The 144,179-nt window shown below is 45.9% G+C and overlaps 2 protein-coding genes and 1 long non-coding RNA gene across 4 annotated transcripts; 1 reads left to right on the top strand and 2 right to left on the bottom strand.

Moving 5' to 3' along the window:
- Positions 1-19,400: 19,400 nt before the first annotated feature.
- Positions 19,401-25,182, bottom strand: LOC143806924 (protein kinase C theta type-like). Its single transcript, XM_077288014.1, has 8 exons — positions 24,465-25,182; positions 23,987-24,141; positions 22,582-22,835; positions 21,226-21,288; positions 20,979-21,117; positions 20,624-20,815; positions 20,349-20,481; positions 19,401-19,901 (listed from the first exon to the last, which is right to left on the bottom strand). Coding segments are annotated over exons 1-8 (1,578 nt in total). The 5' UTR covers positions 25,105-25,182; the 3' UTR covers positions 19,401-19,899.
- Positions 25,183-73,071: 47,889 nt separating this feature from the next.
- LOC143806864 (uncharacterized) lies at positions 73,072-142,387 on the top strand. 2 transcript variants are annotated; one of them, XR_013221591.1, is made up of 6 exons: positions 73,072-73,431; positions 110,874-110,959; positions 112,534-112,596; positions 129,893-130,067; positions 131,495-131,559; positions 142,260-142,387. It is a non-coding gene; the product is annotated as an uncharacterized LOC143806864 (long non-coding RNA). The 2 variants fall into 2 exon arrangements; XR_013221588.1 differs by lacking the exon at positions 142,260-142,387 and having other exon boundaries at positions 131,495-131,601.
- On the bottom strand, positions 84,025-89,787 carry LOC143806799 (protein kinase C theta type-like). The gene is made up of 8 exons (XM_077287763.1): positions 89,090-89,787; positions 88,611-88,765; positions 87,212-87,465; positions 85,852-85,914; positions 85,605-85,743; positions 85,250-85,441; positions 84,975-85,107; positions 84,025-84,527 (listed from the first exon to the last, which is right to left on the bottom strand). Coding segments are annotated over exons 1-8 (1,578 nt in total). The 5' UTR covers positions 89,730-89,787; the 3' UTR covers positions 84,025-84,525.
- Positions 142,388-144,179: the final 1,792 nt, after the last annotated feature.

Here is a 144,179-nt window from a genome sequence, read left to right as displayed (position 1 = left end):
GACACCGCTGAACCTACAGCCAGGCATGGTCGTGTGTGAAAATAGCCGTAACCTGGTGGCTGCTCTGAGGCAAGGTGAGCTCACACACGTACCTTGCTTGGTCCATGTGCTTAACCTTGTGGTTCAACGTTTTCTGAAAAGCTACCCGGAGCTGCCGAATCTGCTAGTGAAAGTACACCGTCTGTCTGCCCATTTTAGAAAGTCAGCTACAGCTTCAGCCGCCCTTGCCGTGCTTCAGCAGCACTTTCAGCTTCAAGCTCACCGACTGTTGTGTGATGTCCCCACGTGCTGGAACTCTATGCTGCATATGTTGGAAAGGACTTGTGAGCAGAAGAGGGCCGTTGTTGACTACCAACATCAACAAGGCGGTCGAATTTCAGGTCAGACTCCACACACATAAGACCTCAGGAGAGGACATGGATGTCAGACATATGTAACATCCTCCAAAACTTTCCAAGATGGTGAGCGGTGATGACGCCATAATTAGCATCACCATCTCGCTTCTCAGCATTCTGAAAAACTCTCTGCTCACAATGAAAGAGGATGCATTGCAGGCGGAGCATGAGGACATGGAGCAAGGAAACATACAGGTGGATTACACTCAGCCCAGCCTCATGTCTTCTCAACGTGGATTGGTAGGCAATGAGGAGGAGGAGGAGGAGGAGGAAGAGCAGGAGCTACTTTCATGCTCTATAGATGGTACTACAAACACATCTGTATTAGCGTCTGTTCAGCGAAGATGGCCTGAGGAAAGAGAGGAGGAGGATGAAGAGTAGGAGGACAGCATGGTCAGTCGTCCTGTTGGTGAGGACACGGAAGTCTTGCCTGCTGGCAGTCTGGTACGCATGGCTGACTTTATGTTGCGCTGCATTTCACGTGACCCTCGGATTATTAAAATTTTGGGTGACACTCATTACTGGTTGGTGACACTTCTAGACCCACACTACAAGGAGAAGTTACAATCTCTTCTGCCTGAAGCAGTGAGGTGTACAAAAATGTTGCAGTACCACAGGGCCCTTGTAGCAGAATTACTTAGAAAATTCCCATGTGAGAACACTGGCAGCAGACGTCAGAGTTTGTTGTACAACCAAGGACTCCTAGCGAGAGAGACAGAAGTACAATCCAGCTCAGGCAGGGGAACAATGGCCAAGTTCTGGGACAGTTTTCTCAGATCCTCCCATCATGGGGGCACAGAGGCAAGGGGTGCTGTCATAAGAAGTGCAATGTTTGGGAAGATGGTGAGGGAGTACCTTGCAGATCGTACAAACGTCCTCCGTGATTCCTCTGTGCCTTTTAATTATTGGGTATCCAAGCTGGACACGTGGCATGAACTGGCTCTCTACGCCTAGGAGGTCCTGATCTGCCCTGCTGTTAGCATTCTGTCAGAGAGGGTTTTTAGTGCCGCTGGTGGAATTATAACAGATAAGCGCATCCGCCTGTCAACTGAAAATGCTGACAGGCTGACTCCTATAAAAATGAACAAGGCCTGGATTGGAAAGACTTCTGTATGCCACCAAGTGAAAACAGCGAAACATAACCTCAAATACTTTCTCTCTTTTGGGGAGGTGTATTCTCATGCATCTCTTCACAACCATACATGGGTATACGCTTCCAGATTTGGTCAGTTTGTTCTTATCCTCCTCCTTATCCTCATCCTCCTCATCCAGAACCACTATATCACCAGGGTGAACGTGCTCTGTATGGTGCATTTTGGCCAAGAGGGCTGTGATGGAACTCTTTTATTTTTTACAAAAAGGACAACACATTGGGGAATTGGGTATGACATTATATTGGGCCTACTTCTTAACTAGGTCTCCTGCAATCTGTCTTGTACCTGCCAGTAGATTACCAGGGTGAACATGCTCTGTACGGTGCATGTTGGCCAAGGGGGCTGTGATGGCACTCTTTTATTTTTTAAAAAAGGACAACACATTGGGGAATTGGGTGTGACATTACATTGGGCCTACTTCTTAACTCGGTCTCCTGCAATCTGTCCTGTACCTGCCAGTAGATCACCAGGGTAAACTTGCTCTGTACTGTTATAGGCCAGTGAATTTTGGGCAAGGGGGCTGTGATGGCACTCTTTTTTTTTTTAAAAGTGGACCCCACATTGGGGAATTGGGCATGACATTACATTGAGCCTACTTCTTCATTCTGTCTCCTGCAATGTGTCCTTAAACTGCCACTAGATCACCAGGGTGAACGTGCTCTGTCCGGTGCATTTTGACCAAGGGGGCTGTGATGGCACTCTTTTATTTTTTTAAAAATGGACCCCACATTGGGGAATTGGGTATGACATTCCATTGGGACGACTTCTTAACTCGGTCTCCTGCAATCTAAACTGTACCTGCCACTAGATCACCAGGGTGAACATGCTCAGTACTGCTATAGGCCGTTTATGTTTGGGCTAGGGGCATGTGATGGCACTAGTTTATTTTTTAAAAAAGGTACCCCCATTGGGAAATTGTTTGGCAGATCATGCACTGCATTACAAGTCTCAGAGACCCACACCACTACATTGGCCATAATTCTTAACTCTGTCTCCTGCAATGTCTCTTCCTTATCTCCTACGACATGACCTGGGTGAACATGCTTTGTACTGTTATAGGCCCATGAAGTTTGGGCAAGGGGGGCTGTGATGGCAATAGTATATTTTTAAAAAAGGTACCCCCATTGGTGAAACCACATCCTTGATGGCAAACACTTCACATTTGTGTACCTTAAAGTGCTCACTTGAAAAGCTCCTTTTTGTGTTGTCTGGTTGCTCAAAGTGGACACAATACACTTCATATAAATTTGATAAAGCAATGCTGTTAGTTTGGCTCAGTAGTTCATTAAAAATATTGCTTTGTCCACTATATTAGTTTCTCTCCTTGAGAGCCATAACTTTGGGTGCCTCAAATGTACAAACGGCGAATATTCAAATGGTGATTTATAAACAAGATTGAAATACTGTACACCGAATGCATTCAGACAATCACATAGCTGCATGTCTTGTAAAACATTTACAGATGTGACAGACAATGCTCATATTGACACGATCTTGATAAATGTTTGTTTACTCACTTTACAAACAGTTTGAAGCCTCTATATGTTTGCTGTTTGTCATTGTAAAACATTAAGGTTTACTGAAACTCTGCCTGTGATGGTTTGATCTAAATCCTTGTGGCTTTTATTTTTCTAGGGGATTATGGCCCCTCGTCTGATGAGTCCATGATATCTCAGTTTCATCCGACCTTGAAAAGTGGCCACGTGAAGGTCTGGGTGAAACTACAGTTACTACATAGTGTAAATCACTATATAAGACCAGAGAAACATAACTAAGACAGAAGCCAAAACTGGGGTACCTGTACACGTGGGTGTAATTGGGGACACCCACACAGTGTAGGTAATCTCCCAGGGGTTCTCTGTCTTGGTGTTGCTTCTCGGATATTCCAGATGGATGATATTTAAAAGTCTCTTGGTGATGATCTAAGAAGACTGTATGAAGTTAATCTTCATATATACGTAATCAGTATATTTATGTAACCCTTAGATGTACTTATTAACCTTTGTATGTTATAGTTAAGATATACAAAAATTTAGGCACTCACACTATTCAATCTTAATATTCCTTGAATTTTGTAGCTTGCAAAGAAATTGCTTTGTATTGAAGGATTAGCCTTTTTTAAAGCCCTAACTGAACCTTAGTGTTAAAAACATGGCAAACACAATTGCCAAATTCTCATGTAAATAATTCTGCAAAGAGGGAACCATCATACCATTAAAAAATACGAGTGAATTTTCATGGGCCCATCCAGTATGTGGGTTCCAAGGCGTAATGCGGTGCATATGACTGACTATGCAGCAGGGCTCGCCTTCCTGCCAATGTGTAAAACAAAGGAGTATGGAGCACAAAATGCATATTGTGAAGTGGATTTTCATGGGCACATCCACTATGTGGGTTCCAAGGCCTAATGGGGTGCATATGACTATGCAGCAGGGCTGGCCTTGCCGCCAATGTGTAAAACCAAGGAGTACGGGAGTTCAAAATGCATATTGTGAAGTGGATTTTCATGGGCCCATCCAGTATGTGGGTTCAAAGGCTTATTTGGGTGCATATGAACTGGTGGCAGGGCAGGCCTTGAATTCAATGCAAAACTTTTAAGGAGTCCCCCCTGGACATCTTATGAACAGTGGTATTGTGGTGCATCGTAATTCTTGGCAGCCCATCCACTCACAGCATAGGCTAAAACAGCTTAGGAGACCCACTGTTTCATAATGGCCCTTTAAGAAGATTAATGCCATCTGATGCACCAGTAAAAATAGGCTCTGTGACTTTAAAGGGAACCTATCACCCCGTTTTTTAAAGATTAGATAAAAATAGTGTGAAATAGGGGCAGAGCTGGGCTTTACATTACTGCCTTTTTGGTGCCTTTACACCCCCGTTAGGCTGCCGAAATACCTTTGTGAAGTGGCCGTTTTCTGCTGTCACTGAAGTTGGTCAGGTCGGATGGGCGTGGTCACAGCGCTGTTTCTCCCCCAGATCAGGCTCATCATTACGTTGGTGGCGTAGTGGTGTGCCCATGTCCAAAGAGAAGATCCACTGCCCAGGAGATTCAAAACAGCGCGGTCTTCGCTATTCGCCGTTTACCGGTGGGCGCGGCCATCTTTCCTGTGGCCGCGCGTGCGCAGATGGAGCGCTCTGCTGCCCGGGGCTTCAGGAAAATGGCCGCGGGATTCCGCGCGTGCGCAGATGGAGATCGCGGCGGCCATTTTCCTGAAGCCCCGGGCAGCAGAGCGCTCCATCTGCGCACGCGCGGCCACAGGAAAGATGGCCGCGCCCACCGGTAAACGGCGAATAGCGAAGACCGCGCTGTTTTGAATCTCCTGGGCAGTGGATCTTCTCTTTGGACATGCGCACACCACTACGCCACCAACGTAATGATGAGCCTGATCTGGGGGAGAAACAGCGCTGTGACCACGCCCATCCGACCTGACCAACTTGAGTGACAGTGTAGCGCCCCCACCGCCGCAGGGCCGAGGGGTACCCGGTACCGGGCCTACGGGTCTCTGCTTCTGGAGGTTGTCACGGCGGCTAGGCCCCGGTCCGTGACCCTGCCGTGGGGCGCACAGTGAATGATAGGTGTGGATGATGGTAGTAGTGGTGCGGTGCAGTAAATAACGAGGACACCAGGTTGCAGTCTCTTTACCTCTTTACTGAAGATCTCTGAGTCCACAGTCCAGAATACGGTTCACCAGGCTGCGCAAGTCTGGCCGGTCCGATGGCACCTCCAGAGCTCACTTCACAGGTGGAAATCGGTGCCTTCCTTCTAGCGCTATGTGTTGCGGTCCTCCCCTGCTGTGCTTACGGAAAGTCCCCACAACCGTTATGTCTGTTTCTTAAGTTCCCTCACAACTCGATTAAATGATGTTCTTCTAATCCTCCGTCCCTCCCTGATGTTCTGGTTGGGACGGCACCCGTTTGACGGGTAGGCTCGGAGCTCTTCCGGGACCCTAGAGTCGCCCCTCTCCACAAGGTGCCCCCCAAGACTTCATAGGTGATTTTGTGTGAGACAGCCCGCCTTAGACTGACTGTCCTGCCGCTGTTTAGAGTATTGCCTGAAGCTGAATGTTATAATACTCCCTCGGCGTTCCGGCCACCGGTAGTGCGCCTCAGTAGGGTGTTGCTCCGGTCTTACAGCACGACCCCTACTGGTATTCTCCTATTGCTTGATCTCGTTTCTCACTCAGCACAATCTATCTCGCTTCTAGTCCTTTCTTGGGCCCCGCCGCTTCCCGGAGCTGGCGCGGGCCCGTTACGTTCTTTCCAATGCCAAGCCTCTGTCAGGATCCCACCCCTGACAGAGACCCTACTGTCTCTTCCTCCACAACACCCTCTGCCACCAGGTGTTGCTTCGTCCAATCCAGTCAGCTTTCTGATCTAACTTCCTGCCTGACCCCCAGTTTACCCACTATGGTGGGGAGTGGCCTAATGAATAGCACCCTTAGCTCCCCCCGGAGGCCCAGCTGTGAAATGTATTGGTGTCTGTGATACCTGATCAGATGAACTCCTTCAGTGCCATCGGACGCACCGTAGCTCCCCATAGTGGCGGAGCCACAGTGCTGCAAGGACCAGGACTCTGGGGCGCTGCACTCCCCCCTGGTTAAACACAGTACTCCGGGACTGGGAAGAAAACAACAATACAAGTTAGCAAAAAGACATACAATTTTGTTGAGTGCAATAACAATAAGCATATTTGAACAGAGCTTCCCTTTATGGGAGGTGAGGACACTTGAACGTTACAAACATGGTAAAATATCATAGCAACATGCTATAATTAACTTTTCTTACCCAACCGGGTATTCTACTAAGTGCAAAAATTGTTGAACAATAATTTAACTTTGCCTTTAAGGACATACACTCTTAATCCACTAAAGACCTTCCTATAATCACATTATAAGGTATTTTAACTTTTTCATTCTCCTTCTTTAAATCTGCAGGACCGCCTGTCCTATCGGCACCAGACCTACTGCCTCTCCTTTCTGTTACAGGACCGCCCCGTTCAGCCAGGGCCTACTGCCTTTTCAACTACTATACACAGTATAGAACATAACATTACTTTCAGTTCAAGAGCACTAAGTCATCTCTACATGACTCCCATGAGGACTCAGGGTTTACCTTCTATCCTAACTATCTATCAGCATTATCAAAACATTTTCTATTGAACATTAAGCCTTCTCATTATCTTTCTTTCTGTCATGCATGCTGGACACCACGTCTATCCCTACGGGTCCACTGCATCCCTCTTTCACCTTTTACTTCTCAAAGCACATCATCAGTATTTCTTCACATTTAACTAATTAAACACATATAACTCTTCTCATATAAGCATTATCATCATTTCCTTTGATCAAGACATTATTGCTTCCTGTCTTAAAGCAATATCACAGTTTAAGCGTAACAAATGAACATCCCCTTTAAGAGGGGACCAAGTCTCTATGAGGTAGCGTATCTTCTCAAGCTACCAGTCCATACTCAGCAAAGGTTCCAGTGCGGTATCTTCACAAAGAGTCCTTCTTTAAGTAAAACCAGTAGGGAGCGCCTTTAATAAGGTGCAAACTATATACAAAAAGTTCGGATCATGCACTGTTCATGATTTCAGCAGTTTTTAAATAACGTAGAAAAATAGAAAATAACCGAAAACAATAGGGATCCCGGGTCAACAAAGGGATCCCTTTAAGAGTTTACCCTGAACGGGTTTTAGCAGCAACATGAAAGCAATAAAACAGTAACTATCTACAAGTAAGAAAGTACAGTAAAATCTTACTGTGGTGGTCTCCGATCTGGCCTCACCAGGCCAACGGATCGCACTGGTGAGCCAGGAAGCGGTTCCGGTCCCAGCAGCGATAAAATCCCTCGCCGGGAGGCCCTTCTCGCTGGCAGGTGCACACGTTCCTCCGGGGCACGGCGAGGCCGGGCTTCTCGAGGTTCCGCGGGGCCGGGCTCTGCTGCTTTCCCCACGGGATCATCTTCTTCCAGTGTTCCGGCAGCAGCCTGGAGGGCAATGCATCGCTGCACGCCTCGCGCCATCCAGCCAGCCTCTCCCGTAGCCCTCCTCCATTTGTTGTAAGTCACCGCATCACCTGGCTCCAGGTCGCGGGGAAATCTTCCGCTGCAGGGCTCCACTTCCTCCCGATCCACGTGGATTTGTAGCGGTTCCCCAATTTCCTGGATAACCCCGCGTCCATATCGGGGGTTGAAGGAGATCACTACACCCCAGTGGGACAGCGGGATCTCCGGAGCTCTGACCAAGTCGACCGGTGCTGCAGGCTGGGGCCGGCTCCGCCATGCTGCCATCAGACGCCGTAGATGTTCAGCGTCTGGCAAGATCTTCAGGTCCGGCGTCTGTAGCGTACCTCCAGCCGCGGCCAGGCGGGAGGGAACAGGGGACACTGGGGACAAACGGATCTCCGTGGGCTGGCCTAGCCGAGTAAGCACGCGGGCATCGGCCTCCAGCCGGCGGGCTAGCTGTCGGGCCTCGGCTGCAGCCACACACTCCTCAGACAGCGGCAAAGGGGGTCGGCCCATCGGTGGCTCCATGAGGGTCAAACCCCGCAGCGTTGGCGCTTCTGGGGCTGTGTCAGGTTGTGCAGCCTCAGTCCGGATCGGGTCAGCCCCACGCGGTGCTCCTGGTGTCGCCATCTTTGCCTTTCCTCCAATGTCTTCTTCCCGCGGTCTCTTTCGTGGGCGGCCCCGTCTCCATGGTCTCCACCCTCCAAACAGGATCAGGAGGCGGACCTCAGCTGTTGACGGACACGTCCTCAGGACACAGAAATATTTGGACTGGGCGGCCATTGCTGTTCGCGCTCTCCAGCTCGCCTACGCCCACTTCACGCCCCTCTTCTCTTCTTGCGCTCTCCTCAGCGCTGCAATGGCGGCGGATTTTGGCGGCAAATGGCGCAGCACAGTCCTTGCAATAAAGTAAAGTCCAAGCACAGTAAATCACAGTTCCAAGGCACACATGACCTGATTCTTCAGGCTTAAGTAGATCCTGTTCGTGACGCCAAGTTGTAGCGCCCCCACCGCCGCAGGGCCGAGGGGTACCCGGTACCGGGCCTACGGGTCTCTGCTTCTGGAGGTTGTCACGGCGGCTAGGCCCCGGTCCGTGACCCTGCCGTGGGGCGCACAGTGAATGATAGGTGTGGATGATGGTAGTAGTGGTGCGGTGCAGTAAATAACGAGGACACCAGGTTGCAGTCTCTTTACCTCTTTACTGAAGATCTCTGAGTCCACAGTCCAGAATACGGTTCACCAGGCTGCGCAAGTCTGGCCGGTCCGATGGCACCTCCAGAGCTCACTTCACAGGTGGAAATCGGTGCCTTCCTTCTAGCGCTATGTGTTGCGGTCCTCCCCTGCTGTGCTTACGGAAAGTCCCCACAACCGTTGTATCTGTTTCTTAAGTTCCCTCACAACTCGATTAAATGATGTTCTTCTAATCCTCCGTCCCTCCCTGATGTTCTGGTTGGGACGGCACCCGTTTGACGGGTAGGCTCGGAGCTCTTCCGGGACCCTAGAGTCGCCCCTCTCCACAAGGTGCCCCCCAAGACTTCATAGGTGATTTTGTGTGAGACAGCCCGCCTTAGACTGACTGTCCTGCCGCTGTTTAGAGTATTGCCTGAAGCTGAATGTTATAATACTCCCTCGGCGTTCCGGCCACCGGTAGTGCGCCTCAGTAGGGTGTTGCTCCGGTCTTACAGCACGACCCCTACTGGTATTCTCCTATTGCTTGATCTCGTTTCTCACTCAGCACAATCTATCTCGCTTCTAGTCCTTTCTTGGGCTCCGCCGCTTCCCGGAGCTGGCGCGGGCCCATTACGTTCTTTCCAATGCCAAGTCTCTGTCAGGATCCCACCCCTGACAGAGACCCTACTGTCTCTTCCTCCACAACACCCTCTGCCACCAGGTGTTGCTTCGTCCAATCCAGTCAGCTTTCTGATATAACTTCCTGCCTGAACCCCAGTTTACCCACTATGGTGGGGAGTGGCCTAATGAATAGCACCCTTAGCTCCCCCCGGAGGCCCAGCTGTGAAATGTATTGGTGTCTGTGATACCTGATCAGATGAACTCCTTCAGTGCCATCGGACGCACCGTAGCTCCCCATAGTGGCGGAGCCACAGTACTGCAACAACCAGGACTCTGGGGCGCTGCAACAGCAGAAAACGGCCACTTCACAAAGGTATTTCGGCAGCCTAACGGGGGTGTAAAGGCACCAAAAAGGCAGTAATGTAAAGCCCAGCTCTGCCCCTATTTCACACTATTTTTATCTAATTTTTAAAAAACGGGGTGATAGGTTCCCTTTAAGAGTCCCTCCTTTGTAAATGAAACAAGATGGGTCTGCTTATGTGTCATACACCACATGGCCAGCTAGGGTTGTAAATGTTACAATGACATTTCCCAGTGAATGCATTTGTAGTGGTTGAAAGCAATGTTAAAGTTGAAAAACGTTTCAAAAACACTGCATCTGAACTAAGCCTAATTGGAAGAGGAAATTTTCAGTCTGGGGTTAAATATTTGGCCTTACAGGCAAGTCATTAACCTGCAAAGGATGTACCTTGACATATTTCCAAGCAATAAAAATGAAATTGGTTTCATTTTAATGTGTTTTTTGTGGAACCGGGAAAAATGGCATGAATCTCGGAAAAAAAGGATTAAAGCTGTGAACTAGGAGTCAGGAATGCTTCCAGGGCGATCCCCATGATGGCCCTGTGTCATTGGAGCAGTGTTTCCATCATTTTCAGACGTTTTTAGACATTAAAAGGCCCCCCGGGGGATTGCTGTAAAAATATGCGGGTATCCCATAGACTTACATTGGGCTCATTGTTCTGGCTGAGTACCCGAGTATTCCAATTTGCTTGACCCGAGCAACGAGCACCCGAGCATTTTAGTGCTCGCCCATCACTACTTACGAACTCTGATGCGGTTCGTGGTGGTTGCTCCCCGGTGAAGACCGGATGACGTAGTGCTTGAACGGCCTATTGTCGGGTGACTGCTCCCACAAATTGGCACTGTAACTCCCCAATGTCGTTCCCAAGGAGGATATCTGCAGGAAGTCCTCCCATAACTCCAATCCAACAGTTTTTCTCCACAACCATAATCCAAACGCACAGAAACTCGCTGTATATATTTGCAGGCACCCCCCGTCAGGACAATGGGAATTCCCGGACCCTGGTGAATTGCCTCCAGTCGAACAACACGGGGGTCAGCGATAGTCAGGAATGCCCCCGTGTCTCTTAATCCTGACACTTTGTATCCATCAATTAAGACATCTTGCAGGAGGCGTGGCCATTGCTCTGGGTAGCTAAAGGACAAATTCCGTAGTCCGTACACTCCAGGAGGGGTATCTATGGTGCCATGGTCGGTGGTTCACTCTGGTGGGGGTGGTGATAGCTCTTCCTCAGGTAGGATGGAGTGTACAAGTTGCACTGGATGCGGTGGGGCTGCGTTGGGCTCCCTCTGAATCCTTGAGGGACAGCCAGACTGCAAATGTCCAGGTTGCTCACCCCCATAACCTCTCCTCTCTGTGATACCCCCAGGTCGTGGTCGGAACTGTTGGGGCCCAGGATTGTGAGGCGTGATTGTCATTGGCTTGTGACTAGGTGGAAGGGCAAATATAATCGGAGCGGGACCGTGCGGGGGAGCAGGCCGTGGTTCATTGTCCAGAAGCCTCCTCCATTGCAGTCGGATAGTAAGGGCTTCATCGGCCAGGGCTGCAGCTCTATCTACGGTACACGGCGGGCGCTCCCGGACCCATTCTTGTACCTCTGCGAGGCACTTGGCAAGAAATTGTTCTATAAGGAACGCCTGTATAACATCTTCCACAGTAAAGGTGTTTTCTGCTTCCAGCCATCTCCGACATGCCTGGGTCATCTGATGTGCATACATCCTAAATGATCCCCCCGTTGTGCATGGGAGGTCTTGGAACTTGGCCCTATATGAGTCTGGGGTGATAGCATGGTAATCCAGGATAGTCTGCTTTACAATGTTATAATCCCGATTCCACTGTGAGTCAATGGTTTGGTAAGCCTCCACCATGCTTCCGTTAAGGAGTCCCACTAACAAACGCATCCAGCCAGAGTGGGGCACCTCCATCACAGCACACTGCTGCTCAAAGTCCTTGAAAAACCCCTCCACATGTCCAGAAGCCTCATCAAATGGCTTAAACTCTGTCTGGGTGATCTGTACAGGCTCCCGGATCGTTGGGTTTACACTCCACATTGCATTACTCCCTCTTTCAAGCTCCATTGCTTCTCATCTCTGCTGTGCCCAGCGGGCAACCTCCTCCTTATACTCCTGAGAGATGCCTGGGCTCAGAATCGCCATCTCTTCTTCGTACCACACCAACCACTGGCATTTTAGGGTGAGGATCCCTAACTCCAGTGCTTGTCCTTCAGACATCTGGGAGGAGGTGGCCGGTCTAGCACCCACCAGTATGCCAATTAAGGCTTTTTAGTCAGTCCCTGGTAGTTCAGGCCCAGGTCTCTGTCTCTCTCCTGTAAACTGGATACAGTCCAAATTCTGTACTCCCTCTGTGGGTGGTTCTCCATTGGGTTACACTCTGTTGTTCCCACTGCTGCCACCAGTTGTCACGGGGTCCTTCTCCAATACCACACAATCAAAAGATCGAGGGAAGTGTGAACAATCCCAAGACCTTTATTATAGGCAAAACTAAAAGGTCCATAAACAATCCACCACACTGAGGATACAATAGTCCAGAACGCGAATGCAGCTCAGTAACAGGATAAAATGTCCAAGGAGATGAGAGTCCAATAATTCAGCAGGCAGAGGATAAAAAATCCATATGCTTCTCTTTGTCTCTGACGTGCAGAGTTCACACCATCCTCACCACACAGGAACTGACTTCTCAGCTCCTGTCTGTTATGGTTCTCAATGGCAAGAGAACATAGCCCAGCAAACATAAGTGCTAGCTCTTGGAAGGATGGAAACTAAACTGACCATGAACTAAACCTGCCGCACAACTAACAGTAGCCGGGTAGCGTTGCCTACGTTTTTTATCCCTAGATGCCCAGCGCCGGCCGGAGGACTAACTAATCCTGGCAGAGGAAAATATAGTCCTGGCTCACCTCTAGAGAAATTTCCCCGATAGGCAAACAGAGGCCCCCACATATATTGGCGGTGATTTTAGATGAAATGACAAACGTAGTATGAAAATAGGTTTAGCAAAATTGAGGTCCGCTTACTAGATAGCAGGAAGACAGAAAGGGCACTTTCATGGTCAGCTGAAAACCCTATCAAAATACCATCCTGAAATAACTTTAAGACTCTAGTATTAACTCATAACATCAGAGTGGCAATTTCAGATCACAAGAGCTTTCCAGACACAGAAACGAAACTACAGCTGTGAACTGGAACAAAATGCAAAAACAAACGAGGACTAAAGTCCAACTTAGCTGGGAGTTGTCTAGCAGCAGGAACATGCACAGAAAGGCTTCTGATTACAATGTTGACCGGCATGGAAGTGACAGAGGAGCAAGGTTAAATAGCGACTCCCACATCCTGATGGAAACAGGTGAACAGAGGGGATGATGCACACCAGTTCAATTCCACCAGTGGCCACCGGGGGAGCCCAAAATCCAATTTCACAACACCTGTCCTCCCCAGCCCCCTCTTTATGTCCAGGGGTAGTCAGACAGGTTGGGGTGGTTTTCAGGCCTTCCAGACCTGACAAAGGTGCCTCGGGGATTAAGGCACCTCAGGGGGTCATCAAGAGACATAGATACAGTCAGGCTGCAGACAGTAAGTGAGCTAATTCAATTACCAGCCTTTTGGAAGGTAATTGAGACTCTAGACAATATGGGGAATACACGGAATGATACAGGGCAAGAAGAGAACACTATGAAAATTAGTAAAATATATTAAATATACACAAAATGATACCCACATAACATATCACACCATCAAAGCAAGTCATTACCCTGGAAAGGATGTTCCTTAACATATTTCCTAGGAAAATCCATTTTGTTTTTGTATGTTTTATTGTGAGTCTGTAAAATTGGCGTAAGACTCTGACAAAATTGTTCACAGCAGTGACCTGGGAGTGAGAAATCCTTCCAGGGGTCTTTCCCATGATGTTTCCATGTCATTTGAGCTCTGTTCCCATCGATTTCTGCAAGTTATATTCCCTGTAATGTCCACCGGGGAACGAGCAGTAAAAAAGCTCGAGTTACCCATAGACTTAAATTGGGCTCGTTGCCCGGGTCGACCCAAGCAACGAGCACCCGAGCATTTTAGTGCCCACCCATCACTAGTAACTATGTTTTTCCCACATATCTACTTTACATCAGCACAATTTTTGAAACCTAATTTTTTTGGTAAGGAAGGTAGAAGGGTTAAAAGTTTACCAGCGATTTCTCATTTCTTCAACACAATTTAGAAATCCTTTTTTTTAGGGATCACATCACATTTGAAGTGAAGTTGAGGGGCCTATGCAGCAAGTTAAATGGAGGATCGTACATGTATCAAGTGTATGGTTCTTCATAGTAGTGACGTACTTCTGGTTTCGGCAAGTCACGTGTTCCTGGCATGTACATGTCCCTGGGAAATGACGCTTGCAATGATAAGTGTTCCCTCTAGGCGCCATATTAATTTGAGAAAAGATGTACGATCCTCCATTTATCATGCCGCATAGCTCAGTTACCCAGCGCCATTATAACAGCACGGTTAGTATAAATAAATCTGGTGATTATGTTCATAATCTCTATTTGGCTGTTGCTTCATGCTATATAATGTATATGCAAGGGAAAAAGGAACGGAAAAATTCAGCTCACCAGTTTGAAGCAGAAGCTTGCACAGGAACAAAAGTCTTGATTGACTCAGAATGAAATTCCATGATTAAGACCTTAACAGGTCGAAACGCGTTGGTCGCATCATGTACTCCATTATTTGCTGTACCACTTTGAAACAAGGATTTTAATGGATTTGTCTAAATAAATTGAACTTTTATCCAAGTTTCACGCTGGGGATTTACTTTTCTTCATGCTATATAAGGTATATTTATACTGCATATTGTAAAAAAGGAGGGCACCATCGAATAAATTAATTTCAAATATAGAAGGGATCCACCTGCAGTATGTCTAGACATAGACAAGTACCAACCAAACACAAGGAGACATACAAAAAAGCAGGGATCACCTTAAACAATGTAACAAATTTTATTAGTACACATAAACCCACAACAAGAAGTATTAAAACATTTAAAATTCAAAAAAGTGGTTACACCATGTGTAGCCAACACATACAGGAGCAGCGGTTAACCTAATAACACCAAGAGGGCATGCATGAAATATTCAATACAATATGTGGTGAGAAACTCTACGTCATAATCAAAATAAGAACTTTTGGAAGGAAAATTCTCTCCAAAGAGTAAGATGGTATACCTGGCTGATTCAAAATTATGGAGATTGGCACCAAATACAATATTTAAAAACCATACACATATGGAACAGTTGGGGATATATATGAAAATATTCAGACTTATGTATATACCAAGATGGATATCCAATACAACGATTCATGAATCCAACATAATAAACCATATGAGAGTAGATTATATTCCTAAAAATACATTACCAACCGCGTACCAACGCCAAATCAGGCCAGCTCACAAAACCTCATGCATTATCTACAATCAAAGAGGTGCAGGATTAAACCGGCTCCTGAAAGCCCGACACATATCGTCACTATTGTGACTTCATCAGGGGCAAGTGAGAGTGTAGTGGGTTCCTTGAATCTTAACCATGTACAGTATATATATATATATATATATATATATATATATATATACACAACAATTATTAAGTCTCAACAGCCATTGAGCTTACCGCATGGAGTACACGTGCATACACCACAACGTCGCCGGATAACCGGAAATTATTCTATGACATATTCTAACACTAGTGTGCATGTACTGACGTTGTTATGGTGACCCAGGGCGCCGGAGCCTGCGTCTGCACAAACAGATTTAGGGGTTAACCTTAGAAAAAGGCATGTAATACGCCGGCATGGTTTATCACATGATCAGAAGGTCCTTCATGTTAAAATGCCCAATCTCTGTTTTGCGTATCCAGCATCACATGACCGCAAGGTCCTTTATACGAGAATACCATGATTGAAGAGATGCGGACATACCATGCACCTATGTGACACATCACACACCCAGAGAGGTCTCTCTCACAGGAATACCTTATCCTTATGTTGCCATTACATTGCCGCAGGGTTCCTTATAGAGAAATATACAGTACCACACGTTACCATAAGAAACCTTATACAGACACACCACACCTATATGCTATTTATCCATACCATAGTGTTATTCGAGTCAATATGAAACAAAGTAACTTGTCTCCACCACCTATATCTATAGGGAGGGATGTTTCTGCATATGTAGCACTACATCGCTATTTTACCATACAACAGTATGAGAATAACTGGAAACTTATTGTGTTTTAACCTGTTATTTTTGATGTACAAACAAGAATAAAAGAAAAAACTTTTACGATTCAAATACTCTTAATATAGCCCGTGTATTCTCCATACAAATACGATAGATGTAGGGATAAATGAGTATTATATAATTTTTATTTGCAGTGAGCATGGAAATACATATACAAAAATTTACCATAGGAAACACCGGTGTTTCCAACACCATCCCATAACCATCAACTGCCCAAATGGTCTAACATTATATATTTTAAGAAAAAGATGATCTCAAGATTCATCCTAAAGGGGGGTAGTCAAAGATATTGCACACAATAGCAATATGTAAAGGTTCGAGATTCCAGTCTGTGTCTATTCTTAAGAATATTATAATTAGACAATGCATAGGTATGAGGAACTGTATGTAAGCTGGTACATTGACCCTGAACCCCAACATATGGGGATTCTAATTAATAAGAAAGATGCCGCAAGACTATATTAACACCGTGGATATGCTGACATCACAATTAGGGATAGACACATAGACTAAGATCTTAAACAATCCCAAAAAGAGGGGTGGGCCAGTGTGAGAAAGAAATATTTTAATCACAACAGCCTTATCTAAACTGGATAAAAAAGGTTGGCAAAACCAGCCAGATCCACGTCATATAAGATCATAGATCTTAATACCTAAGGCTGTATTTGGTGCCAATCCAAACGGAAAGATGGATAATAACACACATTTCAAAATGGCTAAGTGTCACGGGGTCCTTCTCAGGTATCACACAATCAACAGAGCTAGAGTATAGTAAACAATTCCAAGACCTTTATTTAGGCAAAAATATGAAAGGTCCATATATAATCCACCACACAAAGGATAAAATAGTCCAGAATTCGAATGCAGTTCAGTAAGAAGACAAAAGCCCTGGAAGATGAGAGTCCAACAATCGAGCAGAGGATAACAGTCCATATATGCTTCTTTCTCTCTCAGGCGCTGTCTTCACATCATGGTTCCACATAGGACTGAGTGTGTGTCACCTACCTGATATTTACAAGTCCCCCTCCTCATTCACAAGTTAGGGGGGTGGGTCGCAGGGGCTCATTGTTTCAACAAGCTAGTTCAATATGTCATTAGCATATTAGCAAACAACATTATTCACTGACCCTGTGGAGAGATAACAGTACAGGACTGTGGGGGGAATATCAGATGGCAAATAACAGCAATTCATTAATAGGCAAATAACTCATCCTACAAGAGAACACCATGATGATCAGTAAAATATAAATATACACAAAATGATACCCACGTAACATATCCCACCATCACACTAAGCATGAGCTATATACAAAGGTCTAGGATTGTATTTGGTGCCAAACTATACAGTCGCCCCAAAGAAATGTATGTACATAGCAGTGCTCTCATGAAAAGAGACCAAGTGTAAGTTGCCAAAATCAGCTGAAGAGAAATATAGAGTCCCATAAAGTTGCTTACAGACAGTAACTCTTCATTCAGACCAGACAGTGAGAGGCTCTGTAGGTCGTAGATCCATTTTGACTCGCATCTCAATAGCTTGGGAATAATGTTCCCTCCTCTGATGTTAGTATCAACAGTTTCTAAACCCATGATCTTCAATCCTTTGATACTGCTTCCATGTGCATCCAGGAAGTGTGCGGCCAATGAAGAGACTGTTTTGCCTTTCTCTCGAACAGTCCTGGCAGTTGAAATGTTGGACAAATGCTGTTGGCTCCTCCTCCTCAATTCTTGGGTGGTTTGACCCACATATAGTTTTGGACAGTCACAGATGAGTAAGTATACCAAATTCATTGACCTGTAATTGAAATAGCATTTAGGCCTGATAGGGAAAGGTAAAGTGGTAACTGTGAAACCATCTTGTGAGATCATGAACTGACATACATTGCACCTTCCACAGGGGTAGGTGCCAAAAATCTTATTACCCCTTCCAATATTGACTTTAGGTCTATGATCGTGGCTGTGGCACCATTGGTCCTTCAGATTTTGAGCTCTCCTAGACACTATTTTAGGGGTCTGGGAGATGCAAGAAGACAGTTTGGGTTCGCTTAATAGAATGTTCCAATTTTTGGACAAAATTTTATGGACATCCGTCCATTGATTATTAAATGTCGTGACTAAGGAATGGGATCTATTGGAATCACAAACCTGTTTCTTTAGCAAATTTGACCGTTCCGTTCCATTCGTGTGTTGGAAAGCTCTTGAGACCACTTTCTTAGGATATTTCCTGTTGGAGAATCGGGTAGTTAGATCTTTAGCCAGAGAGTGAAAATCCTCATCAGAGCTGCAGTTTCTACGGAGTCTTAGAAACTGATCTTTGGGGATTCCATTCCTTAGATACTATGTATGGAAGCTGTTATAATGGAGAAGGCTATTAGTCGCAGTAGCTTTCCGATGGAGACAAGAAGAGATCTTTCCACCTTGGATCGAGAGCTTGATATCTAGAAATTCGCATTTCTGCATATCATGCCGCATAGCTCAGTTACCCAGCGCTATTATAACAGCACGGTTACTTTAAATAAATCTGGTGATTATGTTCATAATCTCCATTTGGCTGTTACTTCATGCTATATAAGGTATATTTATCTCACACTGGCCACTGAACAAGACAGAATCCCAGTTCATACCTTTTGGATCTTATCTGTCTGTTTGTATCATGTGCATGTAAAGGTGTGCCCTGCCTTCCCTTTGAGCTGGGCATTATATTGATGTGGTCTCACATGGCTGTGTGGCCACTAGTTGGGCCCAGTCCTTCTCAGCCCTTATCCACATGCATCTCACTTGCATGGTTTTTAATATTAGAGTAAGGGCTGCCCCAATTACGGTCACCGTGAAGTGGTGGGACGGCTTTGCATTGTTTTGTTAAAAAAAACATGTTAACTAAGTACCGTATATTATTTTCATGCACTATGTTTTCAATATATTAACTGCGGGGTATTCAATCATTATGTTTCTGTCTGTATTTTTCTTCTGTTCAGTGGCCAGTGTGAACGTGCGCTTACATTTTGTATGCACACCAGTTTACATCCCAGTTCATAGCTTTTGTTTTTTTTAGACTTAAACCTAATCTAACACTACTAGACCTATACCAAATTTAACTCTACCAGTTCTAAACCTAACACTACTAGGTCTAAACCTAATCAAACATTCCTACCTCAAATCAAACACTAATTGACCTAATATATATTTTTTTACAGCTGTGGTGTCTTCGCAGGAGCTACAACCAGCTCTGCGGGGGGCCGGATGTCGCACCTCCACCAATCTAATATTGATGACCCATCCATAACTAAGTAGTGGACAACCGTTTTGTAATAATTCCTACTGCAGGCCAATTTCATCTCCCAATTCATGCACTTATTCTATAGAAAGATGAATCTATGGACTAATGTGATAATCTGCTTTTATTACGGATGTACACCGCTGCATGTCTCAAGGAAATATGGAAGGGAAGGGAGGACATGTGGGAGAGGGAAGATAAGGACACAAGAAACATGCAAAAAGCAGCATAAAAGAAAGCTACTAATAGCCACAGAAACAAACTCCGATGTAAGATTCTGGTCTTCTCAGGCCGATGGTCGGCAGTGGGACCAGGAGTGACGGTTTCTGTGATCTTCTCTGTTTATTTTTAGAAGAAAGAGCAGCCGCGTCCTTCTCTGGTCAATATCATGTAGATGAAGGAGCAGCCGCATCCTTCTCTGGTCGATATCAAGTAGATCAAGGAGCAGCCGCTTCCTTATCTCTGTCTTGTAGGTAGATGGTTTGTGATGGAATATCCATATGTTTGTCATAGTCCGGTAATAAAGAAAGTCCAATGTGCTTGTCCAGTCCGATAAATGTAAATGTTCATTCCTCGATGTTTCCGGAATGGAGCTAATTATTATCAGCCTAATCCTCCTGTAAGAAGAGAAATGTACAGATCTGAGAATCGGCGACTCACATATATACCGTATGCTAAAGGGTTAATGTACTGATTAGTAGAGATGAGAGAATAAATTCTCGGCTGCCCTGGTCCAGTTGCCACATCAGTATTCCGTGACCGCTGGACGGGAGCACTGCAAGCTGCATCATGCCCTCTGGATCCCCCAGCGCCCCCTCTGACTTGTAGGTCCAGTGAAATATCACACACCCATGAAGTCACACCTGGCCTACTAATAAGAAGAGGCGTCAGAGAGGCCGACAGGATGGGTCTGTTTACAGGACTCTTGTCTGGTGGCTGTGGACTAATGACGTGGGTTCTGTACCAGGGTCCTGCAAATCGATTCTTTCTTCTGTAATGATGAGGATATACATGTGTTACTGGGCAGTAGTAACACTATGGATGTTCCTATGTGTGATACTTACATCTTTGCCCCCATCGGAATGGTGGGTCGGCTGTGCCGGACTCCACGTAGCTCCAGTTTATGGAGAGGAAGAATAGTTGCTCTCGGATGAATGATGTTATTGGATACCGAGCAGTTGGAGTTTTGCAGAGAAGCTGGAAAATGACAGAGACCATTAATCATTATATTGTGTACTATTACTGATATGATGCGGACAGTCCATAGACATTGTGTAATGACATATCTTCTATCTCCCCTTATAATCCCCCTTATCCTTCTTCTTATGATCTTACTTACCCCTTCTAGGATGTTATGGGCATCGATGGGCATCCAGGGTGGAAAATATGGGTCATCCTCCCACAGAGACAGGTGGTATTGCTCCAATGTGCCTCTGCTGTAGAACGGCTGTGTCCCCACAATCATAATGTACATGATGACACCAAATGAGAAGGAATCTGCTAGATAGTTGAAGCCTTTTCCATCCATTATCTGTGGGAACATAAGATAGGAGATGAGCTGAATATACTGGGAAGGGGATTTACAAACAGAAGCTACAAGGACCGGTCTGTGATTAGATATGAGCCGGATACAGTGGGATCAGATTAATCCTCAATCCTACTATCGACATCAATCACACAGGGATATCTCTTACCTCGGGTGCGATGTAACCTTGGCTGCCAACAAAACCATACAAAAGGTCATCCTCAGCCACGTTCACAGCTGATGCACCAAAGTCTGATATTCTTATATGTCCCATGTCATCGATGAGGACATTCTGAGGCTTCAGGTCACTGCAGGAAGAAGGAGCAGACACTCATTGTGAGGATAATTCATGAACAGAACTTTCTACAATAGAGGTGTAAGGAGACAACAGAAATTTATGAAGATGAGCTGATTACCAATGTATCACGCCGTGTTCATGGAGGAACTGGATTCCGCAAATCATTTCTGCCGCAAAGAGTCTGTGGAGTAGAAAGTAGAGGATGGATCAGTGGTTACATACACAATCATGCAGAGAACATCAGGAGATCGCACACGTGTCCTATTCAGGGCTTCATTTTCTCCTGTTGTCATTGTAACACCCCAGGTAACCGGTTGTTACAGTGATGTTGCCTTCCTTTCAGGGAGGGTGATGTCATGCCTGGAGGCAAGGAGGATTCCCTTTAACAGGTAATACACCTACATGCAACACATTCTGAATCCAGGCCAGAAAGGGGCGCTCTGAACCCGGATTCAGGGGAGCTTCCCCCAGATATATATATATTCCGGTCTGGAGGAGGAGTTAGAGAGTTGGTAGCAGAAGTTGAAGGAGAGTGGAGTGAGAGCAGAGAGTGGGGCCATGCAGCCACATGTGGTGCTGCTACTCCAGGACAGAAGAGAACCAGATGGGTTTCAGTGATAGCAAGTATCTGAGGGGAGAAGCAAAGAAGAAGAAAGGAGCTCGGAGGGGAAATGTGATTGGGCACCCTCTGAGTTGAAGCGCAGGAACCGGGCACCAGGAGCCGGAGGCTGTGTCGCACTCCATGTCCCACAGCAGCACTGGAGGGCAGAAGACTTTATGTAGTCTGTGTGCACCCACACCCAAAGGTGCAGCAATACACAGAGAGCTCGGGTCGTGATAGAAACCCTGTAAAAAGGCTTGCATTGCCCACCATATGGGGTACTTTCACAGGACAGGAGAGAGGACCTTGTAAGGGAGCCACAGGCAGCAAGGACCTCGCAAAAGAAGGAAGGCTTAAAACCCTCACCTGGGAGAGGGATCCATCATTGCCTCCAGGCTGGCCGGACGACACCAACACCTGTTGCTGGTACCCTGGACTGAGACTGTCTACATCAGTAATCAGGTAAAGAGATTGCAGCCCTGTGTCCTCCGTTTATTTCCGGCACCACACCATCTTTGCCCAAACACCCCGGAAGTCCTGGGGACCCAGCTTCACCTGTGGGAAGCGATACCATCTTTGCTGCAGTACTATCACCCCCAGAGGACCCCTTTAAGCAGCGTTGGTCACTCCTGACCGAGTACCACAGGTGGCATCATGTACATTTCCTATTTCTGCAAACTTTATTTAAATCCCTTTAAAGACCGTCCCTTTTACTTGGGCACCCAGGGCCATGGACCAGGTCGCCGCCACCGTGACCACCCCTTTAATAACAACCGAACCAGGTACAGAGTACCCCACGACCCTGGTGGGCGTTCCACCATTGCTCTAGGACTACAATGCACGGGCAGCGGATTATCAGCCGGTAGAATTTACCTTGATGTTTCCATATCAAACGATATAGACTGAGCCAGGTGGCCATACAGATCTCTTCCGACCACATACTCCATGGCTATGATATATTCTGTCGGTGACTCTACACACCCCCGCAGAGTTGTTATGAAGGGGCAGCCGAAAGCCATTCTCAGGATATCTATTTCTTTAGTGATTGTTTCTTTATGACATGAACTTTTTGCAATTTTTTTTACGGCCAGCATCTCGTCAGTGTCTGGATCAGATGCCAAGATGACCTGGAAAAAAACACAAGAGATCAGACCAAACTCTGCCATCTATTTAAGGGATCTGTCTAATGCAGGGGTTGGTAATTAATTGTCCCTATGGGCCACATGGCTGTTGTGGAGGGCCGAGCCAACAGGCCGAACTTATGATTTCCCACTGTCCCCCATTATTTTGCTCTGTACACTGTAAGGCCTGAAGCTCCCGCAGGCGCGATCTGGTTCTGTCGTCGCACCTGCTGCGCTGAGACTCAAATGCACAGGATGAAAGACCTAAAGGCCCTATGCAAGCGATACATAACACCTAAACTGAGTGTTCCAGAAAGGACAAATAGCAAAGATATAGAATATACCCAATAGGGGCAGAGGGCTCAATATCATCAATAAAGGAAAATATCAAGTTTATAGAAATAATTACAATAGAAACAAAAGTGGGTGTGAAAGAGAAGACTATAAGACTCACAGAGAGAATCAGACAGAAATCGATCGATCGATGGCTCTAATGACAAAATGATATAGGAATAACATAAACCAGACATACAGTGGTGGACAGAAAAATGCTCAAGATAGACTTAGCGAACAGACAAATTCAGAAATAGGTGTACAGAGATACAAGTAACAACGTACAGGGCAGATAAAGCCCCATGGGTCTGAACACTGCTCACTTTAGGCATGGCAGACCAGTGTAACAAGGGGAGCCAGGAGGGGGCGCCACTGGTCTTGCATCTCCTCATATGATTTCTATGAGGGCAGGTTTAGGGGATTCGTGCTTCTTACTATGGGGATTTTTGGATGCTCTGTTGATCGACTTCTATCTGTTTCCCTCTGTGAGTCTTTTAGTTCTTTCCCAACCACGTTTGTTGTCATTGTAATTATTTCCCAATAAACTTGATATATTCTCCTTTATTGATAATATTGAGCCCCCTGCCCCTTCTTCCTATTGGGTATATTCTATATTTGTGCTATTTGCCCTTTTTGGAATGCTCAGTTTAGGCTTTATAAAGGTCCGGATGTGGCCGGGGGGCCGCACTTTGCCCATGTCTCACTAGTTATCCCCATTCTCATTACATATGAACACCCTGTAATGAGTAATGAATATGTCTGTCCTCCTGTGTATCAGGGGTAGGACACATTGGGGGCGCGGAGGAGGAGAAATTCACACTTACCTTTCCGAAGCATCCCTCTCCCAGGTTTTTGTGGAATACAAGGTGGCAAAGGTTAATTGGATTAATTTCTCTTATGGGACAAATAAAGGAACTGACATCTGTAGGGTCTTCTACTGGCGTCACCGCAGAATCCGGGGGCATCTTATCACTTCCATCTATTGAGATGATACAAGATGTATTAATAAATATCTCTCCAGAACCGACATTACATTTGTAATCAGATTTCTAGAAATCAGCAGGAGATGTCTAATATTTGGGGCTGCATTTATCAAAAATGCCCTGTTTCCCATAGCAACGAATCACTGACAGATTATCGATCTCTTACCATTCTATAGAACACTGAAATGTGACTGGTTGCTACGGGCAACAAGGACAGTTCTTCCATTAGTCAGCATTGATAACTGAGATTTGTATATAATATTAGGAGTATAATCCTCCTCACTCCCAGTCTTATTCTACTCAGCTGTTTCCATCTTACCAGGCTCATCTTCCTCAATTGATCTTTCTGGTGAGGAATCACTTAGATGGAAGAGAAAATCCGGGATGGAAATGGTTTTGGTTGATGACCAGGATCCGCATAGGGCACCATTCCCATTAATAATGGGTGAAGCATAGGTGAGATGTCTCCTGCATTGGACAGCCCAGTCTCTGTTGTTCCTCATTCTCTCCTTAGCTGCCATTCTTTGCAGGTTCGGGGTGTCTTGGCTTTCAGCCCTGGATGACACCTGTCTCTGTGTTCCCTGGAGAACCTCGTCCAGGTTGATCTCTGCGCTGATGTTTCTGCGCTTATTCAGGATGGCCTCCTTATTTCTCTTCCGTATCTCGGTGGCCAATTTTCCAATCTTCTTGAGTGAGACAGGAATGGCCCTCTGAAGCTCATCATCCGAGAACTCCATGGGGGTCTCCATTTTCCTTCTATTTGAAAGGATCTCTTGTCTTTTGGTCTTTCTTGTCATATCCAGATGTTGTCGTTTTGATGCCATTTTTGTAGCATCAGTGTCCATGTCCGGTGGCATTATGTCACTTCGCCCTAAAGCGAAAAATACCAGCTCTTCATGGATCACTCTCCTCTCTCTCAGAACCCGATCTCTTTGGGCTCGTCTTCTCTCTGTCGCCATTAGAATATCTTTTTCTTCGTTTATCACGAGAAAAAAAAAGGGCCGCCTCACCCTTGGAAGTCTGTAAGGCAGTGATTTCCCTTAGGTGGAAGCTGGAATCTAGAATGTGATGATGTCATCACATCACTTGTGACATAGATTTATCGTGATGTCATAGGAATCGGATTCTATTAGTTCCTCTATCTGTAGAGTCGGCCAAGGCAATAGTGATCGCGGCATCTAATTAGTGGACACTTTTTGTAATGAAACATCTACCCCAATGTGGTCACAGGGCACCAATTGGTTGCCACTTTAGTACACATAGTGGCCAAATATTCAACTCCCCTAGTTAATGTAGCAAGAAAAGAAAGTAAAATAGAATGTTTAACATGAGGAACATTACAAATAACAATAAAATAAAACCCTTTCTGCTGGTTTATGTCAAAACTTTTCCCATAAATGACATATAAATGTTATTTTCCTGCCTTATGGCCATAAAATTATCACTATGACGTCATCCCATTACTTACCTGCACGAAGATCAGCATAAAAATAAAAAGCAATGGCCGACTTGTCTCCCACAACACAAAATAGAAAGTGATCCAAATGTCGTATGTACCCGAAAATGGAAGAAAACGCCAACAGCTCGCCCCACCAAAAACCAGTCCTTACACAGATCTATTGCTGGGAAATACTAATCTTATTTGTCTATAAATATGGCCACAAGTTCTTATTTTAATGCATTTTATTGGGCAAATGTACAAAACGTAAAATAAATTCTGTATAAATGTTCCTGCTGTAATGATGCTGAGCGCAGAATAAAGATGAAGCGTTCTTGATGCCACATGATAAACGCCTCCAAAAATGACTCGTTCCTTAGTACGGACTCATTTTCTTTACTGTCCACATACAGTGTCCTTGTAAAAGTCCCACAAGCTGCTGTGATCTCAGGCTCATTCATCTGAGGGTCTTTTTGGTGGGTGCTCTGTCCATGTCTGTGACTGACTGTACACGGACGGTGCACAGAACAGACCAGACACTGATGGACACACAATGAATATTTCATTCTAACCTTACTGCTAATGGCCGATCACATATCCAAATACTCAATGTCCAGTGTGGAGATAAGCCTTTAGGGAGCATCTTCTGCGTTGTGCTGGTAAGATCCCATTCTTGTCACTAGTTATAATGTCAGTGTATCCAACCTTAAAGTGTCCTTACTGGAGATGAGTGAGCACTAAAATGCCCGGGTGCTCGTTACTGGAACCGAGCAATTCCTAATACTCACAAGTAATGAGTATAATGAGAGACAATGGGAAAGCCGAGCTTTATATTGGCAGACCCTACAAAGAGGTCTGGGGGGCAGTGAAAATGTTGAAATGGGTGGAAAAAGGGCTGAATGGAAGGAGAACAGCATGGGGAAGACCCCTGGATCACCAGTGGCGTACATGCAAATCAAGGGGTCCCGTAGCAGAAGTTCTAATTAGGCTCCCCCCAAAAAAAGAAATAATTGTCGGGGTCACAGAAGAGCATATCTTACAACTTTCCAGCATTTACATTGTAATTTTCCTCCTACTGAAGCCCTAGATTCCTCTTTCATTGCCCTCATAACGCATGATGCCAATAAAGGTGCCCCCAGACACAATATGATACCCCCATGGTGAATTAGCCTACTGTACCCCACCTCAGCTTTCAGGGCAAAGTATGGTGACCCCAACACAGTATGATCCCCCAACTGTGACCCCCACACAGCCCCCCATGCAGTATAATGGACCTACATACAGTATAATAGCTCCTCACTGTATAATGGCCTACACTAGTCCTCCAAATAGTACAATGGCCCCCACACAGCCCTCCACATAGTATGACAGACCTCACACAAACCTTCACACCACACTTTGTTTGCATACAGTATAATAGATCCCCACAAAGGCATCCAGATATAATAAAAAACCCACATAACCTTCCACATAGTATACTGTGTTCCCACAATCCTCTATATAATGCACCCCTATGGTCCAACACCCAATATACAGCACCCCCCATTGTCCAACTTACAATATAATGCACCCCCACGGTCCTTCATACAATATATTGAAACCCCCATGGTCCTCCATACAGTACAATGCATTCCCCATGGTAGTCCAATCAATAAAATGCATTCTCCATGGTCCTCCATGCAATATAAAGCACTCCCCATGGTCCTCCATACAATATAATGCACTCCCCATGGTAGTCCAATCAATAAAATGCATTCTCCATGGTCCTCCATACAATATAATGCACTCCTCATGGTCCTCCATACAATATAATGCATTGTGCATGTTTTTTCATACAATATAATGCATTCCCCATGGTCCTCTATAGAAAATAATGCACCCCTTAAGGTCATCTATACAATATAATGCACTCCCCATGGTCCTCCAAACAGTAAAATGCACTCCCTATGGCCCTCCATACAACATAATACACTAACCATGGTCCTCCATACAATATAATGCATTCCGCATTGTCCTCCATACAATATAATGCATTCACCATGGTCCTCCATAGAAAATAATGCACCCCTCATGGTCCTCTATGCAATATAGTACACTCCTCATGGTCCTCCAAACAGTAAAATGCATTCCCCTTGGTCCTCCATACAATATAATGCATTCGCCATGATCCTCCATACAATATAATGCACTCCCCTTGGTCCTCCATATAACATAATTAGTGATGAGCGAACGTGCTCGCCACTACTCGTTACTCGCCCGAGTATTGCTATGCTCGGCGTACTTGGCGAGCAGCGAGCATTTCCAGTATTATTCGGCGGTAACTGCAGTCTACACCCAGCAGTTTTGGTGGACTTTAGAGTCCCAATCATGGTGCAGGGATTGTCTGCCAGGCCATGAAAAGCCACAGCCATCTTTGTTGTGGTCGTGCAGTGATTGGCTGAGCCGTACAGCATCATCCTGGTATAAGAGACCTGGCGCCGCACTGCTCACCGCATTCTGTTCCTGATTCAGCGAGAGTAGGGAGAGCTGCTGCCGAGATAGGGTCGGAATCGTGGTTTTAGAGTTAGTGTAGGTCTGCATTTCTTACATCCACAACTCCTCAGAAACCAACAGTCCTTTTTAGGGCTAATTTGTGGGTCCCGATATTGCAGCGCTAGGTAGGCAGGGCACAGCATATCCACATCAGTGCAAGGCCTGCAGGCACTGTATGTGCGTACATTGCTCCCACTGCATCCTTCCCAAAGTTCTATAACTGCCTGCTGCTGCAGCTTATTTACTGTCTATATGCCTATTTTTTTTTCCAAAAATCCCCCACCCAAAAAAAAATACAGTCTGTTCTGTCAGAGTGAGGCCTGTTGAAAAGTTATAGTTTGTCAGGCATACGTAGCATAGTTGTGTGTGCGACCCTTGTGCCCCCCTTTTTTTAGTGTGTTTTAAATTCACTGAAAAAGGCCTCATATATCTGCGTGCTCCAAGTTTTGTCAATGGAGGCCTGTGTACTTTTTTTTTGGCTGTGTGATACTCAAATTCTATACAGCGCTTTTTAGCATAAAAAAAATTCAAAGGCCACAGATTTTCCAGTGTGGTATTTCCGTTACAGCCGTCATATATCTCTGTGCTCCAAGTTTGGGCATTGGAGGCCGGTGTACTTATTTTTTGGCTGTGTGATACTGAAATTCTATACAGCACTATTTCACATAAAAAAAATTCAAAGGCAACAGATTTGCCAGTGCGGTATTTCCGTTACAGCCGTCATATATCTCTGCTCCAAGTTTGGGCATTGGAGGCCGGTGTACTTATTTTTTGGCTGTGTGATACTGAAATTCTATACAGCACTATTTCACATAAAAAAAATTCAAAGGCAACAGATTTGCCTGTGTGGCATTTCTGTTACAGCCGTCATATATCTCTGCTCCAAGTTTGGGCATTGGAGGCCGGTGTACTTATTTTTTGGCTGTGTGATACTCAAATTCTATACAGCACTATTTTGCATAAATTGACTTTAAGAAAAAAAATAAAACATTGAATACAGTCTGTTAGGTCAGGCTGAGGCCTGCCTGGTGTTTGGGTTTGAAAAATCTTAGATTTGCAGGCATACTGATCACATATTATTTCGCTACTAATAAAGACATTTGTGTTGAGTATTTGAAATAGTGCAGTAGTCCATTTAAAATGGTTAAGACAAAGGGCAAGGGACCGGGAAGTGGACGTGATGCTGATGGTGCATCCAGAGGACGAGGCCGTGGGCAACGTGAAAGTGGGAAACAGCAAAGACCCACATCTTCTCGCTCAATCTTCCTGTCCCAGTTTCTAGGGGACCGCAGCACACCACTAATGAAGCCAGAGCAGTGTGAAACGGTTGTTGGTTGGATAGTGGATAATGCTTCCAGTCACTTAGCCACCACAACCACCTTGTCTTCCACATGGTCAAGTTTGAGTAGCCATGAGTGTGGCCAGGATATTCCTCACCCTGATCCTCCTTCCTCCCACCATGCCGAGTGCCCTGAGACAACTGATCCCACGCTTGGACACTCTGAAGAGCTGTTTAGTTTTCCATTTCAAGATTCAGAAATCTTTGCTGGTAAACTTGAAGTGGGGAAAGATGAGATCGCATGTTGAGCTGCCCAAAGCTTTGACCAGCCCCGGTCACTCGAAGGCGATGGTGGGAAAGTGTCACAAGAGGTGGACGATGATGAGACACAATTGCCAGAAAGTCAGGAGGAGGAGCAGGGTGCGGATGTGGAAGACGAGGTGGTGGATGACATAGTGACTGACCCAACCTGGCAGGAGGACCTGCATAGCGAGGACAGCAGCATAAATGGGGAAGATGGCATATCCCCCCAACATAGTAAGTATAGGAAAACTGACTGAACAGCAATCTAGTCTGAACTGGTGCATAACCAAAAAGTCTTACATAGCAAATAGATAATGGCTGCACTCAATTTTACTGTGCTAAAGCAAGGAAATGTGTGATACATGAAATGTGAATAACATAATGGCTTGTGAAATCTATGAAAAAACACATGAGATGCTTAGCACAAGATTTGGCCAAAAATTGTGAGCCCATCCACCAAACGTCAAGGTAATCTCAGATTGGATGGGTAACTAACCTGTCTGCCTAGTGTGAACACTTACCTATGGCTAATAACATGGTAAAGCCTGCATTTATAGGAAGGTCAGAACCAACTGTGTTTGGATGTAATTAAAATCACAGCATGGTGAAGGGCGGGGCGTTCAAATCAGAAAAAAGAGTACATAGTAAATATAGGAAAACTGACTGAACAGCAATCTAGTCTGAACTGGTGCATAACCAAAAAGTCTTACATAGCAAATAGATAATGGCTGCACTCCATTTTACTGTGCTAAAGCAAGGAAATGTGCGATACATGAAATGTGAATAGCATAATGGCTTGTGAAATCTATGAAAAAACACATGAGGTGCTTAGCACAAGATTTGGCCAAAAATTGTGAGCCCATCCACCAAACGTCAAGGTAATCTCAGATCGGATGGGTAACTAACCTGTCTGCCTAGTGTGAACACTTACCTATGGCTAATAACATGGTAAAGCCTGCATTTATAGAAAGGTCAGAACCAACCGTGTTTGGATGTAATTAAAATCACATCATAGGGAAGGGCGGGGCGTTCAAGGCAGAAAAAACAGTACATAGTAAATATAGGAAAACTGACTGAACAGCAATCTAGTCTGAACTGGTGTATAACCAAAAAGTCTTACATAGCAAATAGATAATGGCTGCACTCAATTTTACTGTGCTAAAGCAAGGAAATGTGCGATACATGAAATGTGAATAGCATAATGGCTTGTGAAATCTATGAAAAAACACATGAGGTGCTTAGCACAAGATTTGGCCAAAAATTGTGAGCCCATCCACCAAACGTCAAGGTAATCTCAGATCGGATGGGTAACTAACCTGTCTGCCTAGTGTGAACACTTACCTATGGCTAATAACATGGTTAAGCCTGCATTTATAGGAAGGTCAGAACCAACTGTGTTTGGATGTGTTTAAAATCACAGCATGGTGAAGGGCGGGGCGTTCAAGTCAGAAAAAACAGTACATAGTAAATATAAGAAAACTGACTGAACAGCAATCTAGTCTGAACTGGTGCATAACCAAAAAGTCTTACATAGCAAACAGATAATGGCTGCACTCAATTTTACTGTGCTAAAGCAAGGAAATGTGCGATACATGAAATGTGAATAGCATAATGGCTTGTGAAATCTATGAAAAAACACATGAGATGCTTAGCCCAAGATTTGGCCAAAAATTGTGAGCCCATCCACCAAAAGTCAAGGTAATCTCAGATCGGATGGGTAACTAACCTGTCTGCCTAGTGTGAACACTTACCTATGGCTAATAACATGGTAAAGTCTGCATTTATAGGAAGGTCAGAACCAACCGTGTTTGGATGTAATTAAAATCACAGCATGGTGAAGGGTGGGGCGTTAAAGTCAGAAAAAACAGTACATAGTAAATATAAGAAAACTGACTGAACAGCAATCTAGTCTGAACTGGTGCATAACTAAAAAGTCTTACATAGTACATAGATAATGGCTGCTCTCAATTTTACTGTGCTAAAGCAAGGAAATGTGAGATACATGAAATGTGAATAGCATAATGGCTTGTGAAATCTATGAAAAAACACATGAGATGCTTAGCACAAGATTTGGTGGATGGGCTCACAATTTTTGGCCAAATCTTGTGCTAAGCATCTCATGTGTTTTTTCATAGATTTCCCAAGCCATTATGCTATTCACATTTCATGTATCGCACATTTCCTTGCTTTAGCACAGTAAAATTGAGTGCAGCCATTATCTACGTACTATGTAAGACTTTTTGGTTATGCACCAGTTCAGACTAGATTGCTGTTCAGTCAGTTTTCCTATATTTACTATGTACTGTTTTTTCTGACTTGAACGCCCCGCCCTTCACCATGCTGTGATTTTAATTACATCCAAACACAGTTGGTTCTGACCTTCCTATAATTGCAGGCTTTACCATGTTGTTAGCCATAGGTAAGTGTTCACACTAGGCAGACAGGTTAATTGCCCATCCGATCTGAGATTACCTTGACGTTTGGTGGATGGGCTCAAAATTTTTGGCCAAATCTTGTGCTAAGCATCTCATGTGTTTTTTCATAGATTTCACAAGCCATTATGCTATTCACATTTCATGTATCGCACATTTCCTTGCTTTAGCAAAGTAAAATTGAGTGCAGCCATTATCTATTTGCTATCCCCCCAACAGGCAGGAAGAAGCAGTGTGGTGGCCACAGACAAAAGGCGTGCATCCATTCCCCATAACACCAACATGGATGAAGTTGCCATTCCATCTGTGAGATCTTCTCGAGTCTGGCTATTTTTTAATGACTCTGCCTATAACCCCAAAGAGGCCATTTGCAGCACCTGCCATGCCTGCATCAGCAGGGGTAGCAAAACAACCAGCCTGACCACCACCAGCATGATCAGGCACATGCAAGCAAAGCACCCGACTTTGTGGGCTGAACCCCAGGCTCCAGGACCACTGCCTGCTGGTCACACCACTGCTTCTTCCACTGTTTTGCATAGAAGCCAATCCCCATTACACCGTGCATGTGAAGATGCCTCTAGCCCTGCACCTGTTGTGGCTCACAGCATCATCAGCAAGCCCATCCACGTCCTTGTCCCAGCACAGCGTTCAATTGTCTATAACCCAGTCTTTGGAATGCAAGCGGAAATACCCATCCAACGCCCCACAGGCCACAGTCCTCAATTCTAATATTTCTCTTCTGCTTGCGCTAGAAATGCTGCCTTTTAGGCTTGTTGAGACGGAAGCTTTCCGCAACGTCCCAAAGTACTCAGTCCCCAGTCGCCACTATTTCTCCCTGTGTGCCATATCGGCATTATACCAGCATGTGTCCCACAACATTACCTGTGTCCTCAGCAATGCTGTTACCATGAAAGTCCACCTAACCACGAACACGTCGACAAGTGCTTGTGGGCAGGGACGGTACATCTCAATGACAGCACACTGGGTTAACGGGTTAACATAGTGGAAGCCGGGACCCAGTCGGACCTTGGGATGGAACACATCCTCCCCATGCAGAGGATTGCTGGCCCTACGTCATTCAGGGTTGCCCCCACAGTCTACAGCTCCTGCACCTCCTTCTCCTCTTCCTCTTCATCCTCCATGTCTGAAATCAACACATCAGTGAGAAGCTGGAAGCACTGCAGCACTGCCTCAGCCAAGCGGCAACAGGCTGCGCTGAAGCTAATCTGCATAGGTGATAAACCGCACAATGCAGAAGAGTTGTGGACAGCGCTGAAAGAGCATTCAGATGTTTGGATGACACCGCTGAACCTACAGCCAGGCATGGTCGTGTGTGAAAATAGCCGTAACCTGGTGGCTGCTCTGAGGCAAGGTGAGCTCACACACGTACCTTGCTTGGTCCATGTGCTTAACCTTGTGGTTCAACGTTTTCTGAAAAGCTACCCGGAGCTGCCGAATCTGCTAGTGAAAGTACACCGTCTGTCTGCCCATTTTAGAAAGTCAGCTACAGCTTCAGCCGCCCTTGCCGTGCTTCAGCAGCACTTTCAGCTTCAAGCTCACCGACTGTTGTGTGATGTCCCCACGTGCTGGAACTCTATGCTGCATATGTTGGAAAGGACTTGTGAGCAGAAGAGGGCCATTGTTGACTACCAACATCAACAAGGCGGTCGAATTTCAGGTCAGACTCCACACACATAAGACCTCAGGAGTGGACATGGATGTCAGACATATGTAACATCCTCCAAAACTTTCCAAGATGGTGAGCGGTGATGACGCCATAATTAGCATCACCATCTCGCTTCTCAGCATTCTGAAAAACTCTCTGCTCACAATGAAAGAGGATGCATTGCAGGCGGAGCATGAGGACATGGAGCAAGGAAACATACAGGTGGATTACACTCAGCCCAGCCTCATGTCTTCTCAACGTGGATTGGTAGGCAATGAGGAGGAGGAGGAGGAAGAGCAGGAGCTACTTTCATGCTCTATAGATGGTACTACAAACACATCTGTATTAGCGTCTGTTCAGCGGGGATGGCCTGAGGAAAGAGAGGAGGAGGATGAGGAGTAGGAGGACAGCATGGTCAGTCGTCCTGTTGGTGAGGACACGGAAGTCTTGCCTGCTGGCAGTCTGGTACGCATGGCTGACTTTATGTTGCGCTGGATTTCACGTGACCCTCGGATTATTAAAATTTTGGGTGACACTCATTACTGGTTGGTGACACTTCTAGACCCACACTACAAGGAGAACTTACAATCTCTTCTGCCTGAGGCAGTGAGGTGTACAAAAATGTTGCAGTACCACAGGGCCCTTGTAGCAGAATTACTTAGAAAATTCCCATGTGAGAACGCTGGCAGCAGACGTCAGAGTTTGTTGTACAACCAAGGACTCCAAGCGAGAGAGACAGAAGTACAATCCAGCTCAGGCAGGGGAACAATGGCCAAGTTCTGGGACAGTTTTCTCAGATCCTCCCATCGTGGGGGCACAGAGGCAAGGGGTGCTGTTGGAGCGCCCCCACACCGCCGCAGGGCCGAGGGGTACCCGGAGCCGGGCCTCTGGGATCTCAGTCCTGGGGTTGTCACGGTGGCTAGACCCGGTCCGTGGCCCTGTCCGTCAGTGGGGGACGTCCGGTGCAATAAGTGGTGTGGTAACGGTGCAGTGGTGGGGTGCAGGTCGCGGTAAATAACGAGGACACCAGGTTGCAGTCTCTTTACCTCTTTACTGGAGATCTCTGAGTCCTCAGTCCAGAATACGGTTCACCAGGCTGCGCAAGTCCGGCCGGTCCAATGGCACCTCCAGAGTTCTCTTCACAGGTGGAAATCAGTGCCTTCCTTCTCAGCGCTGTGTGTTGTAGTCCTTCCCTGCTGTGCTCACGGAAAGTACTCCACAACTGTTGTGTCTGTTTCTTAAGTTCCCTCACAACTCGATTAGATGTTCCTCTCTTATTCCATCCCTCCCTGTTATTCAGGTTGGAACGGCACCCGTTTGTCAGGTAGGCCTGGAGTTCTTCCGGGACCCTAGTGACGCCCCTCTCCCGCAATTGCCCCCCAAGACTTCATAGGTGATATGTGGTAGACAGCCCGCCTGAGACTGACTGTCCTGCCGCTGTTTGGAGTATGGCTTAAAGCGGTATATTATTCCACTCCCTCGGCGTTCCGGCCACCGGTAATGCGCCTCAGCAAGGTGCTGCCTCTTTCAACAAAACCCCTGCTGGTATTCTCCGTCTGCTTGATCTCGTTTCTCACTCAGCACAATCTATCTCGCTTCTAGTCCTTTCTTGGGCACCGCCGCTATGCTGAGCAGGCACGGTCCCGTTACGTTCTTTCCAATGCCGAGCCTCTGCCAGGATCCCACCCCTGGCAGAGACCCTACTGTCTCTCCCTCCACAACACCCTCTCTCACTAGGTGTTGCTTCGTTCAATCCAGTCAGCGTTCTCTCTAACTTCCTGCCTGACCCCCAGTTTACCCACTATGGTGGGGAGTGGCCTAATGAATAGCACCCTTAGCTCCCCCCGGAGGCCCTGCTGTGAAACATATTGGTGTCTGTGATACCTGATCAGAAGAACTCCTTCAGTGCCATCGAACGCACCATGGCTCCCCTTAGTGGCGAAGCCACAGTACTGCAACGACCAGGACTCTGGGGCGCTGCACTCCCCCCTGGTTAAACACAGTACTCCGGGACTTGGAAGAAAAACAACAATACAGATTAGCAAAAAGACATACAATTTTGTTGAGTGCAAAACAATAAGTATACTTGAACAGGCTTCCCTTTATGGGAGGTGAGGACACTTTAACGTTACAAAACATAATCAAATATCATAGCAACAGGCTACAATTTACTCTCATTACCCAACCGGGTATTCTACTAAGTGCAAATGCTGGAACAATAAATTAACATTGCCTTTAAAAAACATACACTCTTAGTTTATCAAAGGCCTTCCTATAATCACATTACAGGGCAAAGTAACTCTTCATTCTCCTACTTTTGAACCTGCAGGACCGCCTGTCCCTATGGCACCAGACCTACTGCCTCTCCTTTCTTTTACAGGACCGCCCCGTTCAGCCAGGGCCTACTGCCTTTCTCTACTATACATAGTATAGACATAACATTCCTTTCAGTTTGAGAACATGGAGCCCACTCTGCCTGGCTCCTATAAGGACTCACTCACTAACCCCTACGGGTCTACTTTCTGTCCTTAGTAACGAACTAACTTTCTATGGGGACGCAGGGTTTACCTTCTATCCTCACCTTCATTATTACTTTCCTACGTTTCTATCCATGCAGAACTCTAGTCTACCTCAACAGGCTTTCTGCATCTTTCCTTTTGAAGAACATTATTCAAACTTCACATTTCAAACATATTAAACACATATAACTTTTCACGTAAAACGGTTACATTTCTTTCAGAGCATCATCATAACATTACTGTTCGGAAACAGTATCACTTTCCAAGTTCAATTCTAACCTCCCCTTTAAGAGGAGATCAAGTCTCTCTGAGGTAGCTCGTCTTCTCAGCCTACCAGTTCATGCCAGAGCTCCGGAATGGCATCTTCGCAAAGTGTCTTTAACTAAAACCAGTAGGAAGCACCTTTAAGAAGGTGCAAACTATTTACAGGAAAGTTCGAATCATGCACAGTCCATGATTACTGCAGTTTGTGTAACTTTGTGCAAAACTTCTGGAAAACAACAATAGTGACCCCGGGTCAACAAAGGGGTCATCTTTTAAAGTTTACCCTGGACGGGTTTAGCAGCAACAGGAACAAAAGAACAAACAGTAACTATTTACATTTTCAGGTTTCCGAGGTTTACTCTTTCTCAGGTGGCTCGGGCTCCTGCCCCCCAGCCACTGTGGTGCCAGTGCCCGTGGTGGGTCTTCCCAGTGCAGTCAGACCACCTGACGCCTGAACCTGAAGACGGATCCCAGCCGCCAGCTCAGTTGCTGCAATAATATGGGCAGTGGCAATGTTGGTAAGCTCCGCTACATTTAGTTCAGTCGTAGCTGAGGTAGTAGATGACACTCTCTCAGATCCACATCGGCGAACGTTGCGGGCACACTCTTCCCGGGCACTCCGATGGCGGGTATCTCCTGACCGTGCAGGCTTCAGACCCTGGTTCACGGCTAATGCAGCGGGGGTTTGTCCCACCTCTTTCCAGTCTTTCCATTGGGAAATCAGGCACTGTTTATATTGTTCCCAAGTGAGCACGGCAACGGCGTGACTTCTTCTCCAAACCCCATTCGACTGAATCCTGGGGGCCTCCCACCGGAGAATCACTCCCTCCGAACTCACATCTAGGAACTCTCCCATTGCGGTCGGTGGCAGGGGGTACCAGACCTTCCTTCACTTCGGAGGATGATGCCACCATTCCCGCCATGAAGAGGCGGCTACTGTTGTGAGAAGGGTCGGTCGCGGGAGCGGGACCGAGCGGGGAGGCAGGGGTGTCTTCCGTACCTACGCCTGATGTGGTTCCACCGATGTCGATCCGGTCCGCTAACAAGAACGCTGGAGTCGGCTGCTGCTCGGACCACGGCTCTTCCGATGTGGCCCCCGAACGCTGCTCCGCTCGCTGTGGTTCCTCCTCCTCTAACTCTGAGGTCGGGATTGGTGGACGTAGCTCCGCTGTCAGGTCCGCAGGCTCCTGGTCCGTCTCTGGTGAAGGAGGGCAGGCCGGGATCGCTCCTTCCTTGCTCAGGCACTCGCTGCTCATCATCGCTGCCTGATAGTCGGTGGCAGTGCATGCACCTGACTCCGCCATTTCTCCGAGGTCGGGCTTCTCCATCTCCTGCTTCCCGCTGTTGCAAATCAGGAGGTTGTCCTCTTCTTTGGGGCAGGTCATCTCCTTGCAGCCCGAAGCGCAGAGGGCGGTATCCATTTCTCGCGCCATTCTGGTAGTCTCCTCCCATAGCACGCCCTCCTTCTTCTCCAAAGTAGCAATGGCGGCGGCTTTTGGCGGGAACTTCTATTGGTCAATGGTAGCACACAGTCTCTCAATAAAGCTACAGTTCATGCACAACAAATCACAGTCTCTAGGCACACATGACCTGATTCTTCAGGCTTAAGTAGATCCTGTTCGTGACGCCAAGTTGGAGCGCCCCCACACCGCCGCAGGGCCGAGGGGTACCCGGAGCCGGGCCTCTGGGATCTCAGTCCTGGGGTTATCACGGTGGCTAGACCCGGTCCGTGGCCCTGTCCGTCAGTGGGGGACGTCCGGTGCAATAAGTGGTGTGGTAACGGTGCAGTGGTGGGGTGCAGGTCGCGGTAAATAACGAGGACACCAGGTTGCAGTCTCTTTACCTCTTTACTGGAGATCTCTGAGTCCTCAGTCCAGAATACGGTTCACCAGGCTGCGCAAGTCCGGCCGGTCCAATGGCACCTCCAGAGTTCTCTTCACAGGTGGAAATCAGTGCCTTCCTTCTCAGCGCTGTGTGTTGTAGTCCTTCCCTGCTGTGCTCACGGAAAGTACCCCACAACTGTTGTGTCTGTTTCTTAAGTTCCCTCACAACTCGATTAGATGTTCCTCTCTTATTCCATCCCTCCCTGTTATTCAGGTTGGAACGGCACCTATTCTGTCACGCGCCCCTCACGTATGGACTGTCTTATGCTCAGCCTCATGAGAACGTTGCCATGTGTGAGAAAACTGCATGCAGATATTACTCGAGTCGTACCTGAATTCTTCTAGTACATCTGTATCCACAAGACAAGGAGTCAGGGAGTAGATTACTTGGCAGTTTATTTTGCCTTGAAGCAAATCACGGTTCGCTAGATAAAAAGACAATTCCTTTGCCAGGTCAGAAAGTATGACTTCCTTCAATGTTCCACAATTACAGAATGCAGACAGGAAGAAGAACTAGTTCTGACCGGGAAAGCAAGGTCTCCACCCAGGTCATTAACATATACAAATATACATGTTGAACACCAAGATGACCACTGGGTGGCAGCAAATCATAACAAGTAAGAACACAATACAAACTGAATGCATTTTCAGAACAACTAGGGAAAAACAGAAAAAACAATAATGTAAATACATTTGAATCTGTCACAGAGTGGCAGCACACTCCTCGCCTAAAATCCAAGGGATTTTACTCCTTTATTAACTGCATTGGAAAATGCCCAAAGTCCATGGAATAGCTGCAAGGGAAAAGCATTAATAATTGCACTTTTAATAGACACAATATGCAAAAAGAACAGTTGTAGTCTTTGTTCATAAAAAAGGGTAAAAATGTAAAACAGGAACAAACTGTAATGAAGGTGGGAGGCTGCCTACTGGCCAAGGCCTCAAGGAAAAAGAACAGCAAACTGTAATCCAAAGTGTAACTGTAATCCACAGGGTTGCAAATCCAAGAGTTCCCAGCGACCATAGGATAACTCCCGCCGTGAAATGTCTGCCTTGATGTATAATCAATTTATGGTGGTGCCGGATTAACAGGGTAGTAACATGGTGATTTTTGGGAACAATGAGAGGGTTTCTCTCTGACTCTGTAAGGGTGGACTTGTTCAAGCGCCCGCCGACTCTTAACATACCCAGACTGTCAATAACAGGGTTTAGCTTGGCAATAGGGCTGGTCTGGGGCACACTCTGACCTTTTAGCAAACATTCCAGTTCTACTTTAAAAGCGTCTCCTTGCACAATGCGTATAACTGTTTGTTCACTTCTGGCAATGTCCTGCGCATCTAATGACTCCTTACACACATGCCACCCCTGACAGATAGTATCAGCGTTTTTCTTACAAAAACATTTTGCAATATGGACTAACCTTGCAATAGCTCGTACAAGCCTCGTCCAGCTCGAGAAGCATTCAAAGTGCTGGCGGTCCTGTCCTGCTCTGGTTTTATAAGTCTTGACTTCCTGATGGATCTCAGGATCGCTGTTGGGATTCTGGAGACTGAAGAAGTTGTCCTGAGTTGACTCTTCCTCCTTGTCCAGCAAGAATGATGGGCCTGTTAACCAGGCAGATTTCACTAGGGCACTGGCAGATATTGCCCTGGTAGCGAGATCAGCAGGATTAAGTTCAGACGAAACATAGCTCCAATGTTCAGGCTTAGAAGATTTCCTGATTCTTGTCACACGGTTATGTACATACACATAGAAGCGCTTGGTTTGATTGTAAATGTAACCAAGGACGACCTTGCTGTCTGTATAAAACTTAACATTGTCCACATTGACATCTAGCTCCTGCTGCACAAAGTCTGCCATCTCCACGGCCAGCACTGCCCCACAAAGTTCAAGTCTAGGAATTGTATGATCGGGTTTGGGGGCTAGCTTAGCCTTGCCGAACAGGAACCCAATATGGTTTTTGTCTGAAGAATCTGTAATCCTTAGATAGGCAACTGCTGCTATGGCCTCGGTGGATGCGTCAGAAAACACATGTATCTCAGTTCTTTTACTTGAGGCAAGAGGTATTGGTACATAGCGTCTTAACACATTAACCCCTTCTAAGGCTTGAAGGGACTGCTTCCAGGATTCCCATTTTTTAAGCTTACTGTCAGGCAGCGGTTCATCCAAATCTTTCACAGTCTCTGAAAGCTGCCTTAATAGGAATTTACCCCGAATGGTGATGGGGGCAACAAATCCCATGGGATCATAGAGGCTATTGACTACTGAAAGGACACCTCTTTTTGTAAATGACTTGTTGGCACAGCTGACCTGAAACCCAAAGGAGTCTGTTGACAAGTCCCATTTCAGGCCTAGGCTCATCTGCACAGGTGGCAAATCTGACCCTAGGTTTAAGTCTTTAAAACCTGGAGCATGGTCACTAGGTTGAAAGGCTTTCATGACCTCTGCGCTATTGGAGGCAATTTTGTGCAGTCTTAAACAAGCCTTGGACAGCATACTTTGGGTTCTTTTTAACAGATCAATGGCTTCCCCTTCAGTGGGCAGGGACTTCAGTGCATCATCAACATAAAAGTCTCTCTCCACAAAGCGCTGAGCATCTGCCCCGTATTCTGCCCCTCCTTCAGATGCAGTCCTGCGCAACCCATAGGTAGCTACGGCAGGTGAAGGGCTGTTACCAAACACATGTACTCTCATACGGTACTCGATTACCTCCTTACTGGTGTCATTGTCACGATGCCACAGAAACCTGAGGAAGTTCCTATGATCCTCTTGCACAATGAAGCAATGAAACATTTGTTCAATGTCAGCAGTGATGGCTACACGCTCTTTTCTGAACCTCAATAGCACCCCCACTAGGTTATTGGTGAGGTTGGGACCTGTAAGGAGCACGTCATTAAGGGATGTACCGTGGTGCTTTGCGCTAGAGTCAAACACTACTCTTATTTGGTTTGGCTTACGTGGGTGGTATACCCCAAAGAAAGGCAGGTACCAGCACTCCTCGTAGACTTGTAGTGGAGGGGCTGATTCGGCATGGTTGTTGCTGAATATCCTACCCATAAAGGTGACAAAGTGTTCCTTCATCTGAGGTTTGTGGCTTAAAGTGCGCTGCAAGGAGTTGAGTCTGGATAAGGCTTGTTCCCGGTTGCTTGGGAGTTTGGCCCTGTTGAGTTTAAAGGGTAAGGGTGCGACCCAATGACTGGTCTTGTCCTTGACAAACCCACTGTCCATAATATTGACAAACTCCTCGTCTTCTACTGATGAGGCTATCTTGTTGTCATCGTGAGTTGTGCGGAAAACCTGTCCCCCCAAACTGTCATCATAAGGGGTGGGAATGACATCGGGTGTCTGCACTATGTCAGAAGGCCCCTCTTTCACTTGGTAATGACAGGGACAGGGTCTGAAGCAGGTAGGACGGCCATTACTTAGAACATAAGTCTTAAAGGAACTCACACAGTCTGCGTGATGCATCCTATCCAGGCACACATCTCCTACGATTACCCAGCCTAAATCAAGTCTCTGCGCGTATGGGGCATTATCGGGACCGTTGCACTGCTGGCGCACCTTGTGCATCCTAAGGACGTCTCTCCCAAGAAGGATTAGTATTTCTGCATTCATGTCCATGGGAGGGATCTCACTGGCCAGGTGCCTTAAGTGGGGATGATGATAAGCGGCCTCAGGTGTGGGTATTTCCTCTCTCTCATCTGGCATATCATTGCACTCAATCAATGCAGGTAAGGGAAAGCTCTTTGTGCCCTTAATTGGAGAGATCATGTACCCGCTGGCCCTTCTGCCCGTGGTGTCTACCAGGCCGGAACAGGTCCTGAGAGTGTAGGGAGTGGCCGGTGTCTTTATACCAAAGATGTCAAAGAACTTGGGTTTTGCTAGAGACCTGTTGCTTTGTTCATCTAACATAACGTACATGCGGACAGCCCTCTCTGGCTTCCCCTCTGGGTAAACACTGGCTAAGCATATTTTGGCACAGCATTTGGGACCGGATCCCTCCCCACAGACTTCAGTGCAAGAGGATGAGACTGTTGCTTTAGCAGCTACTGGCCCCTCACCCTCCCCGCCATGGACTGGTACAGGACTGGAGGCAGGGGTATGCTGGGCAATTCCAGGAGCTAAGGCAAGGTGCATGGCTGTTACATGTCTATTGCTACTGCACTCAGCACATTTGACTTCTACCGTACAGTCTTTGGCAATATGGTTGGTAGATGCGCAGCACCTGTAACATATTCTATGTTTCTTTAACAACTCTCTGCGCTCTCTCAGAGGCATTGCCTTAAACCCCCTACAGTGATGAAGAGAGTGAGACTTGCCATGGAGTGGGCACTCTCTATTGGGATCCCTTTCCCTCGGGGCAGGGAGAACTGATGTAGCAGGAGGGGGCATGGCAGAAGGGATGTCAGTTTTCTTGACGGATACAGTCCTTCTAATGTCTCTGCGTTTTGGTGTGGTGTTGTCATACCTCTTAGCGGCAGATGGTGGCATTGACATGTCAGGATCGGTGTAGACGAAACTGGGGTCATTTCTCACCCGCGCTTGATTCTGGACAAACCTGCAAAGGTAAGAGAAAGGGGGAAAAGACACACCATAATCTTCCTTGTACTTGAAGCCTTGTATTGTCCATCTCTCCTGTATGCCATGTGGTAGTTTCGCTACTATGGGGTTCACACCAAGAGCACTGTCGAGATATCTCAGTCCAGTTAGGCGTGGGTCAGCCTTAGCAAACTCGAGTTCCGTCAGTAAATCGCTGAGATCCTGAAGCTTGCGAGTTTCCCTCATCTGGATCCTAGGAAAGTTCTTAAGTCTGTCGAGCAAGGCACGCTCAATGACCTCCGAGCTGCCATACGACTCCTCAAGCCTTTTCCAGGCGGCAGCGAGACCCGGAGCTGGGTTATCCATGTGCACTGACCTTAGCGGTTTGATGCGATTGGTAGACTCTGGGCCAAGCCAGTTGATGAGTAGATCAAGTTCTTCCTTGGCGGTGAGGCTTAAATCTGCGATTGCAGCCTTGAAAGTTGATTTCCAGGCCCTAAAGTTCTCTGGACAGTCATCAAACTTGGAAAGGCTAACCTTGATCAGCTCCCTGCGTATCATGTACCTGGCAAAATCAGACAGATCTGACCTCTCGTTCCTTGTTGCCGCTGAAACTTGTAGTCCCTCTTGGACGGGTAAGTCGTTTGGCGTGTAAGGCTGAGCTGTACCAGGGTGGAATGACGTAGCATAAGGGTTGAGCTGCGGTTTAACCTCTGTGGTGACTGGTGGCTGTAGCTTGAACTGTGGCGGTGCGCTGGTGTTCACCTTGTGGTCTGCTGCAGATGAGATCTGCTGATGTGTAGGCACATTTAAAGATTGGATTGGAGGTGGCGCCAGTATCTGCGGCACTGCGACATCCGGTTTAGGCGGTTGCATGAGATCGCTGGTAGGAGGCATGGAGGCTGATTGGTTCAGCACGTACTCAGCAGTGCGATCAGCCGTGCTAACCTCCTCTGTGGGGAGAAAACAGTCTGTATTAGTGCACTGGCCCAACGCTTGTTCCAGGACTTTTACTTTAGCGAAGGCAGCGGCCTTTTCCTTTTCTGTATGGAGGATTTTCAATAGGGCATCTGCTTTTGCCTGTTTGGCTTGGGCCTCTGCTTGTGCTTGTTTGGCTTCAGCCTCTGCTTCTGCTTCTTTCTTTGAGAAGGCACTCCTCACCTCTAAGTCTGCAGCGGCTATTTGCGCTTGGATGAGTTGGTCACTTAAGACTGACCTCCTGGAACTAGTAGTTCTGCATGACCGTAATGATCTGGCTGTCCTGATAGTTTGCTTGGATGCAGCAGATCGGTGTGATCTGGTTTCCTGTAAATGGGCGATGCGGAGGTCTGCTTTAACCTTGGTGTTTTCCACTGTCCCTTGCCTCTGCTGGCTCAGTTCTTCTATTTGGGCAAGGGTTAGTGAGGCATCTGGAACATTACTACTTTTCAGAAAGGTGGTATACTTGGTAAGAAGCCTCTCATAAGATTCCTGCTTGGCAGATAAACGGTTAATGAACGCTGTTAATTCTGCTGTATCATCACCGTGAGGGAAAGCTGAGATGCATTGGGAGACTCTTTCCCACAGTTCACTTAAGTTGCTTTCATATTCACTTTTTGTGTACATGTAACTTTCCACTGCCTTTGTGGATGGGTGGAGTGCCCTTTTAGGTTTTGTGGCTGCATCTGCACTCTCTGTGACTTCTGTGCACACAGGAATGTCCATCACTGTCACTGCATCGGCAAGCAAGCTTATATCAGACATTTTACTTCACTTTGCAATAAAGATGTACTGTCACTTTAAATCTTTTTTGAGGCAGAAAGCAGGCCTTTTAGATGATGCAAGAAAGGAATACAGTCTATGATTAATCAAGATCTCTTTGAGCGCGTGGCGGATGGCGCGAACTGTAGATGGCGGCAAGCTGCGATTTCAACATGTGCTCTCACAAATGGTGGATGATAAGTCACAGTCACTCATAGATAAGCAGATTGTATGACAAATCGGATCGGATTATCACTTAATAGAGGGCAGATGGGTTCGGATTGTGTCTTGAACAGTTGTGGGCACCATGCGGCTGCTGGATGAGGCACACACAGGCAGGTGTCGCATTACACATTACAGTCTCTGATTTGCACTGGGCTGCTGAGGCTTCCGGCAGCTTATGACACACACACTATGTAGTGCTGAGGAATCTTCTCACAAAGCTTTCTTCCTGAATATACTGAGTTGTCTTTTTACTATTCTGTCACGCGCCCCTCACGTATGGACTGTCTTATGCTCAGCCTCATGAGAACGTTGCCATGTGTGAGAAAACTGCATGCAGATATTACTCGAGTCGTACCTGAATTCTTCTAGTACATCTGTATCCACAAGACAAGGAGTCAGGGAGTAGATTACTTGGCAGTTTATTTTGCCTTGAAGCAAATCACGGTTCGCTAGATAAAAAGACAATTCCTTTGCCAGGTCAGAAAGTATGACTTCCTTCAATGTTCCACAATTACAGAATGCAGACAGGAAGAAGAACTAGTTCTGACCGGGAAAGCAAGGTCTCCACCCAGGTCATTAACATATACAAATATACATGTTGAACACCAAGATGACCACTGGGTGGCAGCAAATCATAACAAGTAAGAACACAATACAAACTGAATGCATTTTCAGAACAACTAGGGAAAAACAGAAAAAACAATAATGTAAATACATTTGAATCTGTCACAGAGTGGCAGCACAGCACCCGTTTGTCAGGTAGGCCTGGAGTTCTTCCGGGACCCTAGTGACGCCCCTCTCCCGCAATTGCCCCCCAAGACTTCATAGGTGATATGTGGTAGACAGCCCGCCTGAGACTGACTGTCCTGCCGCTGTTTGGAGTATGGCTTAAAGCTGTATATTATTCCACTCCCTCGGCGTTCCGGCCACCGGTAATGCGCCTCAGCAAGGTGCTGCCTCTTTCAACAAAACCCCTGCTGGTATTCTCCGTCTGCTTGATCTCGTTTCTCACTCAGCACAATCTATCTCGCTTCTAGTCCTTTCTTGGGCACCGCCGCTATGCTGAGCAGGCACGGTCCCGTTACGTTCTTTCCAATGCCAAGCCTCTGCCAGGATCCCACCCCTGGCAGAGACCCTACTGTCTCTCCCTCCACAACACCCTCTCTCACTAGGTGTTGCTTCGTTCAATCCAGTCAGCGTTCTCTCTAACTTCCTGCCTGACCCCCAGTTTACCCACTATGGTGGGGAGTGGCCTAATGAATAGCACCCTTAGCTCCCCCCGGAGGCCCTGCTGTGAAACATATTGGTGTCTGTGATACCTGATCAGAAGAACTCCTTCAGTGCCATCGAACGCACCATGGCTCCCCTTAGTGGCGAAGCCACAGTACTGCAACGACCAGGACTCTGGGGCGCTGCACTGTCACAAGAAGTGCAATGTTTGGGAAGATGGTGAGGGAGTACCTTGCAGATCGTACAAACGTCCTCTGTGATTCCTCTGTGCCTTTTAATTATTGGGTATCCAAGCTGGACACATGGCATGAACTGGCTCTCTACGCCTAGGAGGTCCTGGTCTGCCCTGCTGTTAGCATTCTGTCAGAGAGGGTTTTTAGTGCCGCTGGTGGAATTATAACAGATAAGCGCATCCGCCTGTCAACTGAAAATGCTGACAGGCTGACTCCTATAAAAATGAACAAGGCCTGGATTGGAAAGACTTCTGTATACCACCAAGTGAAAATAGCAAAACATAACCTCAAATACTTTCTCTCTTTTGGGGAGGTGTATTCTCATGCATCTCTTCACAACCATACATGGGTATACGCTTCCAGATTTGGTCTGTTTGTTCTTATCCTCCTCCTTATCCTCATCCTCCTCATCCAGAACCACTATATCACCAGGGTGAATGTGCTCTGTATGGTGCATTTTGGCCAAGAGGGCTGTGATGGAACTCTTTTATTTTTTACAAAAAGGACAACACATTGGGGAATTGGGTATGACATTATATTGGGCCTACTTCTTAACTAGGTCTCCTGCAATCTGTCCTGTACCTGCCAGTAGATTACCAGGGTGAACATGCTCTGTACGGTGCATGTTGGCCAAGGGGGCTGTGATGGCACTCTTTTATTTTTTACAAAAAGGACAACACATTGGGGAATTGGGTGTGACATTACATTGGGCCTACTTCTTAACTCGGTCTCCTGCAATCTGTCCTGTACCTGCCAGTAGATCACCAGGGTAAACTTGCTCTGTACTGTTATAGGCCAGTGAATTTTGGGCAAGGGGGCTGTGATGGCACTCTTTTTTTTTTAAAAGTGGACCCCACATTCGGGAATTGGGCATGACATTACATTGAGCCTACTTCTTCATTCTGTCTCCTGCAATGTGTCCTTAAACTGCCACTAGATCACCAGGGTGAACGTGCTCTGTCCGGTGCATTTTGACCAAGGGGGCTGTGATGGCACTCTTTTATTTTTAAAAAAATGGACCCCACATTGGGGAATTGGGTATGACATTCCATTGGGACGACTTCTTAACTCGGTCTCCTGCAATCTAAAATGTACCTGCCACTAGATCACCAGGGTGAACATGCTCAGTACTGCTATAGGCCGTTTATGTTTGGGCTAGGGGCATGTGATGGCACTAGTTTATTTTTAAAAAAAGGTACCCCCATTGGGAAATTGTTTGGCAGATCATGCACTGCATTACAAGTCTCAGAGACCCACACCACTACATTGGCCATAATTCTTAACTCTGTCTCCTGCAATGTCTCTTCCTTATCTCCTACGACATGACTGGGTGAACATGCTTTGTACTGTTATAGGCCCATGAAGTTTGGGCAAGGGGGGCTGTGATGGCAATAGTATATTTTTAAAAAAGGTACCCCGATTGGTGAAACCACATCTTTGATGGCAAACACTTCACATTTGTGTACCTTAAAGTGCTCACTTGAAAAGCTCCTTTTTGTGTTGTCTGGTTGCTCAAAGTGGACACAATACACTTCATATAAATTTGATAAAGCAATGCTGTTAGTTTGGCTCAGTAGTTCATTAAAAATATTGCTTTGTCCACTATATTAGTTTCTCTCCTTGAGAGCCATAACTTTGGGTGCCTCAAATGTACAAACGGCGAGTATTCAAATGGTGATTTATAAACAAGATTGAAATACTGTACACCGAATGCATTCAGACAATCACATAGCTGCATGTCTTGTAAAACATTTACAGATGTGACAGACAATGCTCATATTGACACGATCTTGATAAATGTTTGTTTACTCACTTTACAAACAGTTTGAAGCCTCTATATGTTTGCTGTTTGTCATTGTAAAACATTAAGGTTTACTGAAACTCTGCCTGTGATGGTTTGATCTAAATCCTTGTGGCTTTTATTTTTCTAGGGGTTTATGGCCCCTCGTCTGATGAGTCCATGATATCTCAGTTTCATCCGACCTTGAAAAGTGGCCACGTGAAGGTCTGGGTGAAACTAGAGTTACTACATAGTGTAAATCACTATATAAGACCAGAGAAACATAACTAAGACAGAAGCCAAAACTGGGGTACCTGTACACGTGGGTGTAATTGGGGACACCCACACAGTGTAGGTAATCTCCCAGGGGTTCTCTGTCTTGGTGTTGCTTCTCGGATATTCCAGACGGATGATATTTAAAAGTCTCTTGGTGATGATCTAAGAAGACTGTATGAAGTTAATCTTCATATATACGTAATCAGTATATTTATGTAACCCTTACATGTACTTATTAACCTTTGTATGTTATAGTTAAGATATACAAAAATTTAGGCACTCACACTATTCAATCTTAATATTCCTTGAATTTTGTAGCTTGCAATGAAATTGCTTTGTATCGAAGGATTAGCCTTTTTTAAAGCCCTAACTGAACCTTAGTGTTAAAAACATGGCAAACACAATTGCCAAATTCTCATGTAAATAATTCTGCAAAGAGGGAACCATCATACCATTAAAAAATACGAGTGAATTTTCATGGGCCCATCCAGTATGTGGGCTCCAAGGCGTAATGCGGTGCATATGACTGACTATGCAGCAGGGCTCGTCTTCCTGCCAATGTGTAAAACAAAGGAGTATGGAGCACAAAATGCATATTGTGAAGTGGATTTTCATGGGCACATCCACTATGTGGGTTCCAAGGCCTAATGGGGTGCATATGACTATGCAGCAGGGCTGGCCTTGCCGCCAATGTGTAAAACCAAGGAGTACGGGAGTTCAAAATGCATATTGTGAAGTGGATTTTCATGGGCCCATCCAGTATGTGGGTTCAAAGGCTTATTTGGGTGCATATGAACTGGTGGCAGGGCAGGCCTTGAATTCAACGCAAAACTTTTCAGGAGTCCCCCCTGGACATCTTATGAACAGTGGTATTGTGGTGCATCGTAATTCTTGGCAGCCCATCCACTCACAGCATAGGCTAAAACAGCTTAGGAGACCCACTGTTTCATAATGGCCCTTTAAGAAGATTAATGCCATCTGATGCACCAGTAAAAATAGGCTCTGTGACTTTAAGAGTCCCTCCTTTGTAAATGAAACAAGATGGGTCTGCTTATGTGTCACACACCACATGGCCAGCTAGGGTTGTTAAATGTTACAATGACATTTCCCAGTGAATGCATTTGTAGTGGTTGAAAGCAATGTTAAAGTTGAAAAACGTTTCAAAAACACTGCATCTGAACTAAGCCTAATTGGAAGAGGAAATTTTCGGTCTGGGGTTAAATATTTGGCCTTACAGGCAAGTCATTAACCTGCAAAGGATGTACCTTGACATATTTCCAAGCAATAAAAATGAAATTGGTTTCATTTTAATGTGTTTTTTGTGGAACCGGGAAAAATGGCATGAATCTCGGAAAAAAAGGATTAAAGCTGTGAACCAGGAGTCAGGAATGCTTCCAGGGCGATCCCCATGATGTCCCTGTGTCATTTGAGCAGTGTTTCCATCATTTTCAGACGTTTTTAGACATTAAAAGGCCCCCCGGGGGATTGCTGTAAAAATATGCGGGTATCCCATAGACTTACATTGGGCTCATTGTTCTGGCTGAGTACCCGAGTATTCCAATTTGCTTGACCCGAGCAACGAGCACCCGAGCATTTTAGTGCTCGCCCATCACTACTTACGAACTCTGATGCGGTTCGTGGTGGTTGCTCCCCGGTGAAGACCGGATGACGTAGTGCTTGAACGGCCTATTGTCGGGTGACTGCTCCCACAAATTGGCACTGTAACTCCCCAATGTCGTTCCCAAGGAGGATATCTGCAGGAAGTCCTCCCATAACTCCAATCCAACAGTTTTTCTCCACAACCATAATCCAAACGCACAGAAACTCGCTGTATATATTTGCAGGCACCCCCCGTCAGGACAATGGGAATTCCCGGACCCTGGTGAATTGCCTCGTCCAGGTTGCTCACCCCCATAACCTCTCCTCTCTGTGATACCCCCAGGTCGTGGTCGGGACTGTTGGGGCCCAGGATTGTGAGGCGTGATTGTTATTGGCTTGCGACTAGGTGGAAGGGCAAATATAATCAGAGAGGGACGGGGCGGGGGAGCAAGCCGTGGTTCATTGTCCAGAAGCCTCCTCCATTGCAGTCGGATAGTAAGGGCTTCATCGGCCAGGGCTGCAGCTCTATCTACGGTACACGGCGGGCGCTCCCGGATCCATTGTTGTACCTCTGCGAGGCACTTGGCAAGAAATTGTTCTATAAGGAACACCTGTATAACATCTTCCACAGTAAAGGCTTTTTCTGCTTCCAGCCATCTCCGACATGCCTGGGTCATCTGATGTGCATACATCCTAAATGATCCCCCCTTTGTGCATGGGAGGTCTTGGAACTTGGCCCTATATGAGTCTGGGGTGATAGCATGGTAATCCAGGATAGTCTGCTTTACAATGTTATAATCCCGATTCCACTGTGAGTCAATGGTTTGGTAAGCCTCCACCATGCTTCCATTAAGGAGTCCCACTAACAAACGCATCCAGCCAGAGTGGGGCACCTCCATCACAGCACACTGCTGCTCAAAGTCCTTGAAGAACCCCTCCACATGTCCAGAAGCCTCATCAAATGGCTTAAACTCTGTCTGGGTGATCTGTACAGGCTCCCGGATCTTTGGGTTTACACTCCACATTGCATTACTCCCTCTTTCAAGCTCCATTGCTTCTCATCTCCGCTGTGCCCAGCGGGCAACCTCCTCCTTATACTCCTGAGAGATGCCTGGGCTCAGAACCGCCATCTCTTCTTCATACCACACCAACCACTGGCATTTTAGGGTGAGGATCCCTAACTCCAGTGCTTGTCCTTCAGACATCTGGGAGGAGGTGGCCGGTCTAGCACCCACCAGTATGCCAATTAAGGCTTTTTAGTCAGTCCCTGGTAGTTCAGGCCCAGGTCTCTGTCTCTCTCCTGTAAACTGGATACAGTCCAAATTCTGTACTCCCTCTGTGGGTGGTTCTCCATTGGGTTACACTCTGTTGTTCCCACTGCTGCCACCAGTTGTCACGGGGTCCTTCTCAAATACCACACAATCAAAAGATCGAGGGAAGTGTGAACAATCCCAAGACCTTTATTATAGGCAAAACTAAAAGGTCCATAAACAATCCACCACACTGAGGATACATGTTGTGAATTTGGTTTCTGGGCTCCCCCGGTGGTCACTGGTGGTACTGAACGTGGGTTTGTCATCTCCTCTGTTCACCTGTTTCCATCAGGATGTGGGAGTTTCTATTTAGCCTTGCTCCTCAGTCATTTTTATGCCGGCCAACAATGTTACCAGAAGCATTTCTGTTGCATGTTCCTGCTCCTAGACTACTTTCAGCTAAGTTGGATTTTTGTCCTAAGTTTGTTTGCATTTTTGTTCCAGTTCTCTGTGTTTGAATATTCCTGAGACTGGAAGCTCTTGTGAACTGAAATTGCCACTCTGGTGTCATGAGTTGATATTAGAGTTCTAAAGTAATTTCAGGATGGAATTTTGAATAGGGTTTTCAGCTGGCCGTGAAGTCCCCTTTTCTGTCTTCCTTCTATCTAGTAAGCGGACCTCAATTTTGCTAAACCTATTTTCATACTGCGTATGTCAATTTCCTCTAATATCACCGACAATATTTGTGGGGGCTACTGTCCGCCTTTTTGGGGAAAATTTCTCTAGAGGTGAGCCAGGTCTGTATTTTCCTCTGCTAGGGTCAGTCAGTTCTCCGGCTGGCGCTGGGCGTCTAGGGATAAAACGTAGGCACGCTACCCGGCCACTTTCAGTTGTTGTGATAGGTTTAGCTCACGGTCAGCTCGAGTTCCCATCTTCCAAGAGCTAGTCCTTTTTGTATGCTCAACTATGTTCTCTGTGTGTTGAGAACCATGACAGTTTGGCCGGCCAAGGGTTAAAATAATTGGCTGAAGAAAGGAGAGAATTAGAAGTCTGCAGAGAATTTTATTTATTTTTTTTTCCCTGAGTTTGCTTCTCTGCTTATACTGCAGCCTTCGTCTCTCTCTCCTTCTAATCCTTGAATGGCTCTGATCTCACCTGATTAAAATGGATCCTCAGAGTTTAGCTACTGGTTTGAGTAATCTCGCTAATAAGGTTCAAAGTTTACAGGATTTTGTTATTCATGCTCCAATATCTGAACCTAGAATCCCTTTACCTGAATTTTTCTCCGGGGATAGATCTCGCTTTCAGAATTTCAAACATAATTGTAAATTGTTTTTGTCTCTGAGATCTCGCTCCGCTGGAGATCCTGCACAGCAGGTCAGGATTGTAATTTCCTTACTCCGGGGCGACCCTCAGGATTGGGCATTTGCTTTGGCACCAGGGGATCCTGCGTTGCTCAATGTGGATGCGTTTTTTCTAGCTTTGGGGTTGCTTTATGAGGAACCCCATTTAGAGATTCAGGCTGAAAAAGCCTTGATGGCCCTGTCCCAGGGTACAGATGAGGCGGAAATATACTGCCAAAAATTTCGTAAGTGGTCTGTGCTTACTCAGTGGAATGAGTGCGCCCTGGCGGCGATTTTCAGAGAGGGTCTCTCTGATGCCATTAAGGATGTTATGGTGGGGTTCCCTGTGCCTGCAGGTCTGAATGAGTCCATGACAATGGCTATTCAGATTGATCGGCGTTTGCGGGAGCGCAAACCTGTGCACCATTTGGCGGTGTCTACTGAGAAGGCGCCAGAGAATATGCAGTGTGATAGAATTCTGTCTAGAAGCGAACGGCAGAACTTTAGGCGAAAAAATGGGTTATGCTTCTATTGTGGTGATGCAACTCATGTTATATCAGCATGCTCTAAACGTACAAAGAAGGTTGATAAGTCTGTTTCAATCAGCACTTTACAGTCTAAGTTTATTCTATCTGTGACCCTGATTTGCTCTTTATCGTCAATTACTGCGGACGCTTATGTCGACTCTGGCGCCGCTTTGAGTCTTATGGATTGGTCCTTTGCCAAATGCTGTGGTTATGATTTAGAGCCTTTGGAAGTTCCTATACCTCTGAAGGGTATTGACTCCACGCCATTGGCTAGTAATAAACCACAATACTGGACACAAGTGACTATGCGTATTAATCCGGATCACCAGGAGATTATTCGCTTTCTTGTATTGTATAATCTACATGATGTTTTGGTGCTTGGATTGCCATGGCTGCAATCTCATAACCCAGTCCTCGACTGGAAAGCAATGTCTGTGTTAAGCTAGGGATGTCAGGGGACTCATGGGGACGTACCTTTGGTTGCCATTTCGTCATCTGTTCCCTCTGAGATTCCGGAATTCTTATCTGATTATCGTGACGTTTTTGAGGAACCTAAACTTGGTTCACTGCCTCCGCACAGAGATTGCGATTGTACAATAGATCTGATTCCGGGCAGTAAGTTTCCAAAAGGTCGTTTATTTAATCTGTCTGTGCCTGAACATGCTGCTATGCGTGAATATATTAAGGAGTCCTTGGAAAAGGGACATATTCGTCCTTCGTCATCTCCTTTAGGAGCCGGCTTTTTCTTTGTATCTAAAAAGGATGGCTCTTTGAGGCCGTGTATTGATTATCGGCTTTTGAATAAAATCACGATTAAATATCAGTACCCTTTGCCATTGCTTACTGATTTGTTTGCTCGCATAAAGGGGGCCAAGTGGTTCTCTAAGATTGATCTTCGTGGGGCGTATAATTTAGTGCGAATTAAGCAGGGGGACGAGTGGAAAACCGCATTTAATACGCCTGAGGGTCATTTTGAGTATTTAGTAATGCCTTTTGGTCTTTCAAATGCCCCTTCAGTCTTTCAGTCCTTTATGCATGACATTTTCCGTGAATATTTGGATAAATTTATGATTGTGTATTTGGATGATATTTTGATTTTTTCGGATGACTGGGACTCTCATGTCCAGCAGGTCAGGAAGGTTTTTCAGGTTTTGCGCTCTAATTCCTTGTGTGTAAAGGGTTCTAAGTGCATTTTTGGGGTTCAAAAGATTTCTTTTTTGGGGTATATTTTTTCCCCCTCTTCCATTGAGATGGATCCTGTCAAGGTTCAGGCTATTTGCGATTGGACGCAACCCTCTTCTCTTAAGAGCCTTCAGAAATTCTTGGGCTTTGCTAATTTCTACCGTCGATTTATAACTGGGTTTTCTGATGTTGCTAAACCACTGACTGATTTGACTAAGAAGGGTGCTGATGTTGCTGATTGGTCCCCTGCTGCTGTGGAGGCCTTTCGGGAGCTTAAGCGCCGCTTTTCTTCCGCCCCTGTATTGCGTCAGCCTGATGTTACTCTTCCTTTTCAGGTTGAGGTCGACGCTTCAGAAATTGGAGCTGGGGCGGTTTTGTCGCAGAAAAGTTCCGACTGCTCCGTGATGAGACCTTGCGCGTTCTTTTCTCGTAAATTTTCGCCCGCGGAGCGAAATTATGATATTGGTAATCGTGAACTCTTAGCTATGAAGTGGGCTTTTGAGGAATGGCGTCATTGGCTTGAGGGGGCTAGACATCAGGTGGTGGTATTGACCGACCACAAGAATTTGATTTATCTTGAGTCTGCCAGGCGCCTGAATCCTAGACAGGCGCGCTGGTCGTTATTTTTCTCTCGGTTTAATTTTGTGGTTTCATACCTACCAGGTTCTAAAAATGTGAAGGCGGATGCCCTTTCTAGGAGTTTTGAACCTGATTCTCCTGGTAATTCTGAACCTACGGGTATCCTTAAGGAGGGAGTGATTTTATCTGCTGTTTCCCCAGACCTGCGACGGGCCTTGCAGGAGTTTCAGGCGGATAGACCTGATCGTTGCCCGCCTGGTAGAATGTTTGTTCCTGATGATTGGACCAGTAGAGTCATCTCGGAGGTCCATTCTTCTGCGTTGGCAGGGCATCCTGGAATCTTTGGTACCAGGGAGTTGGTGGCTAGGTCCTTCTGGTGGCCTTCCCTGTCACGAGATGTGCGAGGGTTTGTGCAGTCTTGTGATGTTTGTGCTCGGGCCAAGCCTTGTTGTTCTCGGGCTAGTGGATTGTTGTTGCCCTTGCCTATTCCGAAGAGGCCTTGGACTCACATCTCGATGGATTTTATTTCTGATCTCCCTGTTTCTCAGAAGATGTCTGTCATCTGGGTGGTGTGTGACCGTTTCTCTAAGATGGTCCATTTGGTTCCCTTGCCTAAGTTGCCTTCCTCATCCGAGTTGGTTCCTCTGTTTTTTCAAAATGTGGTTCGCTTGCATGGTATTCCGGAGAATATCGTTTCTGACAGGGGGACCCAATTTGTGTCTAGATTTTGGCGAGCGTTCTGCGCTAGGATGGGCATTGATTTGTCTTTTTCGTCTGCTTTCCATCCTCAGACTAATGGCCAGACCGAGCGAACTAATCAGACCTTGGAGACTTATTTGAGGTGTTTTGTCTCTGTGGATCAGGATGATTGGGTTGCCTTCTTGCCCTTGGCGGAGTTTGCCCTCAATAATCGGGCTAGTTCTGCCACTTTGGTTTCTCCTTTCTTCTGTAATTCGGGGTTTCATCCTCGTTTCTCTTCCGGTCAGGTGGAGCCTTCGGATTGTCCTGGAGTGGATGCTGTGGTGGAGAGGTTGCATCAGATTTGGGGGCAGGTGGTGGACAATTTGAAGTTGTCCCAGGAGAAGACTCAGCATTTTGCCAACCGCCGTCGTCGTGTTGGTCCTCGTCTTTGTGTTGGGGATTTGGTGTGGTTATCTTCTCGGTTTGTCCCTATGAAGGTTTCTTCTCCTAAGTTTAAGCCTCGGTTCATCGGCCCGTACAAGATATTGGAGATTCTTAACCCTGTGTCCTTTCGTTTGGACCTCCCTGCATCTTTTTCTATTCATAATGTCTTCCATCGGTCATTGTTGCGCAGGTATGAGGTACCGGTTGTGCCTTCCGTTGAGCCTCCTGCTCCGGTGTTGGTTGAGGGTGAGTTGGAGTACGTTGTGGAGAAGATCTTGGACTCCCGTGGTTCCAGACGGAGACTTCAGTATTTGGTCAAGTGGAAGGGCTACGGTCAGGAGGATAATTCTTGGGTGACAGCCTCTGATGTTCATGCCTCCGATTTGGTCCGTGCCTTTCATAGGGCTCATCCTGATCGCCCTGGTGGTTCTGGTGAGGGTTCAGTGCCCCCTCCTTGAGGGGGGGGGTACTGTTGTGAATTTGGTTTCTGGGCTCCCCCGGTGGTCACTGGTGGTACTGAACGTGGGTTTGTCATCTCCTCTGTTCACCTGTTTCCATCAGGATGTGGGAGTTTCTATTTAGCCTTGCTCCTCAGTCATTTCTATGCCGGCCAACAATGTTACCAGAAGCATTTCTGTTGCATGTTCCTGCTCCTAGACTACTTTCAGCTAAGTTGGATTTTTGTCCTAAGTTTGTTTGCATTTTTGTTCCAGTTCTCTGTGTTTGAATATTCCTGAGACTGGAAGCTCTTGTGAACTGAAATTGCCACTCTGGTGTCATGAGTTGATATTAGAGTTCTAAAGTAATTTCAGGATGGAATTTTGAATAGGGTTTTCAGCTGGCCGTGAAGTCCCCTTTTCTGTCTTCCTTCTATCTAGTAAGCGGACCTCAATTTTGCTAAACCTATTTTCATACTGCGTATGTCAATTTCCTCTAATATCACCGACAATATTTGTGGGGGCTACTGTCCGCCTTTTTGGGGAAAATTTCTCTAGAGGTGAGCCAGGTCTGTATTTTCCTCTGCTAGGGTCAGTCAGTTCTCCGGCTGGCGCTGGGCGTCTAGGGATAAAACGTAGGCACGCTACCCGGCCACTTTCAGTTGTTGTGATAGGTTTAGCTCACGGTCAGCTCGAGTTCCCATCTTCCAAGAGCTAGTCCTTTTGTATGCTCAACTATGTTCTCTGTGTGTTGAGAACCATGACAGATACAATAGTCCAGAACGCGAATGCAGCTCAGTAACAGGATAAAATGTCCAAGGAGATGAGAGTCCAATAATTCAGCAGGCAGAGGATAAAAAATCCATATGCTTCTCTTTGTCTCTGACGTGCAGAGTTCACACCATCCTCACCACACAGGAACTGACTTCTCAGCTCCTGTCCTCCCCAGCCCCCTCTTTATGTCCAGGGGTAGTCAGACAGGTTGGGGTGGTTTTCAGGCCTCCCAGACCTGACAAAGGTGCCTCAGGGATTAAGGCACCTCAGGGGGTCATCAAGAGACATAGATACAGTCAGGCTGCAGACAGTAAGTGAGCTAATTCAATTACCAGCCTTTTGGAAGGTAATTGAGACTCTAGACAATATGGGGAATACACGGAATGATACAGGGCAAGAAGAGAACACTATGAAAATCAGTAAAATATATTAAATATACACAAAATGATACCCACATAACATATCACACCATCAAAGCAAGTCATTACCCTGGAAAGGATGTTCCTTAACATATTTCCTAGGAAAATCCATTTTGTTTTTGTATGTTTTATTGTGAGTCTGTAAAATTGGCGTAAGACTCTGACAAAATTGTTCACAGCAGTGACCTGGGAGTGAGAAATCCTTCCAGGGGTCTTTCCCATGATGTTCCCATGTCATTTGAGCTCTGTTCCCATCGATTTCTGCAAGTTATAGTCCCTGTAAAGACCACCGGGGAACGAGCAGTAAAAAAGCTCAAGTTACCCATAGTCTTAAATTGGGCTCGTTGCCCGGGTCGACCCAAGCAACGAGCACCCGAGCATTTTAGTGCCCATCCATCACTAGTAACTATGTTTTTCCCACATATCTACTTTACATCAGCACAATTTTTGAAACCTAATTTTTTTGGTAAGGAAGGTAGAAGGGTTAAAAGTTTACCAGCGATTTGTCATTTCTTCAACACAATTTAGAAATCCTTTTTTTTAGGGATCACATCACATTTGAAGTGAAGTTGAGGGGCCTATGCAGCAAGTTAAATGGAGGATCGTACATGTATCAAGTGTATGGTGCTTCATAGTAGTGACGTACTTCTGGTTTCGGCAAGTCACGTGTTCCTGGCATGTACATGTCCCTGGGAAATGACGCTTGCAATGATAAGTGTTCCCTCTAGGCGCCATATTCATTTGAGAAAAGATGTACGATCCTCCATTTATCATGCCGCATAGCTCAGTTACCCAGCGCCATTATAACAGCACGGTTAGTATAAATAAATCTGGTGATTATGTTCATAATCTCTATTTGGCTGTTGCTTCATGCTACAGGTCCTTCTCAAAAAATTAGCATATAGTGTTAAATTTCATTATTTACCATAATGTAATGATTACAATTAAACTTTCATATATTATAGATTCATTATCCACCAACTGAAATTTGTCAGGTCTTTTATTGTTTTAATACTGATGATTTTGGCCTACAACTCCTGATAACCCAAAAAACCTGTCTCAATAAATTAGCATATTTCACCCATCCAATCAAATAAAAGTGTTTTTTAATAACAAACAAAAAAACCATCAAATAATAATGTTCAGTTATGCACTCAATACTTGGTCGGGAATCCTTTGGCAGAAATGACTGCTTCAATGCGGCGTGGCATGGAGGCAATCAGCCTGTGACACTGCTGAGATGTTATGGAGGCCCAGGATGCTTCAATAGCGGCCTTAAGCTCATCCAGAGTGTTGGGTCTTGCGTCTCTCAACTTTCTCTTCACAATATCCCACAGATTCTCTATGGGGTTCAGGTCAGGAGAGTTGGCAGGCCAATTGAGCACAGTAATACCATGGTCAGTAAACCATTTACCAGTGGTTTTGGCACTGTGAGCAGGTGCCAGGTCGTGCTGAAAAATGAAATCTTCATCTCCATAAAGCATTGACCCTGCCCTTGATGAAACACAGTGGACCAACACCAGCAGCTGACATGACACCCCACACCATCACTGACTGTGGGTACTTGACACTGGACTTCAGGCATTTTGGCATTTCCTTCTCCCCAGTCTTCCTCCAGACTCTGGCACCTTGATTTCCGAATGACATGCAAAATTTGCTTTCATCAGAAAAAAGTACTTGGGACCACTTAGCAACAGTCCAGTGCTGCTTCTGTGTAGCCCAGGTCAGGCGCTTCTGCCGCTGTTTATGGTTCAAAAGTGGCTTTACCTGGGGAATGCGGCACCTGTAGCCCATTTCCTGCACACGCCTGTGCACGGTGGCTCTGGATGTTTCCACACCAGACTCAGTCCACTGCTTCCTCAGGTTCCCCAAGGTCTGGAATCGGTCCTTCTCCACAATCTTCCTCAGGTTCCGGTCACCTCTTCTCGTTGTACAGCGTTTTCTGCCACATTGTTTCCTTCTAACAGACTTACCATTGAGGTGCCTTGATACAGCACTCTGGGAACAGCCTATTTGTTGAGAAATTTCTTTCTGGGTCTTACCCTCTTGCTTGAGGGTGTCAATGATGGCCTTCTTGACATCTGTCAGGTCGCTAGTCTTACCCATGATGGGGGTTTTGAGTAATGAACCAGGCAGGGAGTTTTTAAAAGCCTCAGGTATCTTTTGCATGTGTTTAGAGTTAGTTAGTTGATTCAGAAGATTAGGGTAATAGGTCATTTAGAGAACCTTTTCTTGATATGCTAATTTATTGAGACAGGTTTTTTGGGTTATCAGGAGTTGTAGGCCAAAATCATCAGTATTAAAACAATAAAAGACCTGACAAATTTCAGTTGGTGGATAATGAATCTATAATATATGAAAGTTTAATTGTAATCATTACATTATGGTAAATAATGAAATTTAACACTATATGCTAATTTTTTGAGAAGGACCTGTATATAATGTATATGCAAGGGAAAAAGGAACGGAAAAATTCAGCTCACCAGTTTGAAGCAGAAGCTTGCACAGGAACAAAAGTCTTGATTGACTCAGAATGAAATTCCATGATTAAGACCAGAGGCGTAGCTAGGGGTTCAGCTCAGGGGGGGCGAGACATCTGAGTGGGCCCCTAACCCCTGATTACAACTACAGTGTGGCACTGTAATTGCGTGTATAAGAACCTCAGCCAATGATCCTCCTGTAACTAAAAAAAATCTCCACAAATACCAACACTACCAGTCCTACAGAACATAGATCACTGCACAGTTACAGATAATGACTTACCACTGACGTTCTTTCTGATGGAGTCGTCACTTTTCCCGTCTTTTCCATCTGGCCCAGACCGACATGACAACTTCTTTCAGCAACGACTCGGCTGCAGAGAAAACAACAAAGACACATTTCACTTCTCATATTCCAGCCCCATCACCATCTATTCCAAACCTGCACAAACTCCTCATCCTGCTGATACCCCAATACAGAGCCGCTGCTGCCGTATGTGTCCCTATTACTGCACCTGATACCCCAATACTGAGCTGCTGCTGCCATATGTGTCCCTATTACTGCACCTGATACCCCAATACTGAGCCGCTGCTGCCGTATGTGACCCTATTACTGCACCTGATACCCCAATACTGAGCCGCTGCTGCCATATGTGTCCCTATTACTGCACCTGATACCCCAATACTGAGCCTCTTCTGCCGTATGTGACCCTATTACTGCACCTGATACCCCAATACTGAGCCACTGCTGACGTATGTGTCCCTATTACTGCCCCTGATACCCCAATACTAAGCCGCTGCTGCCGTATGTGACCCTATTACTGCACCTGATACCCCAATACTGAGCCGCTGCTGCCGTATGTGTCCCTATTACTGCACCTGATACCCCAATACTGAGCCTCTGCTGCCGTATGTGACCCTATTACTGCACCTGGTACCCCAATACTGAGCCGCTGCTGCCGTATGTGTCCCTATTACTGCACCTGATACCCCAATACTGAGCCGCTGCTGCCGTATGTGTCCCTATTACTGCCCCTGATACCCCAATACTGAGCTGCTGCTGCCGTATATGTCCCTATTACTGCACCTGATACCCCAATACTGAGCCGCTGCTGCCGTATGTGTCCCTATTACTGCACCTGATACCCCAATACTGAGCCGTTGCTGCCGTATGTGTCCCTATTACTGCACCTGATACCCCAATACTGAGCCACTGCTGCCCTATGTGTCCCTAATACTGCACCTGATACCCCAATACTGAGCCGCTGCTGCCGTATGTGACCCTATTACTGCACCTGATACCCCAATACTGAGCCGCTGCTGCCGTATGTGTCCCTATTACTACACCTGATACCCCAATACTGAGCCGCTGCTGCCGTATGTGTCCCTATTACTGCACCTGATACCCCAATACTGAGCTGCTGCTGCCATATGTGTCCCTATTACTGCACCTGATACCCCAATACTGAGCCTCTGCTGCCATATGTGACCCTATTACTGCACCTGATACCCCAATACTGAGCCGCTGCTGCCGTATGTGACCCTATTACTGCACCTGATACCCCAATACTGAGCCGCTGCTGCTGTATGTGTCCCTATTATTGCCCCTGATACCCCAATGCTGAGCCGCTGCTGCCGTATGTGTCCCTATTACTGCACCTGATACACCAATACTGAGCCGCTGCTGCCTTATGTGTCCCTATTACTGCACCTGATACCCCAATACTGAGCCGCTGCTGCCGTATGTGACCCTATTACTGCACCTGATACCCCAATACTGAGCCGCTGCTGCCGTATGTGTCCCTAATACTGCACCTGATACACCAATACTGAGCCGCTGCTGCCTTATGTGTCCCTATTACTGCACCTGATACCCCAATACTGAGCCGCTGCTGCCATATGTGACCCTATTACTGCACCTGATACCCCAATACTGAGCCGCTGCTGCCATATGTGTCCCTATTACTGCACCTGATACCCCAATACTGAGCCGCTGCTGCCATATGTGACCCTATTACTGCACCTGATACCCCAATACTGAGCCTCTGCTGCCGTATGTGTCCCTATTACTGCACCTGATACCCCGATACTGAACCGCTGCTGCCATATGTGACCCTATTACTGCACCTGATACCCCAATACTGAGCCGCTGCTGCCATATGTGTCCCTATTACTGCACCTGATACCCCAATACTGAGCCTCTGCTGCCGTATGTGTCATTATTACTGCACCTGATACCCCAATACTGAGCCACTGCTGCCCTATGTGTCCCTATTACTGCACCTGATACCCCAATACTGAGCCGCTGCTGCCGTATGTGACCCTATTACTGCACCTGATACCCCAATACTGAGCCGCTGCTGCCTTATGTGTCCCTATTACTGCACCTGACACCCCAATACTGAGCCGCTGCTGCCATATGTGACCCTATTACTGCACCTGATACCCCAATACTGAGCAGCTGCTGCCGTATGTGTCCCTAATACTGCACCTGATACACCAATACTGAGCCGCTGCTGCCTTATGTGTCCCTATTACTGCACCTGATACCCCAATACTGAGCCGCTGCTGCCATATGTGACCCTATTACTGCACCTGATACCCCACTACTGAGCCGCTGCTGCCATATGTGTCCCTATTACTGCACCTGATACCCCAATACTGAGCCGCTGCTGCCATATGTGTCCCTATTACTGCACCTGATACCCCAATACTGAGCCACTGCTGCCGTATGTGTCCCTATTACTGCACCTGATACCCCAATACTGAGCCGCTGCTGCCATATGTGTCCCTATTACTGCACCTGATACCCCAATACTGAGCCTCTGCTGCCGTATGTGACCCTATTACTGCACCTGATACCCCAATACTGAGCCGCTGCTGCCGTATGTGACCCTATTACTGCACCTGATACCCCAATACTGAGCCGCTGCTGCCGTATGTGTCCCTATTACTGCCCCTGATACCCCAATACTGAGCCGCTGCTGCCGTATGTGTCCCTATTACTGCACCTGATACCCCAATACTGAACCGCTGCTGCCTTATGTGTCCCTATTACTGCACCTGATACCCCAATACTGAGCCGCTGCTGCCATATGTGTCCCTATTACTGCACCTGATACCCCAATACTGAGCCGCTGCTGCCGTATGTGACCCTATTACTGCACCTGATACCCCAATACTGAGCCACTGCTGACGTATGTGTCCCTATTACTGCACCTGATACCCCAATGCTGAGCCGCTGCTGCCATATGTGACCCTATTACTGCACCTGATACCCCAATACTGAGCCGCTGCTGCCGTATGTGACCCTATTACTGCCCCTGATACCCCAATACTGAGCCGCTGCTGCCGTATGTGTCCCTATTACTGCACCTAATACCCCAATACTTAGCGCTGCTGCCGTGTGTTCCTATTACTGCCCCTGATACCCCAATACTGAGCCGCTGCTGCCATATGTGTCCCTATTACTGCACCTGATACCCCAATACTGAGCCGCTGCTGCCGTATGTGACCCTATTACTGCACCTCATACCCCAATACTGAGCCGCTGCTGCCGTATGTGTCCCTATTACTGCACCTGATACCCCAATACTGAGCCGCTGCTGCCGTATGTGTCCCTATTACTGCCCCTGATACCCCAATACTGAGCCGCTGCTGCCGTATGTGTCCCTATTACTGCACCTGATATCCCAATACTGAGCCGCTGCTGCCGTATGTGTCCCTATTACTGCACCTGATACCCCAATACTGAGCCGCTGCTGCCGTATGTGTCATTATTACTGCACCTGATACCCCAATACTGAGCCGCTGCTGCCGTATGTGTCCCTATTACTGCACCTGATACCCCAATACTGAGCCGCTGCTGCCATATGTGACCCTATTACTGCACCTGATACCCCAATACTGAGCCACTGCTGACGTATGTGTCCCTATTACTGCACCTGATACCCCAATACTGAGCCGCTGCTGCCATATGTGACCCTATTACTGCACCTGATACCCCAATACTGAGCCTCTGCTGCCGTATGTGTCCCTATTACTGCACCTGATACCCCGATACTGAACCGCTGCTGCCATATGTGACCCTATTACTGCACCTGATACCCCAATACTGAGCCGCTGCTGCCATATGTGTCCCTATTACTGCACCTGATACCCCAATACTGAGCCTCTGCTGCCGTATGTGTCATTATTACTGCACCTGATACCCCAATACTGAGCCACTGCTGCCCTATGTGTCCCTATTACTGCACCTGATACCCCAATACTGAGCCGCTGCTGCCGTATGTGACCCTATTACTGCACCTGATACCCCAATACTGAGCCGCTGCTGCCTTATGTGTCCCTATTACTGCACCTAATACCCCAATACTGAGCCGCTGCTGCCATATGTGACCCTATTACTGCACCTGATACCCCAATACTGAGCCGCTGCTGCCGTATGTGTCCCTAATACTGCACCTGATACACCAATACTGAGCCGCTGCTGCCTTATGTGTCCCTATTACTGCACCTGATACCCCAATACTGAGCCGCTGCTGCCATATGTGACCCTATTACTGCACCTGATACCCCAATACTGAGCCGCTGCTGCCATATGTGTCCCTATTACTGCACCTGATACCCCAATACTGAGCCGCTGCTGCCGTATATGTCCCTATTACTGCCCCTGATACCCCAATGCTGAGCCGCTGCTGACGTATATGTCCCTGTTACTGCACCTGATACCCCAATACTGAGCCACTGCTGACGTATGTGTCCCTATTACTGCACCTGATACCCCAATACTGAGCCGCTGCTGCCATATGTGTCCCTATTACTGCACCTGATACCCCAATACTGAGCCGCTGCTGCCGTATATGTCCCTATTACTGCCCCTGATACCCCAATGCTGAGCCGCTGCTGACGTATATGTCCCTGTTACTGCACCTGATACCCCAATACTGAGCCACTGCTGCCATATGTGTACCTATTACTGCACCTGATACCCCAATACTGAGCCGCTGCTGCCGTATATGTCCCTGTTACTGCACCTGATACCCCAATACTGAGCCACTGCTGACGTATGTGTCCCTATTACTGCACCTGATACCCCAATACTGAGCCGCTGCTGCCATATGTGACCCTATTACTGCACCTGATACCCCAATACTGAGCCTCTGCTGCCGTATGTGTCCCTATTACTGCACCTGATACCCCGATACTGAACCGCTGCTGCCATATGTGACCCTATTACTGCACCTGATACCCCAATACTGAGCCGCTGCTGCCATATGTGTCCCTATTACTGCACCTGATACCCCAATACTGAGCCTCTGCTGCCGTATGTGTCATTATTACTGCACCTGATACCCCAATACTGAGCCACTGCTGCCCTATGTGTCCCTATTACTGCACCTGATACCCCAATACTGAGCCGCTGCTGCCGTATGTGACCCTATTACTGCACCTGATACCCCAATACTGAGCCGCTGCTGCCGTATGTGTCCCTATTACTACACCTGATACCCCAATACTGAGCCGCTGCTGCCGTATGTGTCCCTATTACTGCACCTGATACCCCAATACTGAGGCGCTGCTGCCATATGTGTCCCTATTACTGCACCTGGTACCCCAATACTGAGCCTCTGCTGCCGTATGTGACCCTATTACTGCACCTGATACCCCAATACTGAGCCGCTGCTGCCGTATGTGACCCTATTACTGCACCTGATACCCCAATACTGAGCCGCTGCTGCCGTATGTGACCCTATTACTGCACCTGATACCCCAATACTGAGCCGCTGCTGCTGTATGTGTTCCTATTACTGCCCCTGATACCCCAATACTGAGCCGCTGCTGCCGTATGTGTCCCTATTACTGCACCTGATACCCCAATACTGAGCCGCTTCTGCCTTATGTGTCCCTATTACTGCACCTGATACCCCAATACTGAGCCGCTGCCGCCATATGTGTCCCTATTACTGCACCTGATACCCCAATACTGAGCCGCTGCTGCCGTATGTGACCCTATTACTGCACCTGATACCCCAATACTGAGCCACTGCTGACGTATGTGTCCCTATTACTGCACCTGATACCCCAATGCTGAGCCGCTGCTGCCATATGTGACCCTATTACTTCACCTGATACCCCAATACTGAGCCTCTGCTGCCGTATGTGACCCTATTACTGCACCTGATACCCCAATACTGAGCCGCTGCTGCCGTATGTGACCCTATTACTGCACCTGATACCCCAATACTGAGCCGCTGCTGCCGTATGTGACCCTATTACTGCACCTGATACCCCAATACTGAGCCGCTGCTGCCGTATGTGTCCCTATTACTACACCTGATACCCCAATACTGAGCCGCTGCTGCCGTATATGTCCCTATTACTGCACCTGATACCCCAATACTGAGCCGCTGCTGCCATATGTGTCCCTATTACTGCACCTGATACCCCAATACTGAGCCTCTGCTGCCGTATGTGACCCTATTACTGCCCCTGATACCCCAATACTGAGCCGCTGCTGCCATATGTGTCCCTATTACTGCACCTGATACCCCAATACTGAGCCGCTGCTGCCATATGTGACCCTATTACTGCCCCTGATACCCCAATACTGAGCCTCTGCTGCCTTATGTGTCCCTAGACTGCAGAGACCCGTGTGTCGTAACCAGTGCCTTCCCCCCGTCCCACCATTCCGCAATAAAAGACACCAACAATCCTGGATGGGTTGAACAGGTCGGTCACAGTTTTATTATTTGCAAAGTAGAGAAGGGCAATTACACATCGCGACGCACTCATTGCTGAAGGCCCCAGCCGACGACCACTGGGCCAGCAAGCCGATGAGAGGTTACGAACCTTTGCCCCCCTCTACCTACCGCTGTGACGTATATATAAAAAAAACAATTTTTTTTTTTTTTTTTTTTTTTTTTTAAATTTAAAATTCAAAACATTTTAACAGTAACTGCACAGTACATTTACCAGTTTATAAGGGAGGGAGGGTGGGACAACAGCTTCCAAGGGTCAGCCGGGGAGAAAGAGGGAGAGCCTGGCCCGGTCACTAGAATTTAACCCCTGAGGGTGTGGCCTGACTCACCTCTTCTCCCCGGTTGGTCCGCTGGGCGTCCCAATCATGACCTCACCTGGGGAGGTAGTGGGAGGGGGGGAATTGGGCACTGGACAGATTTCCCCTCTAACTGTCCCTTAGGGGCTCTGCAGTCAGAGGCACGTTCCTTATACAGTGCCGTGCCTACCAGACTGCAGAGACCCGTGTGTCGTAACCAGTGCCTTCCCCCCGTCCCACCATTCCGCAATAAAAGACACCAACAATCCTGGATGGGTTGAACAGGTCGGTCACAGTTTTATTATTTGCAAAGTAGAGAAGGGCAATTACACATCGCGACGCACTCATTGCTGAAGGCCCCAGCCGACGACCGCTGGGCCAGCAAGCCGATGAGAGGTTACGAACCTTTTCCCCCCTCTACCTACCGCCACGGAGGATCATGTGTATGACCTACACAAGACTCCGACCCCCACACAACAACATTAGAGCCTGTTCAACACCATCCCGCAAACCCTCCAAAAATATGTCGAGCCCGATGTCCGTGAGGTGGATGCCATCCGTTCTCAGCAAAGCAAGATTGTTCCCTTCTAGCTCTTGGTGTCGAACCACAATGCCGTACTTTTCTCTCACAAACTTCGCCATCTTTGTGTTAATCCTTTTTCTTGCGTTTTCGATGGCTTTTACGTCCTTAGCTCCGTGCCAGACCGCTCGAGGTATTATCTCGGACCACACCACCACCATATCTGGTAATAAACAGACAAACCGATCGATGTCTGTTGACATAACTGTGTACAGCTCGGCCCCTTTCCGCTTGCCCAGATCATTGCCTCCGGCATGTAGCACCAGAACCACCGGCCCCTTGGCCTTCTTAGCGATGTCCACCAGCTCCGGGAAGATCTGACGCCACCGGAGCCCTCTGATGCCTCTCCAGTTGACTTCCAAATTCGGGAAGCCAAAATTGGTTCCACCCGTCCTGAGTTTGGCCCTTTTGCATGCCCAGTGGACAAAAGAATGCCCCACTACCCAGACTGTGGGCCTACAGCTGCCTGTAATAGACAAAAAGATGTTAAAGCAGGTCTGGTCTTATGTATCTTGCAAAGCATGCGGATTTCCAGCGGCCCATTCTCTGCACCTCGACTTCCGATACCCCCGCTCTGGCTGCTTCGGTAGCCGCCCCTATTCGGAAGGAATGTGTCCCGTATTCCTTTGGAGACACGCCGACTGCCTTTAGGCACTGTCTAAAGATCGCTTGAAATTGATATTTAGTAAGAGGGGACCCGTCGGTGTGTGAAAGATAGAATCTACCCGAATGTCTTACTACCGCGTAGTTTTTAACTATTTTTACGGGGCATGTAGGCCCGTCTGACGCCTTGACCAATACCCATGTCCCCCTCCCGGTGGGGTCGCATTTGGATCTCCGTACTCTAATGCGCAGAGCTTCGCTGCATATGACGAGGTCTTCATTGATTAAACCGCCTATTGATGCTGTTTTTGACTGCGGCACTAGTTCGCTGATACGAAGTGCCCCGAAGAAGGCGATTGCGAACGCTGCAGATATCAGCGTTGCCTCGTATTGTGATTTGCACACTGATGAAGATATTGCAATTATGTCGTCCAGAAGCCTTAGGGAAACTGGGCGACGGCATTCCTGGCTAGGTTGCAGCCTTCTCCAGCCTTTTACGGCTTGTTTGATGAAAAAATATTTGGTTACGTCCACCCACCCCAGCAGCTGAAAGAAGAAGGCTATTCCCGACAGATGACGCTGCGCTAATGTCCCTGACGCCCCTCTCCGCCTGAGTTTTTCTAAGAGTTCTACTAAGAACATCTACTAAGAGCATCTCGCCTGGTCGCACCTATCGACTGGTCTTCCTTGCGTTAGCGAGCACCACTTCTCCCACGCCTTACCGTAAACCTGCCAAGTCGCCGGTGTCACTGAAGCCCGGATCAAGGGCATCAGTGATTGGCCACCATGTCCAAGAGGGAAGGAGGAATCCGCAGGCCCGACGTTCGCGCCCTGGGGAGGAAGAGTTTGAATGCCTGCCAATCGGAAGATAACAAAGAGTTAACAATTTTGTCATCCACAGTCGCCGTAAATCTGGCCCGGCACCAGATGTTGTGCTTCAGGCATAATAGTGCTAGGCGGCGCAACAGCGCGAGTGCTGGCTGAGAAGAAGAAGACATGCTGTTTAGGGCTTTTGCTGTTCTCAGCTGTTTTGTTGTAAATCTGATGTTCGTATTTTCCAATTGGGCACCCCATAGCTCGACTGATGTTACTATTGCCAGAATTTCCACCAGTGATGGGTCACGGCCCCATGCGGCCGTGGTCCATAGTTTAGGCCATTGGCCTCTGCACCACTGGTCTTTGTAGATTGCTGCAAAACCATCTGTAATATTTCCACCGACCATTAGGCCTAAATCTTTGCTTGGCGTCTCCTCCGCCATAACGCATGTATGCCCATTGTAGGACTCCAGGAATGTCCTCCAGACCAGCAAGTCTGCCTTCAGGGAGCGGTTGAGTCTAATTTTATGGCTCGGCTGGGCTATGCCCTTGGTTGCTAGTGATAGTCGGCGTGAAAAGGCTCTGCCCACTGGCATTACACGACAGGCAAAGTTGAGCAATCCTAGTAGGGATTGCATTTGTTGTAGGGTGACTTTTTTCGCCTCGTAGCAATTTTTAACCATTTGCAGAGTTTTTTGCAGTTTATCAGCTGGTAACCGAAACACCATTGCATTGGTGTCTATTTCAATACCGAGAAAAGGCAAAACATTACAGGGGCCAACTGTTTTATCCGGTGCGAGTGGTACTCCGAATTTTCCGGCTAAAAACTTAAACTTTTGGAGAAGAAAGGAGCAGAGTCTGGAGTCCCCGGGACCGACGAACAAAAAATCGTCGAGGTAGTGAATCGTTGAGTTGCTAGCAGTTTCGTACCGCAATACCCAGTCTAGGAAGGTACTGAAAAGCTCGAAGTAATGACAGGAAATGGAGCAGCCCATTGGTAGGCACATATCGAAGTAAAATAGCCTGTCCACCTCACAGCCTAATAAATGAAAACATTCCGGGTGAACGGGCAAAAGGCGGAAGGCTGACTCTATGTCGGATTTTGCCAGCAGGGCACCGGGCCCAGCTGCGCGCACGAGCTCGACAGCCCTGTCAAAAGAAGAATAGGTTACCGATGACTCTTCCGCGGGTATCGCGTCGTTAACCGATTCGCCTTTTGGGTAGGAAAGGTGATGTATTAACCGATATTTTCCTGGCTCTTTTTTGGGAACAATACCTAAAGGCGAGATTCTGAGATTCTTAAATGGCAAGGATCTAAAAGGTCCCGCCATCCTGCCCAGTTCAACTTCTTTCTGGATTTTCTGCTGTAGAATATCTGGGAATTCGCGTGCCGATTTTAAATTTTTTGCAGTAGTTGGTGAGGGGCTGGGTTTGAAAGGGATATAAAAGCCGTTTTTAAAACCGAGATATAGTTGTTCCGCCGCTTCTTTATTGGGATAAAGGCTTAGCCAAGGGCCCATTGCGGTTACGTTCACCGGGGTTAAACCTCGCAGGTGCTCTGTTTTGCTGTCGGGTACATCTGGCCGCAGGGTGTCCACCTCCGCAGGAGGAGCATTCGTGTCTATATTTACAGGACCCTTGGAAACGGCAGTATCCATCGTTAAACAGTAAGCAGGCCCCTGGTCCGCGTACGACCACTGTATTCCGGCCTGCTGCTGTTGAGTGATAAGTGGTCGCTGCCGAAAAGGGGGGCTGTTTTTGGGACAGCATCAGTCGTAGCCAAACGTCCGTCGCTTTTACCCCCCAGCCCAAATCAGGCTGCATGGCCAACCGCCTGCGGAACTCCTCGTCGTACCGTTTCCATGCAGACCCGCTGTGACACTTATATGAATTATATATTAGATCTTGGTAAATAAATAATTCGGAACAACGTTCTGGGTGCTTTTGGCCCATGATGCAGCCGAGAACCGCGAAGGCCTGGAGCCAGTTATTCATCGTTTGAGATATTTTTGGTTTGCTCCTATCTTGAAACCGCTCGCCTATTCTCCTTTCCTTGTCCACGGACTGTTGGTCGGCCGATAACAGTGACCATATATCTACGTAAGCATTATCCCAAATTTTTTGTTTTGTCTCTAACTCAACGTGCGCTCCTAGCGGGCTTACTCCACAGAAAAATGCATCCTTGTGCAGACTAGCTGCTTGGGTGGTGCTAGTGTCAGTTGGTACGCCTGGGCGTGTCAACTGCTGAACTAGGGTCTTAATAGCGGCTGCCAGCTCGCTTTCTCCCACATTTTGTATTGTAGAGTGCTCACCGATATCAAAGAACTCACCGCTGTCAGATGCAGGCCGAGTGTCTCCGGACGGAGGTACTCTGGCTCCTGCCGTGGCGCTGTCCTGGTGCTGGCCGCCCGCCCAGGAGGATGAAGATGGCGTGCCAGCGGCCAGCGCCGTGGCACGGGGATGTATTCTGCTGGATTGTGTCTGGTGCCGAGCGTCCCCTGGAGAGGGAGGTGCTCCGGCTTCTATCGCTTCGATGGTTCGGTGCTGGCTGGTGGACCGGGGAGGTACGTATGGCGTGTCTCCCCGTGCGTCAGCCCAGGATGGAGCACGTGACGAATGACCTCTGTCGTGTGCTCGAGGATGAGAGGCTATTGGGGCTCCGATCTCTGCCTGGTCCGTGACGGGGGGTGTCAGTGTCTGTTCCCACCGGGTACCCGCTCTGGGTGTCCGGTGAGACCGCCGTCTTTCGGCATGCGACCGGTACTGCCCGTTGTAACTTCCCGATGTATCTGAGCCGGTTGTGGATGGTGAGCGCCATCCGGAGGAGCGGGATCTATGGTGGCTCCTGCGGCTCCTGTGTGAGTGGTGTCGGCGTCTGGAGTGGGAATGCCGACAGCTAGAGGGACAGCGGGAACGGTGGTGGGAGTCTACTGATGAGGGTGAGGACGATCTGCGGCATCTATGCCTGTGATCGCCCTGTCTAGGGGTCGCGTTAGGTGCGTTTACCTCGGGAGTAGGGGGGACGTTACCTTGGCCATGGGGCGTGAGTGGCGGTGCAGGGGGTAGGGCCGGGGAAGGTGCGGAGACTATTTGGCTGGCACCGCAGGGTGAGCGCAGAAGGGCGGGGACTGATAGGAAACTGTCTGTGATCTGCGTTTAGGAGCATGGGGGTGTTGGCGGCGCGTAATTTATTGCCGCTGTGTTAGTGTTTGGTGCGACTGTGTGCGTGTTTGGTGCGTACATTCCTGGCTGCGGAGCGTGCTGGCTGGTCCGGATAGACCAGTCATCACGCTCCGCGGCCGTGTTCGTGGCTCTGGCCCCCGACCGCCCGCTCCCCCGCACAGGCAACGCCGATGTGCCTGCTGGGGGGACATGGCGGGGAAGGGGTGGGCTGGCCAGAGGCCCACGGTGGTGCCGTCCTGTTCTGGCAGGGGCCGGTCCAGCGCTCCGTGGTGGGTACTGGCATGGGGGGCTAGTGAGCGCTGTCTGTGAGGCGCCCCCCCGACCGATTTGGCGGGTTGGGGCCCCACAGGCTAACGCTGCGCTGCTGCAGCCTCCCGGGGAGTGAGTGGGCGGGGCTTGGCGGTCCCCCACCGGCATCAGGGAGGGGAGACTCCCTGACGCTGCAGGGGACTCGCGGTGTGCCTGGGCTGGCTGCCCCCCGGTCCTCTTGAGCGGCTGGCGCGCCGCCGAGGACCCCGAGGCAGCGGGCGATCCCCTGCCTGCCTCCGCAGCGCTGAATATCAGCCGGGAGGAAGTGGGGCCGGAAGTGGGCGTGTCCCACAGGGCCCGCGCTGCATTCTGGGAGGCAGGGCGGCCTGTGTAAGGGGGGGAGGCTGCAAGTACGTGCGCCGGGCCCCGGGCCTTAGATTGGGGACCGGAAGTGACCGGGGCCCGGGCGCACTTGTTGTTCGAAGCGGGCGCTTGGCACCGGCGGGCAGCGGAGCCCGAAGACGACGCGACGCCCGCCGCGCCCCCCGGAGCCGCACGTGGGGCAGAAGCGCGGCGGCTAGTCAGCACCGGCTCTGCTCCAACATGCAGGCGCTCGGGAGGACGGGAGGAACGCCCCGAGCGTCTACCTGGCGTCGCAGCTGCACCCTGATCAGCGGGAGCGCCGGGAGCTGAGAGAGGAGGCCCAGGGGGACCGGGGTCTGCGGTGGACAATAAGGGCAGGTGAGTGGGGGTTAGCTGCGCTGGGGAGACAGGAGAGAAAGAGACTCCAGGAGAGGGGGCGTGCAGGGACAGAGCCCCGGGGGACGACGGGGAGGCTAGGGGGTGAGAAGAGGGCACAGGAAGGTGAGCACCCAGGCCAGAATTAGGGGATCGCGACCATTGCTCACCTTCCTGTGCAGCTCCTCGCTGTAGGGCCTCGGACGTAGGGGTAGCCATGGTGGTCAGGAGATCAGGGAGACAACAGCTTCCAAGGGTCAGCCGGGGAGAAAGAGAGAGAGCCTGGCCCGGTCACTAGAATTTAACCCCTGAGGGTGTGGCCTGACTCACCTCTTCTCCCCGGTTGGTCCGCTGGGCGTCCCAATCATGACCTCACCTGGGGAGGTAGTGGGAGGGGGGGAATTGGGCACTGCACAGATTTCCCCTCTAACTGTCCCTTAGGGGCTCTGCAGTCAGAGGCACGTTCCTTATACAGTGCCGTGCCTACCATTACTGCACCTGATACCGCAATACTGAGCCGCTGCTGCCGTATGTGACCCTATTACTGCACCTGATACCCCAATACTGAGCCACTGCTGACGTATGTGTCCCTATTACTGCACCTGATACCCCAATACTGAGCCGCTGCTGCCATATGTGTCCCTATTACTGCACCTGATACCTCAATACTGAGCCGCTGCTGCCGTATGTGACCCTATTACTGCACCTGATACCCCAATACTGAGCCTCTGCTGCCGTATGTGACCCTATTACTGCACCTGATACCTCAATACTGAGCCGCTGCTGCCGTATGTGACCCTATTACTGCACCTGATACCCCAATACTGAGCCTCTGCTGCCGTATGTGACCCTATTACTGCACCTGATACCTCAATACTGAGCCGCTGCTGCCGTATGTGACCCTATTACTGCACCTGATACCCCAATACTGAGCCTCTGCTGCCGTATGTGACCCTATTACTGCACCTGATACCCCAATACTGAGCCTCTGCTGCCGTATGTGACCCTATTACTGCACCTGATACCCCAATACTGAGCCGCTGCTGCCGTATGTGTCCCTATTACTGCACCTGATACCTCAATACTGAGCCGCTGCTGCCGTATGTGACCCTATTACTGCACCTGATACCCCAATACTGAGCCGCTCCTGCCGTATGTGTCCCTATTACTGCCCCTGATACCCCAATACTGAGCCGCTCCTGCCGTATGTGTCCCTATTACTGCCCCTGATACCCCAATACTGAGCCGCTGCTGCCATATGTGTCCCTATTACTGCACCTGATACCCCAATACTGAGCCTCTGCTGCCGTATGTGACCCTATTACTGCACCTGATACCTCAATACTGAGCCGCTGCTGCCGTATGTGACCCTATTACTGCACCTGATACCCCAATACTGAGCCGCTGCTGCCGTATGTGTCCCTATTACTGCACCTGATACCTCAATACTGAGCCGCTGCTGCCGTATGTGACCCTATTACTGCACCTGATACCCCAATACTGAGCCGCTCCTGCCGTATGTGTCCCTATTACTGCCCCTGATACCCCAATACTGAGCCGCTCCTGCCGTATGTGTCCCTATTACTGCCCCTGATACCCCAATACTGAGCCGCTGCTGCCATATGTGTCCCTATTACTGCACCTGATACCCCAATACTGAGCCTCTGCTGCCGTATGTGACCCTATTACTGCACCTGATACCTCAATACTGAGCCGCTGCTGCCGTATGTGACCCTATTCCTGCACCTGATACCCCAATACTGAGCCTCTGCTGCCATATGTGACCCTATTACTGCACCTGATACCCCAATACTGAGCCTCTGCTGCCGTATGTGACCCTATTACTGCACCTGATACCCCAATACTGAGCCGCTGCTGCCGTATGTGTCCCTATTACTGCACCTGATACCCCAATACTGAGCCGCTGCTGCCATATGTGTCCCTATTACTGCACCTGATACCCCAATACTGAGCCGCTGCTGCCATATGTGTCCCTATTACTGCCCCTGATACCCCAATACTGAGCCGCTGCTGCCGTATGTGACCCTATTACTGCACCTGATACCCCAATACTGAGCCTCTGCTGCCGTATGTGTCCTTATTACTGCACCTGATACCCCAATACTGAGCCGCTGCTGCCGTATGTGTCCTTATTACTGCACCTGATACCCCAATACTGAGCCTCTGCTGCCGTATGTGACCCTATTACTGCACCTGATACCCCAATACTGAGCCGCTCCTGCCGTATGTGACCCTATTACTGCACCTGATACCCCAATACTGAGCCGCTGCTGCCGTATGTGTCCCTATTACTGCACCTGATACCCCAATACTGAGCCGCTGCTGCCGTATGTGTCCCTATTACTGCACCTGATACCCCAATACTGAGCCTCTGCTGCCGTATGTGTCACTATTACTGCACCTGATACCCCAATACTGAGCCGCTGCTGCCGTATGTGTCCCTATTACTGCACCTGCTGTGTGGCACAAAAGCATTGTTCCTCACACTGCTTCACATAGTAATCCCACCACTGTGCCCTTACATAGTAAAATGTCTATGTGCCTTCACAGTAGCCCCAAACTCTTTACAGCCCCCACAGTGGTCTCAACACTGTATAATGACCCCCACAGTAACTCTCACACTGTATATAGGCCCCTACACTGTATGATAGCCTGACAGCAGCCTCCAAACTGTATAACGGCCCTTGCATTATCTCTCACACTGTATAATGACCCCCCGCAGTAGCTCCCATGCTGTATAATGGAACTTGCAATAGCTCCCACTCTTTAGAATCTGGTCACTGTCTGTCCCTGTCTGTGGGCTGCTACTTGTACAGCCCTGATATACTTAACAAAGAGCTAAATAGAAGAAAATAGAAACAGCCAGTGGGTGCGTATAGAGGCCAGTGTATGGGTATAGCTCCCTGAATTTATCCAGGTAACCCTAAAAAAATACTCTTGTCTGGACAAGACCCCAAAGAGGGAAAGGAAAGGAGGCAACCAGAAGAAAGAGGGGGAGATAGAATATTACCAATCTAAAGAAGAAGAAAACACCCCCTGGCTCGTCTGCTCCTCTCTTTTTCCCTTCTCCCCCTTTGGGGTCTTGTTGTCTAGACTGAGTATATGTTCAGGGGCTGGCAACCATATTTGATTTTCTATACACACTTGTGATGCTTTTTTCTTCTGTCTGGCTATTTATCATACTGTATAAACTCACCCATAACTTTTTTTTCAATAAAAGGTTTTATAATGGGGGTATTGTGTCTACAACCTTGGATTTACTGATATGAGATCATACAGACACTGGACTGATAGATCCTGACCCCTGCCTATAGGACTGCATTACTATATATATATATATATATATATATATATATATATATATATATATATATATATATATATATATATATATATATATATATATATATATATATATATATATATATATATACATATATATCCAAGGTATATATACTAACAAGACTGGTCAGTAATGTGCACTGATAGACGTGACCCCGGCTGCAGGACCCCACAGATGAGGATATATGTTTCTTTCCTATATATAAAAAGGAGACGTATATCCTCATCTGTGGGGTCCTGCAGCCGGGGTCACATCTATCAGTGCACATTACTGACCAGTCTTGTCTATCTGAGGAACCATTAGATTTATATAAGCTGCTCTGAAGTTTTTTTTACAGATCGGGTGATGCTTGGGCGATTTGCACTCAGTGACCCGATATGAGTAAAAGTTCATGATGCTGCCATAAATCTACAGTGTCTCAGACACTGCAGATACAGCATGTGGCTGGGTCTTATCAGCAGAGGAGTAGCGTCCTGTCACCTCCTCCCTGCACAGTGCAGACACCTCTGGCTGTACAGGACGAAGTGTGAGCTGTTACTTACAGCACGGTGTCCCCTGTCCTGCTCCTCTCTGGAGGGAAGACCCAGCGCCATGGTCCTGACTTCTCTGCCGCAGACACGTTCACTGAGCGTGCAATGTGGGCATGTCTGCTGGATACAGGAACAGTGTCAGCACTGGGGGGAGGGGGCATAGCATCACTGCCTTTCTCCAGCCCTTGCCCGAGGTAGAGCAGGGAGATCGTATCTCCCTGCTCTACCACAGATCTAATTAAGTGTAGTGTAGCTCCGGGTGGGCCCCTGTGAGGGGTGGGCCCGGGGCGGCCGCACCCTCTGCCCCTCTGGTAGCTACGCTACTGATTAAGACCTTAACAGGTCGAAACGCGTTGGTCGGATCATGTACTCCATTATTTGCTGTACCACTTTGAAACAAGGATTTTAATGGATTTGTCTAAATAAATTGAACTTTTATCCAAGTTTCACGCTCGGGATTTACTTTTCTTCATGCTATATAAGGTATATTTATACTGCATATTGTAAAAAAGGAGGGCACCATCGAATAAATTAATTTCAAATATAGAAGGGATCCACCTGCAGTATGTCTAGACATAGACAAGTACCAACCAAACACAAGGAGACATACAAAAAAGCAGGGATCACCTTAAACAATGTAACAAATTTTATTAGTACACATAAACCCACAACAAGAAGTATTAAAACATTTAAAATTCAAAAAAGTGGTTACACCATGTGTAGCCAACACATACAGGAGCAGCGGTTAACCTAATAACACCAAGAGGGCATGCATGAAATATTCAATACAATATGTGGTGAGAAACTCTACGTCATAATCAAAATAAGAACTTTTGGAAGGAAAATTCTCTCCAAAGAGTAAGATGGTATACCTGGCTGATTCAAAATTATGGAGATTGGCACCAAATACAATATTTAAAAACCATACACATATGGAACAGTTGGGGATATATATGAAAATATTCAGACTTATGTATATACCAAGATGGATATCCAATACAACGATTCATGAATCCAACATAATAAACCATATGAGAGTAGATTATATTCCTAAAAATACATTACCAACCGCGTACCAACGCCAAATCAGGCCAGCTCACAAAACCTCATGCATTATCTACAATCAAAGAGGTGCAGGATTAAACCGGCTCCTGAAAGCCCGACACATATCGTCACTATTGTGACTTCATCAGGGGCAAGTGAGAGTGTAGTGGGTTCCTTGAATCTTAACCATGTACAATATATATATATATATATATATACACAACAATTATTAAGTCTCAACAGCCATTGAGCTTACCGCATGGAGTACACGTGCATACACCACAACGTCCCCGGATAACCGGAAATTATTCTATGACATATTCTAACACTAGTGTGCATGTACTGACGTTGTTATGGGGACCCAGGGCGCCGGAGCCTGCGTCTGCACAAACAGATTTAGGGGTTAACCTTAGAAAAAGGCATGTAATACGCCGGCATGGTTTATCACATGATCAGAAGGTCCTTCATGTTAAAATGCCCAATCTTTGTTTTGCGTATCCAGCATCACATGACCGCAAGGTCCTTTATACGAGAATACCATGATTGAAGAGATGCGGACATACCATGCGCCTATGTGACACATCACACACCCAGAGAGGTCTCCCTCACAGGAATACCTTATCCTTATGTTGCCATTACATTGCCGCAGGGTTCCTTATAGAGAAATATACAGTACCACACGTTACCATAAGAAACCTTATACAGACACACCACACCTATATGCTATTTATCCATAGCATAGTGTTATTCGAGTCAATATGAAACAAAGTAACTTGTCTCCACCACCTATATCTATAGGGAGGGATGTTTCTGCATATGTAGCATTACATCGCTATTTTACCATACAACAGTATGAGAATAACTGGAAACTTATTGTGTTTTAACCTGTTATTTTTGATGTACAAACAAGAATAAAAGAAAAAACTTTTACGATTCAAATACCCTTAATATAGCCCGTGTATTCTCCATACAAATACGATAGATGTAGGGATAAATGAGTATTATATAATTTTTATTTGCAGTGAGCATGGAAATACATATACAAAAATTTACCATAGGAAACACCGGTGTTTCCAACACCATCCCATAACCATAAACTGCCCAAATGGTCTAACATTATATATTTTAAGAAACAGATGATCTCAAGATTCATCCTAAAGGGGGGTAGTCAAAGATATTGCGCACAATAGCAATACGTAAAGGTTCGAGATTCCAGTCTGTGTCTATTCTTAAGGTAACACCAAAACACAAAAAATTGGACCAAGGAAAGTGACAGGGAATAATTATCACAAAATTAATCTTTATTTTGTAGCAACAGTGACAATCATAAAATATTTAAAAAATATATATATTATAATCATATATAGTACAATACAAGAATGTGCACAGATTTAAGCCGCATATAATGAAGCAAGCCACTAAATATAGGAGATACTAATAAGAAGCAATCTATGACTAGTATTATCCTCAAATAGATAAAATTATATATGTAAGGCACCAGCAAACTATCATTAAAACAAAAAAATGTGTAAAAAAATAATAAAAATATATATGTGAGTGTACAAAAGTGCAATGTGCAATTTCCAAATCCCACCAGAAGGTGGTGCTATAGGACAAATCAAGAAAAATGAGATGGAAGTAAAAAAAGTGCTATGTGCAATGACTCATAACCATCACAAAAGGCCTGGGCTCAGTAAGGTGCCAAGTGAAGTGCTATGTGCAGTGATTAATCACTTATCACAAAGGGCATCTCAATACAAAGGCCAAACAAGGTGCTTAGTGCTATATTAGGAAATATGTCAGATTACTTACAATTTATCAAAGGAAAGTTCCTAGGCTGCCAGCGGCTAATTATGTGCACCCCAATTGGGGTGCACATAATTAGCCGCTGGCAGCCTAGGAACTTTCCTTTGATAAATTGTAAGTAATCTGACATATTTCCTAATATAGCACTAAGCACCTTGTTTGGCCTTTGTATTGAGATGCCCTTTGTGATAAGTGATTAATCACTGCACATAGCACTTCACTTGGCACCTTACTGAGCCCAGGCCTTTTGTGATGGTTATGAGTCATTGCACATAGCACTTTTTTTACTTCCATCTCATTTTTCTTGATTTGTCCTATAGCACCACCTTCTGGTGGGATTTGGAAATTGCACATTGCACTTTTGTACACTCACATATATATTTTTATTATTTTTTTACACATTTTTTTGTTTTAATGATAGTTTGCTGGTGCCTTACATATATAATTTTATCTATTTGAGGATAATACTAGTCATAGATTGCTTCTTATTAGTATCTCCTATATTTAGTGGCTTGCTTCATTATATGCGGCTTAAATCTGTGCACATTCTTGTATTGTACTATATATGATTATAATATATATATTTTTTAAATATTTTATGATTGTCACTGTTGCTACAAAATAAAGATTAATTTTGTGATAATTATTCCCTGTCACTTTCCTTGGTCCAATTTTTTGTGTTTTGGTGTTACCTTTCTTCTTGGTAGTGGTCTTACACTATAACTTTGGCACATGGGTGACCCATTTATTACAACAACTTTTGGATATCTTTATTAGGATTTTTTTATATTGGTGTCATTTCTGTGTCTGTTACTAATGTGTCTATTCTTAAGAATATTATAATTAGACAATGCATAGGTATGAGGAACTGTATGTAAGCTGGTACATTGACCCTGAACCCCAACATATGGGGATTCTAATTAATAAGAAAGATGCCGCAAGACTATATTAACACCGTGGATATGCTGACATCACAATTAGGGATAGACACATGGACTAAGATCTTAAACAATCCCAAAAAGAGGGGTGGGCCAGTGTGAGAAAGAAATATTTTAATCACAACAGCCTTATCTAAACTGGGTAAAAAAGGTTGGCAAAACCAGCCAGATCCATGTCATATAAGATCATAGATCTTAATACCTAAGGCTGTATTTGGTGCCAATCCAAACGGAAAGATGGATAATAACACACATTTCAAAATGGCTAAGTGTCACGGGGTCCTTCTCAGGTATCACACAATCAACAGAGCTAGAGTATAGTAAACAATTCCAAGACCTTTATTTAGGCAAAAATATGAAAGGTCCATATATAATCCACCACACAAAGGATAAAATAGTCCAGAATTCGAATGCAGTTCAGTAAGAAGACAAAAGCCCTGGAAGATGAGAGTCCAACAATCGAGCAGAGGATAACAGTCCATATATGCTTCTTTCTCTCTCAGGCGCTGTCTTCACATCATGGTTCCACATAGGACTGAGTGTGAGTCACCTACCTGATATTTACAAGTCCCCCTCCTCATTCACAAGTTAGGGGGGTGGGTCGCAGGGGCTCATTGTTTCAACAAGCTAGTTCAATATGTCATTATTCACTGACCCTGTGGAGAGATAACAGTACAGGACTGTGGGGGGAATATCAGATGGCAAATAACAGCAATTCATTAATAGGCAAATAACTCATCCTACAAGAGAACACCATGATGATCAGTAAAATATAAATATACACAAAATGATACCCACAAAACATATCCCACCATCACACTAAGCATGAGCTATATACAAAGGTCTAGGATTGTATTTGGTGCCAAACTATACAGTCGCCCCAAAGAAATGTATGTATATAGCAGTGCTCTCATGAAAAGAGACCAAGTGTAAGTTGCCAAAATCAGCTGAAGAGAAATATAGAGTCCCATAAAGTTGCTTACAGACAGTAACTCTTCATTCAGACCAGACAGTGAGAGGCTCTGTAGGTCGTAGATCCATTTTGACTCGCATCTCAATAGCTTGGGAATAATGTTCCCTCCTCTGATGTTAGTATCAACAGTTTCTAAACCCATGATCTTCAATCCTTTGATACTGCTTCCATGTGCATCCAGGAAGTGTGCGGCCAATGAAGAGACTGTTTTGCCTTTCTCTCCATCAGTCCTGGCAGTTGAAATGTTGGACAAATGCTGTTGGCTCCTCCTCCTCAATTCTTGGGTGGTTTGACCCACATATAGTTTTGGACAGTCACAGATGAGTAAGTATACCAAATTCATTGACCTGCAATTGAAATAGCATTTAGGCCTGATAGGGAGAGGTAAAGTGGTAACTGTGAAACCATCTTGTGAGATCATGAATTGACATACATTGCACCTTCCACAGGGGTCGGTGCCAAAAATCTTATTACCCCTTCCAATATTGACTTTAGGTCTATGATAGTGGCTGTGGCACCATTGGTCCTTCAGATTTTGAGCTCTCCTAGCCACTATTTTAGGGGTCTGGGAGATGCAAGAAGACAGTTTGGGTTCGCTTAATAGAATGTTCCAATTTTTGGACAAAATTTTATGGACATCCGTCCATTGATTATTAAATGTCGTGACTAAGGAATGGGATCTATTGGAATCACGAACCTGTTTCTTTAGCAAATTTGACCGTTCCGTTCCATTCGTGTGTTGGAAAGCTCTTGAGACCACTTTCTTAGGATATTTCCTGTTGGAGAATCGGGTAGTTAGATCTTTAGCCAGAGAGTGAAAATCCTCATCAGAGCTGCAGTTTCTACGGAGTCTTAGAAACTGACCTTTGGGGATTCCATTCCTTAGATACTATGGATGGAAGCTGTTATAATGGAGAAGGCTATTAGTCGCAGTAGCTTTCCGATGGAGACAAGAAGAGATCTTTCCACCTTGGATCGAGAGCTTGATATCTAGAAATTCGCATTTCTGCATATCATGCCGCATAGCTCAGTTACCCAGCGCTATTATAACAGCACGGTTACTTTAAATAAATCTGGTGATTATGTTCATAATCTCCATTTGGCTGTTACTTCATGCTATATAAGGTATATTTATCTCACACTGGCCACTGAACAAGACAGAATCCCAGTTCATACCTTTTGGATCTTATCTGTCTGTTTGTATCATGTGCATGTAAAGGTGTGCCCTGCCTTCCCTTTGAGCTGGGCATTATATTGATGTGGTCTCACATGGCTGTGTGGCCACTAGTTGGGCCCAGTCCTTCTCAGCCCTTATCCACATGCATCTCACTTGCATGGTTTTTAATATTAGAGTAAGGGCTGCCCCAATTACGGTCACCGTGAAGTGGTGGGACGGCTTTGCATTGTTTTGTTAAAAAAACATGTTAACTAAGTACCGTATATTATTTCCATGCACTATGTTTTCAATATATTAACTGCGGGGTATTCAATCATTATGTTTCTGTCTGTATTTTTCTTCTGTTCAGTGGCCAGTGTGAACGTGCGCTTACATTTTGTATGCACACCAGTTTACATCCCAGTTCATAGCTTTTGGGTTTTTTTAGACTTAAACCTAATCTAACACTACTAGACCTATACCAAATTTAACTCTACCAGTTCTAAACCTAACACTACTAGGTCTAAACCTAATCAAACATTCCTACCTCAAATCAAACACTAATTGACCTAATATATATTTTTTTACAGCTGTGGTGTCTTCGCAGGAGCTACAACCAGCTCTGCGGGGGCCGGATGTCGCACCTCCACCAATCTAATATTGATGACCCATCCATAACTAAGTAGTGGACAACCGTTTTGTAATAATTCCTACTGCAGGCCAATTTCATCTCCCAATTCATGCACTTATTCTATAGAAAGATGAATCTATGGACTAATGTGATAATCTGCTTTTATTACGGATGTACACCGCTGCATGTCTCAAGGAAATATGGAAGGGAAGGGAGGACATGTGGGAGAGGGAAGATAAGGACACAAGAAACATGCAAAAAGCAGCATAAAAGAAAGCTACTAATAGCCACAGAAACAAACTCCGATGTAAGATTCTGGTCTTCTCAGGCCGATGGTCGGCAGTGGGACCAGGAGTGACGGTTTCTGTGATCTTCTCTGTTTATTTTTAGAAGAAAGAGCAGCCGCGTCCTTCTCTGGTCAATATCATGTAGATGAAGGAGCAGCCGCATCCTTCTCTGGTCGATATCAAGTAGATCAAGGAGCAGCCGCTTCCTTATCTCTCTGTCTTGTAGGTAGATGGTTTGTGATGGAATATCCATATGTTTGTCATAGTCCGGTAATAAAGAAAGTCCAATGTGCTTGTCCAGTCCGATAAATGTAAATGTTCATTCCTCGATGTTTCCGGAATGGAGCTAATTATTATCAGCCTAATCCTCCTGTAAGAAGAGAAATGTACAGATCTGAGAATCGGCGACTCACATATATACCGTATGCTAAAGGGTTAATGTACTGATTAGTAGAGATGAGAGAATAAATTCTCGGCTGCCCTGGTCCAGTTGCCACATCAGTATTCCGTGACCGCTGGACGGGAGCCCTGCAAGCTGCATCATGCCCTCTGGATCCCCCAGCGCCCCCTCTGACTTGTAGGTCCAGTGAAATATCACACACCCATGAAGTCACACCTGGCCTACTAATAAGAAGAGGCGTCAGAGAGGCCGACAGGATGGGTCTGTTTACAGGACTCTTGTCTGGTGGCTGTGGACTAATGACGTGGGTTCTGTACCAGGGTCCTGCAAATCGATTCTTTCTTCTGTAATGATGAGGATATACATGTGTTACTGGGCAGTAGTAACACTATGGATGTTCCTATGTGTGATACTTACATCTTTGCCCCCATCGGAATGGTGGGTCGGCTGTGCCGGACTCCACGTAGCTCCAGTTTATGGAGAGGAAGAATAGTTGCTCTCGGATGAATGATGTTATTGGATACCGAGCAGTTGGAGTTTTGCAGAGAAGCTGGAAAATGACAGAGACCATTAATCATTATATTGTGTACTATTACTGATATGATGCGGACAGTCCATAGACATTGTGTAATGACATATCTTATATCTCCCCTTATAATCCCCCTTATCCTTCTTCTTATGATCTTACTTACCCCTTCTAGGATGTTATGGGCATCGATGGGCATCCAGGGTGGAAAATATGGGTCATCCTCCCACAGAGACAGGTGGTATTGCTCCAATGTGCCTCTGCTGTAGAACGGCTGTGTCCCCACAATCATAATGTACATGATGACACCAAATGAGAAGGAATCTGCTAGATAGTTGAAGCCTTTTCCATCCATTATCTGTGGGAACATAAGATAGGAGATGAGCTGAATATACTGGGAAGGGGATTTACAAACAGAAGCTACAAGGACCGGTCTGTGATTAGATATGAGCCGGATACAGTGGGATCAGATTAATCCTCAATCCTACTATCGACATCAATCACACAGGGATATCTCTTACCTCGGGTGCGATGTAACCTTGGCTGCCAACAAAACCATACAAAAGGTCATTCTCAGCCACGTTCACGGCTGATGCACCAAAGTCTGATATTCTTATATGTCCCATGTCATCGATGAGGACATTCTGAGGCTTCAGGTCACTGCAGGAAGAAGGAGCAGACACTCATTGTGAGGATAATTCATGAACAGAACTTTCTACAATAGACGTGTAAGGAGACAACAGAAATTTATGAAGATGAGCTGATTACCAATGTATCACGCCGTGTTCATGGAGGAACTGGATTCCGCAAATCATTTCTGCCGCAAAGAGTCTGTGGAGTAGAAAGTAGAGGATGGATCAGTGGTTACATACACAATCATGCAGAGAACATCAGGAGATCGCACACGTGTCCTATTCAGGGCTTCATTTTCTCCTGTTGTCATTGTAACACCCCAGGTAACCGGTTGTTACAGTGATGTTGCCTTCCTTTCAGGGAGGGTGATGTCATGCCTGGAGGCAAGGAGGATTCCCTTTAACAGGTAATACACCTACATGCAACACATTCTGAATCCAGGCCAGAAAGGGGCGCTCTGAACCCGGATTCAGGGGAGCTTCCCCCAGATATATATATATTCCGGTCTGGAGGAGGAGTTAGAGAGTTGGTAACAGAAGTTGAAGGAGAGTGGAGTGAGAGCAGAGAGTGGGGCCATGCAGCCACATGTGGTGCTGCTACTCCAGGACAGAAGAGAACCAGATGGGTTGCAGTGATAGCAAGTATCTGAGGGGAGAAGCAAAGAAGAAGAAAGGAGCTCGGAGGGGAACTGTGATTGGGCACCCTCTGAGTTGAAGTGCAGGAACCGGGCACCAGGAGCCGGAGGCTGTGTTGCACTCCAAGTCCCACAGCAGCACCGGAGGGCAGAAGACTTTATGTAGTCTGTGTGCACCCACACCCAAAGGTGCAGCAATACACAGAGAGCTCGGGTCGTGATAGAAACCCTGTAAAAAGGCTTGCATTGCCCACCATATGGGGTACTTTCACAGGACAGGAGAGAGGACCTTGTAAGGGAGCCACAGGCAGCAAGGACCTTGCAAAAGAAGGAAGGAAGGCTTACAGCCCTCACCTGGGAGAGGGATCCATCATTGCCTCCAGGCTGGCCGGACGACACCAACACCTGTTGCTGGTACCCTGGACTGAGACTGTCTACATCAGTAACCAGATAAAGAGATTGCAACCCTGTGTCCTCCGTTTATTTCCGGCACCACACAATCTTTGCCCAAACACCCCGGAAGTCCTGGGGACCCAGCTTCACCTGTGGGAAGCGATACCATCTTTGCTGCAGTACTATCACCCCCAGAGGACCCCTTTAAGCAGCGTTGGTCACTCCTGACCGAGTACCACAGGTGGCATCATGAACATTTCCTATTTCTGCAAACTTTATTTAAATCCCTTTAAAGACCGTCCCTTTTACTTGGGCACCCAGGGCCATGGACCAGGTCGCCGCCACCGTGACCACCTTTTTATTAACGACCGAACCAGGTACAGAGTACCCCCCGACCCTGGCGGGCGTTCCATCATTGCTCTAGGACTACAATGCACGGGCAGCGGATTATCAGCCGGTAGAATTTACCTTGATGTTTCCATATCAAACGATATAGATTGATCCAGGTGGCCATACAGATCTCTTCCGACCACATACTCCATGGCTATGATATATTCTGTCGGTGACTCTACACACCCCCGCAGAGTTGTTATGAAGGGGCAGCCGAAAGCCATTCTCAGGATATCTATTTCTTTAGTGATTGTTTCTTTATGACATGAACTTTTTGCAATTTTTTTTACGGCCAGCATCTCGTCAGTGTCTGGATCAGATGCCAAGATGACCTGGAAAAAAACACAAGAGATCAGACCAAACTCTGCCATCTAATTAAGGGATCTGTCTAATGCAGGGGTTGGTAATTAATTGTCCCTATGGGCCACATGGCTGTTGTGGAGGGCCGAGCCAACAGGCCGAACTTATGATTTCCCACTGTCCCCCATTATTTTGCTCTGTACACTGTAAGGCCTGAAGCTCTCGCAGGCGCGATCTGGTTCTGTCGTCGCACCTGCTGCGCTGAGACTCAAATGCACAGGATGAAAGACCTAAAGGCCCTATGCAAGCGATACATAACACCTAAACTGAGTGTTCCAGAAAGGACAAATAGCAAAGATATAGAATATACCCAATAGGGGCAGGGGGCTCAATATCATCAATAAAGGAAAATATATCAAGTTTATAGAAATAATTACAATAGAAACAAAAGTGGCTGTGAAAGAGAAGACTATAAGACTCACAGAGAGAAACAGACAGAAATCGATCGATCGATGGCTCTAATGACAAAATGATATAGGAATAACATAAACCAGACATACAGTGGTGGACAGAAAAATGCTCAAGATAGACTTAGCGAACAGACAAATTCAGAAATAGGTGTACAGTGATACAAGTAACAACGTACAGGGCAAATAAAGCCCCATGGGTCTGAACACTGCTCACTTTAGGCATGGCAGACCAGTGTAACAAGGGGAGCCAGGAGGGGGCGCCACTGGTCTTGCATCTCCTCATATGATTTCTATGAGGGCAGGTTTAGGGGATTCGTGCTTCTTACTATGGGGATTTTTGGATGCTCTCTTGATCGACTTCTATCTGTTTCCCTCTGTGAGTCTTTTAGTTCTTTCCCAACCACGTTTGTTGTCATTGTAATTATTTCCCAATAAACTTGATATATTCTCCTTTATTGATAATATTGAGCCCCTGCCCCTTCTTCCTATTGGGTATATTCTATATTTGTGCTATTTGCCCTTTTTGGAATGCTCAGTTAAGGCTTTATAAAGGTCCGGATGTGGCCGGGGGGCCGCACTTTGCCCATGTCTCACTAGTTATCCCCATTCTCATTACATATGAACACCCTGTAATGAATATGTCTGTCCTCCTGTGTATCAGGGGTAGGACACATTGGGGGCGCGGAGGAGGAGAAATTCACACTTACCTTTCCGAAGCATCCCTCTCCCAGGTTTTTGTGGAATACAAGGTGGCAAAGGTTAATTGGATTAATTTCTCTTATGGGACAAATAAAGGAACTGACATCTGTAGGGTCTTCTACTGGCGTCACCGCAGAATCCGGGGGCATCTTATCACTTCCATCTATTGAGATGATACAAAATGTATTAATAAATATCTCTCCAGAACCGATATTACATTTGTAATCAGATTTCTAGAAATGAGCAGGAGATGTCTAATATTTGGGGCTGCATTTATCAAAAATGCCCTGTTTCCCATAGCAACGAATCACAGCACAGATTATCGATCTCTTACCATTCTATAGAACACTGAAATGTGACTGGTTGCTATGGGCAACAAGGACAGTTCTTCCATTAGTCAGCATTGATAACTGAGATTTGTATATAATATTAGGAGTATAATCCTCCTCACTCCCAGTCTTATTCTACTCAGCTGTTTCCATCTTACCAGGCTCATCTTCCTCCATTGATCTTTCTGGTGAGGAATCACTTAGGTGGAAGAGAAAATCCGGGATGGAAATGGTTTTGGTTGATGACCAGGATCCGCATAGGGCACCATTCCCATTAATAATGGGTGAAGCATAGGTGAGATGTCTCCTGCATTGGACAGCCCAGTCTCTGTTGTTCCTCATTCTCTCCTTAGCTGCCATTCTTTGCAGGTTCGGGGTGTCTTGGCTTTCAGCCCTGGATGACACCTGTCTCTGTGTTCCCTGGAGAACCTCGTCCAGGTTGATCTCTGCGCTGATGTTTCTGCGCTTATTCAGGATGGCCTCCTTATTTCTCTTCCGTATCTCGGTGGCCAATTTTCCAATCTTCTTGAGTGAGACAGGAATGGCCCTCTGAATCTCATCATCCGAGAACTCCATGGGGGTCTCCATTTTCCTTCTATTTGAAAGGATGTCTTGTCTTTTGGTCTTTCTTGTCATATCCAGATGTTGTCGTTTTGACGCCATTTTTGTAGCATCAGTGTCCATGTCCGGTGGCATTATGTCACTTCGCCCTAAAGCGAAAAATACCAGCTCTTCATGGATCACTCTCCTCTCTCTCAGAACCCGATCTCTTTGGGCTCGTCTTCTCTCTGTCGCCATTAGAATATCTTTTTCTTCGTTTATCACGAGAAAAAAAAAGGGCCGCCTCACCCTTGGAAGTCTGTAAGGCAGTGATTTCCCTTAGGTGGATGCTGGAATCTAGAATGTGATGATGTCATCACATCACTTGTGACATAGATTTATCGTGATGTCATAGGAATCGGATTCTATTAGTTCCTCTATCTGTAGAGTCGGCCAAGGCAATAGTGATCGCGGCATCTAATTAGTGGACACTTTTTGTAATGAAACATCTACCCCAATGTGGTCACAGGGCACCAATTGGTTGCCACTTTAGTACACATAGTGGTCAAATATTCAACTCCCCTAGTTAATGTAGCAAGAAAAGAAAGTAAAATAGAATGTTTAACATGAGGAACATTACAAATAACAATAAAATAAAACCCTTTCTGCTGGTTTATGTCAAAACTATTCCCATAAATGACATATAAATGTTATTTTCCTGCCTTATGGCCATAAAATTATCACTATGACGTCATCCCATTACTTACCTGCACGAAGATCAGCATAAAAATAAAAAGCAATGGCCGACTTGTCTCCCACAACACAAAATAGAAAGTGATCCAAATGTCGTATGTACCCGAAAATGGAAGAAAACGCCAACAGCTCGCCCCACCAAAAAACAGTCCTTACACAGATCTATTGCTGGGAAATACTAATCTTATTTGTCTATAAATATGGCCACAAGTTCTTATTTTAATGCATTTTATTGGGCAAATGTACAAAACGTAAAATAAATTCTGTATAAATGTTCCTGCTGTAATGATGCTGAGCGCAGAATAAAGATGAAGCGTTCTTGATGCCACATGATAAACGCCTCCAAAAATGACTCGTTCCTTAGTACGGACTCATTTTCTTTACTGTCCACATACAGTGTCCTTGTAAAAGTCCCACAAGCTGCTGTGATTCAGGCTCATTCATCTGAGGGTCTTTTTGGTGGGTGCTCTGTCCATGTCTGTGACTGACTGTACACGGACGGTGCACAGAACAGACCGGACACTGATGGACACACAATGAATATTTCATTCTAACCTTACTGCTAATGGCCGATCACATATCCAAATACTCAATGTCCAGTGTGGAGAGAAGCCTTTAGGGAGCATCTTCAGCGTTGTGCTGGTAAGATCCCATTCTTGTCACTAGTTATAATGTCAGTGTATCCAACCTTAAAGTGTCCTTACTGGAGATGAGTGAGCACTAAAATGCCCGGGTGCTCGTTACTGGAACCGAGCAATTCCTAATACTCACAAGTAATGAGTATAATGAGAGACAATGGGAAAGCCGAGCTTTATATTGGCAGACCCTACAAAGAGGTCTGGGGGGCAGTGAAAATGTTGAAATGGGTGGAAAAAGGGCTGAATGGAAGGAGAACAGCATGGGGAAGACCCCTGGATCACCAGTGGCGTACATGCAAATCAAGGGGTCCCGTAGCAGAAGTTCTAATTAGGCTCCCCCCAAAAAATGAAATAATTGTCGGGGTCACAGAAGAGCATATCTTACAACTTTCCAGCATTTACATTGTAATTTTCCTCCTACTGAAGCCCTAGATTCCTCTTTCATTGCCCTCATAACGCATGATGCCAATAAAGGTGCCCCCAGACACAATATGATACCCCCATGGTGAATTAGCCTACTGTACCCCACCTCAGCTTTCAGGGCAAAGTATGGTGACCCCAACACAGTATGATCCCCCAACTGTGACCCCCACACAGCCCCCCATGCAGTATAATGGACCTACATACAGTATAATAGCTCCTCACTGTATAATGGCCTACACTAGTCCTCCAAATAGTACAATGGCCCCCACACAGCCCTCCACATAGTATGACAGACCTCACACAAACCTTCACACTTTGTTTGCATACAGTATAATAGATCCCCACAAAGGCATCCAGATATAATAAAAAACCCACATAACCTTCCACATAGTATACTGTGTTCCCACAATCCTCTATATAATGCACCCCCATGGTCCAACACCCAATATACAGCACCCCCCATTGTCCAACTTACAATATAATGCACCCCCACGGTCCTTCATACAATATATTGAAACCCCCATGGTCCTCCATACAGTACAATGCATTCCCCATGGTAGTCCAATCAATAAAATGCATTCTCCATGGTCCTCCATGCAATATAAAGCACTCCCCATGGTCCTCCATACAGTACAATGCATTCCCCATGGTAGTCCAATCAATAAAATGCATTCTCCATGGTCCTCCATGCAATATAAAGCACTCCCCATGGTCCTCCATACAATATAATGCACTCCCCATGGTAGTCCAATCAATAAAATGCAGGGGGCGGGATTATGTGTAGTAATGTGGTGGTGGGGCGGGATTATGTGTGGTGACGTGGGGGCAGGATTATGTGTGATGTGGTGGGGGGGCGGGATTATGTGTGGTGTTGGGGTGGGGGAGCGGGATTATGTGTGGTAATGTGGTGGGGGGTGGGATTATCTGTAGTAATGTGGTGGGGGGCGGGGCTTATGTGTGATAATGTGGTGGGGAAGCGGGATTATGTGTGGTAATGTGGTGGGGGGCAGGATATTGTGTAGTAATGTGGTGGGGGGCGGGATTATGTGTGGTAATGTGGTGGGGGGCAGGATTATGTGTGGTAATGTGGTGGGGGCGGTATTATGTGTGGTAATGTGGTGTGGGACGGGATTATGTGTGGTAATGTGGTGGGGGGTGGGTTTATGTGTGGTAATGTGGTGGGGGGCGGGATTATGTGTGGTAATGTGGTGGGGGGCGGAATTATGTGTGATAATGTGGGGGGCGGGATTATGTGTGGTAATGTGGTGGGGGGCAGGATTATGTGTGGTAATGTGGTGGGGGCGGTATTATGTGTGGTAATGTGGTGTGGGACGGGATTATGTGTGGTAATGTGGTGGGGGGTGGGTTTATGTGTAGTAATGTGGTGGGGGCGGGATTATGTGTGGTAATGTGGTGGAGGTCGGGATTATGTGTGGTGATGTGGTGGGAGGGCGGGATTATCTCTGGTAATGTGGTGGGGGGGCGGGAATATGTGTGGTGATGTAGTTGGGGTGGGATTATGTGTGGTAATGTGGTGGTGGGCGGGATTATCTGTAGTAATGTTCTGATGTGGCGGGATTATGTGTGATAATGTGGTGGGGAAGCGGGATTATGTGTGGTAATGTGGTGGGGGGCAGGATTATGTGTGGTAATGTGGTGGGGGCAGGATTTTGTGTAGTAATGTGGTGGGGGGTGGGATTATGTGTGGTAATGTGGTGGGGGCGGGATTATGTGTGGTAATGTGGTGTGGGGTGGGACTATGTGTGGTAATGTGGTGGGGGGAGGGTTTATGTGTAGTGATGTGGTGGGGGGCGGGATTATGTGTGGTAATGTGGTGGGGGCGGGATTATGTGTGGTAATGTGGTGTGGGATTATGTGTGGTAATGTGGTGGGGGGCGGGATTATGTGTGGTAATGTGGTGTGGGGTGGGACTATGTGTGGTAATGTGGGGGGCGGGATTATGTGTGGTAATGTCGTGGGTGGCGGGATTATGTGTGGTAATGGGGTGGGGGGGCGGGATTATGTGTGGTAATGGGGTGGGGGGGCATTATTATGTGTGGTGATCTGGTGGGGGGCGGGTTTATGTGTAGTAATGTGGTGGAGGGCGGGATTATGTGTGTTAATGTGGTGGGGGGCTGAATTATGTCTGGTAATGTGGTGGGGGGGCGGGATTATGTGTGGTAATGTGGGGGGCTGGATTATGTGTTGTAATGAGGTGGGGGGCGGGATTATGTGTGGTGATGTGTTGGGGGGTGGGATTATGTGTGGTGATGTGGTACGGGGAGGGATTATGTGTGGTAATGGGGTGGGGAGCGGGATTATGTGTGGTGATGTGGTGGGGGGTGAGACTATGTGTGGTAATGTGGTGGGGGGGCGGGATTATGTGTGGTAATGTTGTGGGGGGCGTTATTATGTGTAGTAATGTGGTGGGGGGCGGGATTATGTGTGGTGATGTGGGGGCGGGATTATGTGTGGTGATGTGGTGGGGGCGGGATTATTTGTGGTGATGGGGTGGGGGGCGGGATTATGTGTGATGTGGGGGCAGGATTATGTGTGGTGATGTGTTGAGGGCGTGGGATTATGTGTGGTGATGTGGTGGGGGCGGGATTATGTGTGGTGATGTGGTGGGCGGGATTATGTGTGGTGACGTGGAGGGCGGGCGGGATTATGTGCGGGGATGTGGTGGGGGGCGGGATTATGTGTGGTAATGAGGTGGGGGGCAGGATTATGTGTGGTAATGTGGTGGGGGACCTGGAATATGTGTGGTGATGTGGTGGGGGGCGGGATTATGTGTGGTAAAGGGGTGGGGAGCGGGATTATGTGTGGTGATGTGTTGGGGGGCAGGATTATGTGTGGTGATGTGGTGGGGGGCTGGATTATGTGTGGTGATGTGGTGGGCTGGATTATGTTTGGTGATGTGGTGGGAGGGCGGGATTATGTGTGGTGATGTGGTGGGAGGTGGGATTATGTGTGGTAATGTGGTGGGGGGCGGGATTATGTGTGGTAATGTGGTGGGGGGCCTGGATTATGTGTGGTAATGTGGTGGGGGGGCTGGAATATGTGTGGTAATGTGGTGGGGGTGGGGTTATCTGTAGTAATGTGGTGGGGGTGGGATTATATGTGGTAATGTGGTGCGGGGGCGCTATTATGTGGTAATGTGGTGGGGGGGTGGGATTATGTGTGGTAATGTGGTCGGGGGTGGGATTATGTGTGGTAATGTGGTGGGGGAGCGGGATTATCTGTGGTAATGTGGTGTGGGGCGGGATTATGTGTGGCAATGTGTTGGGGTCGGGATTATCTGTAGTAATGTGTTGGGGGGTGGGATTATGTGTGGTAATGTGGTGGGGGGCGGGATTATGTGTTGTAATGTGGTGGGGGGCTGGTTTATGTGTGGTGATGTGGTGGGAGGGCGGGATTATCTGTGGAGATGTGGTGGGGGGCGGGATTATCTGTGGTAATGTGGTGCGGGGGTGGGATAATGAGTGGTAATGTGGCGGGAAGCGGGATTATGTGTGGTAATGTGTTGGGGGCGGGATTATGTGTGGTAATGTGGTGGGGGCGGGATTAAGTGTGGTAATGTGGTGGGTGGCGGGATTATCTGTGGTAATGTGGTGGGGGGGCGGGATTATCTGTGGTAATGTGGTGGGGGCGAAATTATGTGTAGTAATGTGGTGGGGGGCGGGATTATGTGTGGTGATGTGGTGGGGGGTGGGATTATGTGTGGTAATAGGTGGGGGCCAGGATTATGTGTGGTGATGTGGGGGGTCGGGATTATGTTTGGTGATGTGGTGGGGGGCACGATTTGTGGGGGCGGGATTGTGTGTGGTTATGTGATGTGGATTGTGTGTGGTAATGTGGTTGGGGCGGGATTGTGTGTGGTAATGGGGTGGGGGGTAGGATTATGTGTGGTGATGTGGTGGGGCGGAGCTACTGTGCAGGGGGTGGGATTAGCGAGTAATCACGATGCCTCATATATATAGATTAGTGATGAGCGAACGTGCTCGCCACTACTCGTTACTCGCCCGAGTATTGCTATGCTCGGCGTACTCGGCGAGCAGCGAGCATTTCCGGTATTATTCGGCGGTAACTGCAGTCTACACCCAGCAGTTTTGGTGGACTTTAGAGTCCCAATCATGGTGCAGGGATTGTCTGCCAGGCCATGAAACGCCGCAGCCATCTTTGTTGTGGTCGTACAGTGATTGGCTGGGCCGTACAGCATCATCCTGGTATAAGAGACCTGGCGCCGCCCTGCTCGCCGCATTCTGTTCCCGTTTCAGCGAGAGTAGGGAGAGCTGCTGCCGAGATAGGGTCAGAATCGTGGTTTTAGAGATAGTGTAGGTCTGCATTTCTTACATCCACAACTCCTCAGAAACCAAAAGTCCTTTTTAGGGCTAACTCGTGGGTCCCGATATTGCAGCGCTAGGTAGGCAGGGCACAGCATATCCACATCAGTGCAAGGCTTGCAGGCACTGTATGTGCGTACATTGCTCCCACTGCATACTTCCCAAAGTTCTATAACTGCCTGCTGCTGCAGCTTATTTACTGTCTATATGCCTATTTTTTTTTTTTTTTCAAAAATCCCCCCCCCCCCAAAAAAAATACAGTCTGTTCTGTCAGAGTGAGGCCTGTTGAAAAGTTATAGTTTGTCAGGCATACGTAGCATAGTTGTGTGTGCTACCCTTGTGCCCCCCTTTTTTGTGTGTGTTTTAAATTCACTGAAAAAGGCCTCATATATCTGCGTGCTCCAAGTTTGGTCATTGTAGGCCAGTGTACTTATTTTTTGGCTATGTGATACTCAAATTCTATACAGCGCTTTTTAGCATAAAAAAATATTCAAAGGCCACAGATTTGCCAGTGTGGTATTTCCGTTACAGTCGTCATATATCTCTGTGCTCCAAGTTTGGGCATTGGAGACCGATGTACTTATTTTTTGGCTGTGTGAGACTCAAATTCTATACAGCACTATTTTGCATAAATTAACTTTTAAAAAAAATAAAACATTGAATACAGTCTGTTAGGTCAGGCTGAGGCCTGCCTGGTGTTTGGGTTTGAAAAATCGTAGATTTGCAGGCATACTGATCACATATTATTTCGCTACTAATAAAGACATTTGTGTTGAGTATTTGAAATAGTGCAGTAGTCCAATTAAAATGGTTAAGGCAAAGGGCAAGGGACCGGGAAGTGGACGTGATGCTGATGGTGCATCCAGAGGACGAGGCCGTGGGCAAGGTGAAAGTGGGAAACAACAAAGACCCACATCTTCTCGCTCAACCTTCTTGTCCCAGTTTCTAGGGGACCGCAGCACACCACTAATGAAGCCAGAGCAGTGTGAAATGGTTGTTGGTTGGATAGTGGATAATGCTTCCAGTCACTTAGCCACCACCACCACCTTGTCTTCCACATGGTCAAGTTTGAGTAGCTATGAGTGTGGCCAGGATATTCCTCACCCTGATCCTCCTTCCTCCCACCATGCCGAGTGCCCTGAGACAACTGATCCCACTCTGGGACACTCTGAAGAGCTATTTAGTTTTCCATTTCAAAATTCAGAAATCTCTGCCAGTCAACTTGAAGTGGGGAAAGATGAGATCGCATGTTGAGCTGCCCAAAGCTTTGACCAGCCCCGGTCACTCGAAGGCGATGGTGCGAAAGTGTCACAAGAGGTGGACGATGATGAGACACAATTGCCAGAAAGTCAGGAGGAGGAGCAGGGTGTGGATGTGGAAGACGAGGTGGTGGATGACATAGTGACTGACCCAACCTGGCAGAAGGACATGCATAGCGAGGACAGCAGCATAAATGGGGAAGATGGCATATCCCCCCAACAGGCAGGAAGAAGCAGTGTGGTGGCCACAGACAGAAGGCATGCATCCATTCCCCGTAACACCAACATGAGTGAAGTTGCCATGCCACTTGTGAGATCTTCAGGAGTCTGGCTAATTTTTAATGACTCTACCTATAACCCCAAACAGGCCATTTGCAGCACCTGCCATGCCTGCATCAGCAGGGGTAGGAAAACAACCAGCCTGACCACCACCAGTATGATCAGGCACATGCAACCAAAGCACCCGACTTTGTGGGCTGAACCCCAGGCTCCAGGACCACTGCCTGCTGGTCACACCACTGCTTCTTCCACTGTTTTGCGTAGGAGCCAATCCCCATTACACCGTGCATGTGAAGATGCCTCTAGCCCTGCACCTGTTGTGGCCCACAGCATCATCAGCAAGCCCATCCATGTCCTTGTCCCACCACAGCATTCAGTTGTCTATAACCCAGTTTTTGGAATGCAAGCGAAAATACCCATCCAACGCCCCACAGTCCACAGTCCTCAATTCTAATATTTCTCTTCTGCTTGGGCTAGAAATGCTACCTCTTAGGCTTGTTGAGACGGAAGCTTTCCGCAACGTGATGGCGGCGGCCGTCCCAAAGTACTCGGTCCCCAGTCGCCACTATTTCTCCCTGTGTGCCATATCAGCATTACACCAGCATGTGTCCCACAACATTACCTGTGTCCTCAGCAATGCTGTTACCATGAAAGTCCACCTAACCACGAACACGTGGACAAGTGCTTGTGGGCAGGGATGGTACATCTCAATGACAGCACACTGGGTTAACATAGTGGAAGCCGGGACCCAGTCGGACCTTGGGATGGAACACATCCTCCCCACGCAGAGGATTGCTGGCCCTACATCAATCAGGGTTGCCCCCACAGTCTACAGCTCCTGCACCTCCTCCTCCTCCTCTTCATCCTCCATGTCTGAAATCAACACATCAGTGAGAAGCTGGAAGCACTGCAGCACTGCCTCAGCCAAGCGGCAACAGGCTGCGCTGAAGCTAATCTGTATAGGTGATAAACTGCACAATGCAGAAGAGTTGTGGACAGTGCTGAAAGAGCAGTCAGATGTTTGGATGACACCGCTGAACCTACAGCCAGGCATGGTCGTGTGTGAAAATTGCCGTAACCTGGTGGCTGCTCTGAGGCAAGGTGAGCTCACACACGTACCTTGCTTGGCCCATGTGCTTAACCTTGTGGTTCAATGTTTTCTGAAAAGCTACCCGGAGCTGCTGAATCTGCTAGTGAAAGTACACCGTCTGTCTGCCCATTTTAGAAAGTCAGCTACAGCTTCAGCAGCATTTTCAGCTTCCAGCTCACTGACTGTTGTGTGATGTCCCCACGTGCTGGAACTCTACGCTGCATATGTTGGAAAGGACTTGTGAGCAGAAGAGGGCCGTTGTTGACTACCAACATCAACAAGGTGGTCGAATTTCAGGTCAGACTCCACACACATAAGACCTCAGGAGTGGACATGGATGTCAGACATATGTAACATCCTCCAAAACTTTGAGGACTGCACCAAGATGGTGAGCGGTGATGACGCCATAATTAGCATCACCATCTCGCTTCTCAGCATTCTGAAAAACTCTCTGCTCACAATGAAAGAGGATGCATTGCAGGCGGAGCATGAGGACATGGAGCAAGGAAACATACAGGGGGATTACACTCAGCCCAGCCTCATGTCTTCTCAATGTGGATTGGTAGGCAATGAGGAGGAGGAGGAGGAAGAGCAGGAGCTACTTTCATGCTCTATAGATGGTACTACAAACACATCTGTATTAGCTTCTGTTCAGCGGGGATGGCCTGAGGAAAGAGAGGAGGAGGATGAGGAGTAGGAGGACAGCATGGTCAGTCGTCCTGTTGGTGAGGACACAGAAGTCTTGCCTGCTGGCAGTCTGGTAAGAATGGCTGACTTTATGTTGCGCTGCATTTCACGTGACCCTCGGATTATTAAAATTTTGGGTGACACTCATTACCGGTTGGTGACACTTCTAGACCCACGCTACAAGGAGAACTTACAATCTCTTCTGCCTGAGGCAGTGAGGTGTACAAAAATGTTGCAGTACCACAGGACCCTTGTAGCAGAATTACTTAGAAAATTCCCATGTGAGAACGCTGGCAGCAGACGTCAGAGTTTGTTGTACAACCAAGGACTCCAAGCGAGAGAGACAGAAGTACAATCCAGCTCAGGCAGGGGAACAATGGCCAAGTTCTGGGACAGTTTTCTCAGACCCTCCCATCGTGGCGGCACAGAGCCAAGGGGTGCTGTCACAAGAAGTGCAATGTTTGGGAAGATGGTGAGGGAGTACCTTGCAGATCGTACAAACGTCCTCCGTGATTCCTCTGTGCCTTTTAATTATTGGGTATCCAAGCTGGACACGTGGCATGGACTGGCTCTCTACGCCTTGGAGGTCCTGGCCTGCCTGCTGTTAGCGTTCTGTCAGAGAGGGTTTTTAGTGCCGCTGGTGGAATTATAACAGATAAGCGCATCCGCCTGTCAACTGAAAATGCTGACAGGCTGACTCCTATAAAAATGAACAAGGCCTGGATTGGGAAAGACTTCTGTATACCACCAAGTGAAAACAGCGAAACATAACCTCAAATACATCTCTCTTTTGGGGAGCTGTATTCTCATGCATCTCTTCACAACCACACATGGGTATACGCTTCCAGATTTGGTCTGTTTGTTCTTATCCTCCTCCTTATCCTCATCCGCCTCATCCAGAACCACTATATCACCAGGGTGAACGTGCTCTGTATGGTGCATTTTGGCCAAGAGGGCTGTGATGGAACTCTTTTATTTTTTACAAAAAGGACAACACATTGGGGAATTGGGCATGACATTACATTGGGCCTACTTCTTAACTCGGTCTCCTGCAATCTGTCCTGTACCTTCCAGCAGATCACCATGTTGAAATTGCTCTGTACGGTTATAGGCCAGTGAATTTTGGGCAAGGGGGCGGTGATGGCACTATTTTTTTAAGTCCAAAAAGGACAACACATTGGGGTATTGGGCATGACATTACATTAGGCCTACTTCTTAACTCGGTTGCCTGCAATCTGTCCTGTTCATGCCAGTAGATCACGAGGGTGAACGTGCTCTGTACGGTGCATTTTGGCCAAGGGGGCTGTGATGGCACTCTTTTATTTTTTAAAAAAGGACAACACATTGGGGAATTGGGCATGACATTACATTGGGCCTACTTCTTAACTCGGTCTCCTGCAATCTGTCCTGAACCTTCCAGTAGATCACTAGGGTGAGTGTGCTCTGTACGGTGCATCTTGGCCAAGGGGGCTGTGATGACACTTTTATTTCTTAAAAAACTGACAACACATTGGGGAATTGGGCATGACATTACATTGGGCCTACTTCTTAACTCGGTCTCCTGCAATCTGTCCTGTACCTGCCAGTAGATCACCAGGGTGAAAGTGCTCTGTACGGTGCATTTTGGCCCAGGGGGCTGTGATGGCACTCTTATTTTTTTAAAAAAGGACAACACATTGGGGAATTGGGCATGACATTACATTGGGCCTACTTCTTAACTCGGTCTCCTGCAATCTGTCCTGAACCTTCCAGTAGATCACTAGGGTGAGCGTGCTCTGTACGGTGCATCTTGGCCAAGGGGGCTGTGATGACACTTTTATTTCTTAAAAAACTGACAACACATTGGGGAATTGGGCATGACATTATATTGGGCCTACTTCTTAACTTGGTCTCCTGCAATCTGTCCTGTACCTGCCAGTAGATCACCAGGGTGAAAGTGCTCTGTACGGTGCATTTTGGCCCAGGGGGCTGTGATGGCACTCTTTTATTTTTTTAAAAAAGGACAACACATTGGGGAATTGGGCATGACATTACATTGGGCCTACTTCTTCACTCGGTCTCTTGCGATCTGTCCTGTACCTGCCAGTAGATCACCAGGGTAAACTTGCTCTGTACTGTTTTAGGCCAGTGAATTTTGGGCAAGGGGGCTGTGATGGCACTCTTTTATTTTTTAAAAAATGGACCCCACATTGGGGAATTGGGTATGACATTCCATTGGGACGACTTCTTAACTCAGTCTCTTGCAATCTAAAATGTACCTGCCACTAGATCACCAGGGTGAACATGCTCAGTACTGCTATAGGCCGTTGATGTTTGGGCTAGGGGCATGTGATGGCACTAGTGTATTTTTTTTTAAAAAAGGTACCCCCATTGGGAAATTGTTTGGCAGATCATGCACTGCATTACAAGTCTCAGAGACCCACACCACTACATTGGCCATAATTCTTATCTCTGTCTCCTGCAATGTCTCTTCCTTATCTCCTACGACATGACCTGTGTGAACATGCTTTGTACTGTTATAGGCCCGTGAAGTTTGGGCAAGGGGGGCTGTGATGGCAATAGTATATTTTTAAAAAAGGTACCCCCCATTGGTGAAACCACATCCTTGATGGCAAACACTTCACATTTGTGTACCTTAAATAGCTCACTTGAAAAGCTCCTTTTTGTGTTGCCTGGTTGCTCAAAGTGGACACAATACACTTCATATAAATTTGATAAAGCAATGCTGTTAGTTTGGCTTAGTAGTTCATTAAAAATATAGCTTTGTCCACTATATTAGTTTCTCTCCTTGAGAGCCATAACTTTGGCTGCCTCTAATGTACAAATGGCGAATATTCAAATGGCGATTTATAAACAAGATTTAAATACTGTACACCGAATGCATTCAGACAATCACATAGCTGCATGTCTTGTAAAACATTTACAGATGTGACAGACGATGCTCAAAGTGACACAATCTTGATAAATGTTTGTTTACTCACTTTACAAACAGTTTGAAGCCTCTATATGTTTGCTGTTTGTCATTGTAAAACATTAAGGTTTACTGAAACTCTGCCTGTGATGGTTTGATCTAAATCCTTGTGGCTTTTATTTTTCTAGGGGTTTATGGCCCCTCGTCTGATGAGTCCATGATATCTCAGTTTCATCCAACCTTTAAAAGTGGCCACGTGAAGGTCTGGGTGAAACTAGAGTTGCTACATAGTGTAAATCACTATACACTCACCGGCCACTTTATTAGGTACACCATGCTAGTAACGGGTTGGACCCCCTTTTGCCTTCAGAACTGCCTCAATTCTTCGTGGCATAGATTCAACAAGGTGCTGGAAGCATTCCTCAGAGATTTTGGTCCATATTGACATGATGGCATCACACAGTTGCCGCAGATTTGTCGGCTGCACATCCCAAAGATGCTCCATACAAGGCAGGATGGATCCATGCTTTCATGTTGTTTACGCCAAATTCTGACTCTACCATCCGAATGTCGCAGCAGAAATCGAGACTCATCAGACCAAGCAACGTTTTTCCAATCTTCTACTGTCCAATTTCGATGAGCTTGTACAAATTGTAGCCTCAGTTTCCTGTTCTTAGCTGAAAGGAGTGGTACCCGGTGTGGTCTTCTGCTGCTGTAGCCCATCTGCCTCAAAGTTCGACGCACTGTGCGTTCAGAGATGCTCTTAGGCCTACCTTGGTTGTAACGGGTGGCGATTTGAGTCACTGTTGCCTTTCTATCAGCTCGAACCAGTCTGCCCATTCTCCTCTGACCTCTGGCATCAACAAGGCATTTCCGCCCACAGAACTGCCGCTCACTGGATTTTTTTTCTTTTTCGGACCATTCTCTGTAAACCCTAGAGATGGTTGTGCGTGAAAATCCCAGTAGATCAGCAGTTTCTGAAATACTCAGACCAGCCCTTCTGGCACCAACAACCATGCCACGTTCAAAGGCACTCAAATCACCTTTCTTCCCCATACTGATGCTCGGTTTGAACTGCAGGAGATTGTCTTGACCATGTCTACATGCCTAAATGCACTGAGTTGCCGCCATGTGATTGGCTGATTAGAAATTAAGTGTTAACAAGAAGTTGGACAGGTGTACCTAATAAAGTGGCCGGTGAGTGTATAAGACCAGAGAAACATGACTAAGACAGAAGCCAAAACTGGGGTACCTGTACACGTGGGTGTAATTAGGGATGCCCACACAGTGTGGGTAATCTCCCAGGGGTTCTCTGTCTTGGTGTTGCTTCTCGGATATTCCAGACGGATGATATTTAAAAGTCTCTTGGTGATGATCTAAGAAGACTGTATGAAGTTAATCTTCATATATACGTAATCAGTATATTTATGTAACCCTTAGATGTACTTATTAACCTTTGTATGTTATAGTTAAGATATACAAAAATTTAGGCACTCACAATATTCAATCTTAATATTCCTTGAATTTTGTAGCTTGCAATGAAATTGCTTTGTATTGAAGGATTAGCCTTTTTTAAAGCCCTAACTGAACCTTAGTGTTAAAAACATGGCAAACACAATTGCCAAATTCTCATGTAAATAATTCTGCAAAGAGGGAACCATCACACCATTACAAAATACGAGTGGATTTTCATGGGCCCATCCAGTATGTGGTTTCCAAGGCGTAATGCGATTCATATGACTGACTATGCGGCAGGGCTGGCCTTGCTGCCAATGTGTAAAACAAAGAAGTACGGGAGTACAAAATGCATATTGTGAAGTGGATTTTCATGGGCACATCCACTATGTGGGTTCCAAGGCCTAATGGGGTGCATATGACTATGCAGCAGGCCTGACCTTGCCGCCAATGTGTAAAACCAAGGAGTACGGGAGTTCAAAATGCATATTGTGAAGTGGATTTTCATGGGCCCATCCAGTATGTGGGTTCAAAGGCTTATTGGGGTGCATATGAATTGGTGGCAGGGTAGGCCTTGAATTCAATGCAAAACGTTTCAGGAGTCCCCCCTGGACATCTTATGAACAGGTTTATTGTGGTGCATCGTAATTCTTGGCAGCCCATCCACTCACAGCATAGGCTAAAACAGCTTAGGAGACCCACTGTTTCATAATGGCCCTTTAAGAAGATTAATGCCATCTGATGCACCAGTAAAAATAGGCTCTGTGACTTTAAGAGTCCCTCCTTTGTAAATGAAACAAGATGGGTCTGCTTATGTGTCACACACCACATGGCCAGCTAGGGGTGTTAAATGTTACAATGACATTTCCCAGTGAGTGCATTTGTAGTGGTTGAAAGCAATGTTAAAGTTGAAAAATGTTTCAAAAACACTGCATCTGAACTAAGCCTAATTGGAAGAGGAAATTTTCGGTCTGGGGTTAAATATTTGGCCTTACAGGCAAGTCATTAACCTGCAAAGGATGTACCTTGACATATTTCCAAGCAATAAAAACGAAATTGGTTTTGTTTTAACGTGTTTTTTGTGGAACCGGGAAAAATGGCATGAATCTCGGAAAAAAAGGATTAAAGCTGTGAACTAGGAGTTAGGAATGCTTCCAGGGCGATCCCCATGATGTTCCCGTGTCATTTGAGTAGTGTTTCCATCATTTTTAGATGTTTTTAGACATTAAAAGGACCCCCGGGGAGAGCGCTGTAAAAATTCTCGGGTCTCCCATAGACTTACATTGGGCTCGTTGTTATGGCCGAGTACCCGAGTATTACAATTTGCTCGACCCGAGCAACGAGCACCCGAGCATTTTAGTGCTCGCCCATCACTAAATATAATGCATTCCCAATGGACCTCTATACAATATAATGCACTCCCCATGGTCCTACACATAATATAATGCATTCCCTATGGTCCGCCATACAATATCATGCACTCCCCATGGTCCTCCATTCAATATAATGCATTTCCCAAGGCTCTACATACAAAATAATGTATTCCCCATGGTCTTCCATACAATATAATGCATTCCCCGTAGTCCTCCATACAATATAATTCATTCCCCTTGGTCCTCCATACAATATAATGCATTCCCCATGGTCCTCCATGCAATATAATGCATTCCCCATGGTCCTCCATACAATATAATGCAATCCCCATGGTCCTCCATACAGAATAATGCATTCCTCGAAGCCCTCCATTCAATGTAATGCATTCCACATGGTTCTCCATACAATATAATGCATTCCCCATGGTCCTGCATACAATACAATGCATTCCTCATGGTCCTCCATACAACATAATGCATTTCCCATGGTCCTCCATACAATATAATGCACCTCCCATGGTCCTCCATTGAATATAATGCACTCCCCATGGTCCTCCATACAATATAGTGCACTCCTCATGGTCCTCCATACAATATACTGCATTCCCCATGGTCCTCCATACAAGAAAATGCATTCCCCATGGATTTCCATTCAATATAATGGATTCCTTGTGGTCCTCCATACAATATAAAGCACCTCCCATGGTCCTCTATACAACATAATGCTTTACTCATGGTCTTACATACAATATAATGCATTCCCCATGGTCCTCCATACAATATAATGCATTCCCCATGGTCCTCCATACAATATAAAGCCTTACCCATTGTCCTCCATACAATATAAGGCATTCACCCTGGTCCTCTATACAAAAAAATGCATTCCCCATGGATTTTCATTCAATATAATGGATTCCTTGTGGTCCTCCATACAATAAAATACACCTCCCATGGTCCTCCATACAACATAATGCATTACCCATGGTCTTACATACAATATAATGCATTCCCCATGGTCCTCCATACAAGAAAATGCATTCCCCATGGATTTTCATCCAATATAATGCATTCCTCGTGGTCCACCATACAATACAATGCACCTCCCATGGTCCTCCATACAATATAATGCATTATCCATGGTCCTACATACAATATACTGCATTCCCCATGGTCCTCCATACAATATACTGCATTCCTCTTGGTCCTCCATACAATATAATGCATTCCACATGGTCTTCCATACTATATACTGCATTCCGCATTGTCGTCCATACAATATAATGCATTCCTCATGGTCCTACATACAATAAAATGCACTCCCCTTGATCCTCCATACAATATAATGCATTCCCCATGGTCCTCTATACAATATAATGCATTCCCCATGGTACTCCTCGCAATATAATGCATTCCCTTTGGTCGTCCATACAACATAATACACTCTCCATGGTCCTCCATACAATATAATGCATTCCCCAATGTTCTACATACAATATAGTGCATTTCCCATGGTCCTCCATACAATATTGTGCATTCCCCATGGTCCTCCAAACAATATAATGCATTCCCCATGGTCCTCCATACAATATAGTGCATTCCCTGTGGTCCTCCATACAATATAATGTACTCTCCATGATCCTCCAAACAATAAAATGCACTCCCCATAGTCCTCCATGCAATATAATACACTCCCCATGATCCTACATACAATATCATGCATTCCCCATGGTTCTCCATACAATATAGTGCATTCCCCATGGTCCTCCAAACAATATAATGCATTCCCCATAGTCCTCCATACAATATAGTGCATTCCCGATGGTCCTCCATACAATATAATGTACTCCCCATGATCCTCCAAACAATATAATGCAATCACCAAGGCCCTCCATACAATATAAAGCATTCTTCATGTTCCTCCATACAATATAATGCACTACCCATGGTCCTCCATACAATATAAAGCATTCCCCATTGTCCTCCTAACATTATAATGCATTCCCCTTTGTCCTCCATATAATATAATGCATTACTATTGGTCCTCCATACAATATAATGTATTTCCCATGGTCCTCCATACAATATAATGCATTCCCCATGGTCCTCCATGGAATACAATGAACTCTCCATAGTCCTCCATACAATATAATGCATTCCCCATGGTCCTCCATACAATATAATGCACTCCCAATGATCCTCCATACAATATAGTGCATTCCTCATGGTCCTCCATACAATATAATGCACTCCTCATAGTCCTCAATACAATATAATGCATGCCCCATGGTCCTCCATACAGTATAAAGCACTCCCCATGATCCTCCATACAATATAATGCCTTCCCAATGGCTCTCCATACAATATAATTCACTTACCATGGTCCTCTATACAAAATAATGCACTCCCCATGGTTCTTCATACAATATAATGCACTCCCCATGGTCCTCCATACAATATAATGCACTCCCCATGATCCAATACAATATAATGCATTCCCCATGGTCCTCCATACAATATAATGCACTCCCCATAGTCCTCCATACAATATAATGCACCTTCCATGGTCCTCCATACAATATAATGCATTCCTCATGGTCCTCTATACAATATAATGCATTCCCCATGGTCCTCCATACAATATAATGCACTCTTCATAGTCTTCCATACAATAAAGTGCACCTCTCTTGGTCTTCCATACAATATAATGCACCTCTCATGGTCCTCCATCCATACAATATAATGCCTTCCCCATGGTTCTCCATACAATATAATTCACTTACCATGGTCCTCTATACAAAATAATGCACTCCCCATGGTTCTTCATACAATATAATGCACTCCCCATGATCCAATATAATATAATGCATTCTTCATAGTCTTCCATACAATATAGTGCACCTCTCTTGGTCCTCCATACAATATAATGCATTCCTCATGGTCCTGTATACAATATAATGCATTCTTCAATGTCCTCCATACAATATAATACATTCCCCTTGGTCCTCTGTACAATATAATGCATTCCCCATGGTCCTCCATACAATATAATGCACTCCCCATGGTCCTCCATACAATATAATGCACCTTCCATGGCCCTCCATACAATATAATGCATTCCTCATGGTCCTCTATACAATATAATGCATTCCCCAGCATCCTCCATAAAATATAATGCATTCCCCATGGTCCTCCATACAATATAATGCATTCCTCATGGTCCTCCATATAATATAAGGCACTCCCCATGGTCCTCCATACAATGTAATGCATTCCCCATGGTCCTCCATATCATATAAAGCATTCCCTATATAACTGTAACTGATAAGCACATCTGCCTGACAACTGAAAATACTAACAGGCTGACTCTTATAAAAATGAACAAGGGCTGGTTTAGGCCAGACTTCTCTACACCACCAATTGATAGCAGCGTATCAGAAACTGTAATCCAGTGTCTTTTTGGGAGGTCTCTTCCCATGCACCTCTTCACATACATGGGTATACGTTTCCTGATTTGGCCTATTTGCGGTTGTCCTCTTCCTTCTCCTCATCCTCATCCTACACCACCAGATCACCAGGGTGACCGTGGTCCGTGATGCAACACCCACATAATTTTTTAAAGGGTGTTTATGATTCCCGTACCAAAAATAATGGTTATAAAGTATGTTCATGTATAGCCCCCAGGGGTAAATGTTTGTCAGCCCATACACTTAGTGCATGGGCATTACAATATATATATAGGAGACCTGCTTCTTTCTAATGGGAACATTTTTTATGAGGCTCTCCTCCTTGTCTCGTCAATGGAGTATTGGGGTGTGCCCAAATTTTTGGCAGCCCTTGTATTCACTGCATAGGCAAACACTATGGGAGACCTACTTCCTAATAATGAGAAAATTGTTTTATGAGGCCCTACTCAATGTCTCTTCTAAGGGGTATTGGGGTGCGTCCAAATTTGGGGCAGCTCAAGCATTCACTGCGTAGGCAAACAGTATGGGAGACCCACCCCATTTTGGGCCTGCACCCCCTGTTGGGACCCCCAGTATGGAGTGGGCTGCTTTCCAACGGAACCTTCCATCCCCTGGTATCTCTCTACCAGTCCGACCATCGACATTCCGGGGATCACCCTGGGCAACCCAAGTCTGTATAAGCCTCGGCAGGGAGTGCACAAACCGGTCCATCACAACTTGTTCTACCATCTGTGCAGGCAGGGCCGGTGTTAGCACCCAGCGCACCCGGGCAAGTGCCGAGGCCCTGGCGAGACAGGGGGCCCATATGGGCAGTGTTATATATTACGTGGGCTGTGCTATATACTACATGGGCTGTGCTATTTACTACGTGGGCTGTGCTATATACTACGTGAGCTGTGCTATATACTACATGGGCTGTGCTACATACTACGTGGGCTGTGCTATATACTACGTGAGCTGTGCTATATACTACGTGGGCTGTGCTATATACGACGTGGCTGTGCTATGTGCGACATGTCTTTGTGTTTTATACTACGTGGCCTGTGCTATATGCTACGTGGCTGGGTTATATGCTATATGGGCTGTGTTATATGCTACTTGGCTGTGGTATATTTCTCTGCTGTATCTGTGCATCATGAATCGTGGTATGCGTTACAGAGGGGGGCCCACTGAGACTCTTTCGCCCGGGGCCCTCAAAAAGCTGGAGCTGGCCCTGGACGTGGCTGTGCTATATGCTACATGGCTGTGTTATATACTACGTGGCCTGTGCTATATGCTACGTGGCTGTGTTATATGCTACGTGGGCTGTGTTATATGCTACTTGGCTGTGGTATATTTCTCTGCTGTATCTGTGCATCATGAATCGTGGTATGTGTTAAAGAGGGGGGCCCACTGAGACTCTTTCGCCCAGGGCCCTCAGAAACCTGGAGCCGGCCCTGCCGGGGTCACACTTGAGAGAAACTCACATGAGTCTCGCACCTCAGTACCCGGCACTGATGTCGGCACTCGGGACCGGAGTGTGCGGTTGCATGTATTTCTATGCAGCTGAACGCTCCTGTCCCGAATACCGGCAGCAGTGCCAGGTATTGAGGTGCGAGACTCGTGCGAGTTTCTCTCAAGTGTGATCCCAGCCTAACGCAGATTTTGTGTGTGTGTGTATGTGTATTTATTTACGGTAACTCTTTATGTACCATTTTATTATGTTTATTACTAAACATCGGCTTGGTATTATCTATCTATCTATCGATATATCTATCTATCCATCTATCTATAGATATATCTATCCATCAATCTATAGTTTATCTATAGATATATCTATCTATCTATAGATACATAATACATCTTTAGATAGATAGATAGATAGATATATCTATAGATAGATAGCTAGATATAACTATAGATAGATAGATCTATAGATAGATAGATCTATAGATCTATCTATAGATCTATCTGTCAATCTATCTATCTATTATCTATCATCTAGTATCTATCTATTATCTATCTACAGTATCTATCTATCTATTATCTATCTATTATCTATCTACAGTATCCACAGGCAAATCTGCAACGTGTGCACATACCCATAAGCTCCTGTTCCTCTTCCGGTCTTCTCTGTCTCCTCCATGATTTTCTGTCTACACCAAACCCTTCTACTTCCTTTAGACTCCTCAGTCTCCTCTAGACCCCCTTTCTCCTCAAGATTCCTCTGTCTACACCAAACCCTTCTGTGTCCTTTAGGCTCCCCTGTCTACCATCAAACACCTTTGGTCTCCTACAGGCTCCTTTGTCTACACCAAACTCCTCTGTTACCCCCCAAAACCCTTTGAATCTTTGACATGCATCTGTATCTTTAACACACCTCTGTTTCCTCTAGGCTCTTCTGATTCTCTCATTCTCCATTTCCTACAGACCTTCTTTTTCCTCAAGACCTGTCTGCTTCCTTTTGACCCCTTTGTCCCTTACAGACTTCTCCGTTTCCCCCAGACCACTTTGTCTCCTCTACGCTGTTCTTTCTACACCAAACCCTTTTGCTTCCCTTAAGCTCATCTGTCTTCTTCAGGCTCCTATGAGTACACTACACCCTGCGTTTTCTTCAGGCGTATATGTCCCCCTATACTTCTTCCAGAATTGACTCTCTTCAGACAAGTGGCTATTATGTCCCTCTGTGGTTCCTACAGATGTTTTAAAAAAGCATGTCTATATATACACTTCTTATTTCTTTTTCAGATTAACAGTGCTTCTACTACTTTACACCTTGTCTAAATTCACCTACTGCAATTGTATATCTTGCCCTTGGGAGCTTATTTGCATTGGTAAGTCATGTTGTTAAAATTCTATTTCTTGTTATTAATCATTTACATTTGGCATATACAGCTCCTTTTAGTTAATTAATTTAAATTGGAGATGTCCCTAAGTCAAAAGTGTGAAGTAGAGATAAGCAGATTAGGGAAATATGAATTTGCCTGTTTGCCATGATTTTTCCGGATTACCTTTCCCTCTCACCCTCACCTGTCCGATCCTCAAAGCATCTTCAGATCGGTACTGCCGCTCACGCTAAAATCTCTGGGCCTCTAATTCTGGGCCTGAACTTCGATCTTTGATTAGACCTGGAAGATTTCTGTGCCAGGTTGCAGTTTAATGACATCACGGCATGCTTTATGTCCCTGCTTGTGATTGAGCAGACCCCTCCGAAGCCTATCAAAGTCCCAGTCTAGCGGGAGAGACTGGGTGAATTCAGCATAAGTGGTCACCATTTTGGTGAATCCATGTGGATATTTAAGTTCAATTCCACTCAAATTTATTCACTCATATCTACTTTAGTGTCAAGTTGTTCCCCTGAGCATTGTTTTCTTTTTTTTTAAATCCGCTATATGGTTCCAGAGATAAGGGCCTTTTTATTTGGTGCTAGTTATTATGGTCTTCATCTTTACTAAAAAGGTGTGGCTCACAAGATCCTCAGGGGCGTGTCTTTATTTTGCTCTGTATAATTACCATGTGAGTCCAAATAGAAGAAAAAAATGAATGGCACTGAGATAAATGTAATGAGTTACTTACTGGTATAGAGGGATACACTCTGAATCATTCAGTCCTTTTTACTTGCACAGTCCCTGCCCTGTTTACCTTGTCCATGAATTTATATTGGAAATAAAGGACTAAGGTTTCTTCGTCACAAAACGGAAGTTTTGCTGCTTTCCTCTTCGTTTGGATATAATTACCATGTGAGCCACACCCCCATGGAAAGACATAAATCTTAGAACTAAATAAAAAGGCCTATATCTCTGGAAACATATGTTGGATTTTTTTTATTTTTTTTTTAAAGACTGAATAGTAAGGGGACCAGTGTTAATAAAATATGAGCAAAAACTGGACACTTTGGACTCATAGACGAATCCTTTCTAAAGTAGTTGTCCAGAGCATACTGATAATCAGTATCTAAGATATGTCCAGTGTCAACCGAAAGTACATAGCTGGGGCAGCACAGCTCGATACACCTTGTAGCGGCTGTTCTCTGGCGAATGTGAGCTGAACCGCAGCACCAAAAATGGCCACTAGATTGTACAGAAACGTGATGTTCCAGTTCTGTACACCGTGTACATCTGACTGCCAAGGGATGTTGTCCGGTTACTGGTGAGGGTCTGACACCTGATCAGCCAACCTGACATTTTATTTTGCACTCTGTTCTGTAAGAATGAAAACTGAGCTGTGATTGGTTGCTACAAGGTCAGATTTTCTTTTAAGCAGTTTAATCAAACTGCCCCAATATATACATTTCTGATGTAGATTTTATACATATTTAAATATAGTTTATTTTGAAGTTTCTTTTCTAGGTTAGATATAACATGCACTTAGTAATCTTTGAAATTTAGCTTTGTTTTTTTATATTTAGAGGTCGGTTATATGGTCAAGCGATGTTTAAAGAAAAAGAAGAATGAAAGAGAGCAAAAGAAAAGTGAATATTTTCTAAGTGACAGATTGTATCCACCACACAGTGTGACCTGGGATCGTGTATCTAGTCTTTTCATGTATTATACTGATTGTCTGAATTGGTGTATCTAATCCTATCATATGTGTCACTATGTGCCTAACTACCATTTCCTATACTGTCTGCTGAGTTGTGTATCTAATTCTCATACTGTATGTGGTACTGTCTGCGGAGCCATTGTATCTAAGTCCATTCTAAGTCCAGCTTACTAAGTGATACTACTTGCTACAATTGTGTATCAAAAACTATTATGTGTGATACCGTTGGCTGAGCTATGTATCTAGTCTTATCATATATGTCACTGTTTGTCTGAGCTGTGTATCTAAACCTATCATGTGTGTGGATGTAGTTTGGTGTTTTGGGTGTTATGTTTGACTCCGATCTCTCCTTCACATCCCATATAAAATCTCATCACTCGTGCCGCTTACACCTAAAGAACATCTCTAGAATCCGCCCTTTTCTCACCATGGAAACAACAAAAACCCTCACTGTCGCCCTGATCCACTCCCGCCTAGACTACTGTAATGCTCTATTAATTAGCCTCCCCCTCACTCGACTTTCCCCTCTCCAGTCTATCCTTAATGCAGCAGCCAGGGTTGTCCATCTGGCTAATCGTTACTCGGACGTGTCTGCTCTTCGCCAGTCGTTACATTGGCTGCCCATTCATTATAGAATCCAATTCAAAGTACTTGTTCTCACCCACAAAGCTCTCCACAGTGCGGCACCCCCATACATCTCCCCCCTCATTTCTGTCTATCGGCCTAGCCGACCGCTGCGCTCTGCAAACGACTTTCGACTAACCTCTGCACTAATCCGTACCTCCCACTCCCGACTCCAAGACTTCTCCCGTGCTGCGCCAATCCTCTGGAATGCTCTACCCCAAGATATTAGGACCAGCCACACCTTGCACAGTTTTAGGCGCTCGCTCAAAACACATTTGTTCAGAGCGGCCTATCACGTTCTCTAATCAAGGTCATTTTATGTTTGTGTGTGTGTAGCCCATTCGCTATCTCCATCAACCCCCCACCCCCTGAAGATGGCTGGACCATCATTGTAAATACACACCTGTACTTTGTATCTTCCCCACCTCATTGTAGATTGTAAGCTCTCACGAGCAGGGTCGTCTTATTGTACTTTAATTATTGTATTGTTACCGTTGTTACTTATAACTAGAGTTGAGCGACTTTCATTTTTTTAAGATCGAGTCGGGTTTTGTGAAACCCGATTTTGTCCAGAGTCGAGTCGAGTGCAGTCGGCCGATTATCGCTAAAAGTCGGGGATCGACCGAAACACGAAACCCAATGCAAGTAAATGGGGAAGCATAGTCGGCAGTGAGTGGAGGCCAGGAAAACACCTACAGTGCCCATTTTAATGCCAAAAACATCCATTCTTGTTTCTGAAGCTTGTCAATCTTAATTAACTTTATAATAATAGTTGGGCATAGGGAATTGGGGGTCATTTGGCAAAAGTTGTGGGGGGAGTAGGGCCGGCTCAAGTTTTTCGTGGGCCCAGGAAATGCGGACTACGTCACGGCGGTGTTGCAGGGAAAGGTAAGTATTTCAACGTTGCAAGTGCTGTGATCCTGAGCAAGCAGGGGGGGCCCACTCGTTCGCATTGGCACTGGCACAGGGCCCCTCAAAGTACAGCGATGTGTGTTTGCATGGCGGGGGCGCCTCCCACCAGCAGCGACACTTTTGCGTACTCTGAGGGGCCCTGTGCCAGTGACGTCGCCAACGAGTATGCCCCCCCACCTGATGAAGGAACCTGCACTTTCATCTGCACCTTCCTCTCTGTCCATGTGTAAGGTGGTATAACATGCGGGAAGGGGAACCTTACTTTCAGCAGGGTCAGATTCTGGCTGTGTAGAGTATAAGGGGAATGTAGTGGTCTAGGTCAATGTACCAGCAGACTCATCTAGCAGTGGCTGGGCAATGGGCAGGATGAGGAGGAAACAGATATAGGGCCAAAGAATAAAGTAGGCTAAATGCAGTTCAAAATTGGTAACAGGACTAAACAGGCGGCATTGCTTTGTTCAGTGGAGTAGCAAACCCAAGAGCAGCAGACACTGTTTCAAGGGCCTAACCACACTAGTAGGCCAAATGCAGTTTAATATCTGATAGTATAGGGCGAAAGCCAGAATGTGGAAGCTCAGCTTTGTTCAGTTGAGGACAACACCAGGCAGGGGCAGACAGACACCTTTAGTAGGCCGGAACAGCCAATTTTTTAAAAAAACAGCAGTTAGTAAGAGGCAGAAGGTAGAAGCTCAGCTTTATTCAGTTGAGGACAACACCAGGCAGGGGCAGACAGACACCTTTAGTAGGCCGGAACAGCCAATTGCATTTTTAAAAATGGTAATTTGGAACTGAAGGTTGAAGCTCAGCTTTATTCAGTTGAGGACAACACCAGGCAGGGGCAGACAGACACCTTTAGTAGGCCGGAACAGCCAATGGCATTTTTAAAAATGGTAATTTGGAACAGAAGGTAGAAGCTCAGCTTTATTCAGTTGAGGACAACACCAGGCAGGGGCAGACATTCACCTTTAGTAGGCCGGAACAGCCAATTGCATTTTTAAAAATGGTAATTTGGAACAGAAGGTAGAAGCTCAGCTTTATTCAGTTGAGGACAACACCAGGCAGGGGCAGACATTCACCTTTAGTAGGCCGGAACAGCCAATTGCATTTTTAAAAATGGTAATTTGGAACTGAAGGTTGAAGCTCAGCTTTATTCAGTTGAGGACAACACCAGGCAGGGGCAGACATTCACCTTTAGTAGGCCGGAACAGCCAATTTTTAAAAAAAACAGCAGTTAGTAAGAGGCAGAAGGTAGAAGCTCAGCTTTATTCAGTTGAGGACAACACCAGGCAGGGGCAGACAGACACCTTTAGTAGGCCGGAACAGCCAATTGCATTTTTAAAAATGGTAATTTGGAACTGAAGGTTGAAGCTCAGCTTTATTCAGTTGAGGACAACACCAGGCAGGGGCAGACAGACACCTTTAGTAGGCCGGAACAGCCAATTTTTTAAAAAAACAGCAGTTAGTAAGAGGCAGAAGGTAGAAGCTCAGCTTTATTCAGTTGAGGACAACACCAGGCAGGGGCAGACATTCACCTTTAGTAGGCCGGAACAGCCAATTTTTTAAAAAAACAGCAGTTAGTAAGAGGCAGAAGGTAGAAGCTCAGCTTTATTCAGTTGAGGACAACACCAGGCAGGGGCAGACAGACACCTTTAGTAGGCCGGAACAGCCAATTGCATTTTTAAAAATGGTAATTTGGAACTGAAGGTTGAAGCTCAGCTTTATTCAGTTGAGGACAACACCAGGCAGGGGCAGACATTCACCTTTAGTAGGCCGGAACAGCCAATTTTTAAAAAAAACAGCAGTTAGTAAGAGGCAGAAGGTAGAAGCTCAGCTTTATTCAGTTGAGGACAACACCAGGCAGGGGCAGACAGACACCTTTAGTAGGCCGGAACAGCCAATTGCATTTTTAAAAATGGTAATTTGGAACTGAAGGTTGAAGCTCAGCTTTATTCAGTTGAGGACAACACCAGGCAGGGGCAGACAGACACCTTTAGTAGGCCGGAACAGCCAATTTTTTAAAAAAACAGCAGTTAGTAAGAGGCAGAAGGTAGAAGCTCAGCTTTATTCAGTTGAGGACAACACCAGGCAGGGGCAGACAGACACCTTTAGTAGGCCGGAACAGCCAATTGCATTTTTAAAAATGGTAATTTGGAACTGAAGGTTGAAGCTCAGCTTTATTCAGTTGAGGACAACACCAGGCAGGGGCAGACAGACACCTTTAGTAGGCCGGAACAGCCAATGGCATTTTTAAAAATGGTAATTTGGAACAGAAGGTAGAAGCTCAGCTTTATTCAGTTGAGGACAACACCAGGCAGGGGCAGACATTCACCTTTAGTAGGCCGGAACAGCCAATTGCATTTTTAAAAATGGTAATTTGGAACAGAAGGTAGAAGCTCAGCTTTATTCAGTTGAGGACAACACCAGGCAGGGGCAGACAGACACCTTTAGTAGGCCGGAACAGCCAATGGCATTTTTAAAAATGGTAATTTGGAACAGAAGGTAGAAGCTCAGCTTTATTCAGTTGAGGACAACACCAGGCAGGGGCAGACATTCACCTTTAGTAGGCCGGAACAGCCAATTGCATTTTTAAAAATGGTAATTTGGAACAGAAGGTAGAAGCTCAGCTTTATTCAGTTGAGGACAACACCAGGCAGGGGCAGACATTCACCTTTAGTAGGCCGGAACAGCCAATTGCATTTTTAAAAATGGTAATTTGGAACTGAAGGTTGAAGCTCAGCTTTATTCAGTTGAGGACAACACCAGGCAGGGGCAGACAGACACCTTTAGTAGGCCGGAACAGCCAATTTTTTAAAAAAACAGCAGTTAGTAAGAGGCAGAAGGTAGAAGCTCAGCTTTATTCAGTTGAGGACAACACCAGGCAGGGGCAGACAGACACCTTTAGTAGGCCGGAACAGCCAATTTTTAAAAAAAACAGCAGTTAGTAAGAGGCAGAAGGTAGAAGCTCAGCTTTATTCAGTTGAGGACAACACCAGGCAGGGGCAGACATTCACCTTTAGTAGGCCGGAACAGCCAATTTTTAAAAAAAACAGCAGTTAGTAAGAGGCAGAAGGTAGAAGCTCAGCTTTATTCAGTTGAGGACAACACCAGGCAGGGGCAGACAGACACCTTTAGTAGGCCGGAACAGCCAATTGCATTTTTAAAAATGGTAATTTGGAACTGAAGGTTGAAGCTCAGCTTTATTCAGTTGAGGACAACACCAGGCAGGGGCAGACAGACACCTTTAGTAGGCCGGAACAGCCAATTTTTAAAAAAAACAGCAGTTAGTAAGAGGCAGAAGGTAGAAGCTCAGCTTTATTCAGTTGAGGACAACACCAGGCAGGGGCAGACAGACACCTTTAGTAGGCCGGAACAGCCAATTGCATTTTTAAAAATGGTAATTTGGAACTGAAGGTTGAAGCTCAGCTTTATTCAGTTGAGGACAACACCAGGCAGGGGCAGACAGACACCTTTAGTAGGCCGGAACAGCCAATGGCATTTTTAAAAATGGTAATTTGGAACAGAAGGTAGAAGCTCAGCTTTATTCAGTTGATGACAACACCAGGCAGGGGCAGACATTCACCTTTAGTAGGCCGGAACAGCCAATTGCATTTTTAAAAATGGTAATTTGGAACAGAAGGTAGAAGCTCAGCTTTATTCAGTTGAGGACAACACCAGGCAGGGGCAGACATTCACCTTTAGTAGGCTGGAACAGCCAATTGCATTTTTAAAAATGGTAATTTGGAACTGAAGGTTGAAGCTCAGCTTTATTCAGTTGAGGACAACACCAGGCAGGGGCAGACAGACACCTTTAGTAGGCCGGAACAGCCAATTTTTTAAAAAAACAGCAGTTAGTAAGAGGCAGAAGGTAGAAGCTCAGCTTTATTCAGATGAGGACAACACCAGGCAGGGGCAGACAGACACCTTTAGTAGGCCGGAACAGCCAATTGCATTTTTAAAAATGGTAATTTGGAACTGAAGGTTGAAGCTCAGCTTTATTCAGTTGAGGACAACACCAGGCAGGGGCAGACAGACACCTTTAGTAGGCCGGAACAGCCAATGGCATTTTTAAAAATGGTAATTTGGAACAGAAGGTAGAAGCTCAGCTTTATTCAGTTGAGGACAACACCAGGCAGGGGCAGACATTCACCTTTAGTAGGCCGGAACAGCCAATTGCATTTTTAAAAATGGTAATTTGGAACAGAAGGTAGAAGCTCAGCTTTATTCAGTTGAGGACAACACCAGGCAGGGGCAGACATTCACCTTTAGTAGGCCGGAACAGCCAATTTTTAAAAAAAACAGCAGTTAGTAAGAGGCAGAAGGTAGAAGCTCAGCTTTATTCAGTTGAGGACAACACCAGGCAGGGGCAGACAGACACCTTTAGTAGGCCGGAACAGCCAATTGCATTTTTAAAAATGGTAATTTGGAACTGAAGGTTGAAGCTCAGCTTTATTCAGTTGAGGACAACACCAGGCAGGGGCAGACAGACACCTTTAGTAGGCCGGAACAGCCAATTTTTAAAAAAAACAGCAGTTAGTAAGAGGCAGAAGGTAGAAGCTCAGCTTTATTCAGTTGAGGACAACACCAGGCAGGGGCAGACAGACACCTTTAGTAGGCCGGAACAGCCAATTGCATTTTTAAAAATGGTAATTTGGAACTGAAGGTTGAAGCTCAGCTTTATTCAGTTGAGGACAACACCAGGCAGGGGCAGACAGACACCTTTAGTAGGCCGGAACAGCCAATTTTTAAAAAAAACAGCAGTTAGTAAGAGGCAGAAGGTAGAAGCTCAGCTTTATTCAGTTGCAGCTTCTTGGCAATAATATAAAGAAGACGCGACAGGACAACACTCGGTGGATGCCATATCTGTGTTTTCAATGGAAAAAAACCTTTCAGTTAACTACTTGCAGGAGCAAGTTTTTGTAGCTGGTGGACAATTTTTTTTAAAAAAAGCAGTTAATAAGAGGCAGAAGGTAGAAGCTCAGCTTTATTCAGTTGCAGCTTCTTGGCAATAATATAAAGAAGACGCGACAGGACAACACTCGGTGGATGCCATATCTGTGTTTTCAATGGAAAAAAACCTTTCAGTTAACTACTTGCAGGAGAAAGTTTTTGTAGCTGGTGGACAATTTTTTTTAAAAAAAGCAGTTAATAAGAGGCAGAAGGTAGAAGCTCAGCTTTATTCAGTTGCAGCTTCTTGGCAATAATATAAAGAAGACGCGACAGGACAACACTCGGTGGATGCCATATCTGTGTTTTCAATGGAAAAAAACCTTTCAGTTAACTACTTGCAGGAGCAAGTTTTTGTAGCTGGTGGACAATTTTTTTTAAAAAAAGCAGTTAATAAGAGGCAGAAGGTAGAAGCTCAGCTTTATTCAGTTGCAGCTTCTTGGCAATAATATAAAGAAGACGCGACAGGACAACACTCGGTGGATGCCATATCTGTGTTTTCAATGGAAAAAAACCTTTCAGTTAACTACTTGCAGGAGCAAGTTTTTGTAGCTGGTGGACAATTTTTTTTAAAAAAAGCAGTTAATAAGAGGCAGAAGGTAGAAGCTCAGCTTTATTCAGTTGCAGCTTCTTGGCAATAATATAAAGAAGACGCGACAGGACAACACTCGGTGGATGCCATATCTGTGTTTTCAATGGAAAAAAACCTTTCAGTTAACTACTTGCAGGAGAAAGTTTTTGTAGCTGGTGGACAATTTTTTTTAAAAAAAGCAGTTAATAAGAGGCAGAAGGTAGAAGCTCAGCTTTATTCAGTTGCAGCTTCTTGGCAATAATATAAAGAAGACGCGACAGGACAACACTCGGTGGATGCCATATCTGTGTTTTCAATTGAAAAAAACCTTTCAGTTAACTACTTGCAGGAGCAAGTTTTTGTAGCTGGTGGACAATTTTTTTAAAAAAAAGCAGTTAATAAGAGGCAGAAGGTAGAAGCTCAGCTTTATTCAGTTGCAGCTTCTTGGCAATAATATAAAGAAGACGCGACAGGACAACACTCGGTGGATGCCATATCTGTGTTTTCAATGGAAAAAAACCTTTCAGTTAACTACTTGCAGGAGAAAGTTTTTGTAGCTGGTGGACAATTTTTTTTAAAAAAAGCAGTTAATAAGAGGCAGAAGGTAGAAGCTCAGCTTTATTCAGTTGCAGCTTCTTGGCAATAATATAAAGAAGACGCGACAGGACAACACTCGGTGGATGCCATATCTGTGTTTTCAATGGAAAAAAACCTTTCAGTTAACTACTTGCAGGAGCAAGTTTTTGTAGCTGGTGGACAATTTTTTTTAAAAAAAGCAGTTAATAAGAGGCAGAAGGTAGAAGCTCAGCTTTATTCAGTTGCAGCTTCTTGGCAATAATATAAAGAAGACGCGACAGGACAACACTCGGTGGATGCCATATCTGTGTTTTCAATGGAAAAAAACCTTTCAGTTAACTACTTGCAGGAGCAAGTTTTTGTAGCTGGTGGCCAATTTTTGTACTGTACCAGTTTTTTGTTGTATGTGTTTTTGTTTTTAATGTTAAAATGTCTGCATTTGATATCTCTCCAGTATTTTCTTTTTTATAAGCAAAATACTGCAGTTTTACATCGGTTACATGGATACACAGGCAGCTTGGTGGTGAGTGGAGGAGTATTTAAAGTAGGGACCGCAGACAGGCTATCAAAAGCCTAAAATAACAAACAATAGGCTCATGGCAGCTTTACAGCGGTTACATGGATACACGGGCAGGCAGCTTGGTGGTGAGTGGAGGAGTATTTAAAGTAGGGACCGCAGACAGGCTATCAAAGGCCTAAAATAACAAACAATAGGCTCATGGCAGTTTTACAGCGGTTACATGGATACACGGGCAGGCAGCTGGTGATGAGTGGAGGAGTATTTAAAGTAGGGACCGCAGACAGGCTATCAAAGGCCTAAAATAACAAACAATAGGCTCATGGCAGCTTTACATCGGTTACATGGATACACAGGCAGCTTGGTGGTGAGTGGAGGAGTATTTAAAGTAGGGACCGCAGACAGGCTATCAAAGGCCTAAAATAACAAACAATAGGCTCATGGCAGCTTTACAGCGGTTACATGGATACACAGGCAGCTTGGTGGTGAGTGGAGGAGTATTTAAAGTAGGGACCGCAGACAGGCTATCAAAGGCCTAAAATAACAAACAATAGGCTCATGGCAGTTTTACAGCGGTTACATGGATACACGGGCAGGCAGCTGGTGATGAGTGGAGGAGTATTTAAAGTAGGGACCGCAGACAGGCTATCAAAGGCCTAAAATAACAAACAATAGGCTCATGGCAGTTTTACAGCGGTTACATGGATACACGGGCAGGCAGCTGGTGATGAGTGGAGGAGTATTTAAAGTAGGGACCGCAGACAGGCTATCAAAGGCCTAAAATAACAAACAATAGGCTCATGGCAGTTTTACAGCGGTTACATGGATACACGGGCAGGCAGCTGGTGATGAGTGGAGGAGTATTTAAAGTAGGGACCGCAGACAGGCTATCAAAGGCCTAAAATAACAAACAATAGGCTCATGGCAGCTTTACAGCGGTTACATGGATACACAGGCAGCTTGGTGGTGAGTGGAGGAGTATTTAAAGTAGGGACCGCAGACAGGCTATCAAAGGCCTAAAATAACAAACAATAGGCTCATGGCAGCTTTACAGCGGTTACATGGATACACAGGCAGCTTGGTGGTGAGTGGAGGAGTAGTGCAAGGAGTGTCTGTCCCAGTACTCCCAAAATATAAATAGATGTTAATGTCTCGCAAAACAACCAAAACAAAAAAAAAGGTGGCATACTTAGGTACAGGGGTGGGCTCATCTACTGAGTTTCTGACATAGTAATTTGGCAGTAACTATTTAATGGTGCCAATATAGGACACAGACACAGACTACTTTAAGTTGCATCATAGATGTCTACAAATTTGTATTGTCAGTGCCAGACATTGAATGATGTCAGCGAATAGACTAAAGATTGGTGGAGCTGTGCGACATAATTTTGCACGTGGTAGAGCACATTTTGAGCTGGGGTAGGGGGGAACTCTCTTGAGGCCGGCGGGACCGCCCCAGGGCCCCTCATGTTACAACGGTGTGTCTGACGTTGGGTGCGCACCACCACCGCCAGAGACACTACATTGTACTATGAGGGACCCAGTAGCAATGCCGTCAACCAAAAGCGAGCACACCCACCTCTTCAGACAAACAGCAGTCTCACGGGTGCTTGCGCCAAGTCGCGATACCACGGCCCCGTGTGGGGAGTTTTGCCATTTAGGGAGGTGTAAACATGTCGTATGCTGTACAATCAGCTGCAGCAAATTAGACATTAGAAAAGTAATTCACAGGCAAGAGCTTTTCATAGGAAAGCTAGGTGTCGGCCGGGCAAGGTGGGGCAAAAGATTTCGAAATCCAGTTGTGGTTCATTTTAATGAATGTTAGATCGTCAACATTTTGGGTAGCCAGACGAGTCCTTTTTTTGGTTAATATTGAACCTGCAGCACTGAATACTCTTTCTGATAGGACACTTGCTGCCGGGCAAGCAAGCTCCTGCAATGCATATTCTGCCAATTCTGGCCAGGTGTCTAATTTGGAGGCCCAGTAATCAAATGGGAATGACGGTTGAGGGAGAACATCGATAAGGGATGAAAAATAGTTAGTAACCATACTGGACAAATGTTGTCTCCTGTCACTTTCAATTGATGCAGCAGTACCTGTCCTGTCTGCGGTCATAGCAAAATCACTCCACAACCTGGTCAGAAAACCCCTCTGTCCAACGCCACTTCTGATGTGTGCACCCCTAACACTCCTAGTCTGCTGCCCCCTGGAGCTCGTGTGAGAACGATCACGTGCGCTGTGTGCTGGGAATGCCTGAAGCAAACGGTCAACAAGAGTTGATTGTTTGGTTGCTAATATTAGTTCCAAGTTCTCATGTGGCATAATATTTTGCAATTTGCCTTTATAGCGTGGATCAAGGAGGCAGGCCAACCAGTAATCGTCATCGTTCATCATTTTCGTAATGCGTGTGTCCCTTTTTAGGATACGTAAGGCATAATCCGCCATGTGGGCCAAAGTTCCAGTTGTCAAATCTCTGGTTGTGATTGGTTGAGGGGCAGTTGCAGGCAAATCTACGTCACTTGTGTCCCTCAAAAAACCAGAACCCGGCCGTGACACGCAACCAATTTCCTGTGCCCCCGGGAAAGGTTCGGCATTAAAAATATACTCATCCCCATCATCCTCCTCGTCCTCCACCTCCTCTTCGCCCGCTACCTCGTCCTGTACACTGCCCTGACCAGACAATGGCTGACTGTCATCAAGGCTTTCCTCTTCCTCTGGTGCAGACGCCTGCTCCTTTATGTGCGTCAAACTTTGCATCAGCAGACGCATTAGGGGGATGCTCATGCTTATTACGGCGTTGTCTGCACTAACCAGCCGTGTGCATTCCTCAAAACACTGAAGGACTTGACACATGTCTTGTATCTTAGACCACTGCACACCTGACAACTCCATGTCTGCCATCCTACTGCCTGCCCGTGTATCCTCCCACAAATAAATAACAGCACGCCTCTGTTCGCACAGTCTCTGAAGCATGTGCAGTGTTGAGTTCCACCTTGTTGCAACGTCTATGATTAGGCGATGCTGGGGAAGGTTCAAAGACCGCTGATAGGTCTGCATACGGCTGGCGTGTACAGGCGAACGTCGGATATGTGAGCAAAGTGCACGCACTTTGAGGAGCAGGTCGGAGAACCCAGGATAAGTTTTCAATAAGCACTGCACCACCAGGTTTAAGGTGTGAGCCAGGCAAGGAATGTGTTTCAGTTGGGAAAGGGAGATGGCAGCCATGAAATTCCTTCCGTTATCACTCACTACCTTGCCTGCCTCAAGATCTACTGTGCCCAGCCACGACTGCGTTTCTTGTTGCAAGAACTCGGATAGAACTTCCGCGGTGTGTCTGTTGTCGCCCAAACACTTCATAGCCAATACAGCCTGCTGACGCTTGGCAGTAGCTGGCCCATAATGGGACAACTGGTGTGCAACAGTGTCATCTGCCGATGGAGTGGTTGGCAGACTGCGTTCTGTGGAAGAGCTGTAGCTTCTGCAGGAGGACGAGGAGGAGGAGGAGGAGGGGGTGCGAACGCCTACAGCCAACTGTTTCCTAGACCGTGGGCTAGGCACAACTGTCCCTAAATTGATGTCGCCTGTGGACCCTGCATCCACCACATTCACCCAGTGTGCCGTGATGGACACATAACGTCCCTGGCCATGCCTACTGGTCCATGCATCTGTAGTCAGGTGCACCTTTGTACTCACAGATTGCCTGAGTGCATGGACGATGCGCTGTTTAACATGCTGGTGCAGGGCTGGGATGGCTTTTCTGGAAAAAAAGTGTCGACTGGGTAGCTCGTATCGTGGTTCAGCGTACTCCATCAGGGCTTTGAAAGCTTCGCTTTCAACTAACCGGTAGGGCATCATCTCTAACGAGATTAGTCTAGCTATGTGGGCGTTAAAACCCTGTGTACGCGGATGCGAGGATAAGTACTTCCTTTTTCTAACCAGAGTCTCATGTAGGGTGAGCTGGACTGGAGAGCTGGAGATCGTGGAACTTTCGGGTGTGCCGGTGTACATGGCAGACTGAGAGACGGTTGGAGACGGTATTGTTTCCGCCGGTGCCCTAGATGCAATATTTCCTCCTACAAAACTGGTGGTTCCCTGACCCTGACTGCTTTTGGCTGGCAAAGAAACCTGCACAGATACTGCCGGTGGTGCGGAAAATGGTGGCCTTACAGTGACGGAAGGGATGTTGCGTTGCTGACTAGCTTCATTGGCCGAGGGTGCTACAACCTTAAGGGACGTTTGGTAGTTAGTCCAGGCTTGAAAATGCATGGTGGTTAAGTGTCTATGCATGCAACTAGTATTTAGACTTTTCAGATTCTGACCTCTGCTTAAGCTAGTTGAACATTTTTGACAGATGACTTTGCGCTGATCAGTTGGATGTTGTTTAAAAAAATGCCAGACTGCACTCTTCCTAGACTCGGATCCCTTTTCAGGGATTGCAGACTGAGCTTTAACCGGATGGCCACGCTGTCCTCCAACAGGTTTTGGCTTTGACACGCGTTTTGGGCCAGATACGGGCCCGGCAGATGGAACCTGTTGCGATGTTGATGCCTGCTGCGGCCCCTCCTCCACCTCCGCTTCTGAACTACTGCCGCCTGCACCCTGTTCCCCCAATGGCTGCCAATCGGGGTCAATAACTGGGTCATCTATTACCTCCTCTTCGAGCTCGTGTGCAACTTCGTCTGTGTCACTGTGTCGGTCGGTGGTATAGCGTTCGTGGCGGGGCAACATAGTCTCATCAGGGTCTGATTGTGGATCTGAACCCTGAGAGGGCAATGTGGTGGTCTGAGTCAAAGGAGCAGCATAGTACTCTGGCTGTGGCTGTGCATCAGTGCACTCCATGTCAGAATCTACTTGTAATGGGCATGGCCTGTTAAATGTTTCACTTTCTAAGCCAGGGACGGTATGTGTAAAGAGCTCCATGGAGTGACCCGTTGTGTCGCCTGCTGCATCCTTCTCTCTTGTTGTAGTTTTTGCTGAGGAGGACAAGGAAGCGACTTGTCCCTGACCGTGAACATCCACAAGCGACGCGCTGCTTTTACATTTACCAGTTTCGGAAGAGGAGGCAAAAGAGCTAGAGGCTGAGTCTGCAATGTAAGCCAAAACTTGCTGTTGCTGCTCCGCCTTTAAAAGCGGTTTTCCTACTCCCAGAAAAGAGAGCGTTCGAGGCCTTGTGTAGCCTGACGACGAAACTGGCTCCACAGCTCCAGACTTAGGTGGAATATTTTTATCCCCACGACCACCTGATGCTCCACTACCACTACCATCATTACCAGCTGACAATGAACGCCCACGACGACCTCTTGCACCAGACTTCCTCATTGTTTTAAAATCTTAACCAAAGTAACTTTATTTGTTGCTGTCAAACAACTTACACGGTGAGCTATAACTTCAGTATGATTTCAATATCCCTTAACAGGTTGGTGAGACCACAAGGAAAATCAGGCACAATGTTACACACTCTGTTTTCTGTGGCACAAAATCACAGAGATGACACACACGCAGGATTGTCACTCAAGCACTAATGTCAATATTAATCTCCCACCTAATTTATTATTTTTTTTTTCTCAGGGAGACTTTAGAAACCAAATAATATTAAAAAAACCAAAAAAATAAATAGGCTTTCTATGGCCCACTGAATGAGAGAGAGAGGTGGCACACCCAGGAGTCAAGACTGGCACACAAGCTGAAAGGGCAATATTACTCTCCCACTGTTTTTTTATGTATTTTTTGTTTTTTAAGGGAGACTTTAGAAACCAAATAATATTAAAAAAACCAAAAAAATAAATAGCCTTTCTATGGCCCACTGAATGAGAGAGAGAGGTGGCACACCCAGGAGTCAAGACTGGCACACAAGCTGAAAGGGCAATATTACTCTCCCACTGTTTTTTTATGTTTTTTTTTTTTTCAGGGAGACTTTAGAAACCAAATAATATTAAAAAAACCAAAAAAATAAATAGCCTTTCTATGGCCCACTGAATGAGAGAGAGAGGTGGCACACCCAGGAGTCAAGACTGGCACACAAGCTGAAAGGGCAATATTACTCTCCCACTGTTTTTTTATGTATTTTTTGTTTTTTAAGGGAGACTTTAGAAACCCAATAATATTTTAAAAAAAAAATAAATAGGCTTTCTATGGCCCACTGAATGAGAGAGGTGGCACACCCAGGAGTCAAGACTGGCACACAAGCTGAAAGGGCAATATTACTCTCCCACTGTTTTTTTATGTATTTTTTGTTTTTTAAGGGAGACTTTAGAAACCCAATAATATTAAAAAAAAAAAATAAATAGGCTTTCTATGGCCCACTGAATGAGAGATAGCACACACAGCAGTGGCACACAAGCCCTGACTGAGGCCAATATTTTTCTCCCACTGATTGATGTAGTGTTTTTGTGTTGAGGTAGATTTTAGAACACAAATCAAGGAAAAAAAAAAAATGCTTTCTATGGCCCACTGAATGAGAGAGAGAGGTGGCACACCCAGGAGTCAAGACTGGCACACAAGCTGAAAGGGCAATATTACTCTCCCACTGTTTTTTTATGTTTTTTTTGTTTTCAGGGAGACTTTAGAAACCAAATAATATTAAAAAAACCAAAAAAATAAATAGCCTTTCTATGGCCCACTGAATGAGAGAGAGAGGTGGCACACCCAGGAGTCAAGACTGGCACACAAGCTGAAAGGGCAATATTACTCTCCCACTGTTTTTTTATGTATTTTTTGTTTTTTAAGGGAGACTTTAGAAACCCAATAATATTTAAAAAAAAAAATAAATAGGCTTTCTATGGCCCACTGAATGAGAGAGGTGGCACACCCAGGAGTCAAGACTGGCACACAAGCTGAAAGGGCAATATTACTCTCCCACTGTTTTTTTATGTTTTTTTTTGTTTTTTAAGGGAGACTTTAGAAACCAAATAATATTAAAAAAACCCAAAAAAATAAATAGGCTTTCTATGGCCCACTGAATGAGAGAGAGAGGTGGCACACCCAGGAGTCAAGACTGGCACACAAGCTGAAAGGGCAATATTACTCTCCCACTGTTTTTTTTATGTATTTTTTGTTTTTTAAGGGAGACTTTAGAAACCCAATAATATTTAAAAAAAAAAATAAATAGGCTTTCTATGGCCCACTGAATGAGAGAGGTGGCACACCCAGGAGTCAAGACTGGCACACAAGCTGAAAGGGCAATGTTACTCTCCCACTGTTTTTTTATGTATTTTTTGTTTTTTAAGGGAGACTTTAGAAACCCAATAATATTTAAAAAAATAAATAAATAGGCTTTCTATGGCCCACTGAATGAGAGAGGTGGCACACCCAGGAGTCAAGACTGGCACACAAGCTGAAAGGGCAATATTACTCTCCCACTGTTTTTTTATGTTTTTTTTTTTTTTCAGGGAGACTTTAGAAACCAAATAATATTAAAAAAACCAAAAAAATAAATAGGCTTTCTATGGCCCACTGAATGAGAGAGAGAGGTGGCACACCCAGGAGTCAAGACTGGCACACAAGCTGAAAGGGCAATATTACTCTCCCACTGTTTTTTTATTTTTATTTTTTTTTTCAGGGAGACTTTAGAAACCAAATAATAAGAAAAAAAATAAATAAATAAATAGGCTTTCTATAGCCCACTGAATGAGAGATAGCACACACAGCAGTGGCACACAAGCCCTGACTGAGGCCAATATTTTTCTCCCACTGATTGATGTAGTGTTTTTGTGTTGAGGTAGAATTTAGAACACAAATCACGGAAAAAATAAATAGGCTTTCTATGGCCCACTCAGTGAGAGATGGCACACACAGGGATGGCACTGTAGCAGAAATGCCAATCTTAATCTCCCACAAAAAAAAAAAAACAAAAAAAAAACAGGGACTGTCCTACAATTACTATCTCCCTGCAGTAATCTAAGCCAGGTATGGCAGGCAGCAATAGGAGTGGACTGATGCACAAATTAAATAAAAAGTGTGGACAAACAAAAAAGATAGCTGTGCAGAAAGGAACAAGAGGATATGTGCTTTGAAAAAAGCAGTTGGTTTCCACAGTGGCGTACACACAGCAATACAGCTATCACGGAGCCTTCTAGGGCAGCCCAATGAGCTACAGCGCTGAGGAAAAAAAAAAAATAGCTTCCACTGTTCCTGCACACCGAAGGTGGTGTTGGACAGTGGAAATCGCTACAGCACAAGCGGTTTGGTGGTTAGTGGACCCTGCCTAACGCTCTCCCTGCTTCTGACGAAGCGGCAGCAACCTCTCCCTAAGCTCAGATCAGCAGCAGTGAGATGGCGGTCGGCGGGAACGCCCCTTTATAGCCCCTGTGACGCCGCAGACAGCAAGCCAATCACTGCAATGCCCTTCTCTAAGATGGTGGGGACCAGGATCTATGTCATCACGCTGCCCACACTCTGCGTTCACCTTCATTGGCTGAGAAATGGCGCTTTTCGCGTAATTGAAACGCGACTTTGGCGCGAAAGTCGCGTACCGCATGGCCGACAAGCACAGGGGTCGGATCGGGTTTCATGAGACGCCGACTTAGCCAAAAGTCGGCGACTTTTGAAAATGATCGACCCGTTTCGCTCAACCCTACTTATAACTGTTGTGTTTGAAACTGTTAAGCTGTAAATCGCTGCGGAATATGTTGGCGTTATATAAAGATTATTATTATTATTATTTATATAATGGAAGTCTCCTTGTCAAACTGCATATTTGAGCATGTAGGTCTTTAAAATGTAAATTCATTGACACCTTTATATCTTCTACCTCTTGCTGCATTCTGAGAAATCATCAGTTTTATTACTATTTAATTAATTTGCAGATGAGGCATTAAGCGCTCTGGGTGTGACAGAGCACTTCACGAACCTTTGCCTCCCGAGGTTGGTTCCTTGCTCCTTCCCACTGAAAATTCAAGAATGCAGCAACAGATAGAAGATATAAAAGTGTTAATAGATTTAAATTTCAAACACCAGAAATCCCATATTTGTGGCTTGTGGCGTTGTTATTACTGACAGTTGCTCTTAAAGTTATTTGGATTCTTTTTAAAAAATTATGCTGGTTTTACATTTTTATCTTTTCATTATTTTGTATTTTCTAGAATGTTGGGAATTGACCAATATGACAAGACAGAGAAGAGTAGAACCTGCTGATGTCACGGACGTCCAACCTCGTTCGATGTATTAACACATCGGTGGACCCGGTTCTCCCTTCTCATTCCACAGAACATTTCCATATCCTCCCGCCCCAGTATTCACCAGGCCCAGTATTGTGAGGTGGGCATTGGTGCCTTTTCTTTAGCCCTGCTAAACACTGCACTTACTCCCACAAAAAAATTTTTTAGAAAGGGAAAAATTTTGAAAAGACAACACAAGAACATTTTTTGCAGTGGTAGATACCATGCAAAAAATGAAGCGAAAGGGTAAAATAAATTGATATCTTTATTGGTAACATTAACATAAAAATAGTTAAAAAGACAGGGTAGTGAGCCTCCAAAATAGGAGGGGGTAATCCTACAGCAGAGAAATTGTATTTGCATATATGCACATAAATTCAGGTTAGCCTTACAAGGAATAGAACAGCCTGCCAAGAAGAATAGTAGGCCACTTGGTGGATGTCCGGGATGGTGCTGCAATTGCAGTATAAGGGATTCGCTGCTGCAGGAATGTTCCCCTTGCCCGACGAGCGCCGTTTCGCTGTATAGCTTCTTCCGGGGGCGTGGAGGTATTTAGGTGTAGCAGGTATATATGTACTGAGGTGCAGAAGATGCCATATCCATTCCCTAGTGTAAAGGAATTACCACCATTGGTCAGTATTGCGCGCGTCAAACGGGTCCCCTCTTACTAATGGGACATCCGGAGCTGCGCTCGGTGGTACACAGTGGAACACACTGCGGTCACCTGTTGGAGCACTCCCGGATGTCAGAGGGAGAGTTCAGGACCTGCGCCTGTGCAGGAGACCAAGTGGGCGGCGGCGGGTTTGGTATGTAATGAGAATCAGCATCAGAGATATGTTAATACAGAACATGGAAGGAAATGCAGAGAGCCTGCGTTTGCATGAGAAAGGGAGAGGAGTGAGATAACAACTGGAAATAAGAATTCAAAATAAAAATTGGGTGGGTTGTAAAGATGGGGATGGGGGTGTGAGAGTGGTGAAGGGAGAATAGGGGGCGGGGAATGGGGAGTGGAGCAAATTCAAAGGGATGTGTGAACAATGTTGAGAGCAATAAGGATACGCAGAGATAATATGTGAATGTGCTGGTAAAATCTATATATCATAATGCACGGATAATGCATGAATAAAGAAAAAGAAAAAGTACATAAACTGAAATATTAAACAGTGCTCAGAATTGTTGGGGAGAATAAATATACAAATTATGAACTATGTTCACAATTGTTAGGGGAACACATATCAAATGGGTGAATCAGAATGTAAAGTGAAAAAATGGGAAATGGGTGAAAATATAAATAAGTGATAAAATATACCCGTAATATATAATAAAAAAATTATTGCAAAAGATACAAAAATTGGAGTGATATAAATAAAATAGTTGATTATTGTCCCACTCATAAGAAATAAATATTCATATTAATTTAAGAAATTTCTAAAATTAAGCTTATTACTGGAAAGTCCATATATCTTGCCATATATAGTGGCCATCTTTTTTACTTATTCTTGTTTCTCCTTTTATTCTCTCTTCCAGATGGATGCCTCGATTCACCGCAGTCTGAATGCTGTTGTTGGGGGCAACACCAAGGAGGAACATGGGTATGCACCTTAGAATTAAGATATAAAATGATTAGAAAAATCCTGAATAGATAACATAGAAAAAGAAGGGAATAATAAACATGGTTAAAAACAATTAAAAACATAAGAACACCTAAAATACATGAAGCCCAGAGATACAGCTAATTAATATTGTTACAAAAAGGAATTAAAACCAAAGCTTTCATTTAAAGCATATGGAGCAATAGTACCAAGTCAGTATATCTATTTGCTTTCAAGTTGTGCTAGGGATCTACTCAAATCCCCACCTCGTATTCCAAGAGTGATTTGATCAATGCCTTTGAAGATGAGACCATGGGGTTTACAGTTGTGGTATTTTTTGAAATGACGAGGCAAAGTTTTCAAAAGAGATGGATCATCTATTGATTTGGCTTTCTCAATATCCCTGATGTGTTCCCGCACTCTTATTTTTAATTTGCGTGTAGTTGGACCGATGTAGATAAGGTTGCAGAGGCAGGTGGCATGATAAATTATGCCCTGAGATGAGCAAAGGAGGTGTTTCCTAATCTCAAAGGTCTTGGATCCCTCAGCATTCAGAAAGGAGCAAGTTTTTTCATATTGGCACAGGCCTTACATAAACCGCAGCGAAAAAAGCTTTTTAATAAAGATTGCTGGAGAGACTTAGGGATGGGGTCATAGTGACTATGTATTGGAATATCTCCCAAGTTTTGGCTTCTTCTCGCCAATACAGATGGACATGATGGAAGAATTTTATACATGGTGGGATCGGATATGTTCCAATGTTTCTATAATAGTTTTTTTTTATGTCATCCCATTGGAAATGAATCTCACTTGGTCCTTGTTTTTATTTTTGTTCTGTTTTTTTTTTAATGCGAGATAAAGTAATTGTTCCCTAGATACCTTTGTTGCCCGCCTGTATCCATGTTCGATGCTCCTCTTGCTGTGTCCACAGTTTAAAAACCTTTGTGTAAGATCTACTGCTTGATCCTCAAAATCAGATGATTTGGAACTAATTTTTGCTCTTAAAAATTGGCCTGTGGGTATCCCTCTAATAGTTGTCACAGGATGAGATGATGTGGCATGTAGGAAAGAATTGGTTGACATAGGTTTTCTGTATAAAATGGTAGTGACCATACCATCAGTGGATGCCCCCAGTTTCAAGTCTAAAAAATCCAATTCCTTTCCAAATTTATATGTTAAGTTGATGTTAAGATTATTTTTGTTTTGTTTTCGCATTAAGGTATGGAGGCCATAAACTGTTACTTCCCATATAAACCACACCTCATCCATCCTTGTACATACTGTATTTGAGGAATTAGATAGTTCTGAAAAATGTCCCTCTCCCATGCCCCTAAAAAAGGTTTGTGTATGAGGGTGCACAGGCGGCCACCATGGCAGTGCCCTGAATTTGGAGGTAAATGTCTATGTTGAATGTAAAGAGGTTATGATTGAGTAAAAACTCTAAAAGACACAATATCAACTCAGTCATATCCAGTTGGATATTGCTAGTTGTAAGCAGGGGCGTAACTACCATGGTCGCAGTGGTCGCCGCTGCAACCGGGCCTGGAGGTCAGGGGCCCTGTTGTGAACTATACTTTTTGGCTCCCTCTTGTGGTCACTAGTGATTTGGCACTTGGATTGTCTTTTACCAGGTTGGTGCTCACCTGCTTCGTTAGGCCTGGGGTGTTGCTATTTAAACTTCTTGGATTCTCAGTCCAGTGCCTGGCATCGTTGTAATCAGTTCACTTCTGTTTGCTCCTGTCTTCAGGTCCTGGTTCTTTGCAAGATAAGCTAAGTCCTGCTTTCGTACTCTTGATAATTTGCATTGTTCATATTTTTTTGTCCAGCTTGTACAATATGTGATTCCTGTTATTGCTGGAAGCTCTAGGGGGGCTGATATTCTCCCCCCACACCGTCAGTCGGTTTGGGGGTTCTTGGATATTCAGCGTGGATATTTTGCAGGGTTTTTTGCTGACCATATAAGTCTTCTTACTATATTCTGCTATTAGTCAGTGGGCCTCTCTTTGCTAAATCTAGTTCATTCTTACGTTTGTCTTTTCTTCTTACCTCACCGTTATTATTTGTTGGGGGCTTGTATTACTTTGGGGTCTTTTCTCTGGAGGCAAGAGAGGTCTTATTTTTCCTGATAGGGGTAGTTAGTTCTCCGGCTGGCGTGAGACGTCTAGAACCAACGTAGGCACGTTCCCCGGCTGCTGTTAGTGTTTGCGCTAGGATCAGGTATATGGTCAGCCTAGTTACCACTTCCCTATGAGCTGGTATTTATGTTTTGCAGACTTTGCTGTAATCTTTGAGGTTCCCTGCCATTGGAATCATAACAGTATGCCAGGCCTATAAATAGTTAATGCATTGCTGAAGTGGGATTAAAAGAAAAGAAGTTCTGAGTTTTTTTTTTTTTTTTTTTTTTTCTTCCTCCCCTTTATCTCTGAGTGGCTTGAAGCTTTGCTGCAGACATGAATGTTCAGACCTTGATTACTAGTGTGGATCAGCTTGCTGCACGTGTGCAGGGCATTCAGGATTTTGTTGTTAGCAGTCCTATGTCAGAGCCTAAGATACCTATTCCTGAGCTGTTCTCTGGAGATCGATTTAAATTTAGGAATTTTAAGAATAATTGTAAATTGTTTCTATCTTTGAAACCTCGTTCGTCTGGAGATTCAGCTCAGCAAGTCAAAATTATTATCTCCTTCTTGCGTGGCGACCCTCAGGATTGGGCCTACTCGTTAGCGCCAGGAGATCCTGCATTGGCGGATGTTGATGCGTTTTTTCTGGCGCTCGGATTGCTTTATGAGGAGCCTAATCTTGAAATTCAGGCAGAAAAAGCGTTACTGGCCATCTCTCAGGGCCAGGATGAAGCTGAGGTGTACTGCCAAAAATTTCGGAAATGGTCCGTGCTTACTCGATGGAATGAATGTGCTCTGGCCGCAAATTTCAGAAATGGCCTTTCTGAAGCCATTAAGAATGTGATGGTGGGTTTTACAGTTCCTACAAGTCTGAATGATTCTATGGCGCTGGCTATTCAGATTGATCGGCGTTTGCGGGAGCGCAAATCCGCTAAACCTCTGACGGTGTTGTCTGAACAGACACCTGTCTCAATGCAATGCGATAGAATCCTGACTAGAACCGAACGACAAAATCATAGACGTCAGAATGGGCTGTGTTTTTACTGTGGTGATTCTACACATGTTATATCAGCATGCTCTAAACGCCTAACCAAGGTTGTCAGTCCTGTCACCATTGGTAATTTGCAGCCTAAATTTATTTTGTCTGTGACTTTAATTTGTTCATTGTCTTCCTACCCTGTTATGGCATTTGTGGATTCAGGTGCTGCCCTGAGTCTTATGGACTTGTCGTTTGCCAAGCGCTGCGGTTTTGTCCTGGAGCCTTTAAAGGTTCCGATTCCTCTCAGAGGAATTGATGCTACGCCACTGGCGGAAAATAAACCGCAGTATTGGACACAAGTGACCATGTGCATGACTCCTGAACATCGGGAGGTGATTCGTTTTCTTGTTCTGCATAAAATGAATGATTTAGTCGTTTTAGGTCTGCCATGGTTACAGACCCATAATCCTGTTTTGGATTGGAAGGCTATGTCTGTCTCAAGTTGGGGTTGTCAGGGAATTCATTGCGATTCTCCGCCGGTGTCTATTGCTACTTCTACTCCTTCAGAAGTTCCTGAGTATTTGTGTGACTATCAGGATGTATTCAGTGAGTCCAGGTCCAGTGCTCTTCCTCCTCATAGGGACTGTGACTGCGCTATAGATTTGATTCCTGGCAGTAAATTTCCTAAGGGACGATTATTTAATTTGTCTGTACCCGAGCATGCCGCGATGCGTTCTTATGTCAAGGAGTCTTTGGAGAAGGGGCATATTCGTCCATCCTCTTCCCCTCTCGGTGCGGGATTCTTTTTTGTGGCCAAGAAAGACGGGTCTTTGAGACCTTGTATAGACTATCGGCTTCTGAATAAAATCACTATTAAGTTTCAGTATCCGTTGCCGCTATTGTCAGACTTGTTTGCTCGGATTAAGGGCGCCAAGTGGTTCACCAAGATAGATCTTCGTGGTGCGTACAACCTTGTGCGCATTAGGCAGGGAGATGAATGGAAAACTGCATTCAATAAGCCCGAAGGTCATTTTGAATACTTGGTGATGCCCTTTGGGCTCTCTAATGCCCCTTCAGTGTTTCAGTCCTTTATGCATGATATCTTCCGGAAGTATCTGGATAAATTTTTGATTGTGTATCTTGATGATATTCTAGTTTTCTCGGATGATTGGGATTCTCATGTAAAGCAGGTCAGGATGGTGTTTCAGGTTTTGCGTGATAACGCTTTGTTTGTGAAGGGCTCAAAGTGTCTCTTTGGAGTGCAGAAGGTTTCCTTTTTGGGTTTTATTTTCTCCCCTTCTGCCGTGGAGATGGACCCAGTCAAGGTCCGAGCTATTCATGATTGGACTCAGCCCACGTCTGTTAAGAGTCTTCAGAAGTTCTTGGGGTTCGCTAATTTCTACCATCGCTTTATCGCTAATTTTTCTAGCGTTGTTAAACCTTTGACGGATACGACCAAGAAAGGTTCTGATGTGGCTAATTGGGCTCCTGCAGCCGTGGAGGCCTTCCAGGAGCTGAAGCGCCGGTTTACTTCGGCGCCTGTTTTGTGCCAGCCTGATGTCTCACTTCCCTTTCAGGTTGAAGTGGATGCTTCTGAGATCGGTGCTGGGGCTGTTTTGTCACAGAGAGGCTCTGGTTGTTCTGTGGTGAGACCATGTGCCTTTTTCTCTAGGAAGTTTTCGCCTGCTGAGCGGAACTATGATGTTGGTAATCGGGAGTTGTTGGCCATGAAGTGGGCATTTGAGGAGTGGCGTCATTGGCTCGAGGGTGCTAAGCATCGTGTGGTGGTCTTGACTGATCACAAAAATCTGATGTATCTCGAGTCTGCTAAGCGCCTGAATCCTAGACAGGCTCGTTGGTCATTGTTTTTCTCTCGTTTTGACTTTGTGGTCTCGTACCTGCCTGGTTCGAAGAATGTTAAGGCTGATGCTCTTTCTAGGAGCTTTGTGCCTGACTCTCCTGGAGTCTCGGAGCCAGCTGGTATTCTTAAAGAGGGAGTGATCGTGTCGGCCATATCTCCGGATTTGCGACGTGTGTTGCAGAGATTTCAGGCTGGTAGACCTGACTCGTGTCCATCCGACAGACTGTTTGTTCCTGATAAATGGACCAGCAGAGTCATTTCCGAGGTTCATTCCTCGGTGTTGGCAGGGCATCCGGGAATTTTTGGTACCCGAGATTTGGTGGCTAGATCCTTTTGGTGGCCTTCCTTGTCACGGGATGTGCGGTCATTTGTGCAGTCCTGTGGGACTTGTGCTCGGGCTAAGCCTTGTTGTTCTCGTGCTAGCGGGTTGCTTTTGCCCTTGCCCGTCCCGAAGAGGCCTTGGACGCACATTTCCATGGATTTCATTTCTGATCTTCCGGTGTCTCGGGGAATGTCTGTCATCTGGGTGGTGTGTGATCGTTTTTCCAAGATGGTCCATTTGGTACCCTTGCCTAAGTTGCCTTCCTCTTCCGATCTGGTTCCTTTGTTTTTTCAGAATGTGGTTCGTTTACATGGCATTCCGGAGAATATCGTGTCCGACAGAGGATCCCAGTTTGTGTCCAGATTCTGGCGATCTTTTTGTGCTAAGATGGGCATTGATTTGTCGTTTTCATCTGCCTTCCATCCTCAGACTAATGGTCAAACGGAGCGAACTAATCAGACACTGGAGGCTTATTTGAGATGTTTTGTTTCTGCGGACCAGGATGATTGGGTGACCTTCATGGCATTGGCGGAGTTTGCCCTTAATAATCGGGCTAGTTCCGCTACTTTGGTTTCGCCATTCTTCTGCAACTCGGGTTTTCATCCTCGTTTCTCCTCGGGTCATGTTGAGTCTTCTGACTGTCCTGGGGTGGATTCCGTGGTGGATAGGTTGCAGCGGATTTGGAATCATGTGGTGGACAACTTGAAGTTGTCACAGGAGAAGGCTCAGCGTTTTGCCAACCGCCGCCGCGGTGTGGGCCCCCGACTTCGTGTTGGGGATTTGGTTTGGTTGTCTTCTCGGTATGTGCCTCTGAAGGTTTCCTCTCCTAAGTTTAAGCCTCGCTTTATTGGTCCTTATAAAATTTTGGAAGTTCTTAACCCGGTTTCTTTTTGTTTGGATCTTCCGGTGTCGTTTGCCATTCACAACGTGTTCCATAGGTCTTTGTTACGGCGGTACGTTGTGCCGGTGGTTCCTGCTGTTGAGCCTCCTGCTCCGGTGTTGGTTGAGGGCGAGTTGGAGTACGTGGTGAAGATCTTGGATTCTCGTCTCTCTAGACGGAGGCTCCAGTATTTGGTCAAATGGAAGGGCTATGGTCAGGAGGATAATTCCTGGGTGGCCGCCTCTGATGTTCATGCGGCCGATTTGGTTCGTGCCTTCCACGCTGCTCGTCCTGGTCGCCCTGGTGGTCTTGGTGAGGGTTCGGTGACCCCCTCCTTAAAGGGGGGGTACTGTTGTGAACTATACTTTTTGGCTCCCTCTTGTGGTCACTAGTGATTTGGCACTTGGATTGTCTTTTACCAGGTTGGTGCTCACCTGCTTCGTTAGGCCTGGGGTGTTGCTATTTAAACTTCTTGGATTCTCAGTCCAGTGCCTGGCATCGTTGTAATCAGTTCACTTCTGTTTGCTCCTGTCTTCAGGTCCTGGTTCTTTGCAAGATAAGCTAAGTCCTGCTTTCGTACTCTTGATAATTTGCATTGTTCATATTTTTTTGTCCAGCTTGTACAATATGTGATTCCTGTTATTGCTGGAAGCTCTAGGGGGGCTGATATTCTCCCCCCACACCGTCAGTCGGTTTGGGGGTTCTTGGATATTCAGCGTGGATATTTTGCAGGGTTTTTTGCTGACCATATAAGTCTTCTTACTATATTCTGCTATTAGTCAGTGGGCCTCTCTTTGCTAAATCTAGTTCATTCTTACGTTTGTCTTTTCTTCTTACCTCACCGTTATTATTTGTTGGGGGCTTGTATTACTTTGGGGTCTTTTCTCTGGAGGCAAGAGAGGTCTTATTTTCCCTGATAGGGGTAGTTAGTTCTCCGGCTGGCGCGAGACGTCTAGAACCAACGTAGGCACGTTCCCCGGCTGCTGTTAGTGTTTGCGCTAGGATCAGGTATATGGTCAGCCTAGTTACCACTTCCCTATGAGCTGGTATTTATGTTTTGCAGACTTTGCTGTAATCTTTGAGGTTCCCTGCCATTGGAATCATAACAGAGCCCGGCAGGTCAGAGGCACCCGACACCATGTTGCAGTGCAAGAGATTCCTCCCGCACGGCAACAGTCAGAGGCATATCTATGGGGAGGGGGGCAGCCAGGGCATGTGAGAGATAGGAAGCAGCTCCAGCCATTATACTATGAGAAGTGAATTGTATGACATGGATGACGGTGGTGGTGCATTATCCTATATGGAGCACTATGAGGAGTGTATTATACTATATGGAGGACTGAGCAGTGTATTTCAATATATGGAGGGCTATGAGGAGTGTATAATACTATATGGAGGACTGAGGAGTGTATTATACTATATGGAGGACTATGAGGGGTGCATTATACTATATGGAGGACTGATTAGTGTATTATACTACATGGAGGACTGAGCAGTGTATTATACTATATGGAGCAATATGAGGAGAGTATTATGCTATATGGAGAACTAGGAGGAGTGTATTTTACAATATGGAGGACTATGAGGAGTATATAATACTATATGGAGGACTATGGGGAGTGTATTATACTATATGGAGGACTATGGGGTGTATTATACTATATGGATGACTATGAGCTGTGTAGTATATTATATAGAGGACTATGGGGGTGCATTATATTATAAGGAGGACTATGGGGGTGCATTATACTTCTTATATGGATCCCCATGACTTCTATTTAAGCCCCTGATAAGTATAATGTTTTTTTTTTCTTTTATAAATTTCATAACAATGGCAGTACGGGGGACAACTATATACCAGTATAGGGCACCGGATAGTTAAAACCACTGAGGTCACACTATACAACTTTGCAATAAAGCTATAGTGTGCGAAATGAATAGGGAAAATGTGAATTTGGGTGGAAAATATTTTGGCATGGGGATGCCCCATTTGAAAGTTCGCATCGGGGCCCATAACTTTGTAGTTACGCCTCTGGTTCTAAGATACCACAACACTGCTTTTAGGCCATCTTCATGTTTGATGGAGGTATAAAGGGCCTCAACGTCTGCAGTTACCATAGTCATGTGATCTTCAAGGTAAATTGTCTAGTTTTTGTAAAGCTGCAGTAGTGTCCTGAATGTAAGATGGAAGTGTAGCTACTAATGGTTTAAGATAATGATCAATAAAAACGGCAACAGTTTCACAAAGACTGCAATTGGCGGATATAATGGGCCTTCCAGGAGGGTCCTCAGGGTCCTTGTGTACTTTAGGAACTAGGTATAGAGTTGGCAATTTGGGATTAAGGAGATGTATGGTCTCAACCATATTTTTGGGGATGATGCCTAACTCGAAAGCTTTTTCAATTATGGAAAGGAGTTCAGCTTGGTATTTGGAAAGAGGATTGTATAATAGTTTGCGATAACAAAAGGGGGCATTAAGCAGTTTGTATGCTTGTTTTTCATATCATGCTATGGGCCATACCACCACGTTGCCCCCTTTGTCAGCAGGTTCGAATATTACGTCATACTGTTTGTGGGGGAATGTACTGTGTTGGGAGCTATTAAAAAGGTTCAATGCCATTTGAGTATGTGCACACCTTCACCTTCAGTAGTTGAAGCAGAAAAATCTGTTGCAAATACTGCTGTGTTGGCAGGAAAAACACAGCATATATTACTTGTGTTTTGATGCCTTTTTCCCACTTTTTAATATTGGTGAAATGCTGAAAAAATGCTGAAAGAATTGACATTTAAATCTCCAAAGAAAAGATAAGTAATGTGTGCACAAGACTGCAGGAATCTCATTCACTTTGCGGGCATCAGGAAACCATTCAGGTTTTGTGTCACCTGCACAGAAAAAAACATAAAACTGCTACGTGTGCACTCATATATGCGTCACTAGGAGCAATAGTTCTGTGTGAAGGCATACAAAAGACGGTGCGAGGTTATGGAGGCGGCTTAGTGTAAAACATAAATGACTGCCCCACAATACGCAGCCCTCGCTGACTTGTTGTTCAGGTGTATGGGTGCGTGCGATGGAGGTGGGTGTCCGACACCGACATCAGAGCTGCGTTAATCACAGGCAATAGGGTAATCTATGTCCCTATAACTAGATGGGGCACAATGACAGTCACGTATGGTGGCTCCGGGTCTGGCTGCTGTGGCCTCTGATGCCGCCATCTTGTCCTGCTCTCTCTATGGGCCCTGGTGCCGGGGTCCTGCTGTCCGGTACAGTCTCACTCTGCCTGGCAGCCGTCTCCTAGTCCCTGTCTGGCTCCTGCCTCCGCCAGTCACTAACATGCAGCCAGCGCCTCCCTGTGTCTGTTCCCCAGGACACTCACTGTGACCTGTGCACCTTACAAAATCTTCCCTCACTATTGCCTAAAGGAAGGTTCCTAGCTTCTACACTGAGTACTGCAGAGAGTTTGTGGTGTCATCTGCTGGTCACTGCAGGTACATCTCTCTCATGTTCTGCAGTTATAATGCAGTGCACTTGTCATGTTTCTTTTTTACAAATGTGAACACAGACCTTGCATTCTCATCTCAATTTACTATTTAGCCACTAGGGGGCACTAAAATACCACAAATTCTCCGATCACTTTAGAGAGTTTCTGTTTCTGCTACTAACCAGCAGATAAAGGGTTACTCTGCAGCTTAGCATGGTTAGGAAGGTACTAGGCCGCAGAACAGAGAAAAATGAAGTTAATCTTTTCCAGTGTGCCATACTTTTAGTACTGCGGCTGAGCACCTTCCTAATGATGTTAACCTGGAGATTAACCCTATATTTGTAGGTTATATTTGTAGGTTAATGGTGTTAATGGACATGACAGGATCCCTTTAAGGGGCCTCTCCAACCGATATTTGATCTAGAAATTGGGACAATATCTATTAAGCTGCAGACATCATGTGAGGCCCGACACATAGATTAACATCAGTGCGGGGCCTAGGGGAGAACGGCGGTGCTGGAGGCTTGGAAATAGACAGAAGTAGGAGGCAGGAGCATGGTGACGGTGGGAAGTTAAGAGGAGCAAAAGTGCTGCCGAGTGGCCGCCATTGTGCTTGAAGTCATGCATATGGGATCAAGAAAAATTCAGTTTCCAAAAATTTAGGAAAACTCGTACTGACTTTGATTCATTACTGTAACGGTGGCATCCAATTTGGGATAACACTGACATCCATTTTCTATATAGTGTTCTGGACACAAACAGCTTTGTGTTGAATTTCTGAATTGATATGTTTTCCAGTACACACTGACCCTCAGATTATCTCTGAAGGAACATTGTGTTATCTGCAAGTTTCTATCTGTGGCCTTGGGGCGTCCTGCTCACATACCGCGCCCATGTCAGTAGGCCCACACTATGCTAATCAAAGCTTGACGTGTAACCTATAAACATGCCCGTTAGAAATAAATATTCAACTACGTAGAAGATTGAATTCTAACCAATTAGTAGTAACATGCTAAAACTAGCAATAAGTTTAGATTTTGTACCTTATCTCTTTGCTAGGGCCATACATTTACTGAATAAAAATGTATTAACCTCCTGTAATAAACGAGGAATCTTATTACACTTCCAACTGGTCTGTGACCTTATTCCCTCCATGAACGAAATTGATCCCTGTATGGCTAGTCCCCATAGCTGCAGTGACATTTTTTTGGTGGAGAATGCGGGCACTACAATAGCGTCACTGAACTGCAGACCCTTGAGCAGACCAGGATTCAGGAGCAACCACGGTAAGTAACCCATTGTGTTTCTGACTGCCTCCTTCAGCTCTGTCCATAGCTCTGTAGAGTGGTCCCATGATGGGGTGCCTGCAACGTGTCACAGGAAATGTAAAATTGTTTTTCTTATTGTTGCTATTATAAAGGTGCTGCTCACAAAATTAGAGTATCATCAAAAAGTTAATTTATTTCAGTTCTTCAATACAAAAAGGAAACTCATATATTATATAGAGTCATTACAAACAGAGTGATCTATTTCACGTGTTTATTTCTGTTAATGGTGATGATTATGGCTTACAGCCAATGAAAACCCAAAAGTCATTATCTCAGTAAATTAGAATACTTTATAATACCAGCTTGAAAAATTATTTTAAAATCCAGAGTGTTGACCTACTGAAATGTATGTTCAGTAAAGGAAAGATATATATCTTGGTACCGTGTTAGCCAGTAGATAGAAAAATATTTAGAATTGAGAGTCCTCAGTGGTTGATACCTTTTAATGGCTAACTGAAAAGATGGTAACAAATAGCAAGCTTTCGAGACTACACAGGTCTCTTCATCAGGCATAGACTAATACAAATTCTGAAGAATCACATATTTATGCACAACATAGCACAGAAAAAAAAAAGAAAAAAACACCATGGATAAGACAGGTGACATGAAGCAGAATTACCATGAGTGATAAACAGTTATGTCCAGTTATGGACATAACTGTTTATCACTCATGGTAATTCTGCTTCATGTCACCTGTAGTGTTGAGCGATACCTTCCGATATCGGAAAGTATCGGTATCGGAAAGTATCGGCCGATACCGGCAAAATATCGGATCTCGCCGATACCGATACCCGATACGAATGCAAGTCAATGGGACGAAAATATCGGAATTAAAATAAACCCTTTCTTTCCTTGTAGGTTTATTCTACATGAAGGAAAACAACTAAGAATAATGTAGGATGTATTGGGGGAGGTGTCGGAGACATTAAAGGCATAGAGGTTTAGCCCAATCAAATAGAATAGCAGGAATTTTATGTTTTTTTAAGATGTTCGGAGTTACAAAGATATTGACTATGTTAAGAATTTTTTTATTTTGTCAGATATTGATGTTTCACTACTTCCACGCCCTTCACCTTTTTTTTAACTTCTCCCACAGTTTCTTCTTCATCATCATCAGCATCTTTGACATCAACTTCTTCTTCACCTTATTCATCTTCTTCTTCATCTTCTACCTATTATTTTTTTTTGTTACATTCTTCATATACTTTTTATTCAACTATTATTCTTCTTCATATTCTACTTCTTCATCATATTCTTATTTGTGACAGGCATTCTTGTAGTTGTTATCTATAAAAGTTTGAAGATTACACCTTCCGTTCTGCCTGTCACAAAAGAGTTACATTTGTCCGCGTTCAGTTTGGCCTGCAGCATCAGGCTTTATCCAGGGGCACCACGAGGAGGAACGGACTCACCCCCATACACTGCTTAGTCTTCTTCTGCTTATAATTTAGATAATATCTTTTGCTCTGATATTTAGTGTTATGCTTAATGTTCTTCTGCTCTTTGTTCTGCAGCCTCTTGTTCTTCTGCTTCTCGGTCTTCCATGTCGTCGTCTCCAGGGTCGTCGTCTCCGGGGTCATTGTCGTCGTCATCGGGGTGGTCTTCAGGGTCATCGTCTCCAGGGTCGTCGTCATCTCAGTGGTTGTCGTCT

The sequence above is a fragment of the Ranitomeya variabilis genome, chromosome 1 (genome assembly GCF_051348905.1).
Source record: "Ranitomeya variabilis isolate aRanVar5 chromosome 1, aRanVar5.hap1, whole genome shotgun sequence".
NCBI lineage: Eukaryota > Metazoa > Chordata > Amphibia > Anura > Dendrobatidae > Ranitomeya > Ranitomeya variabilis.
This window is presented reverse-complemented; position numbering and strand designations above follow the sequence as displayed.

Excerpts from the sequence above, each read along its gene's own strand:
- LOC143806799 (XM_077287763.1), bottom strand. The coding sequence starts at position 89,729 with ATGGCGACAGAGAGAAGACGAGCCCAAAGAGATCGGGTTCTGAGAGAG. Across the intron at positions 87,466-88,610 it reads GAGAGGGATGCTTCGGAAAG|GTCATCTTGGCATCTGATCC; the intron begins GTAAGTGTGAAT and ends GTTTTTTTCCAG. Across the intron at positions 85,442-85,604 it reads AAGGTTACATCGCACCCGAG|ATAATGGATGGAAAAGGCTT; the intron begins GTAAGAGATATC and ends ATGTTCCCACAG.
- LOC143806924 (XM_077288014.1), bottom strand. The coding sequence starts at position 25,104 with ATGGCGACAGAGAGAAGACGAGCCCAAAGAGATCGGGTTCTGAGAGAG. Across the intron at positions 24,142-24,464 it reads AATTGAGGAAGATGAGCCTG|ATGGAAGTGATAAGATGCCC; the intron begins GTAAGATGGAAA and ends TCATCTCAATAG. Across the intron at positions 21,118-21,225 it reads GAACACGGCGTGATACATTG|TGACCTGAAGCCTCAGAATG; the intron begins GTAATCAGCTCA and ends TTCTTCCTGCAG.